Below are 124,300 nucleotides of genomic sequence, written 5' to 3' on the forward strand. Positions count from 1 at the left end.
ATACAAACAAATGTTGAATATCAGTAATAAATCACTAAATAAATGAAGGGCATCGGTAGGCTTAATGGTATCGGTACTCTCTATTGCCAATACCGATACTGTGTGTGTCAGTATCGATGCAACACTACTTTACATCCTTGTGCCGAACCTGTCAAAGCAGAATGTAAATCAGTGGTAACTTTGTAATCACTCATGTTTTTACATTTAAATAGTTGTAAATGTACTATTATATTCATTTATATATAATATAATTATAGTAATTTAAATGTATAGCAATACAACAATAAAACACCTTATGTAAATGCAGCTAATGCAGCGTGCCATTCTCCTCAGATTTTGGCCTTTAATTAGCTCCTGCAGGGAAGATGCTAACAAAATGGGCGGGGCCATTGAGTCAGCAGTTTCCTGCCCAGCCAGAAGCCTGTGGGCGGGGCAGCAGGAGGTAGCCAGGCCCTGGCACCTAAACCAGAATGTGTGCCAGCCCATAGTGGTAGTGGCAATGTTAAAGGGTAGGACAGGGACAGACAGACAGAGAGAGAGAGAGAGAGAGTGAGAGGGCAGTGCAGGACAACGCCTACAGCTCTCCACTGACCAAGGACAACCAGCTATCAGGAACAGCAGGGGTGGTACACAGAGAAGGGACACACCAGAGCTAAAAATAAAAATATCGGCTCAGGTTCTGAAGAGGAGAGGATCTTTTTGGTCATGTTATAAAAGATTAAAACTTATGTTGGACTTATGTTCATATTATATAAGTTAATATAAAATAATATAGTTAATATAGAAATAGCTGCTGCGCTGTGCTGCATCTCACCAGCTTTACCTGGAACACTATATAACATCTGAATATGAACAAATATTAACTCTAGAAATTCTGTAGTAGCAATGTGTTCAGTGATTGATATCTTGATATACTGGTTAGAAGAGCACAGGTTTGGTTGCTGGACTTCTCTGTGAACAGGATAGGTTCAGTTCCAGCAGCAGCTCACCTGATTGACTGTGATGAAGACCTGATCAGATAGACTAGGTGCTGGATGAGAACAGGAATTACAGGCCTTCCTCCAGGAGAGCTTTGGATAGGGTTATACTAACACATTCTTAAACTCTTGGGAGATAGGAATAAAATATGTATTTATTGTAAAATATTGTAAAACATATCTTGTATCAATTTAAATTAGAGATGTTAAACCTAATCTGCTTAATAACATTTAAGTTAAATCTTGAACATAGAATCAAATATATGCTAATTAAAAATCTAAATTTCCACGTATCACATTTGTAGTCAATTAGCCAGAATATAAGTTTATATAAGTATATTTTGCTTCTTTAGTCTTCACCTGGAGCTACGAGGCTAACGTTGCCAACACTTCAATTCTTCTTTCTATTTAGGCTTCACCCAAACCACATCCAGGTCTTCATTAAGGTCGGAAAGACTTCAGTATGACTTTCTAAGAAGTATAGACCTGGATAAAGATTCAGCGTGTAGCTGAACACTAAGTGTATGGATTAAAATTCAAGCTTAAATAAAAAGACAGAATAGAATAGTGACCACAGGTGTTTGAGGTTAGGTGAATGCACAGGCAAGAGAGGAGAATTTGGCACAACATCTATAGTACAAAGGAAAGATGAAAATTAGGACGAAAAAGCTGCTTATCTGAGCAGTGTGTGTTTATCTCCTCAGTAAAACATAAACTGATATTAGAATAATCACTAATAATAACACTCCTACAGAAAGTAGTGGTGGTTCTCCATCACTGTGTTCATCGTTAGAACATCTCCAAAGCTCTCCTCTCTCATGGAGTCTAGTGTTATTTAGAGTTCTCCTCAGATCAACACCTGGTTTGGTGGTAAATCAGGGCTTAATGATGGTAAATCAGGTGAGCTGCTGCTGCTGATGGAGTTGAACACATCCTCCACGCTGTGCTGGCTGGACTGGGGGGCGTCCAGGAGAAACCTGGAGGAACCTAGCTCTGTTCTTCAGACTAGCTCACCAACAAGATCTCACTAATTTCTTCAGAATGAGAAGCTCTTGCTTCTTTTTACTGGATTTCTGTTCACCTGCATCTGTTCTGATGAGATCTGGAGCTTCTACAGTAAAACAGTGTTATTGCTGAGAGAATTAGCTTTAAATAATGTGATTAGGTGATTAGGATTCAGTCCACTGAAAGACAATCACAGCCTCTGCATTTCTGTGGCACGCTTGCGGCCTTCAGCTTGGGTTGCAGCACGTTGTTATATAAGCTTCAGGCTGTCATAGTTGAGGACATGTGTCTAGATAAGAGGTGTTGAATTGCTGTCTCCCTGTCCTTGCAGGTCGGTGCTCTTGAAAAGGACCTGGTGGACCTGAAGTCTCCCTCGGTCAGTGACGTGGCTCAAGTCCTGGACTCTTATCACAAGCAGGTACGTAACAGAGGCCCATTTGTTTACTTCCCAAATAGATCACACCTGAGACCTCTCCGTCCACCACCTGTGTTTTCACTGACACCATCTGCCTGGTGCTCTTAACCTCAATATAACACTTTGCCTACTTTTGAAAAATTCAAATAATATGTGGTTTTACTGATATTTTTCACTGAAGTAAGGAGGGTACCTGCATTTGCCTGCATTCCTAATACTTACCATATTTAGCTTTAACGCTCTGCGGTCCAGTGGTAATTGCTCACTGACAGGTAGTGGTGTTATCTGTTGCGCCACACCAAACACCACTGGTCACCACTTGACAGGTGGGCAGGCAGTCAGAAAGTCTTTGCTAAGATGGCAAAGCAACAGAAGCAGGCTTGTCTGGGTTGGCCTACTGAACAAATTGGGGGTGTTCTAAAACTTTTGGCCAATAGAATGCCTTCAATTCTTCTTTCTATTTAGGCTTCACCCAAACCACATCCAGGTCTTCATTAAGGTCGGAAAGACTTCAGTATGACTTTCTAAGAAGTATAGACCTGGATAAAGATTCGGCGTGTAGCTGAACACTAAGTGTATGGATTAAAATTCAAGCTTAAATAAAAAGACAGAATAGAATAGTGACCACAGGTGTTTGAGGTGAGGTGAATGCACAGGCAAGAGAGGAGAATTTGGCACAACATCTATAGTACAGAGGAAAGATGAAAATTAGAACGAAAAAGCTGCTTATCTGAGCAGTAAGAGTTTATCTCCTCAGTAAATCAGTCAGAAAGTCTTTGCTAAGATGGCAAAGCAACAGAAGCAGGCTTGTCTGGGTTGGCCTACTGAACAAATTGGGGGTGTTCTAAAACTTTTGGCCAATAGAATGCGTTCAGTTATTGCAAAAATAATGAGATTATTTGTATTTGGTGTCTCAAAACCTGTGTTTTGGGAGCTTCTGTATGAAAGACAGCCCTTGTTGCATGTCTGTCTAACATCCTGAATAACAGTGTGCTCTGCTGTAGCTGCAGTTTCAGGGCTCTGAGGGCCGTGCTCTTGTTTTATAGGCTTGTGTGTCTCAGGCAGGGTTTATGGTGAGTTTGCCGTTAGCGCCATAAAGTTGTGTGCACAAAAGTGTGTGGCAGAACAGGAGAGCCTCAGCGGGGGATTATTCTGACTCATAACGGCTGCTACGTCACTCGGCACATGGGGAAATGGGGGCTTTCAAGCTCACGATGCACACATTAGTATTCATGCACGCCCTGCGTCACTCAGCTGATGCAGCCACTACCGTTAGCGGCTCTGAACCCTCCAGAATTATAACACGATCCACTTTTATCATATTTCAGCAAGCCTAGCCTCCGTTCTGAGCCAGTCTGAGGGGGCCCTTTTTTTAGCCCCTATGTTGTTTGATACTTTTGAGCGCTTGAGGAATGACGTGTTGTCTTCTCAGTCCCTAATCATTGGTACATTTGTAAAATAAAATGAATAGAAATGCAGACATTTCCTACGACTTAAAATTCCTACAATAAAAATCAGCTGCAGATGATCAGAACATGGTTGGAGAGGATTATTCTGGAGGAGTCAGTCTTACTTAAACCTCAGATGTTTAGTCTGTCTTGCTCTTGATGGTTGAAGTGAGTGGTGGAGATGATCACCATGGTCAGACCCAAAGAGCTCTCTGAGGCCTTCAGGAAGAAGGTTGTAGATGCAGATGAGTCTGGAAAGAAGGTTAAAACGATCCCAGAACAGTTAGAAATCAGCCACTGTTCACTATATCATTTACAAAGAAAACAACAGCCAACATGGCCAGATCAGGCCATCATAGCACATTCAGCCCAAGAGCAGACCACAGCATGTGTAAAGAAGTCTCCAACAGTCCTAAAATGCTATAATTACTTAAAGCCAGTTAAAGTACATACATTTACCTTCAGAAAGAGACTGCACATGCTTGGTTTTAATGGGAGGTGTTCCAGGAGGAAAAACTCCCAGTCAACAGAAACATCAGGGCAAGGCTGAAGTTTTCCCAGAGAACACCTAAACCAAGACCAGGACATCTGGAACACTGTGCTGGGGACAGTACATTCAGTAAAATCCTTTTATGTTTAGTATCAGTTTCTATAATATATAAACTGACTGCTTTTAGTTGAGACTTTTTTCTTAAAATTACTGTTTAATTACTGTTTAATATCTTATAATTCAGTCTGACTCTCCTCCCTGACCAATCAGCTCCCAGCTTCTTAACAACACTGCAGAATAATCACTTCGTGTGTGTGTGTGTATAGTAGTAGTACACACTCTGGGCTGATATCTGTAGTTGTTGGTCTACTGGTGTGTAATAACTGGTGATTTGGGTATCTATAATGTGTGTGTGTGTGTGTGTGTGTGTGTGTGTGTGTGTGTGTGTGTGTGTGTGTGTGTGTGTATTAGCATTAGCCTCCACTCGGTTCTGAGTGCTGGTTTATAAACAGAGAAAGGTGAGCGGTTCTGCAGTTCTCCCGCTGGTTTCAGTGAGAGTTTTATAAAGGGTCAGATATTATGGTCTGTTTTCAGGTTCCACACTGCAGAACCTCAACTCCTTTATTTACCTTCTGAGAACGTCCACACTGCTGCTGCAGCCAGCTCGGAGAAATGTCTGATAATGGCGCCTTGATAGCGCTCTGAACAGCGTGGTTAAAACAAAGACTCTGAACTGGATTGAGATTAAAATAGCCAGAACCCGATCCTTTAAAATATGCCTGGACCAGCCTCGTTTCTGAACAACTGGATCAGATCTGGACACTGTTAGAAATTCTAGTAAAGATAACAGCTAATAGCTGCAACTCCAACATAATTCACTTCTTTTCAGATGCCTTGTTTGTAGTACGCCAAAGAAATTACCACAGTGTCATAGAGACCCCATCCCCAGGCCAGACCCCATCATGCAGACGCATCAACTCTCATTGCGTTAATGCAGCTCAGCATTAAGGTCAGCATAAACTGACCTTAAAGACCGAATTTAGGGTAAATAGATTTTTGGCTGAACCATCACTTTACTGCAGATCAGATTGATTGACGGGGACTGAAAATATTTCTTGATCAGCTCCCTCATCTTTTTCCTACTAGTAGAGCATGACTCTCATGTTATCGGTCTCAGTGAGCACAGAAATGCTGTTTCTGTCCTCTGTGTGTGTGTGTGTGTGTTTGTGGTGGGGGTGGTGATGGACCCTCTTGCTATTCAGTATGGCGCTCCGTATGACGGCTTTAGCACAAATCAGAGCTGGTTCGGCCTGTCACTCTGACACTCAAACAAGGAACTGCTGAATGGAGTGTAAAATAATGCCCAAGAGGACAGAAGGAACAGACAGACAGAAGGAACACACACACACACACACACACACACACATATATATATATATATATATATATATATATATATATACTCACACACACTCTGGTATGCTCATATGGACGGTGCAGTACAGATAATTTGGGGATTTGTGGAGGAACCTTGTGCTTGAGCACATTCCTGTGCATAATTCAGTTTGGCTTTAACAGAGGCTATTGTGTCGTGTGTCCCCAGAACACCCTGGACGCTGAGAAGCCGTTCGTCCTGCAGCAGCACACAGAAGCCATTGACAGGTAAAGTTAAACCCTCTCCCAACCTCAGCACGTGCCCACTTCAGCACTGCCGATAAATCACACTCTCTCCTTCTAATGTTGCTGCACCAAAATAGAGCGAAACCAAAGACCAGCTTTTAATAATGTAAAAATAATCCACCTTTACAAATGGAAACTAAGAGAAGTGAAACTCTCGGGGATGTGACGCAGATGTTCTAGGGGCTTTTAAAGGTAGCAATCTAAGACCCTGGACAATCCAGCAAGCAATATTTTTGTTTTTTTTTGCTAAATGTAGTAAAAAAAAATACTAAATTTGACAAAAAATCTACTAAATTAACCAGTTAACCAAATTCAGTTGACAATTGGGTTCTGTTTTTTTTTTTTAGCAACACCCAGGCATGATCTGTTGAATCTAAACAGCACCTAAAACCTGTCTGGTAATGTGAAGCAGGCCTAGAGGGGAGTTCTAAAGAGCTTCGAATACAGAAGTAAAACAAAGTCATTGAAATCTAGCAGTCTGGGAAGGTTTACAGAGCCATGTGAAAGCCATTCATATCCACAAACAGAGAACACAGTGGTGAACCTTCCCAAGAGTGGCCGGCCTACCAGAATTTCACCAAGCGTGCATCAACAAATCGTCCAGGACCACTGCTGCCCAAAAACATCTAGAAGTCCCTCAAAAAATTTTTTTGGATGATCTTCGCTGTGCTGATGTGTCAAAGGTGGATATTTCTGGGGAAGGGAAGAAATTCCATTCCATTAATTTTTTATATTCAATAAATGAAATATGATTACTTAAAACATTTAAATGTGAGAAATATGAAAAAATAAAAGAAAAACAATCCTCCTTTTACCTTTTAATTATTAAAAAAAATATATATATTTGTTTAGTGTTTTTATGGAGGAATTTGCATGAAAATGAAGTTTTACCCAAATAATGACTTGGGCACTTACTAAACTGTTTTCAAAAGCACATACTAAAACATTTTGGCCGTTTGTGCCACCTGAGTGCTGACGTTACAGCCAGAGATTAAAAAGTGCAGCCTTTGCTTTTATTCCCAAGGTTACCCGGCCACTAATACTGGCACAAGTATTTACACATGTGATAAAGCTTCCTTTAAAATACACCTGGTGAGGATTTAAGAAATAGTTGTTTGTGTTAAAATCCATTTTAAAAGCTTGACAGGCAGTAAAACTGCTCATACTCTGAGCTGGTCTGCGTGATTTCAACTGGATCTAGCTTTATACAACAGTGTGCCGTCGTAAACCTGCCGTCTGACCTCAGCCGCCTGCACACTCCAAACCTGTCTTAGTGCACTGCACTGTCCAGGCTAACTGCACGGTCCTGGCTAACTTCATATTGGTCGATGCTCTAACCTTTTTAATAATAAAATTGATTTTTCATACATGGAATGCAGCTCAAAGTACTTCACAACATAAGGTAATAAACAATAAAACAAGACATAGAAAATAACTATAAATATGTTTTATAGAAATTACAATAAAAAGAGGAAAATGATAATAGTACTAATAATAAGTATTTGGATAATAGGAAATGTAAATAAAATAAATAGGACAATATTTGTTAATTATATTTTAACTTGCTTGTTTGAAAGCTGTTAACTTTCTGATGAATATCTATCAGTAGTTATATAATTACTTAGCCTGGTGATAAATGAATAGTATGTTTTACATTCTACACTGGCTAATAATAATAATAATAATATTTTTAATGAAGTATTAATGAAGTTAATGAAGTAATTTCTCCACTTGGGTTAGTGGAAGTGGAAGTGGAAATACCTTTGTCATGGTCACATCCAAAAGTTCAGACACCCCTGTGTTCAAATGACATTATAGTATAGTTAACAGCATATATTAATGGACACTGTATATTTGCTTAATTTAACCTATTGGTGAAAAGCATAGGTTAAACCCCAAATATGATCGTTTCAGGACTTTTCAGAGGATTTGTTCGCTGGGAAAATCAGCAAATGTAATTAAACCAGGACTTAAACCAGGCTTAAACTGCTTGTTCTGAAGGTTGGCACCAAAAAATGGCACCAGACACTTCATGGTATTGGAGTTGATTCCTCCTGACTCCAGCTCTCCTGATCAAAGGACCACAATGATGACTGGTGATAAGCCCAGTGCTGCTCTATCTGATGGGACGACAGCGATCCAAAACTCTGCTCTCGTCATGCAGCCTGATAATCGCCTCATCTCTGCTGGAGGGTTTCGAGCGTTTAGCAGAACAAATTATTAATGAGCAAACATCCTCCATGTTTACCTGTTTGGGCTCAGACCCGTGCTGCCTCTGAGTGTTATATAAAGAGCGGTTCTGCATTATGGAGGCGCTCTGCTGTGTAAGTGGGATGACTAATGCTGCTTGACATGTTCCGTTAGTCTACCACAATGCATGGAGGTTAAAGTGAACAGCTACTAATGCGTTTGTCTACGTGTCCGTCAGTAACCTGCCAGTGTCCTGCCACTAAAATAATTGTGGTTAAATCAGTTTACAGCTTTACTGCTGCTTAAATCCAGCGAAAAAGCTCTGCTACATACTGAATCACTTCAGCATTGGGATTAGTGGTGTGTTACAAGAAGAACAGAGCTGTTCTTATAGTTCACACCTCAAATTGTGTAATACTAATAATAATGTTATGACAGTTATTAAAAAACTCATGTGAAAAAAACTGTTTTGCAGGAAATCAATTATTAATTGAGTTTAATACAACAATTAAAATTGTCTCATGCCCAGTGTGCACAGGCCTGGTCTTCTGTTCTTAGTTCTGTCTCTGTTTCAGGCTCTTTAAAGCCAGCAGTGTGGAGGAGATCATGGAGAACCTGCAGAAGGACGGCTCTGACTTTGCTCAGAAGCAGTTAGAGGTGGGTTTAGGGGCAGACTCTTAATTTTCACCAATTTGCCCCACAGACACTGTACCTGTATCCACTAGAGATGCACCGATCTGGCCTTTTCTGCACATCGATCGATACCTGATACCAGTCCGATACCATTGCTGAATTAATAAACCGTATATCTCACCATGTGGGAGAGACTTAAGGCATCAGGATTGACTTAAACATGACTATATATTAATAACAAATTAACACATCGATATAAATGTACTAAATTGCAATTTGTCATTTATTTATTTGCACATTTTAGTGCAGTCTCACACCACCAAATTGAAGTGAAAGGATTGGTTCCATGGATCGGCTTAATTATCCGATACCCAATCCAGCTAATTTTGTTAATATCGGGGCCGATACTCGATCCTAATATCGGATCGGTGCATCCCTAGTGTCCACTCCTTCAGCCATTGAATGTGATGCAAAATCAAACCCTCTATGTAAGCCCCTTGATTTCAGAAGAAACAATAAATAAGCAGGTGTCCCAATACTTTTGTTTACATTTAAAGGTAAAGGTGCACGTATTTGTCACTGTACACTGTACAGCAAAATGTGTCCTCCGCATTAACCCATCTGTGGTAGTGAACACACACACACACACACTAGTAAACTAGGGGCAGTGAGCACACACACCCAGAGCGGTGGGCAGCCAACTCCAGAGCCCGGGAAGCAGAGAGGGTAAAGGACCCACAACCCTGTTATCAATAGCCCGGCGCTCTAATCGCTGAGCCACCACTGCCATATATACTGTATATATCATTTACATAATTGCTTGCTCTGCCATTCGGACATCCAGGGAACGTTTGTCCCTCACATACAGTGTATTTGAACCAGTAAACTGTCTCTGTTGTCCCACTCAGTGTCCTACTCTCTCTTGCATTGTCGATAATTTATAGGTTATGGTCACCTTTCCCATTTCACCAAAATCAATCTATTCCAATGTGGACCACATTCATCCACCAACACATCCACTCTAGCTAATGATTATATGCCGGTTGCGTGTCCAGCCCTGGGAATTTGATCAGGTAAAGAAAAAAGCTAATCTGATTTGACAGTTTCACAGCGCTGTCTGGACGAGACCCAAGTGCATCCGCCAGCGAAGTAGAGTCTTGGCCTTTATTGAAGGGTGTGTGGGTGTGATGTCTTTATGTGTCTCATTACAGGAGTGATAGCAGCACATAAGCTTTTAACAGGGTTAGGCTTTTTCTCCTGCCACTTACATAGGTTCTGTTTTCTCCCACTGATAAAACATGATTATAATCACAATGACGCTGATGGGGATGACGATTATCACTCTATTGGATGTATTGGAAGTGGGTGTTGCCCTATTATTCGCATGTCAGAGCCCTCTGTTTTGTGTGTGTGTGTAAACACTCGTTGCATAATGGCCCTTCAATTGCATTACGGGTCACTCAGTATTACAGCGACAGTCTGTTCCTCATCTCTAGGAGCTAATTTGTCCTGCATCTCCGTGGTTATAGCAAGAGCTCGTCAAAATGGAGACAGCTCACAAGATGATGTGCGGTACGATTGCTGTCGGACGGTGCTGCCGTGTTGTCTTATTGCTGCATGAATTATTGAGAGAAATTCCCTTTCTCCAAGCTGCAATTAAAAATGCATCAGAGGCACCTGACAGTGATTTCATTGTGTGAATAAGCATTAAGGCTAATGCTCAGATATGTTGGTGGATCGTCGTGTTGATGTGTGTTTTTTGATAAGCAACTTCTTTTTATCAAAAATAGCTTAGCTTAGCACTAAGCTCGCGTGGTTGTAGGCATGAAGGTCTTACTAAGCCAATTAAAACCATAGTTCCTCAAAAGAGAAAGTCATTCAGTCATCTTAGGTGTCCAAAGTTGGCTTCTGTAGCTACCAAGTAATATTTGCACCCCATCAATTAGCTGAATGTTTGTGGACACCCCTTTTAATGAAAGCATTCAGCTACTTTAACTTACCCCCATTGCTGACACAGATGTGCAAATGCACACAGACCACTTGTCTAGTCCCTGTGAAAGTTTATCCTGCTTTTGTTGGAGTGACTGTCTCTACTGTCCAGGGAACAAGGCACCCCACCCCATCATCCCAAACTCCCCAACTTATCCCAAAAGTATTGGATGAGGCACCAACCATCATTCCAGCTTTATACCCCTCTAGCCCACGCCTGGCATTAGGCAGCATGGTGCCAATAGGCTCATGTGTATCTGCTCCAGAGAGTCCTATTCTACTGTCCGTACTTCTCCACAGGGTTCATTAGAAGAGGTGTCCACAAACATTTGGACACATAGCGTATGTACACCCGAGCAATGATTCTGTATCATTTGAATTGTGTTCTGATTTATTATGTAGACTTTGGCTAAGATGTCTCCAACGTCGCTGAAGCTGACCTTCAGACAACTGCAGGCCGGAGCCAGTATGAGCCTTCAGGAGGTGTTTGTGATGGAGTACAGACTCAGCCAGGCCTGTATGGTATGTAATTCCACTCAATGTGCTTTTCAGCTGCTGATTAACCTGGTAACTGTGGCAGTAGCAGTTTACAGTAGCTCAGGGGTGGGGAACCAGGGGCTGGAGTGCAGCGCAGTTGGATGATTTCTCTGCTGTGGCACACACCTAAACCTGTGTTTAAGCAGGAAAATCAACATGTCTGGTTGGATCTGGCCTTCCTCACCCTTGCCTTATCTTATGACCAAATTTGACATATGAATAAATGCAAATTGTTCTATTACAAAGAAAAGCTCCCCAGAGAGAACATGGTCACCTTGTGTGTGTTTAAGGTGGTAGTAACTTCAGGCTCCTGCAGAAGGCGCCACACGAGGATGATCAGGCTATAAATACCTGCAGGGTGTGCGACAGGATTCATAGGTTGAGAAGAGAAGGTGGAGTGCAGTGACTGTCTCATTCCGAGGAGAATCTCCTGTAGACTGGTGGGATTTCTGCCACTGCTGGTAGACCAGTATGACCGTATGCTTCCATACACCTGCAGATTCAGCTCCTTCCTTCACACTGTGGTCTTTGACACACTCAAATGCCATCACTCCTTTTAGTCAATCATTATCTGCTTTGCGACCCACACATCCAACCAGACCCTCACTGCACTGCACCACCTCTTCTCAATCTATGAATCCCATCACACATCGTCCTCGTGCAGCACCATCTGCAGGAGCCTTAAGTTACTACCACTACGAAGTATGCAAGGTGACTTTATTTAGGTTTAGAATCCATAATTTCATGACTTGCTTAATACACTACATAGGGGGTAGTGTGCAATTTGGGATTAACCCTTGTATTTTCTTCCTTCTTTATGATGTCCTGATGTGTTTCTTTGAGGCACTGTCGCTCCGTACAGGGCTAGCGGACAGGGCCTGAGATCTTTATTCTGAACCTCCACTGTTATTAAATTAAGAAATGGCTTCTCTTCTTATTTTACAGATGGGACATGACTTCTATGAGGGAGTAAGAGCTGGTAAGATGTTTTACATTACACGTTAGACGGGTTTAAGCCTAAATCCTATTGAATAGAAATTGTCCATTGAAATAAAAAAAAAACGAGTCCACGACTAATCCCGGCTTAATCCCAGCCCAGAAAACTGGCCCTTAAACTGCTACACGTCTCAGAGCATCGAGACCTTGTTAAGACATTTTATTGACACTCTCCAAGTGAACCACGTCAGCATGCCATTAGGTAAAGTTTTCTCTATTCTGCTTGCAGTGATCATTGATAAGGACCAGAATCCTAAATGGAAGCCCTCGACTCTGGCTGAGGTCACGGAGGAGTTTATGGAAGAAAGCTTTGGATCGCTGGGAGATAGAGACCTCATACTGTGAACACTACTCAACACTATACGACTCCAGAAAGAATAAGAGCGTTTGACAAGTTCCCTTTATTTTGAAACCAGAGCAGTCATATTTGTGTAGCTTTTTAGAACAGAAAGAGCTGATATGTGCAATAAAGGTCAGGCACAGGCACAGAGCTACAGGACAGCCAGCAAAACTCCCCCTCTGAGACACTGAACAGATACGCTGAGTCAGTGTTTTGGTGGAGTACAATGCTCAGTTCATTAAGTAAGCCTTTTTAGCGCTTGTCTTTCTTTTTGCTATCCGTTTCATACAGGGTGATGGTGAGTAGGCTTATACCTTTCTTTCTCTTCCTCTCTCTCTCTTATGCTCTATCTCTCTTATTGTGGCCTCTAAGCCAGGCAATTTTGTAATCACTCGATATGAGCCACGACCCGAGCTGGCGTTCGCGAGTTTACGTCTGGCGAAACACAGCACTAACACACCGAGCTGTGGTTTATATCCTTCCGAGCAGATGAACCGTGACCTGCTGTATTGCTCCAGTTGCTGTGCAAATGTTTGTCTCCTCTAATCAACAGCATTCACCATGAAGCAGTTGGATTTAAGACCCCTAACATTAAGGGTTATCACACCGTATTTACACACACTGCCAACTGTAACTACAGCCAGTTAATGAGAATAAAAAACAGATGCCTTCAGTTTCAGCTGATTGGCAAGCGTTTCTGATTCTGTGCATAATTGTACAAATTAATCAGTGTTCGTTATGTAATGTCTTAACGACTCGGTTTCATGGCAGATTTCTCCCTTCAGTGCCGTACCAGTGATTTCATGTGGAGCACAGATTTTGGAAAGCAAGCCCATGGATGATTTCTACGTGTCGAATCCTCTGTCTGGAGAAAGCACATTAATGAATTGATCCACAGAGTCAATTAGACTTCTCCTCTGGCCTGGCGACAGAGCTGCTAATCTAATGACTCTCTTGCCAGCACAGTGGCCTGCTGTCCACCGCGTCCACGGCTAACGCAACACACCCAAGGAGGAGCGGCACTGTTCAACCATAAATGCACACCTTCAGGTCCAGGCTTGAAACACTTCCAGCTTCTAGTTTTCGTTTCTACAATAACCTGGTAACACTGATCATCTTGCACGTTCTGAAACTTGTGTTTATCCGGTATGTGGACAAAAGTATTGGGACACCTGTTCATTCATTCAAGTTTAAAAAAAGAGCTTATCCTGTTTTTGTTGGATTCGTACCTGTCTCTACTGTCCAGGGAAGACCGGGAAGCTTACTTCTAGATTTTGGAGGAGCATTGCTGTGAGGATATGGTTGCATTCAGCGACAAGAGCGTTAGTGAGGTCAGGATGTTTGATGACCACCCCATCTCATACCCAAGGTATTGCTTGGAGCACCATTCATCATTCCAGAGAACAGTCACATTGCTCCACAGCTCAATGCTTGGGGGGGCTGTGTACCCCTCTAACCCACACATGGCATTAGGCAGCATGGTGCCAATAGGTTCAGTGTTCATCTACTCCAGAGAGTCCTAATCTTTTGGCAGTACTTCTCTACAGGGACTGTTGCACATTTGCACATCTGCATCAGCAATGTAGTTCATTGGACTATTCATTCATGCATTCATTAGAAGGGGTGTCCACAACTATTTGGACATACAGCATCGCTACATCCCCTTGCATCTGTCAAAGAAAACAGCAGAAGAAATCATGAAAGCAGCAGGCGGCAGCAGTGCAGCGGAAGGCATTGACTCAGTTTATTGGTTTCACATGGTTCACTGTTCATTTATTGATGTCACGTTGTTCTCTTTTTCTCGTTGCGTTATTTACAAAAGGTGAGGCTGAGCCATCGCCGACCACAGACACAACACACAAAGTTTGGTACTGTAAACTGAAATTGTATCCTTCCAGCAGGGGTGATGGCATCTGCTTCAGTCATACATGCCTGACAGAACTGCAAAAGCACCTCTTAGGTTTCCTGTTGATCAGGTAGATAGAGTCTCAGAGTTCAGCAGAGGACACCATAAGATTTCAGCATTATTAATCAAACTGCAGTCCCTCCTGCAGGTTAATGCATATAAAACAACAACCCAAAATGACCAAAAAAAAACAACAACAAGGACAGTCGGGGTCTTTCCTGATGCCATTGTGTTATCTAGCATAGCAGTGTCCGTAACCTGGTGTTCTCTGTTCTTTACCTGTTATTGAAGTTTAATAGAAGAGCTACTGGCTGTGGTAAGACTGTGTTAAAATGAGAGTGGCTCTGGGGTGGTTTCACAAAGTTGGGTTTCCTAGTTAACCAGATAACTCAAGCCCAAAGTCAGGCCTGTCTAATAGGAGAAGATAGCTGAGGGCTGTTTCTATGAGACACCCCACACTGTTGGCTTCAGTTAAACTGAGAAACTCTGCTTTGTGAACTACCCCCACCTCTCCTTTCCTATAAGATTAAACCTGATCAGAGCAATACTGCACTCTTGCCCTGCTTAGAACTGGATCCCAGCTTGTCTATATACTGGAAACGTCCTGTAGAGGAGTGGAATGGGTTTGCCGTTGGTCGGATCCTGTGCTCAAAGGCCTCTTAACTGACATCTTAATACAAACCATGTATCATATTACGGCTTTAAACACTAGGCTAGCATGTTTACTGTTATTCTAGTGGATAGAGATTTCATAAATATTAGACTACCTGCATAACTGTGTTATAAGGAATCTTAAGCGAATACCAGCCCTCTCTTGGTTTAAAACACTTACGGTTTGTGTAGACATCATTTGGATTTAAAGGGTCATTGGTTACTTTGTCATCGTAGCATCCTTAGTCACGAACTCGCCCTAAACCTCGCTCACTCAAAAGAGCAGATTGTGCTTGTATTACCACTGATTAAGGACACTGGCTTGTTGTGGTCCCACATCTCCCATATCTAAGCATCTCAGCTAGTGTTATGGTTTAAGTTCGGCAGTCTTACTAGCTGAAAAAGCTATTTTTAAGTTGGCATGGATTCCCTTCTGACATGGCATGGCCTCTGAGATTTGCATATTTGAGCTGCAGCAATCTGTGCATGACAGCAGAAAGACATTCCCTCCAACAGCAACAAGAGTTATTTGGCTCTTTACACACTGTAAAACACCAAACAACCACAGGGGTGAGAGATCTACATACAGTCAGCAGTACTCTCGTATGCGCTTATCACCTCATGATATAGGGGCACAGGGCAGCTCCTGTACCAGATGGCTTACGTTTCTACTTCTGTAGTAACTCCCCCTTGAGAGTATTTGGTCTCAGCGTCCATATGAGAGATCCTTAATTTAGTACCACAACGCTCATACTAACACGAGGGACGTGGGAACGAACCTCACGGTGAAAGCTGTGCAGCTTTTTAGGCAAGGCCTCGGGTTAGGCCTCAGCCTGGTTCGCTGAATGAAGGGATGTGTTAAGCTTACTCAGTTCAAACAGATCACCAAGTTTGTGTGTCTTTCTATTGGGAACTCTGGGTCTGAGCTTGATTTCTGTATAGCGGAACTGAATGGGAAAGCACTGCAGTCACGCCCTGTGGTAAACAACATTTCAAGCTGGAAGCCACTGGGTTTTCAATGTTACGAAGCTGTTAACAAGTCGAAATGTGAATAGTGCTTCAAGCAGAGTGACATGTAGTCAAAATACATGCTAGCTAACCTCCTGCACATTGAAATGACATTGCTAGAAAGAAAGTCCGCTACTAAACTGTTTTACACTGTTAGAAAACAAAATTGGCCACTCAAAACTAGCTAAAGCATCTTAACCAACCTCATTTGCTAAAGACTACTGGTTTGTTTGGGGTATTTTGTTAAGGTTGAGTCGGTTAACTGTGTAGGACTGTTGGCTAGCATCTCGCTAGCTTCCCATATTTCGACTCGATAACAACCTCATCATTCAAACAGTCAAGTGGCTTCAGGAGAAGAACGTATACAGGATAAAGCGTATCGGGTTTGGAACACTTCTGTTTACCATTCACTCTTAAAAGTGATGTTAAAAGAGTTCTTTGAGTGATGTCATAGCAGAACCCTTTTTGGTTCCTTAAAGAACCATTTTTTTATAACAGATTTGGCAGACTACTGTGACACTGCTTAAAGAACCCTTTGAGCACCTTTATTTTGAAGAGTGTAGAGCTCGATAGGAGTAAAATCCCACTCAACCCAAGTCCAGCTTAGACCTCGAGTTCCTAATATGGACATCTTGATGTGACCGCAGTGATCTAAGTCTACATCGTTTCCACATTTCTGAAGAGAATATGTTGCACCAACACAGTTTTGTCATGTAAAGTAAGTCATTTTTGGAGCATTTCTATTGGTCCATTCTTCATGACTTTTTGATACAATGGTAAAGAACAACAGACTGATTCAGAGTATGTAAAAAAGTAAAACATGGCAAAAATGGAGATTGCAATTTTTGCAGGACAGCAACATTCTGGACTCTTATATGGACATGATGGACTCCTTTGGATCGAGTAAACTCAACATGTTACTTTTTTTCCAGTGTACTGCTGCTCCGTAACACCACTGCTAACACGATGGAATCTGGAAGTGTGTGTGCGCTGATCCAAGCAATATAGAGACTATGATAAAAGCAGAGAGACTGAAAAGAGAAGCCTATTAATAGCGTCCCTGGGAGCAGAGTCTGTTTTGGCCTCTGCACATTTGCCTTGCCTTGCCAATTAAAAGACAGAGCCCTGGATATGACACGTTGCACTGATAAAGAAAAAGCTGCGGAGGCATACTGGTGCTTTGATAGCATTTCTCTAGCTTCGTCTGTGAAGTCACAAACTGACTCAGTTCTAGCTAGACCAAGCCAGAATAATGCCTGATTGGCTGATTGTATGATTTATGTATACAAAATGATGTCCAATCACCAAACCGTGTTTCCTCCAGCCATCGCATGATGCAGTAAGCTTACTCCACTGGCCCGCTTGTGGTCAGGCAGAGCGGCTGTCCCGACTGTGAGTTGGTGTGGCCTTTATTTAAGGCCTTCACGGCACGTCACATTCGATGTAGGGGATGTCGCTGTAGCGGCTGTCCACCTCGGCCCACTGCTGCACGGCCCGCGCCACGATCTCCTCCGAGAGCCTCTGGGCGTAGTCCAGCAGGACCGGGTTGACCCGGGGCGAGTCCTCTGCTGAGCCCGTCTCCGCATAAACCAGTATGGCCTTCTCTCCTCTCTTCCTGCCCGGTCTGCCGTCCACTCTCTCCACAGATTCGGAGTTCTGAGTGGCTTCGCTGTGCTTGGATTTGACGCATCCCATGATATCATTGGGTTGAGAGCAGCTATGGAGGATGGCGAGAGATGTGGTGCTCAGCAGGCGGACGTTCACCCGCACGAATCGTCGTCACAGTGGTCCGGCTGGCGCTTCCAGCAAAGTACAGCTCACTCATGGACGTCTCCCTGCAAGAAGAAGATTCAGCAGGAGAGTTTGATTGGCAGATCTGTCCTTGGTGCTGCTGAGAGTCGGATGTATCAATAAATCATTGCAACATGCAAAGGACAAGGTAGCAGCGAGAAGTACTGGGTTCCTATGTTTACAGTATGGGACTTCCATATGGGCTTAATGTCCTAAGAAACAGAGCATCTAGTGTGGACAGCAGGTCTGCAGCAGCTAACTTGACAGTAAAATCCGAGTTTATTCAGAGATGTGTTCACACTAATGGCAGATTAGTGCCAAGGCTGAAAGGTCAGGGAGGTCTGATCCTCCAAAATCTGAATCTGAATTTGAGCACCAAGGCTTGCAGTGTGAGCCCAATACCCAGCTGCACAAGCCAGGAGACTAGAAGCACTAGGCCTAAAGACTGAAGTCTGAGTCTCTGAGCTGAAGGCCTAGATGTGACCTAATGTCACTTACACTTAGCTCAAAGGACTAGACTTGGGACCCTTATACTCGGGGACTAAACTTTAAAAACCTGTGTATTATTGAACATATTTATACATGTGGGCAATACTGGCAAATTCTGAGAGATGGAGAAATTGGATCTGGAGAAAAATTGAGTATTTTTAAGACGTCTGTCTTATTTAAACCCCAGACATTTAGTCTGGTCTGCTCTTGATGGTTGATCTCAGCGTGGATCTAAATGTGTAATTATGCCTACAAGTCTAAACTACCTAATTTTGCCCAAATTATGCCCTTTCTTTAACTATCCAGTCAAGTCACAGCATTTTCATTTTCTAGAAGATTCTTTCATTTAGTTCTAACCTCGTGAGCTAAACGGAGCGCTGCTTTCACAGCTAGAATTGATCAAGATGTGTGCTTCAGCCCAGATACAGGTGAGTGACTGACATTCCAGTGGACAGGTGTGCTTGTCTACTCTTATCAGCTGTCATGCAGTGTGTAAGTGTGGGCTAAACAAGTGACTAAACACAGTATATTTACTGAACACTGTATATCCTGCTATTGTTGACCAGTCTACAGGACATTTCTGATCAGTCTACACTTCAGTATATTTACTGAACACTGTATATCCTGCTATTGTTGACCAGTCTACATGACATTATTGATTAGTCTACACTTCAGTATATTTACTGACCATGATATCCTGCTATTGTTGACCAGTCTACAGGACATTATTGATTAGTCTACACTTCAGTATATTTACTGAACACTGTATATCCTGCTATTGTTGACCAGTCTACAGGACATTATTGATTAGTCTACACTTCAGTATATTTACTGAACACTGTATATCCTGCTATTGTTGACCAGTCTACAGGACATTTCTGACCAGTCTACACTTCAGTATATTTACTGACCATGTATTTCATGCTATTGTCGACCAGTCTACAGGACATTTCTGACCAGTCTACACTTCAGTATATTTACTGACCATGTATATCCTGCTGTTGTTGGCCAGTCTACATGATATTTCTGATCAGTCTACACTTCAGTATATTTACTGAACACTGCATATCCTGCTATTGTTGACCAGTCTACAGGACATTATTGATTAGTCTACACTTCAGTATATTTACTGACCATGATATCCTGCTATTGTTGACCAGTCTACAGGACATTATTGATTAGTCTACACTTCAGTATATTTACTGACCATGTATTTCATGCTATTGTTGACCAGTCTACAGGACATTATTGATTAGTCTACACTTCAGTATATTTACTGAACACTTTATATCCTGCTATTGTTGACCAGTCTACAGGACATTATTGATTAGTCTACACTTCAGTATATTTACTGAACACTGTATATCCTGCTATTGTTGACCAGTCTACAGGACATTATTGATTAGTCTACACTTCAGTATATTTACTGACCATGTGTTTCATGCTGTTGTTGACCAGTCTACAGGACATTTCTGATCAGTCTACACTTCAGTATATTTACTGAACACTGTATATCCTGCTGTTGTTGACCAATCTACAGGACATTTCTGACCAGTCTACACTTCAGTATATTTACTGAACACTGCATATCCTGCTATTATTGACCAGTCTACAGGACATTACTGATCACTATACACTAATGCCATTTAGTGATTTACTGAACTCAACATTTTCTAATGTTTAGTTATTTACTGAACACTGCACTGTTTAGTTATAGACGAAACACAGAGGCCTGGTGTCCTAGACAGACATTAACCCTACTAGTTCTGGACTTTAAAAGAAATATAGTCCATGGCTAGGCTTAATCCATGTCAGGGAAACGTCTCTAGAATTGGCCCACCATGTTTAGCAATATATTATACACCAAAAACTGTTGGATAGTTCTTTGATTTAACTAAACGTAGAAGGCTGGTGGTGTTTCGCCACTTAAACCATTTTAAACCAGGGTGTAGACCTAATCTGGGCCTTAAATATTTAGCTGCTATATTGAATACTGAACACTGCAGCTACTGTAATATATTAAATGCTGTAAGTCATAAAGGGGGTTTATTCAACCCAAATAAAGTCTTAGCTTGAACTAGATTCAATGTTTAATGATGAAACACCAGAGGCACTGCAGGTTAGTCCCAGCCTAGGCTTGTGTCCAAGAAACCAAACCATATTGTTAATGTTAAATAGTGACGTTTTAGGTGACATGCTCAACATTTTAGGTGGCATGCCTATTTATGTTAACTGTTCACAGTGGTGGTGAATGGAATCAGATATCTAAAGAGTTTAACACACCTGACATATTGTTCTACAAAAGTTTTGGATCCATTGAGCCCCTGAACTAATTATATTTACCACTATTTAACCATAATTAACATTACTATACAATTCAGAAGATGCTTATACAGCCATACAAAAATTAACACACCCCATGAAAACCACTGTCTTGTTTAACGTATTGTAAATATGCAAACATTTAGATCTGAGAGAAGGAGAGAACATAACTAAACCAATACAACTGAAGAAATGTCTTATAGAAATCACCTGTGAAATGTAATTAATAGAAATGTAATATTCCTGTGAGGAAAACGTTCAAGAGAGGTTAGAGAGGATTGTGGAGGATCCTGTCTCCTGTTCAAACCTCAGACATTTGGTCTGGTCTGCTCTTGATGGTTGAAGTGAGTGGTGAGGATTACCATCATGGCCAGATCCAAGAGTTCCCTGAGGCCTTCAGAAAGAAGGTTGTAGATGTAGATGTAGAGTCTGGGAAGGGCTTTAAGAAGCTCTCAGAACAATCAGAACTCATCCCCCTGTCCACTAAATCATTTCCAACATTTAGAACAACCCCCATCATGGCCAGGTCATGCTGTTCTGGCAAGTTCAGCCCAAGAGCAGACCTCAAAGATCTCCAATGATCCTACAATGTCATTATGGGATCTACAGGTAGCTCTTGTTGCCACAGCTGCTGTTAAAGTTCAGCATCTACCTTCAGGAAGAGAGCAAACAAGTGTGATATATCAATGGGACGTCTGTAAAAGCAACATCAGGGCATGGCAGAGACCTGTGAGTATCTCTACGGTCAACCACTTCACACCAAACCCGCTGAGAACGACTTTGTCTACATGGACAGAATTTCTCAGAAATGTGGAAATTCGCTGGACTTCCCCTTTAAACCACACCATCAGCACCCTTAACACGCTCAGTCTGCTGCTAAACACTGAACACCTTGCTGATGACCACACTGAACTACACACTTGCCCAGAGGTCGTGCTGTTTAGGTCACACCCAAGACAACTTCACCTTTAATATGGTAACAGGTGACTATGGTAGCACTGCTGGAGCACAGGTCCAGTTCATCTGAGGTTCAATTGCCACGCTCGGTGCTGATTAGTGGACCAGTGTTGGGTCCAGTGCCAGTGTCAGAACGAGCGCTGTGCATTTGGCCATACAAGTGCGCGCAGTGGCCACACACGTGTGGTAAGAGCTTCAAGGTCAGCTGTCCAAAAAGGCAGCACATGCACAATAACTACACTGCCCTCTTGCATGGCAGTGCCACTGTGTCGCGTGTAGGCCTTGTGTTGGACAGCATATTGTTAAATGTTAGTCCGTAAATGGTCAGATAGGGTACATACCTGCTGGCATGGCAGAGGCAGGCATGCTGTAGAAAGGCTGTGAACCCAAATGAACCAGCGTCCCCGCCTTATCCGGGCTCCATTGACATGGACACACTTATTTGCAGGGAAATGGGATGTCTAATCCTCCTCAGCGGCACCGTCTGGCTCCTCTCGCCCTCAGGGCGCCGTTGGTTCTCCACACGCTCCTCGCTGTCGTCCACAAACTTGCTGTGGCCAAGTCGTCACGGCGCGCTTTGGCCATCAGAGTCTCCAAAGTTCACGGTGGCAATTGCAGCAGCCCAAGCATCCCGGAGACCATCGTTGCGTTTGCATTTCATGCCTGACAGCGTGTGCGTTCTTCTCCAGATCCGTAGGGCGCAAGTGTTCCCCCTTCAGTCCCTCCAGTCCCTCCAGTCGGTCCCGCGAAGACAGAAGTGTAGCCGCGGTCAGTGCGCGCTCTGGGGGCGCAGCATGGAGCCCAGCAGTTATCTTTCAACCCAAACAAATATTTGCGAGACGCGTTGTAAAACTGGGTTACTGCAGCTTCCACGGTCATTGGTCGCGACGTTGCACTTTTATTTTGAGGAGAGCGCCACCTGGTGGCCTGATTGGGGCACTGCGTATGGCAGGGTGATTTCAGGTGAACCCAGCGTCTGTTTTGAAGTGTAGTTTGCTGCTCCTAGCTGCTGCAGTGACTGCAAGATGTTAAGGGGTTCTCCTACGAAGGCTTTACACTAGATGTAAAGGGAAATTGCTGTGAGTATCGGACTGCATCCAGCCACTAAAGCATCAGTGAGGTTAGGTGCATATGTCTAATGAGTAGGTCTGGATCACACATTGCTTCAGCTCATCCCAGAGGTACTGGATGGGGCTCTGTCACTCTAAGGAACCCAGTTCCATGGCTCCCACAGGCCAATGCTGGGGCTGGGGGAGGTGGGGGGATGGTTCATCGTCAGGGGTGAGCAATGAGGGCCAGAGTCCAGCACAGGTTGCTGATTCCCTTGCTCTAACAGACATACTAAACCTGGCAGGTAACAGGTGCGTGGAATCAGGTGTATCTGAGCAGGAAAAGCACATAACTGTGCAGCCCTCCAGGACTGGAAATGCCCACCCTTGCTCTAGCTGATGCTTTTCAGTAGGCATGGTGACCCCTAGTCCCATTGTATTGGCAATGTTATGCTGTGGAGACAAAAGATGGGTACTTCTGACTCAGCAATGGATGCAATTTAAAGTTTTTCATTATAATAGAATTTAGCCATATCTGCCATAACATTAACACCACCGGCAGGTGAAGCAGGTGTTAAAAGCAAGAATAGGAATCTGAGCCACTTTAAAAAGAGCCAAACTGTGATGTCTAGATGATTGGGTCAGAACATCTCCAAAACATCAGGCAGGTCTTGTGAGGTTTTTCTGGTATGCAGTGGTCAGTACCTACCAAAAGTGCACCAACAAAGGACAACCTGTGAACTGGCAACAAGGTCAGGGGTACTTAAGGCTCACTGATGTGATCCATTGAGACCCAACCTCACAACTTACAGGACTTAAAGGATCTGTTGCTAACATTAGTCTTGGTGCCAGATACCACAGGACACCTTCAGAGAGTCTTGTGGAGGCCATGCCTCGAATGATCAGGTCTGTTGTGGCAGCACCAGAGGGACTTACTCAATATTAGGCAAATGGTAGTAATGTTATGGCTGACTGTTCTATATTTGTTCCCTTAGAGTGTCCTGCTTTACCTTAATTCCACACACTTTGACAATCAGACATGTAAAGTCCCAAATGTACAATATCCTTAACATTTCTATGGTTTCACTATTTTGGCTATTGGCAATGACCTTCCCGTTCATGATGATGTCATCAATGCAAAGATCTATGCTGAATAAAACCCTGTGTAATGAGGGGGAAGTCTAGCATGTGCTTCCTCTACAGAATCACATGAAGCTCAACTGCTTCTTTTCAAACCAGTCGCTGCACAGTTGAGCCTGCTTGATCCACTACCCCGGCTAAGGGCCTGTTTACACCTAGCATTAACATGCGGTTTGTATCCGGGTAGTATCTGGATCTACTTTGACCGGATTCTGTGACCAGATGAGATCCAATGTTACTGTCCCGTATAAGAAGCACACCAATACTTTCTGTAAACAACAGTTCCTCTGCGAAAACCGCACTGCGCTGGGAGACTGTGCACAGTTTAGGGGAATGGTGGGGGTTCTCCAATGGGCTGGAACAATATATGCTTCTCTATAGCTCTATAATACTGGAACAAACTCTGTAATACTGCTCTCATATCCCGGGAAATAAGCACGAGCACACACACAGTGAGAGAAAGTGAGGGAAGAATTTCGGCTTGTCTGACGGAATCCGATCAATCAAAGAAAACACAGTCCGTTTACACTTGTATTAAATAAGGATGAGATCCATCTGTGATCACCTCAGGTTCACAAACCTGAACGTGGTCCGATCGCCAAAAACGCTGTTAATGCCAGGTGTTGCCAACAGATGCCCGCATAGGCTCAGGTAATTGAGGGCGAGGGAAGGCCATCATATCCACCCAGAGAAAGCGAGGCCAATTATGTTCTTTGGGACTCCTGACCACGGATGGCTGAATCTCCAGGGATCAACCACACCAGCACACAACCACAAGAGTCGTGTTCTGCAGGAAGCGACCTGTCTATTAAAACTCTAGACTGAAGGAGTCTTTCCCTATGAAAAATGAATACTGGTGTCGGACGTGCGTTTCTATGTGGTAAACAACAGTCATCCAAAATCAGTCTGATTTGTTGTTATGTAGTCAAAATATGAATATTATTTTAACGAGCAGGCTAACAGGCCCCGTGCATTGAATAGAATTCCTTAACAACCTCATAGGTCAGAGAATCCAGTGCTGTTTAAAAGTAAAAGGTACACAGGACAAAATGCATCTAGCATGACCGAAATGACACAACCGACAACAAGCAGCTCAGACAGAGGAGAGGCAGGTTTACAGGTTAATTCAGTCTAGACTAAAAAGCTAAAAGTCAGTCCCTGAATAGTGTCAGTTTTTCAATTCTGCATGTTAGATTTTTCAGATGTTGTATCAGGAAGTACAGAAACTGTGATGCTGTTGGATAACGTCATCAAAATGATGTAATTACTGTCTCAGGAACATACTGACAGAGGAAAAACTCCTTTTACAGACAGACAGACAGACAGACAGATAGATAGATAGATAGATAGATAGATAGATAGATAGATAACTTTATTAATCCCAGAGGGAAAGACAGGGAATTCCAGCAGGACAGACGTACAAGTGCTATGAAAACCAAGCAAAGCAAAGGTAAGAGCAAAGTAACCTCCCATATATGTAGAGATATATAAACAGAAGGAAGATTAATAAGAATATAGGATTTATTTATGGTAGGAGTGCGTTGGCTACCACATATATATATATATATATATATATATATATATATATATATATATATATATATAAAAAGGCTCTAGATGCCATTACATTGTGGCCTACATGCAAAAAGCCTCCAGAGGCCTCCCCTGTGGACCACTTTTATGTCCCCACCAATGTCAAAATCAGGCCTACGCCCTTGCTCGACCTGCCGTCACATAACCCCAAGCTCTTCATTATCCCAGTATCTCTGTCCAGTTATTCTTGTTGTTCTGTTATTTGCTGGGCTATCCGATGATGATGACCAGAGGAGGATGGGTTCCCCTTGTGAGTCTTGGTTTCCTCTTAAGGTTTCTTCCACTCGATCTGAGGGAGTTTTTTTCTTGCCACTGTCGCCACAGTCTCGCTCAAAAGAGGCTCAGGCTCGGATCTCTATAAAGCTGCTTTTTGAGAACACTCGTTGTTAAAGCGACATATAAATATATCAGTTTGAGCTGAACTGAATTGAACTGTATGTTCAATAATAATAATGATCAGCTGTGAATGACCCTGTAGAAACTGCTGACTGGAGAATTCCAATAAAGCCACAATTTATTCATGACTAAGGTGTTGAGGCATGTTGGCCTGCATCAGGCACTTAAATCCCTAACCGAAGCATGGTCGTGGTGGTAGATGCTAGCCAGAAAAAAAGGCCTATCACAGGATTTTCACAGGCAGCTATCTTTGCTGAGACTAATGCTTAGGTCAAGGCGAGCTTTAAGGATGCTGAACTTTCATTCAGATATCAGTATATGACAACAACCGTTGTTGCTGTTTTCATATTAAAGTCATTCATACTGAATATATATCAAATCCTCTACCGGCTAACCAAAGCCTGACAGTAATCAACACATTTATATTTCAACATTAAAAAAAACTACAATACTACAATTCAGGACCTCTCTCAGACTGATCATTTAAACATCTACCATAGCGTTCTCCACCCACCTCAGGAAGACGTCAAATAATAGATCTGATTTATCACTTACAACTGCCTCGTCCATCATACTCCACTTACTGCTCAACAAGGACGCCATGACCAAGCCAGCACTAACAGTGATGACAGCAGTTATACAAGTACGAGTTACTATTTAGAATCCATGCTCAATTCTGGGCACTACTGATGCAGCCTAATTTTACAGGACACACAGTAATACAACCAAGGCCTAACCTACATCACCTCCCCAGAAACCAAGCAGTCCAGGTTCAGGGACATATTCTAGGTGAAAAGGCAACAGGGGGCTAATTTAGTCTACTAAACTCCAATAAAGTTTACTTAAAGTCACATACACCGTCATGCTCAGTACAACTAGTAGTTAAATGCTTTGTCCGGACATAAAATAAAAATTTAAAAAGTATATATATATATATAAATGCTAGGGTAACCATAGTTACCACACAGGGATCCACCGTAGTTAGGACGTTGAGGCTGGGGGGTTTCAAGTAGGTTATAGTAAGTTATAGAACATGATGATCAGCACACATTCAACCAGGTGTGTCCAAACTTTTGACTAGTACTATACATATATAAGTAGTAGTGGAGTAACTGTCTCTACTGTCCAAGGAAGAAGACTTTCTACTAGATTTCGGGGGGAGCATTGCTATGAGAATTTGATTGCATTCAGCAACAAGAGTGTTAGTGAGGTCAGGATGTTGGGTTAATCACCACCCCACCTCATTACCCCCAACTCATTCCAAAAGTACTGGATGGAGCACCATCCATCATTCCAGAGCACAGAGAGTTCCACTGCTCCACAGCTCAATGCTGGGGGGCTTTACACCCTCTAGCCCACACCTGGCATTAGGCAGCATGGTGCCAATAGGTTCATGTTTATCTGCTCCAGAGAGTCCTACTGTGTTGGTAACACATTTTTACGGGAACTGGACAAGCTGTGTTTGTGCATTTGCACATCTGTGTGGAAACAAAGTCTCAACATAATGCTAAGCAACAAATGCAGGAAGCAATGAATATGTATAAATATGTATATATAATATAAATGATATTAGATTATATATGATATTATATTTATATAAGTGTATTGTCCTATGCAGGTCCAGTGTATTGTCCTATGCAGGGTATATGTATGTGCATTGCAGCTGTTTTTGCAGCTAGCAGTGTATGAGATAATGCCAAATCCTGCCTGGTGCTTTTTTACAGACAGTATCCACCCCCTACGGGAGGGAGCCACTGTCATTTCCTGCAGCATAGCACATAGTCTGCAAGACAGCCGTCAGTGTCGGACAGATACCTGACAAACAGGGTCAAGCAGCCGGCATTGAGATGCCACACAGATTCACTCTGTTGAGACTGTGTCTGTTCCTCAAATTGAACACAGCTTCAGAAAGCCATGCAATGACAGCACCTTTGACCTAAAACTAGTACCCTATCATAAGATCACTCACTTCTAATGCTGTCATTATGAATGAGCTCATTACTGATCCACAGTTTGATGCTCTGACGTCCATAACCTTGGATAAAATCTGGCTTTAAACCATGCCACACCCACAGGCCTCAGCATTCACAACCTCTGTGTGAGCAGCAGAGGTAGAGGCATAATTCATACAGAATTTACCACATTAATACATTTACCAGAAAACTTCTTTTTAATTTTTTTTCCAGATCCAGATGTTGCCGAACTAAACAAGAACCTTTTAATTAATCAGGCAGACCTATTGTTTAATTAATCAGGTAAACCTATTCCAAATTCTAACAGGAAATGGAAGACTTTTAATCACACCTATACCAAGTAATAACTGCAGAAAAAAGCACAGGAAAGCATTTCGACGCTGTGAAAATGTCAATTTTACAGGAGAAGGAAAAAACCTTCTAAACTTTCAATGTAAGTCAATGAAAAAAGATTATATTCCAAGTCATTTTGGAGCATTTCCATTGGTCCATTAATTCAGAATTAATCACACAGCATTCAGAGCAGCTACAGGGTTCAAATGATGAGGAAAACTAAAAACAGACAAAATTGGAGATACATGGTTCTCATTGGACAGCAGCGATTTGTATCTGAGAACAGCTGTTTTATCTATCGTTGACTCTTTATTAAACATATAATATGCAGGTCTATTCACTACCACAACCACATTCTGGACCACATTCTGACCCCTGGTGTCAGCATATACAATGTAACTGTATGTCCAGTATACAGTTAGGCCCAGTATGTCCATGTAACGAAGGTGTCCCGCAAGGCTGAATTCTAGGCCCTCTACTGTTAGGTCAAATTGACTTTTAGAGCGCTTTTCAGAATAGATGCTGTCACACGGCAGCTTTACAGAGATTCAGGTCTGAATTCTTTGAGCAAGCCAATGGCAACGGTGACACCGATACTGAGAAACTGTCTGTGTTATATGTTATAGTGCCACTGGGTGGGTGCGTCAGATGACACACAAATGTGTATCCCAGTCGGAGTTGGAGAACCTCACCAGCATGGTCTGCTGATCATCCTGATTAGACTCGTCCCTGCATGGACTCTTATTAAACTATGAAGTGTTTCCCATAGATTCATACTAACATGTCATACTAACATTATTTCTTGCTTCCATTGGTTAAATTTAAGCACTTATCTGTAGTATTAGACTCCCTTCTATTGCTTTAGTCATTTTCATTACTGGGTACCCATGGGTTATGTATTCATGGCATGCTTTCTTGGAGGATTGGTTCCTCTCAAGGTTTCTACCTGGCTCAGTTCTGATGGAGCTTGATTGTTCCTTAGCTTTGAGCTTCACTTCACTTGACTTTTATCATGTTAATGCTAAACTGCATTGCACTCCAGATGAACTGGGCTAAAGCACTCCTTGCTCTTCCTAATATAGCCAGTAGATGGCAGCCAGTCTTATATTACAAAAGCTCGTAATATAATCAGTAGAAAACAGTCCCATAAACGTGTCTCGTGTGTCGTGTGCAAACGTAAAGAGGCTCATACACAAAAGACACCAAAGTGTGGCTCCTGAAGCCCCAAAAGAGTCTAAAGTCAAACGAGGACGATGGCCAGAGCATTAAGACACATCTAATCTGTGTTCTACTGCTAATGGATTGAAAGTGCATTCATAAGAAACACTTATAAATCAATGTATGGGCTGAAGTAATGCATATAGAGAGGCTTTGCATATGAACTGGTACAAAATGCCCATAAACAAACTAGCTGGTGCCCCAAAACTATGCGCTTTACGCACGTGTTGTGAAGGTCTGAACAGATCCCTGTTTCAGGTGTCGTATCTCTTTAAGGGTTGTTCAGAAAGTCCAGCACCCGTCCATTAGATTTAGTGGTGCCGGGCCCAGCCAATGGCAGACCCGGACGACAGCGCCGTGGGTTGCAGTATAAAAAGGCCTGGCGGGTTTCAAGCATGCCACCTACCTGCCTGGTGCCCTGGTGCATGGCGCACTTCGCGCTCGCTACAAAAAAAAGCAAAAAAAGGAAAAAAGCAAGCAGCCGTGAATCCCCCCTCTGCACCTCGGACCATGTATCTCGCGCAGGTTTTAATCGCTCTCAGCTTCGTGCTTGCACTCGGTCCAGCGGTGGAGAGTGAGCTCGCGGCAGCGCAGCAGCAGCAGCAGCAGCAGCAGCAGCAACAACAGCAGCAACAGCAGCAGCAGCAGCTGCCGGCCGCGCGCACCGAGGAGGAGAGCGAGACGCACTGCTCCACGTGCGAGTTCAGGCAGCACAGCAAGATGATGCGCCTTCACGCCATCAAGTCTCAGATCCTGAGCAAGCTGCGCCTCAAGCAGGCCCCCAACATCAGCCGAGACGCGGTCAAGCAGCTTCTGCCCAAGGCGCCCCCGCTGCAGCAGCTGCTGGACCAGTACGACGTGCTGGGGGACGACAGCAAGGACAGCGTGGTCGAGGACGACGACGATGACGACCACGCCACGACGGAGACCATCATGACCATGGCTGCGGAGCGTGAGTGCGCTTTTCCCCCTCTTCTGCTGCTCCTTTCAACGAGGTCCAAACCGCCGTAGCGCATTTGGCACAAGGGGGTTTGCGCAAGACAGCACCCAGGCATTACGCCGCCGACACGATCCAGCACTAGAATAGGAGAAGTGTAAAACGGCTGTGTCTGATGTGCCCCGTGCGCGTAAAGGCGAGCGGAAGGTTTGCTGCGTTGTCTGTATGCGTTTGAGGCTTTACGCACGGTGGCCGTGGTGCGCGTAAAAGCGCGCCGGCGTGCCTGACCACCACTTCTAAAACATACTGTAAAAATGAATTGTGCAGCCCACTCAGAATGCACCATTGTAGCTTATTAATGTCTATAATGTGAGGCAGATGCCAAAACGTGAACACATATTCAGTGCCTTTTTCCATTAGGTCATGGAACAGGACAATCTGATCTACACCAATGATTTAGTGCCCTGAAATTTAACTGACAGACAGTTGTTGTCATCCTGGAATACATTTGACATTGCCTCGATCAAGCTGTCTCTTGTTTGCCTAACAGTTTTCTCTTCTCTCTCTCTCTCTCTCTCTCATTTCTAGCTGACCCCATCGTTCAGGTAGACCGGAAACCAAAATGCTGTTTCTTCTCCTTCAGTCCGAAGATCCAAACGAATCGCATCGTGAGGGCACAGCTGTGGGTGCATTTGCGCGCAGCAGAGGAAGCCACCACCGTCTTCCTGCAGATCTCCCGCCTGATGCCTGTTACAGATGGAAGAAGGCACATAAGAATAAGGTCACTGAAGATTGATGTGAATGCTGGGGTCACGTCTTGGCAGAGCATTGATGTGAAGCAGGTGCTTACCGTGTGGCTGAGGCAGCCGGAGACAAACTGGGGGATCGAGATAAATGCCTATGACGCTAAAGGAAACGACTTGGCTGTCACCTCACCAGAAGTGGGGGAAGATGGACTGGTAAGTTGGCGTAGATTTCCAGTAGTATTGATTTAGTGTACATTTTGTGTCAGGAAATAGAGCACAGTGCATTTGGACACGGCTGCTACAGGTTACCTGTTTAAATCTGTATATATTGAAGGGTTTATTCCATGGTTCCCAATGAAAAAAATCCTAATAGTCTTAATAAGAGTAATAAGTAAATAATAAGCCTAGAGATTAAGGGGTTAAATGAGTGGCTGATAGAACCACTGGGACCAATCTAGCATGGGTCTTGTATGTTGTCTGACACACACATTACTATTAAGACCATATTGCTTGAAGTTCTGCAGAAGATCAGTAGTTCATATTGTTGAGACCACTAGAAGGTCTTCACAGAATCTGATCACAGAATGTTTTCATATTGCATTTTCATCCACAGCTACCCTTCATGGAGGTCAAAATCTCAGAAGGTCCCAAGCGCTCCAGGAGAGATTCAGGACTGGACTGTGACGAGAACTCATCAGAGTCCCGCTGTTGTCGGTACCCCCTCACAGTGGACTTTGAAGACTTTGGCTGGGACTGGATTATTGCCCCGAAACGCTACAAGGCCAATTACTGCTCGGGGGAGTGCGATTACATGCACCTGCAGAAGTACCCGCACACCCACCTGGTGAACAAGGCCAACCCCCGCGGCACCGCCGGCCCCTGCTGCACCCCCACCAAGATGTCCCCCATCAACATGCTCTACTTCAACGGCAAAGAGCAGATCATCTACGGCAAGATCCCCTCCATGGTGGTGGACCGCTGCGGCTGCTCGTGAGGCCTTCCCCAGGCAGGACTCGCTCCGTCTCAAAGCCCCACCCCCCACCCCTTCCCACCCGGACGTCCCACCACAACACCACAACATCGACCATTATCCGAGCTTTCCGCAGAACAAAAAAATAAACACTGTGCAATAGAACCAGAATAGCAGCAAGGATGCTCATCCGTTCACAGAGCACCGCTTCACTCTCACTGACTTCTACTCGTTCTTCTTTATCCTAAATCTTTACATCTCGGCCACAGCGGTCAGAGGTCACATGGATATACACATGGAGGAATGTCATGCTGGTTGGACTTGGGAAAGGACATCAAGCTTAAATTACAGCATTGTCTGACAAGCATTCACCTGTTCGATGTTATGATTTCAACTGTCTGTGTTTATACACGCTCTCTTTCTATGTCTCTGTCCGTCAGTCTGTCAGAACAGTCACCGACGCATATATAGGACAACACACACACCTGCCACAAACGTTGTATTACAGTAACGTTCTCCACAAAATCCATTTAGTTCTCTTCTTGCTGCAACAGCTGTGCGACAATATCAGTGAGCTTGTTTAAGTAAAGAATCCAAGAGCAACAGAGAGGGACTCAAGGACACTTAAAACAACAAAAAAAGGAAGAAGAAGAAGCTTGAAAACCTGTCGGAAAAGTTAAGCAACCTGAAACAAGCCTTCGTCTACAGTAAACCACACAACACACACACTGCACAATCTGATCGAATTGTTAAATGTAGCTCTCTTTTCATTACTCAACTGTTCGAACTGCCCTATACACTTGAACTGTTATTGAGAATCAGTATTACTGGACAGGAGGACTTGAACCAGTGGCACTTTGAATGCAGTCTATACATTGAAATGTGTTAAAGACAGAGAACTATTGAAAATAAGTATGAATGTTAATACCGCGTCACTTAACTCTGTCTTCAAACTACACAGTTTGCACTATGGCAGACCAATAGAAAGAATTGGTTGCTAAAAAAATGTTGTAAAAACTGATTTTGATATGTTTGCTAATTGCATTGTATACTTGCCATTGTTTCCATTAACAGTTGCCTTTTTTTAACCTCTGTTAGTTCGTGTATAAGACAGCACATTAGTGAAAAATGTACAATATCAAATATATGTATCTGTTAAAACAAATAAAGGTGCTTGCTTTATATGTTTAGCTGTATTCTTTCACCCAAAAAAAACAAAAAACATGTTTAAAGGTGTGGACTGGACTCAAATTTATGCAGATTTGGGAGATCTGAACTTTCTGAGGGCCCAAGAGCGACAGATGAATGATTCAGGTGGTTATGTCAGCCCATGGATGCATGCTGGTGCTGGGTAGGAGATCACTGTCGATGCTTAGTAAACCAGATCTTGCTTTTTGGATGCATGAAGAGCTTGTGATTAAAGCTGCTTCTCAACAGACCCTGCTTGGCCAGGAAACAAAACAATCATGGTGCACAACTGAGCAACCAGCATTGTCACAGCTGAGGTGCTTTAGACTGTGCTCAGACTAAAGATAGACACTCTCAATCTGCTTCGGTTGCTTCAGTTGCATGCTTGGACGAGTGTTGCTGCTTCGTCTGTGTATGGGAAATCCTCCTTGTTTTTTAACCTCAGCCTTTACTTGAACACAAGCGTTCCACCCTCGCTACTGGAGCGAGATGTGGTGTTATGTAAGACCAATTTAACAAAAGCAAAAAAAAACGCTCAGGCCAGTTCAGCACAACCAACAAATACCTTTACAGCACGGAGTCAGGGAAAGAACTAGCACATGAATGTTTTGACAGCAAGGCTAATTGGTGCGGGTCCTCACTTCCGGCCAGAAGAGGGCGAAAGGAGAACTGCCGAGATCCACTTCCTTTCCTGCTGTGAGCTGGACAGCAGCCATGACAACCAGGTGGGACATGCACAGAAACGAACAGAGGGCTGTGGGAGATTAAAGGTCCTGGAGCAACAACATTGCTTTCCCCAATTCTGCTGACATAATACGCATGTGGATTCGCCGTCATGCTGAACTCCATTGTTGAGCCTTGTCTTGTAAAGTTCTGCAATGATTATACTGTCTGTGATCCAAACAGGCCCTTTTTGGATCATATGGAAAGGTTCTGTTGCTTACTTCTTTCTCATGTAGTTGCAGATGACTCCCAGTCGAGGAGGGACCTTGTCTCTGATGGCATTTCTGCAATCCACTTCCACCAAGTACCAGGATCGGGTCTCTGTTGGCATTGCCGCAGTCCACCAACTGCCAAAACCGAACCTTGAGCTACTGGCTTCACTTTACATGTTGCACCATCCGAAGCAGTGGCACAGAGGACGCTACACTAACTACAAGATGATGAGTTACACCTGAGATGTGTGATGTTCTCAGCTCCATTCCTGGGGACCCACTACTACCCCAACTCACTAGGTAAGCTGGATGATGAGGTACGGAACAAGATCTTAACAAGTTGTAGTTGTAGGTGTAGTGTAGAGAGTATCAACATCACATCCCCTGTGTCAGATGAGAGGATGATTTCCTGGCCAGGACAATACACCATGCTACACCAACAAGAGTCCTTGGGCAAGACTCCTAACTGCACATTCCCCTGCCTGTGTAACATGACTCAAATGTAAGTCACTCTGGATAAGAGTGTCAGCCAAATGCCATCAATGTAATTGTAACCACACAGGGCAACGTGTCCTGGAGGGGGACTGGAGTTGAGAATCCATGCCACAAGTCATCATCATGGAGAGCTTCCCAACTGCCATAGTGAAACTGCTGTATCCAGATGTGAACAGGTGCAATCAAGCACTTTGGCCATGCATTGTCATGCCATCATGCAGACGCCTGACTGATCATAGCAAGTGGTGAGCTCCTACTATCCTTCTGATGAGAATATGGCTGAGTTGTATTCTCAGGGACCTCTTGCCCTACTGTTCCATAGCAGTCACAGCTTGAGAATTACACCTGAATACCAGTGGAAGGTCGCACCGCAGGGGGTGTTTAAACCATGTTCAACTTTGGGAGGGAGATAATTGTGTTAGAATCTGTGTACCAAACATGTTACTGGTACTGAATGTTCATGACATGGCAAACTGTGGCACCCCAGCACAGTTTGGTGACTTACCTGTCCTGGCCCTCTGTTACCGGCCCTCCAGAACTGGAATTGGGCACAAAGGGATGTATGGAGCTCCAGGAGCAGCATGATTGATTTGTTTTCTTGTACATTTGACTTTCTGCGCTCTCTCCTGTGCCAGTTAAAGACAAGCATGGTGCGATAAACAGGAACAGCAGCGATGCGTCTGAGTGTTGTTACATCTGTCGCGCAGGAACAGGCGTCTGCGTCTTGCTAGCACTTGCGACCACTGCCAGCACATTCTCAAGCTGACAGGTGAGGAAGTGAGTGTGAGAAAATGGGAAGCTCCTCCGGGGCAGCGCTTACTCCGCAGGGAGACACGTTGCTCTTCCGAGCCGGCAGGATTCCCCATATCCGTGCTGTCTGCAGGGGAGCTGGGTTAGAGGATCAGGGAAAACACCATGAAGAAGAGGCAGAGGGACAGATGCCAGCTGCTCTCAAACATCTGCAGCCTCACGCTAACATTCACGCACTCCAAGAGAGACCGAAGACAGCTGGGAAAGCGTTTGTTTGCTCTAATGAGTTAAAGGTATGGCACATCCATAAAGAACCCAGGGCAATATGGATACGAGGAGGAGAGGATGCACTTTGCACTAATGGATATGTGTTACCATTATGAAGGTACATGGATTCGGAGAGGAAAACATAAATATAGGTGGAATATAGACGGGACAAGACGAAAGGGTATTTGGTGTGGTTAAAATTTTCAACCATAATCCAAACAGCCTATGCATTCCTGACAGACGGCAGGTGTTTCTCTGCATTCTCTTTTGCCATGCTACTTAATCACGGACATAACGTACCCTTTGCAATGTAGTAATCACCTCACTAGCAGAGGAAGATGTGATTTAAGAGCCAGGTGTACTCTTGTAGTAGTGAGTGCACTGCAATCCAAAGTAAGCAATGAAAAGCAATAAAAAGCCGCGAGCCCCAAGCCACAGGACGCAGATGCGTACCTGCTGATGGCTGGCTGTCAGAGCTCCTGATGGATTTATCCAGCACATCCACACCGGGCCCTGCCTTCAGCGCCACTTGTTTTTTCACTTAGTTGAGAAATCAGTGTCCCCCACATACCCCCCCCCCCTCCTTCCAAAACTGTATTGACCCTTGTGGAACTGCCATTTGACAAATTACGTCGTAAAGCTTCCGGATGTTTGTGGCCAGGGGCTGCAAGGTGTCCTGGTTTAGTGATATGTAACTCGAGATTGCATTAGGGTTTGGAATGAGTCATTCCCGAAACGTTTTGTCCATGAGCTTAAGTTCATTTACAAGGCTTGTTAATGACTGAAGTGGAAAAGGTCCGTGGCAATAAACCACAAGCGTCCCACTGGGCTAATGACTGACAGTGATGGAGGATAGATGCTCCTCGGAGGAGATGGAGAGATGCCTGGATCATTTGGAAAAATGGAAACCTGTCCCCACCTGTGTCATCACTATGCCTGTCAGACAGCTGGATATGCAGGAATGCAAAGTGTCTTGTCATATGGAGAATCAGTTCTTGTAGCATTATTGGAAATTATAATGAGGAATCAAGGCAATTACACTTTTTTAAAGCATTTAAGGACTGGAAGCATAAATCTCATGAATGATTTGTTTTTAATTGCGTGCATATCATTTTAAGATTCCACGTAGGTTGTTGTTTAAGTCTAGTAAAGCAGGTTTCCACTGATGGCCTAAATCCTGCACTTGTAGTGTACACGTACCAAGCACTTTATTAGGAACACTATAGGCTACTTATACTGGGTATGGCCTGTCTTTGCTCTTAAAAGAGTCTCGTTTCATTGTCGCATTGATTTCATAAGAAGTCAAAACCAGCGACTGTAGAAAACATGGATGCCGTGGTTCCATCCACTTAACGACAAAATTGTTAGTCTTTGCCTCTCTCCGGCAGGCAAAGACTAATCCCCTTTGCCTGCCGGAGAGACAGAGCCAGACTCACCTATTCATTTGGTGGACTTTCCCACTCCCCCCCAAACCAATGATTGGTCAAAATCATTCCTGTGAGATTCATGTGATTCTGTTCTACTGGATTCAGATCCGGTGACTGGAAAGACCCCTGAGGCACGTTAAACTCCAGTTGAACCAGTTTAAGATGACTTGTGCTTTGTGACATGGTGCATTATCATGCTGGAAGTAGCCATTACTATTACCTGAAGCTGCTAGCCTGTATCTCCAAGACTGTCTACACCATGCACTGCTGCTACACGACGATGAGTCAGTGTGAGTGTGACTCTGTGAGTGTGTTTCTTTGTATAAATGCCTTGGACCTGGCTGTGGTAGCTGTTTTCAGTGCTCATCCTGAATCGCATCTCACAATGTGAGATCTGATGATAGGGACTTAGCTAGTTTCCATCTCTGCAATGACATTACGTGCCTAGACACTCATGCCAAGAAGGAACAGTGTTCTCCGTCCAAAGCCGTCAGAACTAATTTTGATATCTTACCTATGACTTGGGCCTAAAGATGGCTGATGACGTTTAAGCTAACAGGACACCAACTGAATTAAGAAACAGATCCTTAGAGAGTCAGTTATTCAGCAGCATATGTTTACACTGGTACCAAATAGTTGGGCCAGTTGGGCCTATCATGTTTGCTGGTCAGATATTTTGCTGATCCAAGCAGAGCTGGTGCACCACTAATGACCACACGGCAAACACAATACCACTTGTACGGTGCATGGCCTTTATTTAAATATGAAAGTCCAATGCTGAATTCAAACAAACAATGCGATTGACGTGCGCAGGCCCGAAGGGAACATTTGGCTCCTTCTATGCCACTTGCGTTACACAACTATATTTATTTATCTTACCATGCGCAATAAAAGGCATATCCCATCTTATAATACACGGGTCTAATGTTAATAAAGGCTCTCAAGAAAGCATGTGACGCATATTCAATTTATATACACAGGATGCTGCCAAGTCCTGCAAGCCTCACACAGAGAGCATTATGGTGATTGAGGTGGAATAGCCCTTCTAGGGAAGCAGCTGTCGAAGAAGGAACATTCAGGAGGGCAGTTCACCTTTTCCGGGCCTTGCTAAAGGCTTGAACTGTACCACAGGGTACATCCGGACCACATGTTATTGTTTCCCTTCAATAGCATTATGACTAATCCCCTTTCCACAACCAAAAAAGTGATTCTTCTCACCTTTCCATGACATAAACAATCTGCTTAATGGTTATACAGTTCGTTTATACAGTCTAGCCTCTCCACCTGAAGGGCACCACTCTGCTGTAGCTGTACTGATACCAGTGCAAAGAGCTACGCTAGCTCGTGACCTCTGCTGTAGAAAACCTGGGCTGGGAACCTGGCAGTCTCCCCGACTACACCGCGCACTCCACTGCGTGCCAGATCCTCCCACAGTACTTTCCCTTCACCAGCCACCCAAGCCTTTATTAATGAATGCCACCTGACAGATAGTTGCATATCGTCCCTGAATGTACGACATGTTTCAGAGATTTGCACCACCGGGGTTAACTTTAGCAAAGCCGTGACACAGTGCTAATTTCTAGAGTTAGGAAGCTCCCATATGAATGGTGAGATGTAGCCATGTAAATTGTTTAGGTATATATTTCAGATGACTTAAACGTAAGCCATTATTACATGTCTGCTCTATATTTAGGATATTTCAGCACATTTCATTTCAGCATTTCAGACGTGAGTACATACTGATCTAGCTTTAAATGTGCCAGTGTATTAGGCTGAGTAAGAATATTGTGGCCTGCATGCAATAAAGACTTGGTTGTCCAATTTTGCTGCTTTCACTTTTTGACGTAATTAGAATCAGGCAGATGCTTTTTTTGCATTGTGTCAAAATTTGGAATGAATGGACCAGTAGAAATGCTCCATTGATATTGACTTCCATTATAAGTTAAGCTCATTTGGAGATGTTTATATGTAAGGCTTTTGTGTCAAATGTTTTTGTTAAAATCTGTCAAAACTGAAAATAGCATTACCTAAAAATGTAAGTATTTTCCAATGAGTTTTCATATTCTGGAACTGAACACATAACTCCACCGTTCAGCCCCTTGGTGAATTTGATTATCCGAAGGAAATGCAACTCAATCGTTCATCTTATGATAATATTATAGTTAGCACAGTGAAAGGTCAAACCGCAGCACACGTCTAAGCTTTCACGGCCCCACGCTGGAGCTTCAGCGCTCGCTCTCGCATAGCTGCAGGGTGCAAATTCTATAAAGAGGCTGAGGGAGGGAGTGAGGAAGGCAGGCCTGTGGGGTTTGTGGCACACAGGGACCTCATTTCTCTCTGACCCTTGTTTGAGACTTCAATTAAAGTGGAGGGTATGTGTGCGCGAGGCGCGCTGAGAACAGCCAGGACAGCAGAATGGAGCTATAAGTGCTGCATTTGGCACCAAGGGAATATCAGGGTGATTAGCTGGGATTATCTGATGATCATCTTCTGAGCATGTGATCACTCGGTTAAAAAGGTCACGCTGGATTCAGTTTACCAGATGGCACCCAAATTTCTCGATACAACTCAAAGTGTGAGCAAACTGTACAACGTATAGTCAAATCAGGGCACATTTGTAATGATGTTTGCTATGTGAGAAATTATAGAAATATGACAAACCTAAGCACTTATGTACTGACACTCAATAATTTGATGATGGCATTGGTTTTCATACACACGCATCTCATTTTTCAGGGTAGGTGCTTGGTTGACTGCAGCATGGACGGCAACAACATGTACAGTAATCGCGGTAGCATGTACAGTAACCCTAGTCATTTAAAAATCTCATCGATTCCACAACAAAATAGCATATAATAATATATAATTAATTAATCCATTCCATGCTGTGTTATATTGGATTCTAAAGATCGCCAAAGGGCCAATAATTGAACCCTGAGGCACACCAAATTGTGTTTTGTGTATTTCTTTAAGCTATGCTGGCCTCAAACTCACATATAGTCATGTATATTGACTTAGACAATATGTGAGGCCATCTAAAGACATCTCTTGTATCATTACCTAAGGGTTTTAGCTACGTCTGAGCACTAGATGAAGTGTTTGTGTGCCTTTCAGTAATCCCAATATAAGTTTTTTACTCTTTTTATGACTCGTTTAAATGAAGATGTTCAAGTGTAAATTCTTGATTGACTGAAGTTTTCCTCTCCCTGACATGTTCTGCTTAGTCACTGATCCTATCTGCAAAGCAGCGTATCATACCCCATGCCATACATGGATATGACGTGCCGGTCCCCAGAGAAAACGCCGGATCCCACACCTGACCCAGCAAACCCCACTAAATGACTTCATCCCTCACGACTTGGCACGTGCTTCCACATTAGTCAGCCATTACTGCAGTTACTGCTGGCCCCAACGGGCACTGTTACTTAACCATTTTATATTTAACCACCCCGTCAAACACTCCCCAAACTGAACCTGATTTTGTGGGCTGCTTGACACATCCTGGAGAAACATACACGTACATATGTACTTAAACACACACTCACCACAGGAAGATGACCGCAAGTGGGCGTTCAGCTACAGCGCCAAGGTTTTCAAGCACTTTATTTGAAACGTCTAAATTAGGAAAACAGCCTGAATTTGAGGCTGCTGAGCTCTTTTAGAAATCACTCATTGCTTCTTAGTGGAAATAAAAGATTCCCACAAGAAGGACTAGAGGCTGCTGTCAACACGTACTCAACACGCACTGCAATTTCCTCTCCTAAGGGTTAATTGGTCCCTCAAAGCACATGGCGGTCAACCTCAAGAGAGGGAAAACACTAACTTTTAATTGTGGCCTGAATTCAGAATGCTCTCTGGAAAGCCGGGATTCCAGCGTGTCAGAAGGGCTAAGCTCTCGGCCCGGGTTAGCCTGGACGGACCAGAGGTTTGTTTCAAAGGCTCCAGCAGGTTAAATGACAATAAAGGCCAAACATGCTTTCACAGCAGCGATGTTTAACACAGAGCACATGTTTCGGAGGTTCCCGAGCGTTGAAGGTAATTGCTTTACGGCACTTAAGTGGCAAATTATGGTCGCATGAAAACATTCATCAAAGTAATTCAGGTGGCCTCAAACGCCATATTAGCGGGGGAACTCCGCTCCTTGATAAAATCTGTCAATTATGGCCTAACTTTGCTTCTCCCATAAACCAGCTACATGGCGCCACAACTAGTGTGAACACGGCAATTATTGTGCTTAGTGAGAATTGCTTTGCAGCCAGATAAGAAACGCTAGAACGTATGAAATGTAAGAAACTGTAGAGAGCAGGTGTGGAGAGATGCATTAAGAGAGACATTAAAAAATGGGCAGTAATATGCAGAACACAGTTACACAACGGCGTTTGGGTGGGTTCGATTTGTTCTCCATGGTGATTATGCAGGATCCCTACTATGTATGATAAGCCTAACACTCTTTAACAATATAATAAAACATTTAGTCCAGGGCTTTCAGTCAATAAACAAAGCGGTAATAATAGGTAATAAGATGGTGTCCATTAGCAATAGTGTCAGAAACCTCATAAGTCTACTCAACATTACATCTCAGCAGTTTGTGATCTAGGCATGCAATGTGCAGTATGCTAATCTGTTGGCCATGAGCTTCCATCATGGGCCTTGTTTGCTTCCCCAGACATCAACTGTAGATCAGCCACAGGGGAAATGGCAAAATATGTCATTTGGCCGAGGGTGCCCAAACATTTGCTGTAAAATGAAATGGTGAAATAGGGTGAGTTGTTCAGCTAATGCTAGTTATTGTCATTCAGAATTTGGGTGCACCCCAATTGTGTGGTAATTATTGATACTCATATGAAACTCATATGAAATATGTAGTATATATATCCTACATTGTATATATATCCAATATACATCCTACAAACTCAAAGATGGCAGACGAGTGCAGAGCCACTGAAGCAGCAAATTTCATATAACATGTAACAGACATGTTGCCAAAATTATATATATATATGCATGCTTATATATAAGTGTATATATGATTTCATAAACTAGAACAAACAAAGGCTCATGTTCAAGAAACACGGTAATGTATGAAGGTGCTTCAGTAGATTGAACTGCTAGCTTTTTGTAGAATGATTGACATAATGAAAAACTGCTATGTAAAATGTTGCTAAAGGATAAAACAGAATAAAAACACCATGAAATCATCCATGTTAATCTAATATTGATAAACTCACTGTGACATACCACTACTGATACTGATTACTAGTAATATTACATGCTTTGTATTTTTTTAATTTACTAATTGCTAATATATGAATATAATTAAACATACAATTAATATGAATAATTTATTACGTTTAGACATACTTAATGATAAACACTAATTATATGTAATTATATCATCCCTGCTAAAAAAAATCCAGCTCAAGACCAATATTTGCTGGTAGCTGGTTTCCAATGGTCTAAATTAGTCTCTGATGGTCAAGGTGGCTGAAAAGCTGGTCATCCGAGCGAAAACATACCCTATACTGGTAAATCAGCGGGTTAACCAGTTCGAGATCAGCATAGTGTGTGTTGTATTTGATTTTGGTCATGCTTGGTCATGCTGGTTACGCTAGTCAACCACCATGGCCAGGCTGATTATGCTTGTAGACCAGCTGAACCATCAAACTCAAGAGCTGGTCCTGGTCCTAACCAACTTGATGATGCTGGTCATGCTGGTTGGCTAACTAAATGATGCTGGTCATGCTGATCAACCACCTTGGTGATGCTGGTCATGCTGGTTATCCATCATGGTCTAGCATGGTCGGGTTAATCATGCTTGAAGACCAGCTGAACCATCAAACTCAAAAACATATCCTAGATCAAGAGCTAAGCTGGTCAACCATCTTAACCAACTTGGTGATGCTGGTCATGCTGGTTGACCAACTAAGTAATGCTGGTCATGCTGATCAACCACCTTGGTGATGCTGGTCATGTTGGTTATCCATCATGGTCTAGCATGGTCGGGTTAATCATGCTTGTAGACCACCTGAACCATCAAACTCAAAAATAAAAACATCCTAGGTCAAGAGCTAAGCTGGTCAACCATCTTAACCAACTTGACCAGCTTGACATGGCCAGGTTGTTGTTTTTTTTTCAGCAGGGATAGAACTTCTAATCATAGACATTTCACATATAGCTACTACAGCCGTCATCTTTACACTCACCGAAATCGTTGCATGAATGCAGGCGACACATATACATTTCATATACATTTCAACAAGGTTCATGTGGAGTTGATTATTAGCTGGAAAACCACAAACCATATGCCTGTAGGGCGCCAACGATTCGAGCTGCTCTGCATCTGAGCTTTATTTTCAGCTGGTAATTGGAGGTCCCTCACTGTGACTGCGCACTTCTCTGCGAACCCCAGACCCCATCTTATTTGGTTTTATGGATCCCCAGTGCCAGCTTTGACGATGCACGCTGAAGGTGCTGATTTTGGGGGTAGAGCAGATTTACAGCCACGCTGCAGCAAATTTGGTGGTTCATTGGCATCTACTGAGGGGTCATTGATCTGCGCTTGTTTTCTTTTTTAATCAGTCGTCAACAAGGCAAACCTTTTAAGGCTGGGTGCTTAACCTCTTCTTAATTACTGCTGCTGGTAAAGCACCATTTGCCATCATAAATAAATACAAATGTATAAGACATTAGAGGGAAAACCCACAGACACCAGGGGAAAGCAGTTACTTTTTTTATATACGTTTTTTTTTTTTTGTTTAAATCATTTTTCATGTTTAACAAGTCTCTAGAGTCAAATAAAATTAACTATCCTAACATTCTCATTCAACTAACATGTTTATGTACCTACAATAAAACCTACACAATAAGTGCTGTAGAGTTTGACACTGACCTCCAGACTGTAAAATGATGCTTAAACTTGCCAGGCTACTTACAGAAAGCTAAAGCTTGAAGAAAATAGGCTGAAAAACGAGAAACTGCGGCTCGGGCCCAGTCCAAATTGAAGTAGGCCCTTATCGACCTACCTCAAATTAAATCTACAGCTTTACAGAATTCTGGAAATAATACAAAAAGTCCATAAATAAGACCTTATCCACACAAGAATTAGAAAAAAAAAAGCACACCCCATCAGCTCCCCTGTCAGTTCTAACAGAGTTCCCCCTACAGATTGATCCAGGGGCAGTGAGGAAGGGCTGCTTTATTTCTGTACAGGACTCAGACCATGTTCCTGCATGAGGAACAAGCAAGGTCATCACATCAGGCAAAGACTCTTTCATCCACTTCTGCACAAATCCGCTTGCCGAGTTTCCTAGCAGCAGCCGCAGAGCCCGAGGGCTTACGGGAGATGAGCATGCTTGCACTGTATATCTGGCATGTGTTCAAACAATCATGGCTCTCAGCGGGTGCAGATTCATGCTGAATCCGGTTTCAACCCAGAACATGAAGCTCACCTCTGTTGCTAGTAGGTCAATATAGCAGTATAGGCAACTGTTGAGTGACGAAGTGCGTTTTGGGGTGGAAGTGGCCCTCTAAATTTGAGAGCCAAGATAACCTGTTTATGCAGCTCCCTGGTGTGAGACATAATAGGAAAGTCGGACAAATATTATTTTGTCATAACTTTTCATACATTTCATACAAACAAACCAGGATACCTGTGATGTGTCGTTGCATATGTAACAGACCATGACTGAACTCCGGTTCGACCCACAGTGTGCAAGTATCCACTCAAGGTCAACCGCTTTATACACTCTATGTGAGAAGTGGACTTCTTGTTATTTATTATTCCCTTATCTGCATACACTTGTTCCACAGCAAAGGGGTATCGAAGTTGATTACTTCACATTAGTCACATGTTCTGCACAGTACATGACACTGGGAAAATATGGACCTACATACAAAGAATCCGGAGAACAACCCAGTCAAGAGTTGAACAAATGCATGTGTTGATATAGTCAATATTAACCCTCATCATATTGAAAAGTGTAAATACTACAATAGTCCACAAACCTAAAAAAACAAACAAACAAACAAACAAACAAAAAAAACATGGATCATTTCCATTCATTTGGCCTTTGGTGCAGTGTAGAAGATCAATGTCTTCACAAAATGAATGCCATGAGGTGCCTAAGTGTGTGTAAAACACTCAGCCAGAGCTAGACATGATCTTGAGAGCTTCCTGATCAGTTTCAGGAACATCAACCAGGCAATGAAGAAACGGTCGCCCATGAAGACAGACCTCTTGCTTCGCTTCAAGTTCTTGTCTCATTCGAGACAGCGTGTTTGTGACGTCCTCTCGCGACAAACTCAGGGGCAGCTGCCTGGCCATCCTCACAGCCTCCCCCTTAGCAAGAGAGAGAGAGAGAGAGAGAGAGAGAGAGAGAGATAGATTAAGGGTTAAGCCAAGTCCCTTATTCAGTGCTCTGAAAATAGAACCAGTCATTTATTTCTGTGGCGTCAAAAATCCCAACTTTATCAATCAGATCACGCCTGGTGGCAAAGAGCCTCTAAAGAGGTGAACGCTGTAATTTACACAATTTAGCCCAAAGGCAGCAATGAGTCAAGGTGTCCATTGTTTGCTTCTTCAGTTTGTCTTATAGTTTTGACTAGTTTGATACACTATATGGACAAAAGTATTGGGACACCTACAGGAGCTTTTATGACAATCCATTCTAAACCCATAGGCATTAATATGGAGTTGGTCCCCTTTGCAGCGCCAGCAGCAGGTCTGGTGCTTTGCAGTTATTGAATCTTTGCAGTTGGAGACTTTTCTGCACTCTGCTCTGAGCTCAGCACTCGGCCCAGACCCCGCTCTGTAACTTTACGTGGTCTGACAGACACTCGGTGGACACTGAGCTGCTCTCTGTGAGCTGTTCCTCCTAAACGCTTCCACTGTTCAATAATAATACCACTCACAGCTGATGGAGGAAGATCTTGGAAGGAGGAAATTTCACCAGCTGACTTGTTGTTGTTGGTGCAGCGGTGTCTCCTATTACATACAGAACCACGCTGGAGTTCAGTGAGTTCAGACTGCATGGCTAGGGGCTTGATGTTATACACCTGTGGTAGTGGGACTGAATGAAACACCTGAATTCAATGATTAAGAGGTGTGTCCCAATACTTTTGTCTATATAGTGTAGGTAATAGTGCGACATACAGTAACAAACAGCAATGAAAACAAAAGGACCAGATCTGCTTCCTGGAAGTATGGACAACATTTGGTCCAATCAGATATCATATAGATTAAGAAGCCTAAAGATCCAAACAATAGACAGCAGATCCTGGAGAAACATCTACTGCATATAGTTTTAGGACTCATAAGGTACATAATAGGTAATATGGTCACACAACTTAGTAAAGGCTGAGACATTCAGATAGAGAGACACAAGCTTCTATTATTTGTTTACTGCATTAGCCTTCATAGCTCTGAAGCAAACTTCAGATACCAGACACGTCTTGGTGTCATGCGGGAAAATCATTTTTCGGAGCTATCACTATACCTATAATATTTATTTACACTGAAAGCATCCAAAAATAATATTTTCATTTTAAAAAATGTGCAAAGTACAACCTGGGGAAAGCATCTCCCACCTCTAGGTAGTTTGTGACTTTGAGAGGCCTGCACTGCTGAACTTCCTTCGCGCCCCTGTCCTTCACGGCTGTTAGAATCTCCCTCAGGTCCGCGATGCCGTAGAAAGGCATGCAGTCGGCCATACCCGTCACTTCAACACACCTCCCCGTGGAGGAGGAACCTGGCCAAAGAAAACAGCGAGCGAGGATTAATATACTCTAGATAGAACCTTCTCCAGGAAAGAATAATAAATAAATATTTTGATTTACACTCTGGTCCGAGACCAAGGCAAACGGGCACGGCACCAAATTAAGCACTAAATGACTATTACAACGTCACCGCTGACTGGAAAGAATCACGAAGGTGGAAGAGGTTTTCAGCAGATGATTTAGGGAGGATTTCTTTTCCCCAGAAACATCACAATGAAGATATCCGTACTAGCATAAACATGCACAGAAAAGATATCAATGAATAAAACTCTTGGTCTGCTGTGGTATCCTGATCAAATCTGATATTACAGAAGATCAGAAACACATGTTGCTACTGTAAGGCAATTACCTACTAAATCCCAGAAAAGAAATAAACAGTCAACAGTGATCTCCATAATATTTGGGGCAAAGGCATATTTTCATTTTCATTTTTTTTTTTAATCTTGTACTAGAACAAAAAGGAACTAGGCAGTATGGCCTGGTTACAGTATGCTAAGAACTATTGAAGAGCCTGAAATGCCCCTTAGCAAGCAGTCTCTTAATCAGCCACTTTGGTAGCCAACAACAAGCTTCTGGCTTGGATTCTGGTTGGATATTTGACCAGAAAAAAAACATTCTTGGCAGAATTAGTAGAGTTCAATTTGTTGGTTTCCTGGCACAGACCACATAGTTTGGGAAAGGTCATTCCAAAAGCTTAATGTTAGCCTGATTTATCCATTCCACAACCACCTCTGATGTGTGTTGGGGTCATTGCCCTGTTGTAACACCTGAATGTGTTCAAGTTTTAAAGGTCTAGCTGATGGTTTGAGGTTATGCCGAAGAATTCCGAGGTGGTCTTCATTATTCATATGGCATCTACTTTGTGCAATGCACCAGTGCCACTGGCAGGCAGCAAAACCCAGAGCCACAGAGCATGATGCTACCACCACCATGCTTAACATACAGATGGTACCAAGTTCATGAATGCCTCAGCTTTACTCCTCTGAACATCTTTGTCTCATCTTACTGTAAACTCTCCTACATGAAGGCTTTTTTCTCTGTTAATGGGGTTCAGCTGCAAACTTTAGTCCAGATTAGATAGATAGATAGATTGTAGATAGCAGCTTCCAGTTAATACTAGGTCTGTGCCTTGGTGGTTCTTAGGTTGCTCCTAACCATCTGAACCAATTTCCTCTCAGCTGAGGGTGAGCTGAGGGTATTCATCCAGACTTTGGCATGTGACTTTGGATGTGGTTACACCTTCCAAGAACTTGCACCTACATACAATTGTTTGAACTGGTGATCTTGGAATCTGCAGACATTCCCGACATGTGTAAATCAATGTGCAATCATCTTTCTCAGATCTGCAATGAGCTCCTTGGACTTTCCCTTTGAAATGTGCAATGGTCAATCCAATAAGCGCCATCAAACAAACCCCTTTTATGTGCCACAGAGAAGCTACCAGCTGTAGTCAATCATGATCACTTACAGGAAGTTAAGAGGTCTTGGCCTTTGCAAGTAAAAACTACATTTTGGACTTTCAGCACCACTCAATGAATAATTTAAATGGGCGTAGGAATATGTTTACACTGTGCTGACTTCAGGAGACCCTCTAAAAATTAAACCATGTGCACAAATATTTTTTTTTCTGTTAAAGATGTATGTTGTCACTCATTCGGCCCCAGAAAAAAAAAACTGTAAAAATTCTCTGACTTAAAAAAAATATATTTCATAAGGGAGAGATTTCAAAATTCTGATTACCAAACAGTTCTGGAAGTAATCTGGTGCAAAGCCTATCTGGGAGCTTGGCTCGGTTTTAAGAATTCCCCTCATTTGAAAAGGGCAGACTCCACTATGGTGCAAACCCACTGAGTTGGGCACAGGCTGTGGCACCGGGCCAACGTAAACCAATATGACCCATACCAGCACCAAGACAGCACACAAACCAGCGGGGCTAGTCATTCACGGCTCATGGCCTCTCCAAAACCACAAGGCGAAATAAGGTCAAGCTGACCATGAACAAGAGCAGGATGCCCTCTGGTACAGGGGCCACAGAGGTGGATGGCAAAAAAACAATAACAAAAAAAATACAAAACAAAACAACCAGGGGAGGAATTCTTGGCTTAGTTATGGGGCCAATTATCAAAATATGCAATGACATAACTCATGATTAAATATCACAGGTTTCTCACAGCAGTCAGGCATTACAAATGAGTCCAAATGTTACAAACGTGTAACAACAACAACAGATTACACATTAACACACTTCAAGCTAACAAGCCACAAGTGAAGAAGTACTTAAAAGTGTGGCAAAATTTCTTAGTATTTGCCACTCTGGTATCTTATACCATCCTGGCCTTTAAACAAGTTTTATTAAGCTCTATGCCAACACACCTGAAAGCTGCATGTACCTCATATTTCTGTGGACTAAGGAAATAAACACAACAACAAGAGCGACAACACGGGACATTACTTTCATTTTCCTCTAATCCAAAACCGACAAAGCAACTGACAGAAATAATTGACTATAATCCTGTTATTCAAGCCGTTATGTTTGACATTTCTAAATGATTTGTGAACTATGGCATTAATGATGTCCAATGGGCTCAACCTTTGCTAAATCAAATCGGACAATCCTTGAGACCTTTAAACAGCATGACCTTAGGAATAATAAAGGCCTGTTTTCTGGATCACCGAGTGCTACTTTGTGTACCCGTATCTCCAGTACTATATGATCAGAACAAGGGCAAAGGGGATGTTAAATAATCTGTATATTTTAATGGTCATTGAGTGAGCCAATGAAAAAAAAAGAGGGTTAAATGAATGAGAGGGAGAGCAAGGCCCTTTTTTAACAAGCTTACATTGTTAAGTGTGATTACTGAGAGCCACGGAGGACAAGGAAATGCTGACCGTGCACTTTCCATATGCGCAATTTATTCTAACAGTGACCTAACAGCAAGCATTATTAAGGGTGAGCGCAGCATCGCCCCTATACACATGGTATGGATTTGAAAAAGAAGAAAAAAAAAAACAATATAATAACTATACCTCAAAGACAGACTCAACAGCCATCATTATGCAACTTTTTCTGTAGCCAACCCCACTCCCCCCCCCAAACACTAGCACCAGCAGTAGTAGGAGGTGTTGCAAAACAGCACCACCATCTATTCCTCATCATCATCACCTCATCTCATACCTCAAGTGATTCCATACACTTGGAGGACAAGATTATGTGCTTATGGAAATGCCCAACCTGTTGATATTGTGCCCAGAAAAGAAGTGAAAACTAGGGATGCACCGATCCGGCTTTTTCAGTTCCGATACCAATATTGAAACATAAACTTTGCATATCAGTCGATACCCGATACCAGTCCAATACCATTGCTAAATTAATAAACCGTATATCCCACCATGTCGGACAGACTTAAGGCATCAGGATTGACTTAAATATTACTTTATTTAATATAACAAAATAACACAGATATAAATGTACTAAATTGCTATTTGTCATTTCTTTACTTGCACATTTAGTGCAGTCTCACACCACCAAATTAAATTGAAAGGTTCGGGTCCATGGATCGGCCTAATTATCTGATGCCCGATCCAGCTAATTTTGTTAATATCGGGATCGATATCCGATCCTAATATCGGATCAGTGCATCCCTAGCGAAAACATGGCCAATGCAATTGTGGGCCTATCCACAGATTTCAAACTAGGGCTTTGGGCAATACTTTGTACGACAGTGTCTTTACCAAATTAAATGTGTAAATATGCTAAATGCAATGTACTCTGGCACCATATGGAGAGAAATACTTTGTGTGAAATCATGGTTTTGGAAATCCTTTAAAAACCTGTTGGAGTGCTTGCAGATGCACGGACAGTGGAAATGCTGCTAAAATACACTCAACCATCACATTTATTTTAGATGTCCTAAATTTAAAGGGAACTCTGACAGGTTTTCATGTCAGTAGGGTAAGTCATGATCTAGCTGAAAGTTGGAATGGTTGAACTGGGAGTTTAACCCAGGGTTTGTTTTGCTGGCTGGGTATAACACATCATGCTACATCAATAAGAGCTCTTGGGCAGGGCTTCTAACCCTATGTTCTATGTAACATGTAAGTTACTCTGGATAAGAGCATCAGCCTAATGCGAAAAAAACAAAAGCAAAACCTACTCAGGTAAAACAGGCCAATTCTATGGGCTCCAAGTGTCTAATGCACTACCACTGTGGCCTGGGGGTCACATGTTCGAATTCCAAGCCATGGCTCTTTGCCATCAGTGGCTGGAGTCAGAGAGAGCACAGCTGGCGGGCTTTCTCGGGGTGGGTAGATGGCGCTCTCTCCCCTCATCACTCTTAAAGTGATGATGGTTGACACAGGCGTCTGTTAGCTGGTAGGGTGGAGCTTGTTGGGGGGGGGGGGCTGCAGTGGCAATTACAAAACCCCAAAATGTTATGTAACAGTCTTGACTGTTTATTTACATCCCCAAACTTTAAATACACATAGCTCACTATCTGTCTACAGGCTTAACACAACGGGTAAAAACGATATCTTGATATGCTTAAGAGAAATGATGACATATGATACAACCTTAGAGTATAATGTCAAAGTAGCGAAAATCTACAGGGTTGTCAGCAGGCCTGTAAAACTGCATTAGGGCATTTTTCCAACTAAAGTCACATGATTAATATTAAAAAATAATAATGCATTCTTTGGTTTCTTTATATAGCCAGAATGGAAACACTGCTGCATACAAGCAACATTGGCACTTATTTACTTATTACTACAAACTAGGGATGCAGAGCATATTGTTTTAGCATTGCCATTTTAATGTGGGCTTGCAAAATAGTCACAGTCATATCGCAGGATGTGTATTGTTGTGTAAGGCAAATAAAATTAAAAACTAAAAATTTGACTATTCTCATTTTCATTACCAGAAGCAGATTAATCTGCCCACTATCATTTATTTTGATATCTCCAATATTGGATACACAGAGTGCATAATTAATATCATGACATGCTGGATACAGCAGAAAAAACTATTGTAATATCAATGTGTTCCAACAGCATGCTGTCCTACTATATACATTATTGTATTGACATTATTGTAGACACATACTGTGAATACTGTTTGCCTACAACACTTGAATGAATATTAGTTTACTTAGATCTTATTAAACTGCAAAAAATCATATAACTCAATTAGCAAAGTAATATCTGTGGATAGTGTATGAAGGAAACATGAAAATGCTTTGATACTAGAAAATTACAACACTGGCTCAGGCATCTATTGGGGAGAGTTACCTGGACCGAGTCTGATCTTAAATCCATTGGCCACCAGCCTGGGATCAGTGAAGTAGATTTCACCATTTAAAGACGGACTGCCCTTCTCCATGCTCATAAGAACGTCCATGTGCTCAGAACCGCCGAGGACACTGCATTGGAAAACACACGGCAACAAGTTAACCCATATCATTCATAAAAGATATGAGGAATATGAGAGAAAGTGAAAAATCACGCCCTCCTTTTTTTGCTTCGATCCAAACTGTTGTCATTAGGTGAGAAAATGAAGCGATACACTACCCATCTGTTAACTGTATAGGGGTCTGCAGGCTCTCTGCTGGAAGTATATTATTCTCCAGAAGTCTCTTAAACAGCAAGGCTTCCTCCACTCGAAATGGATTTAACAACATAAGCTTTCTACCACATAAAACGGCCCAGGCGCAGTGAGAAGCCAAGCGGTTTACAAGCCTGAGGCCCTGCGTGCTCGAGCCGCTTGGGCAGGAGGGGAGCTTGAGCTTAAGCTTGCGCCTGAGGGCAGCTATGTCGAACTGGAGAGGCCTGGACAGCTTTGAGGGGTTCCTCTTGCTCGCAGGCAGAGAAGAAAATAGTTTGTCCAGGATCTGCTGGTTGGAGAGTGGGGCCTTGCGCTTCAAGCCCTGCGGTCTGTTCATGGAGGAGTCAGCATTCTGCCGCTGAAGATCGGTCCTGCTGGTGCCATCACCTGCTGACGCCCGCTTCTTCTGCTCATTGTAGGACTGTAGGGATCTTTGGGCCTTTCCTTCGTACCTAAGGCAGGATACAGGAAAAGATTAACAAGCCTCAATGCACAGAAACGTAGACAAAGGCAGAGACAAAACTCAGGTCTTATGTTGGTCTCAGGATGTTTCTCTTGTATGGGTGTTTTTTTTTTCCATGCAAACAATCCCAGATCACTGGTATTCCTGAGAGTCAGCATAACTGGGATTCTGAACATGTTAAGTCATGTGATATCCTACACCACAACCATGTGTATTGTATGTAGCTTCAATGAGATTACTCAAAAATTCAATTCCAGCTTTGAGACGATTGGAAAAAAATGTATATTCGACCTTTGCATAATGCTAATATGGTAAGGCAGAAGCTATTTTGTGTATATAGGAGCTATATTGGCTCATAACATGCAAACGAAGCAAACTTTCTAACCTCTCTTGGCCTGGTAATATATTGAAGTACTGCAATGTTTTTCAGTTCTATAGGGATTCTCTTTCCATCAATCTATCAGTTTTTAATGAACAGTTTACATGTAAATTTTATGTTGTCTTTAAACCCTGACCTTTAGGTAGAAATGTTGTAATCCAAGCAGAACAGTACCTTCAGATTCCTCTGCTCTGATTGGATAAAAAGTCTACCTTTCCTTAGATTTTACACATGTAATGGTGTTTTTATACTAAGAGAATTTTCCTTCATAATTTATATAAATTTATATATATATACATATATATATTATATAAAGTTTTCTACAGTAATGCTCTGCAATTTAGTGCAATGTTTTGTCTTATAATGGAAAACTTTAGGTTTCATAGCAAGAAAATACCAAGAAGTATGTGGAGTAAATATACCGAAATGTGTTTCTCTCCAACAAACCTACCTGTTCAGCACAGACACAGGCAGAAACAGAGTTATATTTTCAACAGGCTGTTTAGCAGGCCTGTGCGTGACTGTATAGGAAGCATGGAACAGTTTGACAGAGTATTTATGAGAAGCTATAGATATCTCTTTGAATATCTCCTCTCCCTCCTCTTCTGTTTATTTTTAATTCTTCAACATTAAGGAATTCAACTTTCCTTTTTGAGGAACTCTTTTTTTTTATTCTTAATTTAATTACTGATGTTCGGAAACAGAAAGCATAATAATAGTAAATAATCATAAATTCTCTCTCACAGTATAACAATATATCGCTAATTCATGACCTCTGTATCGTGGTAAGTATCGTAGCGGCAGGTTCTTGCCAATACACAGCCCTAGTAGCAAGTAACAATGCACTAAACACTCAATTGAACTTAATTTTGATCAGATTTGATTTTAGTGTTCGATTACATTTTATTGATGGTTAAATTAACTAATGTAGTGATTCCAAAAGGAGACCATATGAATAGAATGCTACACCTTTACAATACATGCCACATCCAGTACACATTCACAAGCCTGCAGACTGCCGGTCATCTAACCCACACTGGTTTTGTGCCATACGCTCTTAAAAGTAAAGGCGCCTCAATGTGTATATATATATATATATATATATATATATATATATATATATATAGAGAATAATTTTGATTCCATGAAAAAATTGTTTGAGAGTAAATGTATGAGTGTGAAGAACCTTTACATTAGCAATTCATTATTTTCAAGAGTGAGAATAACACAGTGAGTACACTCCCCCACCCACCATTACCTACAACAGCCATTTAGGTGAGCATGCACAGCTTGTTCAATATAACAGGACGCCCTGGAGCAGACATGCATGGGTCTGAAGTCACGATGCCCAATGCCATCTCGTAGACAGAGGGGTATTAAAGCCGCAACACTGGGCTGTGAAGCACTGAAGCTGACTTTTACTGTGCTGGAGCTCTAGTCAACACCTCTGAGATAAGTTCGAGTGGCATTTTTGATCTTTAGTTAATCATCCATCATCAGTACCGGACCTCACTAATACTATGTATAATACACTAATTATGACTAAATGGCATCAAATCCTTACAGAAATGATCCAGAATCTGGTGTACGGCATTTACAGAAGAGTAGAGGCCTTTACTGCAGTATAGGGAAAAGAAGCGTCCCATTATTAACCTAGATTTTAAAAGAAACCCTGGAGAAGCAGGAATCTGCATACTTTGACATATAGTGTACATACGAATACAGGGCTGGAACGAAATTGTGCTCTGAAGGTGCCAGTTACACCCAAAGAGCAATATTGAAAAAAATAAATAACTAAATAAAAAGGTGGACATAAATAGGAAAAACGATAGCAACAATATGACCACAGTATATGAAAGGAGTGTAGCAGAATGAATGAATAAGTAGCGGTAACATAATAAAGTGTCCAAGTGTAGATAAAGTGTCAGTAAGTGTAGAGCATGGCCCACATCAGCAAAGGCATCATCTCTTAAGTCAGCAAGTCTCAATTACATTCCTAGTATCAATGAATCGTGCATGAGAAAGGAAAGAACTAACTGTAGAAAAGAGGTCAACGATTGTGACTAATTAAATATTCAATATGCATAAGGAACTTTGATTTAATAGCCTCTTGTGAATCTAAGTGGCTCCCGGGGACACGCTGTAAGTCACTGTTTTAGAAAATGGTACACAAACCACCAAGATAAAAAACATCTGCTACCTGGGAGAAAATGGGGACTGAAGAACGAGAGTGAGAGAGAGAGCCACGGAGAGTCAACTAATAGAAAACCAAGGCCCATAAAACATAAAGCAGAGCTGCCCTTGCACTGGAGGCCATTTACCAATTAACAGCTCTGCCAGAGTGTGCAGTCCATAGGCCATCATTTGAACCACGTCATCATCATCATATGAAAAACTCACTGCAGAATGACCAAATGCAGCTGAACGAAATAAATAAGCCCCATTTTGAACTGGATTAGTCTTTTTGGTTGACATAAATAAATAAATAAATAAATAAATCAGACACCGCCTCAGGGATAAAGCTCTCACATCTGGACACTAATAAAATGACCAAAAGAGGCGAGTTTCCAATACACAAACGTTTGCTTCACTGGTCACATGGTAGATTATGCCCAGAACTTTATCACCCTGACCATGTAAACAGTTAAGTAACTTTTCAGAAGTATCTTTTTTCGCAGTTCGAAAAGTGTTTAACATCTAGCAGAGGACCAAGGAAAAAATGGACAAGTGAAAAAATGAAAAATTACGCCGCTCTTACTGAACTTACAAACCTTTATGTTTGAAATTACAGACCAATAAAACCCTCAATAAAATAATAATAATACAGTTAATGTTTATCAGTACAATATTACTTTACCTACCCGGGAGATTTGAGATTTATGGATGCAGAGTTACATTTACCAGTTTGAAAGTTTGGAATCGTGCTTTAGGATTAAAATTCATATTTTAAATACAATAAATCCTATTTCCTTGCAGAAGAAAGCAGAAAATTATTCTAACAAGCTTCAGATGGGTTAAGTAATTAGTAGGAAAACTAAAAATGTAAAGAGGGGAGAAATCCTAGATGTTTCCAGAATGCTAAACAAATCATTGAAATACTTACAATATATACAATAGATTTGCAATATTAAGTAAAACATAAAACTGATGAAAATATACACACACATTTTACACACACACACACACACACACACACACACACACACACACACACACACACACACACACACACACACACATATATATATATATATATATATATAGCCAAGAGGTTTCACATTTTCTGGATTTTCCGGCCAAAAACAATAACTGAACTGCTGTAATCAAACATTTAAGTCCAAATCAACATGTTCAACAAGCTTCATTTCAGGGATCCAGTTGCAGTGGAAATGATTCCTCCTGACTGCAAATCAGGTTTATTAGCAAAATGCACAAACATTCAGCTGTTTGCAATAAACCAGCTCTCCAAATTGAACACAAGATGCTACTTTTATTGACGACTACAGTCTCAAAATGATTCAACCCCTTCATGACAAGAGTCTTTAGTACTCAGTAGAGCCCCCCTTCTGCTACGACCTGTGGCTAACGTGATGCATAGCCAGGCACCAGCTTCTGGCAGCATTCCTGATAAATTTTAGCCCATTCCTCGTGGGCAGTGGCCTCCAGTTTATTAATATTCTTGAGTTTTCTGCTGCAGCTGTCTTCGTCAAATCCCACCAGAGATTTTCTACTGGGTTCAAATCAGGCGACTGCGGCGACCACTCCAGAATCTTCCAGGACTTCTTCTAAAACCAAGCCTTGGTGGACTTTGAGCTACGCTTGGAATCATTGTCCTGTTGGAAGGTTTAGTGACGCCCAAGTCTGGATGTCTGAATGTCTGTGCGCACTAAGGCATTCAGCTATTTAAAGCTCACTGACTGATGACACAGATGTGCAAATGCACACGCACAGCTTGTCTAGTCCCTGTAGAGAAGTACTGCCAACAGAGTAGAAGACTCCGGAGTAGATAAACATGACCCTATTAGCACCATGTCAAATGCCAGGCATGATCTATAGGGGTATAAAGCTCCCCAGCAGCATTGAGCTGTGGAGCAGTGAAACTGTGATCTCTGGAATGATGGTTGGTTCTCCAGTCAACACTTTTGAGATGAGTTGGGGAGTTGAGGATGAAGTGGTGGGGTGGTGATCATTTAACATCCTGACATCACTAATGCTCTTGTCACTGAATGCAATCAAATCCTCACAGCAATGCTCCAAATGCTTGCCTTCCCTGGGCAGTAGATGCAGTTACTCCAACAATTTTTATTTTTATTATTATTATTATTTTATTCCCTTGATTTTGGGAGAAACAATGAATGAGTGGGTGTCCCAATACTTTTGTCAATATAGTGTCTTGCAAATGTGTTGGTTTTTGTGAGTTTTTTGATGTTTAGTTTTTCATAAATTAATTGTGTATGGGTTGGAGAGTAAATGTACTGTTGTGTAACTCAAACAGTGTTTATACAATATCAGCTTTTTCTTAATATGAGCCCTCTAACGTTTTTATGACGTCAGCCTTATCAAATCATTCGCTTCCCGTGTGCTCTATTTTTATAATAAATTGAAGTGAACTTAAGCTCTCAGCCTATATTTAGAAGTTAATGTGGTATGACGCGCTATTAAAATCAAGCATGTTATGGGATCAGATTCCAGGTGGGCTATCACTAGGTCGCAGGCACGCTGAATATACTTAACTGTGATAATACACAGTAAGAAATGAATGAAATAATGAAAAACGTTCTCCCAGCATGAGGCTATAATGAATATACGAGTGATACACACAGAAATCCACGGGATAGAAACCCTCTCGGCCCTTTAAGCTCCTTTCCTGCCCCCCTGACATTCACCTCTGTGGCCGCACATGTGTGATGAAACCCATGAGGGCAGCGCTGTTTGCATTTCAAGCCTGGAATTCATAACGACGATCAAATGCACGTAAAGTGTGCAATAAGCATTGGACGCTCGCTTGGCATGGGTACTTTGGATGAGAACCAAGTTTGTATAGAGGGGCTGGAAGAAAGCCAGTTTTTTTTATTGCCCTATCTGACCACTGAGAATGTGTGTGTGTGAGTGTGTGTGTGTGTGTGTGTGTGTGTATTTGAGCATGTGGGAGGGGTTCTTAAGCTATGAACCCTAGCATCTCTGAACATCCACGGTAATAATCTCAAATCCCTTAGCACAGCAGGCCCATATGTGATGCACCCATGCAACATGACTTCATGTAAATGCGATTCTTAGAAGTCTGTGCCACTTAACGGTGGCAGGAAAGTGAGCCAAGCATTAGCTCAGGCTCATTTCTTACTGAAGAAAGCAGTAATGCACAACAGCGCGTTAAACAGATGTCTTTTTCCATACACCCTTCCATACCTTATCCTGCCACTGGCAATGCTGAGACACATTTTCCATCCATTTAATTATGATAATTTGGATTAATTTTTTTGGCAGGGGCTCGGGCGACTGCTTTCTGAGAGGACTAATGGTCTTGTTTCACAATGCCTGCGTGCTCTTTTGGTTTACGTGAAGTCTGACGGGTATGAAGATCAAAAGATATCAGGGTTTATGTACACTTTTACTGGTCTGTAAAAGATCATTTGGATGTTGTAATAGACTAATGATTCTAAAGAGCTGTTTAATGACATTTTCCTCCATTAGTTATCACATTATAAGTAGACTCGTCATGAACAAAATAACAAGGAAAGAGAAAAAAAAAATGCAAGCTACACACTAAAGATTGGACAACTGGCGCAAGATAAACACTCAGCCTAATTAAAATTCTACATAGTTTTTTAATATTCCTGACCAATTATCCTTTTAATCTGATTCAAAGTAATTCAGGCCGGTTAGCTCTTTTAAAGAAATTCAGATTCAGAATGGTTGTCAGAGGTGGTAAATGGAAGCAGGCATCTGAAGAGTTAAATACCTTAAATACCTAAAAGCTTCAGCACAGACTAAAAGGGGGTGTATGTGTGTGTGTGTATATATATATATATATATATATACTATTTAGTAAATACAATCTCTCACTATGACCAAGAGGTTGCAAGGTCGAATCCCGAGACATGCCACTCTGCCATCAGCGGCTGGAGTCAGGGAGAGCACAACTGGCCGTGCACCTCTCCGAGTGGGTAAATAACGCTCTCTCCCCTCATCGCTCTTAAGCGATGTTGGCTGGCACTTTTGTCTGGAAGCTGGTGAGGTGGAGCTGAGGAGCTGAGGAAGCGGTGCTTTCTCCAGACCGTGCCGGCTGCCAGGCTTTGTTAAGTCCTTACCCTCCTAGTGTCGGGAACATTGCTAGTGCTAGGACGATCTATGTACAAGTGGGTTAACTGTCAGGGCTAAATTGTGAGAGAAAGGGGAATATTATGTATTATTATTATGTATATGCTGTATTTGCATTACAGACGTTGTAACCTTTGTTTCCATTCACCACCACTGTAAAGAAGTCAAAATCAAATGTACCCGTAGAGGTTTTTAAACTTTCGTAAGAAAACACATGAAATAAATAAATAAATAAATAAATAAATAAATAAATAAATAAAAACACAACACAACCTCGCGGTCAAATATTCAGTTTCTCTAGCATGGAATGAGCTTCCATAACTTTAACATTATGACCTACTCAAGATCCTGCGGAGTTAAAAATATGCCATGGCATTCTTCGGAATCCAGAATACCTTCTTTTACAGCGGAAAATAGTATTGACCACTGAAGCAAGTAATCAAACACAGTTGTCTGGAAAACACAAACATAGTTCATATCAACCACACTTCCTTTGGACGGCAACGTGACCAAGTCAAGCAGACTTTCCACGCCATATTTTATACATGCAAGTGGCAGGTCTATTCCCTCCCCCCTCCCCCCGTATTTTCCTAAACCAAGAGAGTGAATCACAACAACTGGAAACTGCTGCTTAGGGAGTGAAATCTGGAAACTTACTTCTTTCTTCCTTCCTCCCCGAGGCTTTCCCATCTCTCTTTCACAGCAGCAGTGACATCCTGCAGACTGGCCCGTGGGTTCTCCTGGAGGACGGACGATCTGGTGTCCTGCTCAAACAGGGCGAAGGCGGACAGGGGCTGACGCACAGAGCGGCTGCTGATCAGGTCATAAGCCGTCAGCTTGGCCATCTTCTCCGTGATCACATTCGAGGGTCTCTTGGACGGACTGCCGTTCTTACGCTTGGGGTCCGGCTCTCCGTCATCGTCGTCTCTGCGGGCTTCTGGTAAATGGAGCTTCACGGGCTCAAGGCTCTGTCCTGTGGCTTGATCTGTGAAAGCCGTACCCATGGCCCAGCTCTCAGGAGATATCTCGACCTCTTGGCCTAGATCAGAGTCATCTTTCGAGGGGTCGACTGTAGAGTTCAATGCAATGTTGTCGACAAACAATGAGAAACTGACACTGTCCAAATCACTCGAGCTCTTGTGGATTATCCAGTCTTCCGAAGAGGAAGAAGAGCTTGTGTTAGCAGTGCTGGGCAAAGAGGTCTCACTGCTTTGTTCTGTAGTGCTCGTGGTGGAAGGCTCTAGTGCCGCAGGTGGAGTGAAAACAGGGGTGTCCAAGCTAGGCTGAGGCTCCTTGCTGCTTTCAGCTGCAGGTAACTCACCTGAAGGTATCTGGGGAGTCTGAGCAACCGCAGAATGGGAGTGTCCTTTTCCCACTGGTTGGCTGTCATTGCCCACGGAATAAGAACCATACAACGAGATCAATACGGACTCCACTGCTAACAGAACTGCGTCCTGGAGGAAGGGAAGTGAGACGAAACAGTCCAGCAGTTCAAAACATCAGCATTATGTGCCATACATTTATCCAGAAAAAGATTTAGGGACAGAACTATGATTTTACCTTGTTCTGCAGCATCACTTGGGTTTTATCTGGCGTTAGGTTTACATCCACGCTCGAGGCAGGGACGGTGATGTTCATCATCAAGATGGGGAAGCGGCGGATGGCTGATTCATTATTTGAATGAGCCGCGTTAGCATAGTACTGTCTGACGAGCTATAAAAACAAGAATTTAATAATTTACCCAAATTGTGATAAAAGCGTGTTATGGCGTACTACTGCACATTTTATAACAGCGAGTGTAATTAATGCTGTGTTATTCAAAGTTTAAGATCCCTGAGGAACTTTTGGAGGTTCTTCAGTTTGAAACTGTGGAGGAATCTCTTAAGTTGCTTTGAGGAACCTTCAAGGAACCCTTTTCTTCTAAAAATCTTCCCTCCACAGCTTCAAACTGAAGAATCTCCGAATGTTCCTCTAGGATCTTCTATTTTTAACAGTGTGCTCAGTATGGGAGGGTATTTAAACAGCAGTTTTTAAGAATAGGTCAGTACAGATGCCTTTTGTCTGCATGTCAGAAAATTGCAATAAATATTGTAAATCATGACACTCTAAATATCATGATAATTTTACCATATCGCCCACCCCTACTGCCTTAGTCTTCTTTCAGTGGGGATGGAACAATACATAAGATCATACCTTACATTATTTGATAAAATAATGACGCTATGGTGTCTTGATACAGTATTTTTCTCATACAGCAAAACAGGAATGCCTCAATATGAGCCTTCTGCTAATATTTTAATTTTAAAAGGTTTTATGTTTATATACCCTGTATCTCCAAAACCTAAACTCCTAATTGTCAACACAACAGGATTTTATTCCAGTAGTCATTTTTGAGTATTTCTATACTGCAAGTTTTTTTGTGTAACAGTGGCGATACACGTTAAATTAATATCATGATTAACAAAACATTTTTTTCAAATTCAATTATTGAATGATTATGTTAATAAATGATGGATACATCATTTTTGTTAGGTACAAGCTGTAGTACCTACAGTACCTTTTTTTCTAATTAATCGACACAGATAAGATTATGTTGATTAGAGAATTAGAGATTCTAAAATGTTGGGGTTCGACTAACTGCCCAGCCCTAAATTAAACTGATTTACTTTTTTATGTTAAAAAGTGTCCAAACTAAACTTCCCAGAACCATCTGAGCGATAAGATAACTGGTAGAGAAAAGGTTCAGTGTGATTGCTTCATCATGTAAAATGAAAACCCAGCTCAGATAAATAAATAATTATTAATATTTTAAGCACCTGCTGCTTCATATACTAACACAAAAAAAATAAATCACCCCAAAAAACTATTTATAAACGATTACAAAAAAAGGCTCCAGACCCTCAGAACATACTAAAGGAGCCCATCAGCAATACAGGTTTAAATTTCTATAATGGATATATATTGTAATCATTACATTCTTACTCATCAGTAAGAAGCTGAGAGTTGACCAAATTAAATTGCTGCATCCTTAACAACATGCAGCACGCTCACTACTTCTCAAAACCAAAAAATATCAAATATATGTACCTATATGTCACCATTACTGCTATTTTATAGGAAAAAGAGAAAACATCTAAGCAAACCTTTAGGATATCTTTGTGATGCACGGGCCGACTGTTCACAAAAACGAAAGTCTTGTCCGACGTATTGGAGCTTGTTGAGTTGAGATCAGAGTTTGGTTTAGGAAAGTATCCCTCAATGGCAATCTAGTCAAACATAGAAAGAAAGATTTAGACACTTCAGCTGATGGGTAGGTTTACACACCAATTAATGTTATGTTAAGTGTTAAACACTGAATTTGAATATGGGGGATTAAGGGACAGTGGTGGATCAGTGGTTGGATGGTCTGCTGGGTTAGTGATCACAGGGTTGAGGGTCCACTAAGCTGCCACTCTTGGGCTGTAGCATGGCTGACCCTGCGCTCTGACCCAGGCTTCCCAGTCTGGGATATGTAAAGAGAAGAATTTCATTGTACTGTCCAAGTATAACTGACAACAAAGGCATGTTGTGAAATTCTGAGTAACATAAAGCTTCCCAGCAGAGGTTGTGGCCAGCAGGGGATGCTATTGAGCACCTTTAGCTCAAGGCCAGCGAGTTCTCTACATTTATTACAAATATTGCTGAATATGTTTAAAGAACTGCCTATGAGTGATAGCACAGCAGACCAATTTCAGGGTCTCTTTTCAATGCATTTTCCATCTTTACTGCAAAAATATAGTTTTTGCATATTTCAATACCAAATCTTCGCTTAGCCTCTTTGCTCTTGACCCCTACAATCCTCGTAAAATTGTCAGTGCACATTAAGGCCCGCATGAGCTTTTTCCAAACAAACAAAATTACACCCTGTTGAGCCTCTGACCCCATCTTAGTGCCTAATTACGATTTCACTGGCCAGTCAGAACACATTTGTCATCTCGTAACCAGGCACTTGCCAGGCTCCTACAAGCTGCAATGAAAACAGCACTTTTGGCACGACGCTGTTATACACCAGGAAAGTGTTGAGATGAGAAACGGTTCCAAATGACTCTTATATTGGGACGCTTGAGCGCAGCACTATGAATTAACAATCGCAGCTGCTGGCTAGCAAGAGGCCTTGTTTAATTGCTGTTTATTCATACTATAATTGCTGGTATTGTGACTTCCACAATAGGCGCTTCTGTTACCTATACTTTGCCATTACAACATTTGTCAATTACCGTGGCACAGGTGACCCTGTCCCTCGAGCTTCACATACTGAATGGAAGCGATTATTCTAGGATAACAGGATGTGGGCCACACTGCCAACACAGTCCTTGGCAATGAAATTCAATTCATGTCACTGGGAAAGCACAATGACACAGAACAAAAATAAATAAATAATAATTTCTCAATCCAAAATGACCTTAGATCATTTAACATGACCATAGCAGGCGAGTGGTTTGGGGGAAAAAAGGGATTCAGTTGTTAAAAGGACAATTTACAGCATTCAGAAAAGGCCAAACAACTAATAACAGTTGGGGGAACTTTGTGTGAATCCATTTTATATGTGAGAAAACCTCTAAAATAAACAAATCTTTTTAAGCATATATAGCTTTATAATCCAATGATTCTTCATTACTCTTCATATCTCAGAGGATACATGATTGTATTAAACTTCAGTCTAATTTCTAGTCTCATTGCATTGCAAGTTCCGTTGCTTTGGATAAAGGTAGTTATGAAGTCAACTGCAGCAGTAGTAATGCAGTGTTGCTATGAACAGTGTACTGCAAAGTGTAGTCAAATATAAATATGTATATAAATAAACATGTAGAAATATATACATCAACAGTATTATACAATATATTGCACTGGAGCTCAACATATGTATAGTATATTACACTGGGGTAATCAAAAAAAAAAATGAATGGAGCAGCTTTTTTTTATTTAGAGTTCAGAAGTCTTATGGTATGTGGAAAGAAGCTGTTTTTAAACCTGGCAGTTCTGCATCGAAGACTACGAAGCTTCTTTCCAGAGGCCGGCAGCATAAAACGCCCATGGTATTCATATGTAATGTAAATGTGCGATCAGATTCTGACAGTAGCACGAGTCTAATTCGGATCTGAGATGCTTGTGGACACAGAATTAGCTGCAAATGCAAAAATGATATAAGGGCTGTACAAGTTATGCATCATAAAAGAGTTATAATTTATTAAAATAAAAAGCCTAAAACAGGCAATTTTGTTAATATGCTTTTAAGACTGGATATTCAATATGAACAAAAGTATTGGGACACACCTCTTAATCATTAAATTGAAACCCATTACCTATGGGTTTAGAATTAGAGGTCATAAAAACTCCAGTATTTGTAATGTATAGGTGTCCCAATACTTTTGTCCAGCAGTACCACTTTGTCTTCAGGTCATGCCAATTTCTCACAGTACCACACACTTTTGCGCACAGACTTTCTACACTTCTATCATCACCTGGTTCAGAAACAAAACCCCGAACAGGACCGCTGGGCCTCGCAGAGTGTGGTGCATGCAGCCAAACTAATCATCTGAGGCTCCTAAACCTGCAAGACATCCACAACCAGAGGTGCGAAGTAAAAGCTAACGAGGATCACCAAGCATCTCAGCCATCCCAGCAATGCCCTGCTTACTGTTGCCATCTGGAAAGCTCTACTGCAGACTAAAGACCCACACAGAGAGGCAGTAAGGAGGGTCTTTCTTTCTCAAGCTGTCCAGTCTTCTGAAGGAGGCACAGAATTGACTGCAAAGATGCTGAACTACACTGCACTGCCACGTTCTTCCTGAACTTTCACCAAAATCTTTTTCCAGTCAAAATCTAAAAGCAAGAACGTGTAAAGTAGAAGGGCGGAACTATATCTGTAACCAGCAAGCTGATTGGCTCTTTTTGTTAAAGGGCGTAACTATATCTGCAACTAGCAAGCTGATTGGCTCTTTCTGTTGAAGGGCTGAACTGTATATGTAACCAGCAAGCTGATTGGCTCTTTTTGTTGAAAGGCGGAACTGTATCTGTAACCAGCAAGCTAATTGGCTGGTTTGACCTATCGGCCTATATTGACCTTTTTACATTTAACCATGTCCATATAAGACTCCCACGCCTCACACTAATAGAACTCTGCTCTCCACTTACACACCAGAGTGATGGTGCTGTAGATGTGTGGCCGTCTTGCCTTCTGGCTCCGCCCCATTTTTATCCACGTGCTCCGCTCTCTTGACATACAGCTGCTAATTCTGGGTGTTTTCACTGCAGCTCTGTGTCCAGATTAAGGGTAGTACTACTGTTAAAGTTACAACAGCAGTAAAACTGTATTCCGACCTGTTATGGTTAAACTTTGGTGAGTAATCCGTGGTTCACGTGCCTCATGAACTATTCCTAGTTAGCGCAAGAAACATGTGCGATGACATCACCAAGTAATTGACTATTCAATTAGTTGCCCCAAGTAATCTGTTTGCCAATTTTAGTCGGCAGAGTTGATTAGCTATTGTAGTTGATTAGCATTACTAAGCAAATCTAAAACAACTCTCAAATTCCAGGCCTTAATTCTGTCCCAAGAGAAAATGTAGGGCTACTGCTCACTTAGATAAACAGTTGAGACTTTGTCCCAAGGAGGAATAATTATTTTTTTTGACTGGATCTTGACTTGTCTTCTATTAGACCAACAAATGTGGTCTTCACTACAACCCTGCTGACCTGTATGAAGCTTCCTGTGCTGCACGGTCACAACACACAACTCCACATTCACACAGTGAATGGGGTTTGGGGGGGGGGGTGGGAAGGATGATAGGTGAATTCCTCTAGACTAATGACTGATTACTGAAACAGACACTGTTCAGCAGGCATTAAGCAAAACAAACAGTAAATTAAGCATCTCCACGTACATATTCAGCAATTCCAAGAAAGACTTATAAATAATACATGGTGAACAAAGATGTATCCTCAGCTGGGACAGGGCTTTGCAAAATGTTGGCAAGAATGAACGCAGTCCATAGCAGAGCCATACGCTGCATGCATTGCTATACGACCAGCAGAAGAACACTAAAAGAAGCGCTCTTGTACACTGAGAACAAAATCAATGTGCAGCATTTATGACATCTCAAATCTTTCCGATATCATGCTACTCATGTCCGAGTCAATATGACATAATTGACAGAATCTGAGCATAACTGTGCATTTGCACTTACGTAACTCCTTTGTCTGTTTTTTTTTCTTTTCTTCCATTTTTCACTTCATTATGAATTAGAGATGGCCTACCGATATTGCTGTGAGTCAGTATTGGGCAAATCTCAGCAGCAAATGTTGGATTAGAATTGTGTCCTGTTACGAGTCTATTCTGAAACAGCACACACTTTCACTGTGTGATGTGAAACTAGCTGTGTTTTTTCCCAAAACTGTCAGTAGAGCGTTGTAGTAGTTAGGATAGGATAGTAGGGCATAATGGACTACTTTTAGATGCTTCAAAATTAAAGGGCTCATCCCAAAGCTCTGTAGTTTCAAATGGCCCTATAATAGAAAATGATACGACTCTTCTAGCATTTTTTTTGTTTCTATAAATGCAACTACCTCAGTATGTAAATGATAAAGTTTGTTGAAGTTTAATTTCAATTCCCAAATGGAAATTCACAAACACAAAAACCTGTTTAATTACACATTATAGAGTGGTTGGATTATGGACAAATAAAAATGAATTAATCATTTGTTTTGTACATAAAATCAAACAAACTTTGTAAACAGAACTCAGGGGACACAGGTAGAAAAACTGTAGGACACTGGCCCTTTAAAAGAAAGTGTTGGAATGGGCTGATGCTCAAGAAAAGTGGTATCAGAGCTATCTCCAACATGAATATTACTTCATACATCACTTTCATACTGAGAGGAGAACGAATCGTCCTAAACAAGGAATTCTACCATTAAACATTTATATTACTACCACTCATAATAATAAAAATTAATTATTAATAATTAATATATTTCAAAAAAATTATATTATTATATTTTCCCCCTTTTTTCTCCCAATTTGGTACTGGCAATTAGCCCACATGTTCGTAGCTCCCCTTAGCACTAGTAATGCTCCCGACACTAGGAGGCTAAGGTAGCACATGCCATCGTCTCTTTTCAAACTGGATTTGGCATCTCCAGGCAGCCAATGCGCTCGGAGGAAAGCGCCAGGTCCGCTGTTCCACCGCACCAGCTACTACATGCCTGTGCCGGCCAACTTCACTTTAAGAGTGATCGCCAGGAGGAGAGAGCGCCATCTACCCACCCCACAGCCTACTGTGCTCTCTCAGACTCTGGCCGCTGATGGCAAAACAACATAGCTCTGGATTGGAACTTGCGACCCCCGGGGCCATAGTGGTAGTGCAACAGCATTCTTTTTCATGTTTCGTGTTATCCATCGCTGCTCTCTCAATGCAATACCCCGTATGTATTACACAAATACAACACATTCCCTGAAAGTCCCTACCACACTCAACAATCAAGCAAAGCCACGGATCCTCAACCTAATAAACACACCCATGGTATTTATGTGGTGCGTTTCCCTTTTTATTCTTACTCTCCAAATGCTAATTTTCCCCTACCATCACCAATCACTCTGTATATAAGCACATTTGTAAATGCAAAGATGTTGTCTCCTTACTTTTGGCAAAAACTGGGTCTTTACAAGTGTGCAGCTAATCAAAGGACTATGGAAGAGATTTGAAACCCAACCCAAGTTGGAAAGTTGAATGGTCAACTTGGTTCCACAAACAGGCCCCAGATCTCCAGGTTGCAAAGGCATTATCTAGCTACACTTAAGAGTAAAGGTGCTATAAGGGGTTCTATAAGCAATGTCATACAAGAACCATTTTTACAAGATATGTGATGGTGAAGAACCTTTAAAGAAGTGGTCAAGTGAAGAGGTCAAGGTTCTTTAAACCTTTAAAAGGTTCATCATATCACACATATCTATTACAAAATGCTTTTTTATGAAATCAGAAATGATAGAACTGCTCAACAAACCATTTATATTCAGGAGTCTATCTGGCTTCTATCTGACTAACTCCTCATCCCCCAGTTCTTTTAGTCTTTAATAAAAAAAAAAAAAAAAAATAATAATAAAAAAAAAAAAGCCCAAGATTTTTCAAACTGGGAAATCTGTCTCTAGAGACTCCTGCTTTTTAGGGGCGAGAAGGCATGTTATTAATGAATGCACCAATGACTCCAAGGCCAAGTAATCTACTGTCAATTAGCCCAAAGGAGTACATTTGAGACCAGGAGTACATTTGAGAGCTTCTCTAAATCTACTCCTGGTCCTCTCCATGTCCATTTGGTATTTGGTATGTTTTGGAAAAGTTGTTACACTCAGGTCTTTCTTATATGAAAGTAGGGCACCATGTGTGCACCAACAATAGCTTCCCCTCCAACAGGGCAAGATATGCATTCTGTCCACAAGCTGAAATTGGTGTCACCGTGTCCCACACATAAATGACCCCTACATTGTCTCACTTGATAATTGTAATACTCTGCAAGGACTGGACTTTGTGATGGGAAGGCTTCTGCTGAAGCCTGGGGGAAAACAGAGTATGCAGCTATCGCAACAGGAAACTGAGGTGGAAAAGGTCACTGGCTTATATAATGACTCGAACTGAAGGAGGGTTTCCAAAACAAAAACACCACAATTCTTTTTCCTTTTTTATATAAAAAATGGCAGAGGAACCACGCTCCACATCTGTCAGGCGGGATTAGCAGAGTGAGCAGATTACACCTGCCGTGACCAAGCAGAAAGCAGCTCTGCCCAGCAGCTCAATTACCAACAGTGCAGCAACTTTTTCCCCCCAAGAAGAAAAACGTTAAATCTTCCCAAGTATGCATGTGAGTGAGTGTGTGTGTGTGTGTGTGTGTGTGTTTGAGCAAAAAGGGGAAGAGAAAGGTGTTGGTAAGGGACCAGTGTAACCACCTGGTCTGAAATCAGAGACTGTCGGGTTGTGGGAATAATAAGGAATGTGTATGCCACACAGCCTGCCATGTGAGCGAATGCTTTCTCCTTGCGTTCGCTGCCCTGTGAAAGTATAATTGGTGCCAGCGCAGTAGGGGTGTGGCTCCGGGCCAGCACAGCCCAGCTCTGTCCCTCTGAGGCGTTCCCTTCGCATGCACTGCGGGCCATGCAGGCCTGCTTTAAATCACTGCTGCATTTGTTGCAGGGTTTCAAGGCGTTTGTGAAAAGGTGTACAGGTGTTAACACCGCAAGGCAACACTCCACAGTGTGCTGGGCATTCACATGGCATTCACATTGTGTTGCTCATCTCTGTTGTATATATACTGCACACACATTCACATTTGGTCTCTCTTCACCTGAATAAACACCTTATAACATCATATTAAATACATATACAAGTACAAGTACAGCAAAAGGTGGTGGTGTGCTTTAGTAAAGTCACTGCTGTTGTGAGCTGGTAAGAACATCATCTCTCCTCAATGCAGCTCCAGTCACTGTCTGCATTTCTCCATATGAGTCCATATCTCACACATTCGTTGCATTTTCATTTCTGAGGTTCACTTATGATGTTTGTGGGGTTTTATGTACCAAATCACATTTAAAAATAAATAAAAATGTTATTTTTATGGATGTGTCCTTATAGCGTCACTGTCACACAAACACCTTGTATCTCCATTTCTGTCTTTTTCACTTTTTAACATCATTTGAATTTGTTTTTAACATCGGGTCAAAATCTCACAATGAATGGACCAATTGAAATTCTCCAAAATGTGAAATTAAATATTTTTACACTGACATAAATGACACTAATTATGTTATTTTTCCCTTTTTCTGTAAGTTTGACCAATTTAGAGATACAAAGTTTTTGCATGAAACTGACGACAACAGGCTGCTCAGTACTGGACCACACTCAAAAAGCAGCCAGGGCTCCGAGTGGCTCAGTGGTCTAATGCAGTCTCGGGTTTGAATACTAAGTCATGCCACTTTTGCCATCAGCGGCTGGAGTCCAGGAGAGCACAACTGGTCTCACTCTCTCCGGGTGGGTAGAGGGCGCTCTTTTCCCTCATCACACTTAAAGTGATGTTGTTTGGCAAAGGTGTCTGTTAGCTGGTGTGTTGCAGCTGGGGACCTGGATCTTTCTTCTGAGTGTGTCGGATACCCGGCTATGCCGCATCGGCAGCAGATGCATATCGGAGGAGATGCGTGTTAAGTCCTTACCCTACTAGTATCTGAAGCTTTGTTATGAACAGGTGGGTTAATTGGAATTATGAATAAAAACACACTTCAGAGAACTTCTTGAATGTGCCACTTGGCGCAACAGAATAGTGTATTAAAGTTACTATACCCTATTTATTCATATAAGTGAGTTTTACATTGAACAGGTCCTTCAAATTCCTCCAGCAACACTTTTACTAAGTTACTGAGGGAATATTAGGGGGAAACTGGAAAACTGAATGGTAACTAAATATTGGCCTTTCCTGAGGAGAGAAAGGTAAAGCTATCACACAGCATATCAGTATTTATTGTATTAATCTTTAGTTAGTCACAGTCATGCAAAAACCTTGTTCTCCAAAGTGGCATTGGAGTCAATGTAGCAATATTTTCCATTCCAAGTTGTTTTAGAGCATTTCTATTGATTTGACCCAATGAAAAGAACAGCTGTCAGAAACACAATATGTCAAACAGTGAGAAACAGCACAAGTGGAGATGCAAGGTTTCTGTGTGACTGTTATTGCTTTACCCAGGTAAACAGCTCTGCCGTTACCGTAGGCCCTTCATGATCTCCAAGTGGGCCGTGTGTAGGTCATATCGGACATAAATTCAGGCATGACCAAAGTTTTTTCAGCTTTTGCCCACAGGCACTTTGAGATGGCTCTTTTATTATAGGGGCTACCTGGGCAGAACGCTGAGTCATTCATGCAAAAAATTCATTGCTGCGGAATGCACAAGCAAAGGGAAGAGAAACAGCGCTCCTGGGATGGGAGAGCCGTACGGAACGAAACTGTTACATGAGTCCCTGAGCCCTGCAGCTCAGCGGGAGCCCAGCGATGTTTTAAAGTGAAATTCAGCACAACATGACATGTCAAGGCTTCACTGTTGATTCATTTGGAGTAATTTAAGATGTGACCGCAGGGAGAGGCAATGTTCGGAGTAATCTGTTGATTGTCCAAACATTTGCCTTTCTCCTCGCAGAGCTGGGACGGAAATTTAGAGTATGGCCGTAAGTTTTTTTTCTTTTCTTTTTTTTTATGGTTTTATTTTATCTGTGAAATAACAGTAAAACAACACCCCCCCCCCCCCCCCCTTCCCAAAATCTTACAGCTTCTGAACTCTCACACTAGCTGTGCGCAGGAACCCCACTGCTCTCGCTGGAAAACCATAACTTCGCCCATGTTTTCTCAGAGCGTCACTGACCTCTGGTTGCTCCTGGCGATGCTGGACAGGCAGCAGGTTGGCCGCGGAGGCTGCTCCGAGCACGGCCATGAGCGCTGCCCGGTGATCCGACACCCTGGCCTTCTGCCAGACCGTGGCCTGAAACAACACGGTAAAACGGGTCAAGCTATTTTCTCTCATCCTAAAATAAGACCACCTGTGGGATTACGTGCACACACACACACAGACTAGCTACCAATCAGAGCTTTTCGATCAGCAATTAACCCCCTGAGACACTTCTGGAGATTAAGAAATCAACTCCTGAGGATTTCTCCTCCTATTTAATGGCAAACACAACACAAGTGCAAAGGCACAAAAATGCTGGGCTGCCAGCTCAGGCCTTATTGCGCTTGCATTCTTCAGCAACTTTCCCTAATTCTTCTTTTGTGCCCGCATGCTTTAACTAATTATCTATAGACATGAGCGTGCTCGGAGGCTTGTTCTTTGCAGAAAAAAAGAAAAAAAAACACATTCACAACTAGTTTGAGAACAGTTACAAATATAAATAAATATATAATATATAACCAAATATAATACATGCATACAGTACTGTGCAAAGGTTTTAGGCACCTGTTGAAAAATGAGAACTGAAAAAGCTGCTTATCTGGGCAGTGTGTGTTTATCTCCTCAGTAAAAAACTGATATTGGAATAATCACTAATAATAACACTCCTACAGAAAGTGGTGGTGGTGGTTCTCCATCACTGTGTTCATCATTAGAACATCTCCAAAGCTCTCCTCTCTCATGGAGTCTAGTATTATTTAGAGTTCTCCTCATATCAACACCTGGTTTGGTGGTAAATCAGGGCTTAATGATGGTAAATCAGGTGAGCTGCTGCTGCTGCTGCTGATGGAGTTGAACACATCCTCCACGCTGTGCTGGCTGGACTGGGAGGGGCGTCCTGGAGAAACCTGGAGGAACCGAGCTCTGTTCTTCAGACTAGCTCACCGACAAGATCTCACTACTTTCTTTCTTCAGAATGAGAAGCTCTTGTTTCTCCTTTTTACTGGATTTATGTTCACCTGCATCTGTTCTGATGAGATCTGGATCTTCTACAGTAGAAACTCTCTTACTGCTGAGAGACATGCTTTATAATAATGTGGTTAGGTGTCTAAAACCTCTGCACAGTACTTATATATACAGAATACACAGATATATGCCTTTATTATACATGCATATTTAGTAACACTATATAGAATATAATATATATTTATATTGCATTGTATTTATAAAGTATAAAGACAATTATGTATATGATTTAGTTGCATTTATGATAATATATAATGCATTTATACAAAGACAATCATGAGAAACAAACCCACTTTCACCATCAAGCTGTTTCAAGGGACCGCATTACATCTCCCTGCAATTACAACAAGCGTCAACCCAGTACGAGGGCAGTTGCATAGAAATGGACACATATTTTCACACCCATGCGTTTGCCTGTCGTTGGCACTTCCAGTAGCAAGTATATATATCCAAGGTGTTGATTTCTGAGGTGCATTCAGTGCACAGCACGCATCTCTGCTATGAAATACACAATTTGGTGAGTGTAAAAGGATCACTCTAGTAAACAGCTTTTGGAGAACTCATGAAACCCAACCCTGGACGAAGTGCAAAGTTTGTGACACAAGATACGACTGGAAGTGCTGATTGGATAAAATTACTGTATGCTCCTCCCCTGATGATCCACTGCATTAATTTAATCAAAAAGTCTGAGTTTACGGAGGTCACCGTAAACCCAGCCGTCCACCATCAAAACTCCCTATACGTATCACTTACACGGCCACCTGTTCCATAGACTGTTCGCTTGCATGGCTGCGTACCTCGTAAGACCAATCTGCTATTGCACTTAAAATCAAGCCAGTAAACCTCACACCCACTCTGCTTGTTACATTAGGCTTATATGACAGCCTTAGGCCTTCAGCCATGGCCTTATATGATTGGGCTTAGCGGTTAATGTAGCCGTAGCACTGCTAAATCTGAACAAAGGCCAGCTACAGATGACCACTTTCCTCCCTACACTTGCAACGTGGTGAAGTATGAACACAAGCTGAGCTTTAATCAGTGATTGATCATCAATGTCCTCCAACTACTTGGTAATCAAGGCAGCTGAACGATCCAGGCTTGGTCAGCATGCTGTCAGAGGTCCACACATCAAACCATATGCACTGCATGCGTATGATGAACGCATTCCTTAAATGGTTCACATGGATGGAAGTCCAATGCAAAACATGTCTGGGTACCAGACTTCAGCTTCTGCTTTCCAGGAAGGCTGTGATTGGTGGCGGAAAATTCCCTCTGTCCGGCTGTGCTGTCAGAATTTATCCCCTGGCACGCAAGCATGTCTTATGTTATCTTTGACTACTAACAGGGTCTGACTCTTGAAACCAAACCAAGAACATATTTATGACCTCTTCAACCAGTAGGAGAAATCATCAGCGGTAAACAAATTCACCATCACCAGCGCTGTAGAAAACATCCCAGAAATGAAGACAAATCTAGTTCTGGTGACTGACGTTGGCTGAACTGGGGCTGTGATGTGAAGCTCAACACTGTAGAGTAAATAACTAGGTGTAAAGCTCTAGGTTGTGGGATCAGTAGAGTAGAGCTCATTTGTTGACTCATGAGGCCACCCTGTGGCCAACAGTCTTGCTGCATGCAAAGAAGAACCTTCCCAGATGTCATCGCTCATGCAATCAAGTAACAATAGCATACAGTTCACATTAGGGCAGTTTATATTTCTATATACGGAAGTTTATATATAAATATATACAGTAGGGAAAAAAAGTATTTAGTCAGTCACCAATTGTGCAAGTTCTCCCACTTAAAAAGATGAGAGGGGCCTGTAATTGACATCATAGGTAGACCTCAACTATGAGAGACAAAATGAGAAAAAAAAAATCTGAAAATCACATTTTTAAAGAATTTATTTGCAAATAATGGTGGAAAATAAGTATTTGGTCACCTACAAACAAGCAAGATTGCTGGCTGTCACAGACCTGTAACTTCTTCTTTAAGAGGCTTCTCTGTCCTCCACTCATTACCTGTATTAATGGCACCTGTTTGAACTGGTTAACAGTATAAAAGACACCTGCCCACAACCTCAAACAGTCACACTCCAAACTCCACTATGGTGAAAACCAAAGAGCTGTTGAAGGACACCAGAAACAAAATTGTAGACCTGCACCAGGCTGGGAAGACTGAATCTGCAATAGGCAAGCAGCTTGGTGTGAAGAAATCTACTGTGGGAGCAATAATCAGAAAATGGAAGACCTACAAGACCACTGCTAATCTCCCTCGATCAGGGGCTCCACGCAAGATCTCAGCCCGTGGGGTCAAAATGATCACAAGAACGGTGAGCAAAAATCCCAGAACCACACGGGGAGACCTAGTGAATGACCTGCAGAAAGCTGGGACCAACGCTACAAAGGCTACAGTCAGTAACACACTACGCCGCCAGGGACTCAGATCATTCAGTGCCAGACGTGTTCCCCTGCTTAAGCCAGTACATATCCGGACGCGTCTGAAGTTTGCTAGAGAGCATTTGGATGTTCTGGAAGAGTATTGGGAGAATGTCGTATGGTCAGATGAAACCAAAGTAGAACTGTTTGGTAAAAACACAACTCGTTGCGTCTGGAGGAGAGTGAATGCTGAGTTGCATCCAAAGAACACCATACCAACTGTGAAGCATGGGGGTGGCAACATCATGCTTTGGGGCTGTTTCTCTGCAAAGGGACTAGGACGACTGGTCCGTGTACATGAAAGATTGAATGGGGCCATGTATTGTGAGATTTTGAGTGCAAATCTCCTTCCATCAGCAAGGGCATTGAAGATGAAACGTGTCTGGGTCTTTCAGCATGACAATGATCCCAAGCACACTGCCAGGGCAACAAAGGAGTGGCTTCGTAAGAAGCATTTCAAGGTCCTGGAGTGGCCTAGCCAGTCTCCAGATCTCAACCCAATAGAAAACCTTTGGAGGGAGTTGAAAGTCTGTGTTGCTCCCCGACAGCCCCAAAACATCCCAGCTCTAGAGGAGATCTGCATGGAGGAATGGGCCAACATACCAGCAACGGTGTGTGCCAACCTTGTGAAGACTTACAGAAAACGTATGACCTCTGTCATTGCCAACAAAGGATATATGACAAAGTATTGAGATGAACTTTTGTTATTGACCAAATACTTATTTTCCACCATTATTTGCAAATAAATTCTTTAAAAATCAGACAATGTGATTTTCAGATTTCTTTTTCTCATTTTGTCTCTCATAGTTGAGCTCTACCTACGATGTCAATTACAGGCCTCTCTCATCTTTTTAAGTGGGAGAACTTGCACAATTGGTGACTGACTAAATACTTTTTTCCCCACTGTATGTGTGTATATATATAAAATCTCTTCAAATGGGTTATTTCAGTGGTGCCATAGAAGAATCTCCTTTGGTTCTCTAAACAGCAATGGGCCAGCAAACAGCAAAACTTAAGAAAATGAATTTAAAGTTAGAGTTAAAGTTGTAAATGGGCCTCATGTTTTTAATGGAGATGTATAGAGAGTGTGAAGAACCTTCGTAAAGGTCTAATGAACCTCTTTACCGATTTCTAGGTTTTTCTTACTCCCACATCTCTGTGGTGGTTCTTCTACGACACCTTCTAAGACATCTTTATTTATGAGTGTGTAGGTGTAGCATTTGTATGTGGAGCCTGTCGTTGGTCCTCAAGCTGAGGGAGGAAGAAAAAGTCAGTGCCAGTAAATCAATAAAGGTATCATAAGGTTAAAAGATAAGGAAAAAATATGAGGTGTGGCAAAATCTGTTTCGTATATTTTTTGGAAGACGGTGTTGAGCACGGAAAAAGTAATCATCCTGGCAGATGCCGAAAAACAGATGGAAAACAACAGATCAAAAACACTCTCCCGGAGGTACGCACAGATAAAGACGGCAATACGATGACCCTTAAAAAACATTAAATCAGTAAATAACTTTTACATTAAGAGTCTTTTGAGTTTTTAACATTCTTCACACTCTTCTACTATTTTCCATATTTTACGGAACCAGATTTGGTTCTTCCGAGGCATCACTTAAAAACCAGGCGAAGCACCTTTATTAGAGTGTAATGTGAAAGCCACATCTCTTTTCTTAAAGAACACTGATACCTGTTACAGGACAGAATTTAAATAGGTGTAGGCAATAGGATTGTATAATTCTAAGTGTTATTATCATGACACACAATATGGTATTCTAAGCATATTGAGGATATCGTCTGTGCTTAAAGAACACTGATCAACTACTAATTTCTTTACAAACAATTAGTGGTTTAACTGGATGCAGTGCAGCACACTTGGAATAAAAACCACTGTACTAGTAAGTCTGGGAGAGTATCTGAATAGTAGTTTTTAAGAATCAGTCACTACTGATGAATTTTGCCTGCCATCACATGGATTGCCATAAATATTGTGTATCGTAGAAGTGCCTTTAAATTTAGTGATGTAATATTTTTATCAGATCACTCACCTCTGACTTTAAGATACTATAATAAAGTATCTATCTATCTATCTAGCTAAATGTCTTAATGGTGTAGGACCAGCATGTTTATCCGACATGCTGCAGCAATACAAGCTGAGCAGAACTCTCCAGTCTTCAGGAACTAGTCAGACAGTCCTGGCTAAGGTAAAGACTAAACATGGGGAAGCAGCGTTAAGCTACTGTGCTGCTGTTAATTAGAACCAGTTAACAGAGAGCATCAGAAGAGCCCCGAGCCTAGACTCTTTCAAATCCAAGCTGAAAACGTTCCTGTTTGAGCAGCTTTCAGCTCCGTTTAACACACTGTCAGCTTACAACACTTCTGTCCTGTAACGACACACTTCATCCCAATTGTCATGTTCAATTTCCTTTCTTTAAAATATCCAGTTTTAGTCATGTCCTTAGTTTTCTCCATGCTCTTAACTGTCTTTTTATAAACATTCAGGGTGTTATCCTAAGCTTTATCAAACAAAAATGTTTGTTTGTATGTGTAATGTATGTATAATGTATGTATCAATGTAAGTGTGTATAGTGTGCATGAACATAGTGTGTATACATAGGGCATAGTGTGTATATTGCATGTATAGTGTATGAAGTGTGTAGAGTGCCTATACTGTGTGTAGTGTGTTTATATAGTGTATGTGTAGTGTGTGTATTTTTTTGTGTAGTGTGTGTGTGTGTGTATAGTGTATTTAGAGAGTATGTATAGTGTATGTAAAATATGTATAGTGTGTATTTAGAGAGTATGTATAGTGTATGTAAAATATGTATAGTGTGTATTTAGAGAGTATGTATAGTGTATGTAAAATATGTATAGTGTGTATTTAGAGAGTATGTATAGTGTATGTAAAATATGTATAGTGTGTATTTAGAGAGTATGTATAGTGTGTGTATGTATAATGTGTGTACAGTGTGTACAGTATGTATAGGTGTGTGTTTATGGTGTATGTACATAGTGTGTACAGTGTGTATGTAGAGCTTGTATATATAGTGTGCGGTGTGTATAGTATATGTAGAGTATGTATTGTGTGTAGTGTATGTATATAGTGTACGTATAGTTTGTGTACAGTTTATATATGTAGAGTGTGTATATAGTGTATGTATATATATATATTAGTGTATGTATAGTGTATAATATAGTGTGTGTGTGTGTGTGTGTGTTCACTACCACAGATGTACAGTGTACAGTGACAAATACGTGCACCTTTACAAGTGTCCAAGACTGACCCCTGACCAAATAAACAGAAAAGCCAGATTCCACTTTACTAAAAATATAACACGCCTGTAGAGCGGGACAAAGTGTATTATGGATTATGGACAGATGGAATTATAAGTGAATGGAAACATGAAAGTGTGGGTAAAAATAGAACTGCTCATAATTCAAAGCATCTCAGCTCATTTTTAAACCAGCATGGCAGGGGCATGTAGGACTGCCAGCACAAGCTTTATCACTCATCTTTACTAATGATGTGACTGCAGACAGCAGCAAGATGAATTCTGAAGAATGAACTGCACACATCCAACCTTAGCACTCGCAGCAGCGCACTGGCATTCACCTTGCAATGGAACGACGACCCATTACATACAAGCGCCTGCCGAGGTCTTGAGGGGTAAGAAGAGGAATGTGCTTTGGCAGACCCAGTCAACATTTTAGTGATAAACGATGATTTCCGAAGAGAGATAAAGATAGTGAGAGTGAGAGATTGAGTTACAAGCCAGATCCATGAGCTGCTTCACATCTAAAAATATCAGATACGGGCATCGGCCCACAATTCCCATATCAGGACATTGCAACACACTTTTACAACAGTAGTGTCAACACTAGCGACCTGTAAGTTGGCGTATTGGTTTTTAAATTATTTTATTCGTTTATAAGGCGCTACATGGTCTTGCGTGGTCCAGACGACTTCTCAAAAACGCCGTTGATTCTCTAGAAGTTCCAGTGCCTTTATTTAAGTTGTGCCTCAAAGCAAAACAAAAACTTTCGCTGATGCTGCTTTCACCCATTATGCACCAAACTGATAGAACAACCCTAAACACCTGTTCGTAACCCCCACCCCCACCCCCAGGTAAGGAAAAGGCTGGGATCCCCAGCCTCATCAAACCAACTAACAAATGCCTGTGCCAGCCAACATCACTTAAGAGTGATGAAGGGAGAGCGTGCCATCTACTCACCCAGAGAGAGCAGGGACAACTGTGCTATCCCGGACTCTGGATGCTGATGGCAAAAGCAGAACTGCTCAGGATTCCAACTTGCAACCTCTGGGCCAGAATGGCAGCATATTAGACTGCTCAGTCCAATACGGACATCTTTAAACTTTGGCTTTTATGCAGTTGTTGTTTTGTTTTTTTGTTTGTTTTTTTTAATACATGGTTTATGGTCTTAGTTTTCAGTTATTTTTTATATTTACATATTATTTGTTTAATTTTATTCCATTTTATTTAAATTATATTTAACATCTATCTTTTACATAATATTTTAATAATAAACTTAATTCTATGGTTTGTATAATTTTCTATTATTGCTTTTATTATTTTCCTTCATTATCTTTGTCATTCTGGTGGGAAAACCTGTTTTCTTAACCAATTTCATTCCTTTTTAATCATTTATTAGGCACTTTGAATTTGAATGATCTGAAAAGTGCTTTATAAGTAAAGTTTGATTGACTGATTGAATTACTCACGGTTCTCTGGAACAGAACATGTGGTACAATGAGACGGACAGTGACTCTTCCATGGTAGCAATACAGATATAAAATAAAGCAAAGTGCTGGAGTTTAAATATGTGTACCAATCTACGGACGTCCTCGCATGTTCTCAAAATAAACAAGAGCAAAAAACATCCACCAGATACAGATGTAGAGAAACTCAACAGAACTCAAACTACAGAAAGAAAGGGGGATTTTGGATTACTGTCCAAACCTTATTATGAGAAAAGATGATCCTCAGCTCTGGCTTGATAATGGCATAAGCCATCAGAAGATCCTGCACCTTCTTCACTTCCTCCTTGCACTTCTTAGAGTTGGAATAATACTGTCTCCTGACAGGGAGGTTCTTGAACAGTTTCTGAGCACACACAGTAGTACCTGGGGGGGATAAATAAATATTTATAAATGTATTTATAAAAATATTTATATAAAAAAGAATGATATATACATATATTTGTATATATATATATATATATATATATATATATATATATATATATATATATATATATATATATATATATAATTTTTAAAATAATCTATCTATATATATATATATATATATATATATATATATATATATATATATATATATATTTGTAATTTTTTTTTTGTATAAATACATTTACATTTTATAAACACATAAATAAATAATAATATACATATATTTTTTATATAAATATATATATATATGTGTGTGTTATGCCTACCTTGGCCAAGATGGGATGGCCTCTGGGAGATAACACGGCCATTGAGGTCAAGTGTATACTGGGTGCTGATATCATCATCAGGCGTTTTAGTGGTAACAACTACCTGGAAAAAGATCGCCATAAAATTAAAACCCTGAAGAGGTACTGTAGCGACGAAGTGATGTTAATGATCCGTGGGGTAAATCCAGTATGAATCTGGAGTGTGGGACGTTTCTACTGTCTGAAAGGAATGGTACCTCAGAAATGGCGCATATGGATGCAAGCGCTTCACCTCTGAAGCCGTAGGTCTGTAGTTGCTCTAGGTCTTCGTGGCAGGATATTTTAGATGTGTAATGTTTCACTGCCATAACTGGAGCATCAGTGGACTTGATTCCACAGCCATTGTCTCGCACCTCAATACGATCCAAACCATGATTCTCCTACAATTTAAACATGGCATTAAGAGCCTTCTGAGGCACCGATGTTTTATCTTTTACTGTTTACATTGTACGGTACACAATGCATACTATACACACTCACCAATTTAACCTCAAGACTTGTAGAGCCAGCGTCAAGAGAGTTCTCAATCAGCTCCTTGACCACATTTAAGACAGATGTGATCACCTGGGAGCTGGAGAGCAGACGCACAGTGTCTGGTGGAAGTGCCTTCATGGCGTATTTACCTGGAAAGGCAGAGGGAACCAGTGTAGTGGTCAGCAACTTCTCTCTTGGGTCCCCAATAACATGTTCATTCTTTTATTTACATGTTTTTAGTAAGTAGAAATTGTTATTCCATATTAACACTCTAATTCTGACTAGTAATAATTGTATTTTTATAATAACTTTTATTCTTACTAGTAAAAACACATTTCCACTGCTCCACAGACCAATGCTGGGGGGCTTTCTACCCCTCTAGCCCATGCCTGACATTAGGCATTGCTAATAGACACATGCTTATCTGCTCCAGAGTCACATCTGTGTCAACAACTGATTAAATAATTAAAAAGGATGTCCACAAATATTTGGACATACATCAGATCTTGAAAAGATATTCAGAATGTATTTCTGAATAAGCGGACCTGAAAATTACACTATTCAGAATTACACAGCAGGTATCTGGAATTACATTCTTTTACTTTAATTACAGATATTTTAAATTGAACATTTTACTAGTAAAAAAAATAGTAAATTACTAGTAAAAAATGATTGAATGAGCGTTCGTCTGGCCGACTGGTCTGCTTCGCCTGGGTTTGAATCCTGGGATTTAATACCCGGGCTCGGCAAGCTGCCACAGTGGGGGCCATGAGCAAGGCCCTTGCCCCTCTCTGCTCCCCGGGCACTGCAGCAATAGCTGCCCACCGCTCAGGGCATGCGTGCTCACGGTCACTGTGTGTGTGTATACTGTAAGGATCGGTTTAAAGGCACAGGCCAAATTGCATCTGTCCAACAACTAATGGTGAAAATAGTTGTCTTGTCTTGAGAGAGAGAGATAGAGGCGAGATTTCCTGTAAATCAATGGTAACATGAATTATATTAAGTGATGGATATGTCGTCCGCACTGTGTGATGTATAGCTATATATGTCAGATATGCAAATTTAGTTAGGGCTTGCATAGCTCGTGGCATTTTGAGCTAAAAGGGGATTACCAAAGACATTCACTGCAAACCCAATTACAGTGTGGTGCAAAAACCTCCTATCTGTTCAAAAGGTCAATGTCCAGTGCTCAGATTTTACTATGTTCACTATAAATAAAGGCTTACATTAAGGAGTGCACACTACCTGAGGTCAATAATTATTACCATTCACCAGAAATCAAGAGCACAGGTAGTTATGCATGCAGGCACAGTCACTAAGGTTCACTCTCTCATCCCTGCAGCTGGTGAACTGGTCTTCACACAGGCTGAGCATTACTCACGGGCGGACTCTCACAGCGGAGGGAAGCCAGACTTCACAAATAATAAAAAATAAATCCAGCCGTAAATGTAAGATGTCCCCAATGCATAACTTCCCTAATGCTGCAGCTCTCATGCATGCAAATACACAAACTGCTAGAACGGAAATAACGCAGAAGTCACAATAAGGCGCCTTTTTTACGTCAGCGTTGTTCTTAGTGCTGATTGGCTGTTTGGGTTGTCAGTCAAGCTCAGATCGTGATACAATTCATCATACATAGATTTTATATTTATATTATTCTGCTACATTGGTTAATATTTATCTTCTTTAGTATATAAAAATAGAAAGAAATTATAATTTACAGTATTATAGATCAGCGCGAAAAACACCGCCTTGTTTTTTGTCTTGGCGCTGATTGGTTGATAGGATTGTCAGTCAAGCTTAGATCGTAACATAATTCATCACACATATATTTTATATTTCTATTATTTTGCGACATTGCTTAATATTCATCTCCTTTTAAATATAAAAATATAAAGAATTACATTAATTGACGGTATTAAAGGTCAGCGCAAAAAACACCGCCTTCCTTTGCGCTGATTGGTTGATAGGATTGTCAGTCAGGCTTAGATCGTTAAATAATTCATCACACATATATTTTATATTTCTATTATTTTGCTACATTGCTTAATATTCATCTCCTTTTAAATTTAAAAATAGAAAGAAATTATAATAGACGGTATTATAGGTCAGCGCAAAAAACACCGCCTTCCTTTGCGCTGATTGGTTGATAGGATTGCCAGTCAAGCTTGGATTGTAAAAGAATAAATCAATTTATTATATATAAATATATTTGCTTGTCATGATGCAACTGTTTAGTTTTATTTCTGTTTTAATGTAAAATAAAAAGAAAAAAATTACCATCGATCACTAGACAAGAAAAAACGCCCCCTTGTTTTTTTTTCTTTTTCAATGATTGTCCGTTAGGATTGTCGCTCAAGCTTCAAAACGTAATATAATTGTTTATAAGTATATTTTATATTTATGCTATCTTGCTGCAAGGGTTAAGTTTGATCTAATTCTTCAATACAAATATAGAAATTAAATAAATTAGACGGCATTATCGCTCAGCACCTAATGCAACGCCCTTGTTTTTTTCCTCTGCGCTGATTGGCTGATCAGAGTGTCAATTACCTCAGGAGTTCACGGATAGGTCCAAGATCACAACCTCATTTGCATTTTGCTTTGTGGCTGGATGTTACGCTCGGCAGACTGGCATATCGGCGACGGCTCGCGTTTTGCTTTGTGATTGGTTGTGTTGACCGTGTTCATTTGCATGTCCCTTTGTAGCTCGACTTTATGCGGCGCGTTCGGCATATCATCCAATCACAACGCGCGATGCAAATGAGTATGCTAATATCGTCCATATCCACCGCCCCCTTTGAGCAGACACACGGAGACGGGCAGCGGGTTCTGGCCGTTTCGCTGCAGCGGATCAGGGGCGAGTGTCTGAAATTAAAGCAGGTTAAGTATAGCAAATTATGTTTTTTCAAGCTTATTTCCATTTATGTTCACACAGACATGTTTTATGAGCTTAAACTGGGCGTTTTGGGTTGATCTAGACCTACATATTCCAGCTTATCAGTCAAAACGCGTCACAACAGATCAACTGGTGCGGCGGCGGCGGCGGCGGCGGTGTAACGGTGTTTCCGTGCCCGGCATTAGAGCCTCGTTCCGGCGATTTAGGGAGGAAACAACTCCCTCTAACAGCCAGAACGGCTTGCTGAATTCATACGACATCTGTCTATATTAAAACCCTGCAGGTGTTTAGGTAAACTCGGATACTTTGACCAACTTACAGCGCAGGATTGCTGGGTTAGCTTGGCGGCTAACGCGAGTTAGCCAGATGGCTAGCTAGCTAACCTAACGCTAGCTTGGGGCTCCAGCCAGCAGCTCCTCCAGCCAGCAGCTCCAGCAGCTCCTCCAGCAGCTCCTCCAGCCAGCAGCTCCAGCCAGCAGCTCCAGCCAACTAACTAACCCTGGAGAAACGTCTGAGCTGAAACCCACCAAGAAACCCCAAGAAAACAGCAAGCAGATGTCTGTAGACGAGTGTTTCTGCATGGCTTGCAGAGCTGGACTGGTGCTGGACTGGTGCTGGACTGGTGCTGGACTGGTGCTGGACTTGCAGAAGGACCTCTCTAGCCCTGCATGGAGGAGCTCAGCATGGGGCAGTGAGAAACATGTGAAACGTGGCAGCTGAGCAGAGCCAGGACCTATAATCTTATCACATCAAATGTTATGCAAGCCAGCAGTAACAGCTGAGGCAGAATGAGTTGGGCAACCCTGAACTTTGCCTCTAAAAATCGTTGTTTTGGACTGGACTGGACTGGACTGGTCTGGACTGGCACTGGCAAAGTCAACAAGCAAGCCCCAAGAGGAACCTGGAAAGGCATGAAGGTCTGCAGCCTCCTCAGGACTCAGAAATCAGCATAAGGACATGGTCACGATATTAACACAATATTTAGCCATGTAGATAAATGCATAATTGTGTAAACATGTTAAAACTGACTGTAATCCAGGGGTCTCAGGTGGTCCCGGGTGCTCTTGAGGTGCTGTCACTGTGATCAGCGACAGGGTCGCTGGTTCGAATCCCGGTCATGCATGCTGAGGCCCAGAGAGAGAGCGCAATTGGCTTGGCCCTCTCTAGGGTGGGTAGGTGATGCTGGATGGGTGGTTGGTGGTCCAAAATGTTGTGAGGGGGGTGGTTGGATACAAATGTAAAAAAGAGGAAACACTGCTGGCCAGATTTTTACAGTTAAATAAGGCTGATTGCAGTCTTTGTAATGAAACGTGGAGTTAAACTGTGCTATTTAAGCACTGACGATATTCCCAATAGACTCTTAAAAGCATGTTGTGCACCACGATAACAAAATGTATCATGATGCAATATTAAATATAAAATATTGTCATATTTCCCAGCTCTGCCACAGAACCTCTAAAGTATTAATGTGGAGAAATGATTGTTTAGAGATGCTTTTAGTTAAATTGAGGGAATAGTTTGGTGAATTGAGGGGCGTGTGATTATTAAATTACATTAGGGACATGGTTAACATGTTGTGGTGTGTGTGTGTGTGTGTGTGTGTGTGTGTGTGTGTGTGTGTATGTATGTGTATATATATATATATATATATATATATATATATATATATATATATATATATATATATATATATATAATTCATAATTAATTTTTTCCTGATATTTTTAACATTAACAATAATAGTGTGCCTTAATAAAAAAGATAAACACAGGCATTTGAGCAATGCTACCTTATCTCTATAAAGAATGGCTCACTGCTCTATTGGAGCTTATCCTGATCAGTCCGTGTTGCGTTTTCCTCTATTCGACTGAAGGCAATGATCAGCTGCAGGTTTCATTAGCTGCTGAGTAGGAATCGCTGTATTCAGTACAGGAGAGGATCTGAATGGTAGTTTTTAAGAATCTGTCGTTATTGATGGATTTAGTCTGTGATTACCTGCATTGTAAAAAAATGTTTTTAAATATTGTGATAAAATATTTTTAACATCGCCCAGCCATACTGTGTCTGTATTGTAGGGGTTTTCTTGGATGCCATGAGAACAGGCAGTGGTGGGTCAGCGGCTAGAGCACCGGGCTATTGATGACAGGGTTGTGGGTTTGATACCTGGGCTCGGCAAGACCCTTCAGCCTCAGCAATGGCTGGTGTACTCTGGGCTATCACTGTGTAGGTTTGATCACTAGTGTGTATGAGCGTGTGTGTGTGTGTGTCCACTGCACTGATGGGTTAAAGGCGGAGGCCACCAACAACTAATGGTGAATATGGTTGTATTGGCTTGTCTAAAGAAAATATCATGAAATGGCCTGGCGTCAGTAACCCTGCCTTTTATGACCACTATCTAATGCAGGGGTGGGCAGTTCTGGTCCTGGAGGGCTGGATTCCTTCTCAGGCACACCAGATTCATCAGGTTTAGTAGATCTGTTGGAGCAGGGAGATTAGCAAACTGTGCTGGACTCTGGTCCCCGTTGCCCACCCCGGATCTAGTGCATATATTAAGTTTAACATGAGTTTGTGGTTTTGTGAGATTCATTTGACTTATCCTAATTCTTTATAACATTTTAACTCCTTGTGTGTTTGTCCTCTCCATTCCCTCCTCAGACAGTCAAGATGAATGTTGGCGTCGCTCACAGCGAGGTGAACCCCAACACTCGGGTTATGAACAGTCGGGGGATCTGGCTAACGTACGCCCTAGGTGTGGGAATGCTTCACATTGTGCTGTTGAGCATTCCTTTCTTCAGCGTTCCTGTCGTGTGGACCCTCACAAACGTTATTCACAATTTTGTAAGTCTTCCAGTGAAGTAACCCATTGTTTTACAATCACCATCATCTCCTCCATGCGGTGCACATTTACTTTGTCTATGAGCAAGGCGGTGGTTTCACTCTGCACTGTGTGTTGTGGTGCCCTGAGTTCGTTCAGCACCCAACAATTGGTGCTTCCTCGTCGCATTTTGTGATGACTCCCTTGAACAAAGAAGCAAGGTCACCAGCATGACACAATTTGCAAAGTTACAACACATTAGCGCATTGTCACGCATGCATACTGCGCCGCAGTGATAAGGGAAGCTGTTCAGCTGATTATTTCCTGACATTTTCAGCTGGCTATAATAATCCTCCGATCATTCTTTAGCCTCAGTGGTGAATTAAGCAAGTGTGGTCTAGACCTTGAATAAAACCTGACCTTTTGCTCCATACCAAATAATTGTTCTCTGTATATGTGTGAGTTCTTCACAGCATTAGTAATTCCTGGTACTGTAAAAATATAAGTGCTGTTTATCTGTGTCTGGGGTGGGCAACGAGGGTCGGAGTCCAGCACAGTTTGCTGAGCCCCCTGCTCTAACAGACCTGCTAAACCTGCCACCTAGTGAGGTAAATATAAATAAATTAATAAATAAATTAATAAATCACTGTGCAGGGATTCAGCCCTCCAGGATTGGAATTGCCCACCCCAGAGATATATAGAGTAATAGGGCCGGTCACTAAAGTACCACTTTTTCTTTGTTTGTTTGTTTCTCTGCAGGGTATGTATGTTTTCATGCATGCAGTAAAAGGCACACCGTTTGAAACGCCAGACCAGGGCAAGGCCAGACTCCTCACACACTGGGAACAGCTGGACTATGGGGTGCAGTTCACATCTTCCAGAAAGTTCTTCACAATCTCTCCAATCATTTTGTAGGTTCATTTTCTTTACTGTTGTGCTGAACTGGGTCTTATCGCTTCATAAAATTGACACAATGCACACAACCCTCATAATGCCATAACCTCAGCACCACTGATGGGTAAAGTGAAAAGCACCGATTGTCTTCATCTACTGTGGCTCCTGTGAAAGAGGTGGGATCTACAGATTAGGCAGCCTGTGAACAGTCAGTTCTTGACGGAGTTTGTTAACAAGGACGCGCATAAGAATCAGACTCTCAGATAAGAGCCAAACTGATGGCTAGACAATGGCTGGGTCAGAACATCTCCTCCAAAACACCAGGCAGGTCTTGTGGAGTTTCTGGTATGCAGTGGTCAGTACCTACCAGAAGTGCTCCAAGAAAGGACAGCCTGTGAACCAGCGACAGGGTTCACATGGCTGATGCAACCCATGTAGGCCCCACTGTACCGTACCGTACAACTTGCAGGACTTAAGGGATCTGCTGATAAGGTATTGGTGCAAGATAACACAGGGTGCCTTCAGAGTCTGTAGTGTAAGTGATCAGATCTGTTGTGGTGCCACAAGAGGGATCTACTCAGTAAAAGCCAAGTGGTGTTAATGTTATGGCTGATTTGTGTATATTGGCTTGCAAAAAAACAAATTCACTCATCTGCTCCAGGGTGCTGAGGTGGCAGCCCACTGCTACAGCGGGTCTGCTTACGGTCTATAGGTGTCTGTGAACCAAAGAAAGTTCAAAATGAGCAGTCTAAATAATAATAATAATTATTATAATATTAATAATAATAAATCATTCTGCTCCGGAGTCAGACCCCAGCTCTCTGTGATGTAGGTCAGCAGATGAATGTACATGGCTGCAAGTCTACAGTCACTAAGTACCATGACTTTGGCATTTTTCAGGTACTTCCTGGCGAGCTTCTACACAAAATACGACACGGCTCATTTTGTGATAAACACCGCCTCCCTCCTGAGCGTGCTCATCCCGAAATTGCCGCAGCTCCACGGAGTGCGAATCCTCGGAATCAACAAGTATTAAGCTCACCATTCGGAGGGACCCGCGCTGAGACCAACTCTCTCCAGTGAGCTCTCGTCTCACCTGTAGGGAGAAGAGGTAACCCTCTGTGCGTTGTGAGGCAGTTTTGTACAGTGTGTATAATTTAGTGTCTGTCTTTGCTTAGATGCACCTGAAGTTATGACAGGCGTATGTGATAATGCCTTGAGCATTACTTTAGAAAATATTTAATTTTCCCCCCCGCTGTCAGTCCTAACGAATCTGGGCTGGCCCAGGTTTCCCCTTGTTTCTCCCCTTTCTGTGTTTTTTGGTTTAGTTTGTAGGCGCTCACTACACTGTGAGAAACTAATGCTTTCTGTTCATCACATTTCTAAACACCGTTATGAAAAGCTGTTTTTAAGACCAGTTCTTTGTAAGAATTGGGCCCTGTAATATCTTTTTTCCCCCCTTTATTTTCTTTCCAGTATCAGTGCTTTACAAAACAATAAAGATGTCTCGCATGATTTTCTGAGGGGAAAAAAAAGTTTGTTAGATCAAGTATTTTGATAGAGTGTGTGTGTGTGTGTGTGTGTGTGTGTGTGTGTGTGTGTGTGTGTATATAAATAGTCAGTCATATGGTGGGTTGATGTCTCAGTACCCAAGTGACGAGGAAACATCCATTAACAAGGCTTTAGTGTTTACTTATACAAGTCAGATATGTTTATGTACTCCTTCATTACAGTGTGCTTGTTTAGGACATGACTGTGAATCTCCTTCATTACCAAGGCAGCTAGCCGTTTTTGGCCTCTGCTTATTCATGGTATTATTGGAGCTCAGAAGAACCCTGTATGTAACATTTTAGGTCCATTAAAACATTTGTGCTCATCTGTGGTGGTTTCTCTTGAGATGTTCAAGTTTTCTGGAATATGTCCTGTATATCAACATAATGTTAAGTTGGCTAATGGAGACATTTGTAAAGTGCAATTAATAGAAGTGTCTTTTTTTTTTGTGTGTGTGTGACACCCCACATTTATTGCTAGATTGTATAAAAATTAGAATCAGCTGCAGATTCCTAGAACATGCTTATAGAGGATTTTGGAGGAACCCGTCTTGCTTAAATCTCAGCCATTTCATTTGGCTTGCACTTGGATAAAGTGAGGGTCAAGAACACCGTGTCAAGATCCAAAGAGCTCTCTGAGGCCTTCAGAAAGAAGGTTGTAGATGCAGGAGTCTGGGAAGGGGTTTTAAAAGGTCTCACAATTAGAAGTCAGCCGTTTCACTCTTGGTGAGGAAATAATTTATTAGACCTGGGCAGGTCAGGCTGTCCGAGCAGGTTTAGTCTGACCAGACAGTGTGATGCCTATTGGTGTCTCTTGCTACAGTTGAGCTCATACAGCATTTACCATCAGAGGACCATCAGAGATTGTAAAAATTAGATTTTGTCATGGGAGGTGTGGAAAGGGGGAAACCCTTCTTCAAATCGTAAAGTGTAGTACTTTTTCATGACCATATGTGACCAAATGTTTAAAATGTTAACTTTTATTAACATCTGCTAATAGATGCGATTCCAATACATGACTTTCACAAAGCTGAATCTTTCAGTTAAGTCGAGAGTGCCTGTATGATAGGAGAAGAGTTTAGGGACAATCCTGTTGGAGAGTCCTCGGCTTTGGCCTTATGTTAATGGACGATTTGAGAAATCCTGCTGTCTAGACTAACTCCTGCTGTTCTAAACCCTAATGGCATCAGAAGTGGAGGCATTTAAAGTAAAAATCTAATGTTTGAGTTGGTCTCATTCGGTTCTACCATTTTAAATCTCAGCACTTTTAAAAGAGCAGATTTAGTATCAGAGTTTGTGTTTAAATACATTTAGCTCCATGTAGTAAAACACTTTTGGATGGTGTCTCAAAAAGCAGAACGACTTTACTTGAAGTTAAAGACTGTCCAAAAGATCCAGTGTCTCAGATCTTGTCCTATTAGCCAGACTTGACATTAGACTTAAGCTATCTGGCTAAACAAATACAACCCCAGCTCCTGAAACCTTCATGAATATGGTCCCCATGTGCAGCGAAGTTGCTAAGAATCACGTTATACCCCAGTGATGCTGTGATCAGCTACTCTTCTTCACTGATCAGCCAGACTATGAACAGCTGAAGTGAAAAGCACTGTTTATCTTCTCCTACAGTGGCACCTGTCAAGGAGTGGATAAACTGTATTAGGCAGCAAGTAAACAGTCAGTTCTCTGAAGATGGTCAAGCTTAGCCACTCTTGACAAGAACCAAACTGTGGATCCAAAACGTCAGGCAGGTCTTGTGTTTTTTTTCCCCCCCTGATACAGTGGTCAGTACCTACCAGGAAAGGACAACCAGTGAAACACTGAGAGGGTCATGGAGGCCCCACCTCACAACTTACAGGACGTAAGGGATCTGCTGCTAAGATTTTGGTGCCAGATACTACAGGACACCTTCAGTGGTTTGTGGAGTCCATGTCTCAAAGGGTCAGATCTGTTGTGGCGGCACAAGGGAGCCCTACTCGATATTAGGTACCACTGTTATGGCTGATTGGTGTATCTACACATTAAAAGATGCAAGCATCAAATCAAAATCAAGAGACATTTTAATTAAGGTCCAAACTCCGGTCCATTCTTGGAGAGGTCTGTTAAAAATAAGGCATTAAAAGTTTACTATGAGTCCAGCAGTTCCTCGCAGGCCTGCAGCACCACTCCTTTATACACCTCAAAGTGGTGATTCAAATCCTTTTGACAGTGAATTTTATACTTGCTTCCTAAAGCACCGTCTGCAGAAGCTGCTCCATAGAAGACCCGGTTGATCCTGGAATGGACCAGCGCCATGGCACACATCACACAGGGCTCCCTGGTGACATACAGGTCATATCCAGTACAAATGTACGGTTGTCCGCTTTCCCTCGCCTTGTCAGAGCAGCAGTGGTTTTCTAATGCAGACACATCAACGTGGCCGAGGGTCACCTGAGGGTCAGGGAGGCTGTAACTGCAGGCTGGGTACTTCTCATACTGGTAGGCACCTCCTCCTTGGCTATAAGCCACAAGGTCAATGCACACCATTACAGCATGGTGAAGTGAGTGAGAGCCTCGTCTACAGTCATGGGCTACAGCAACCGTCCGGCCTGACTGTGGGTCAACAATCACAGCTCCCACAGCATCCATCCCCAGAGCGTGGCCTGACCTGGCAGCCTCTATAGCAGTCATCATATGATCTTGCATTTTAGCTTTCTCCCTGGAGGAGAACAACTGTCCTCTCAAGGCAGACGTGACTTGCTTGTCTTCGTGAAAAGATGTGGGCCAATGCTTGCTGGCTTGCTCAAACTGTGGTCTCGTCAATGGAGGACTGGCTGGAATTTGGACAAGAAAAGGCTCACCCAAGCCCCTGGGGTCAAAGGTTTTAGAGCACAGCAGGTCAGCGAGAGCAGGCCTCTTGCCCTCCTGCTCAGGCACATCGCCAGCAAGACACACAATGACCTCCAAGGGATGAGGAGCGGTCTTGTCCTTACATGCCCTGACTCTCTTGATATGCTGAAGATCTGGCAAAGGGTAGAGCACAGACAACTCTTTGACCAGACGCGAGGTTTCTCTCTTCTCCGTGATGGGAGCTGCATAAGCATCCAGCAGTTTAGTGTCCTGAGACTGTTCGTCTGAGAGAACCGGGAGGATGTCCCAGGAGTCATACTCCATTCCTTTCCTCCGTTTAGGGTCAGGCTCCATTTTAAGTCAACGAAAGCTAAAACATCTCCCAAGATCTTCTGTAAACAGATACCATGTGATGGTCATCAGAGGTGTGCAGAAGAGCCTAAAAATCACAGTCAACAAGAAATGGTGTTGTTATTAAAATAAAATAATTACACAATATGTCCAAAAGTATGTAGACAAAGGTAAAGGTGCATGTATTTGTCAGTGTACACTGTACAGCGAAATGTGTCCTCCGCATTTAACCCATCTGTGGTAGTGAACACACACACACACACACACACACACTAGTGAACTAGGCAGTGAGTACACACACACACCCAGAGCGGTGGGCAGCGAACTCCAGCGCCCGGGGAGCAGAGAGGGTAAAGGGCCTTGCTCAAGGGCCCAACAGTGGCAGCTTGCCGAGCCCGGGAATCGAACCCACAACCATGTCATCAATAGACAGGTGATCAATTGTGCATACAGCTTGTATAATCACTGTCACACACTGGGCTAGAGGGTAGAGTTATTATAGGGCTGTGGAGCAGCAGAACTGTGCTCCATCTAGTACCTTCACAATAAACCAGAGTACCAGAACATGGCACATCTAGTTTAAGGTCTTTCCAGAAGAGATGAAGCTTTAGTGCAACAAAGGGGAACAAACTCCCTTTTAATATCACTGATTTTAGAAGACATGAGCAGGTGTCTCCAATGCAATTTGATTAGACACAAAAAATAATGTACAGCTAAATCTCAGACACTAAAAGTAGACCTAATCTTATATCTGTAAAGCTTTTATTTATCGAGAATATAGTCAAATATAAGTACAAATCCCCCCAAAACGTCCCAACGTTATTGAAACCCATGGAAAGCAGTAAAAGGAGTTTCTACAAACCTGTGATGGTCAGTGGAGCACTGCTGGACATCTACGCCTTTAGCCTTTTCTTATTATTTTGCTTATTTTATATAAAATGTTGAGAAATTGAGCAGCAAAATATTAATGATCTTATTGGGCTGATTTCTGATTTTGAGCTGAGACCCAGACCACGTTGACTCTACAACCAAGAGTCAAAATCTAATTTAATGCAAATCGAAGCGGCAAAAATATCCATACACGAGTTTAAAATATTAATTAAATTAATAAAGCGAATAAAACACAAAAAACGTAAAAAATAAAATAAAATAAAATAAAAAAGTAACCTCGCCTGATAACCATGCACGCCGTCCTTTATCATTTCCATCCCCCTTGAAACAACGTGGCTTACATATGGTTCTGTCTACGCGCGTAGTGGGTTAGTTCAGTACAATACTCAATAAAATAAAACAAAAAACAGATTCATTTACTTTAATGAAAGCTGTTAAAATCATATTGATTAATTATAGGTGTAGTTTAATTTGGAATTATTGTGATTTGCGGAACATTTGTTACGGAGGTATTTTTGTGCTGCGCGCAATGGTCGCACAGTCTGGTTCAATCCCAAATGACTCGCTGCTCCCTATATAGGGCACTACTTAGGTTCGTGAAATAATGCCCTCAGCATCCAAACCAGATAATTTTATAACTGATAAAGATCTGTTTTGGATTCAGACATATTTATCTTTGCAGTTTGACCGTAAAATCCGCAGTGTTATAAATCCCAGTGCACACTACAAAGGGTAGAAAGCGCGATTTGAGCTAGACCCCCTGATATTCGTAATCTTGGAGCGCAGACTGGACCCTGGAAAGTGTGTAGTGAGGTTATTTGCTGTAGTCTTGGAAGGGGGGTGTATTAGAGTGGTCTGTGAGCTGGAGTGTCGTGGTTAAAGTCTTATGGAGAGGTTTGCATGCGGTGTATTGTCCAGGTGGACTGTTTGCAGACTGCAGAGATGCAGACAGTCCCACATACAGCCTAGTGCTGGAGCACCCAGCCTGGTGCTGGGCATCGAGACCAGCTGTGATGATACAGGGGCTGCTGTCCTGGACGAGACGGGGAGGATCCTTGGAGAGGCTCTGCACTCCCAGAATGAAGTGCACTTGAAGTAAAGGATACTTTTCACTGCCTTCACTTATCTGCTTTATTTAGTAATCTAATAACAGGCTCCTAACTCAATAACACTGCTCCTGGACCAGGAGTACATCCTACCATGCACATTTTTATATAAGGGCTTGATATAAGGAGATTATTAGGTGTGGGGTACGTAAGGACCAGGGATGGAAACCACTGCTCCAGTGTTGAGTAATTTGATCCTGATCCTGGACATTACCTTTCCCCCTGCGTCCAGCACACCTGACCACCACACTAATCAACTCACTAGCACACACTTAATGAGTTAAGGTAAATGTGCCAAAGCAAGGGGGACATTACACGTGCAGGGCAGTGAACCATCAGGACATCTGCAGTGACTGGGTTTGAATCCGTTCGTCCCATCACCCGTTTTAGGCCTCTTGCTTCAGACCTTGGCTTTGGGCCCTTTTTAATGGCTTGTGTTTGATTCTTCTCCAGAACAGGTGGGATCGTCCCAACGGTCGCCCAGTGTCTCCATAGGGAAAACATCTCCAGAGTGGTTCAGGAAGCTTTAGACAGGAGCGGAGTACCACCCAGTGCGCTCTCCGCTGTGGCCACAACGGTGAAACCTGGCCTGGCCTTAAGCCTGGGCATCGGTTTGCAGTTCAGTCTGAATTTTGTAAGACTTCACAAAAAGCCTTTCATTCCCATCCATCACATGGAGGCCCACGCCCTGACCGTGAGGATGCTGAGCCCGGTGGAGTTCCCTTTTCTGGTGCTGCTTGTGTCTGGAGGTCATTCTCTGCTTGTGCTAGCCAAAGGAATCGACGACTTCTTAATTTTAGGACAAACTCTGGACGAGGCCCCAGGAGACACATTGGACAAGGTATCAATTATATTACCTCTTGTAATGTACCTACACAGGTACTCAGTCCAGTGTGTTTTTAACGTGGTTAAAGGGATTAATAATAATTAATGTTTTAATTAAAAGGGGTTGATGCAGATTGGTATCAAGTAAAACTACAAGTATTCTGGTTAAAATACTTTGGGAAATGTTGTATGGTTTTCATTTTAGCTCAAGTATAAAGTTAAGTATTAAAGTACAAAAATAAATATGCCTTTATACTCCTAAATTTACTTAAAGCTACCAGCTGCCCACCCACCAGACTGACCACTGGGCTTCTCTGCCACCTGTGTCAGACCAGCTTTCTGCCACTATCACTATCTAACGACCATGTTAAAATGTACATGGACTCTTAACTGTCTGCCACTATTATTATTATTATTATTATTATTATTATTATTACTACCACCATTAACCATCATTACTCTCATCACGTCTATGAGGATATTAAGTTATACTATATTATGATTGTTGCACACCTGAGCAGTAGACCAGTCTTATGTGATGGTTTGGTAACTTTAATCAATAATTTATAAATAGTTCTGATCAGAGGAGGACGGGTCGGGTCCCCCTTGTGAGTCTTGGTTCCTCCCAAGGAGTTTTTTCTTGCCACTGTTTTCATGTCTTCTTGTGTTCTCCTGCTCTCTTACCGATACTGATCTGTAAAGCTGCTCTGTGATGACATCAGTTATAAAAAGTGCTTTATAAATCAATTTGATTTGAAATTATATTTCTAATTCTAATTCAGCAACCATTTTGTCCCCATACCATGCATTCCATACATGTTAATTAAGTGGCAAAAACAGATGTTATTTTTATGATGTCCAAAAATACAGAATTGTCACATTTTGACAATTTAGAAATATCATGATAGATCATAATATCGTACGATACCTAGAAATGTGCTCCAAAATGACTTGTCTTTTAATACTGACATCCATTGAAAGTTAAGAAGTGGTTGGTGTAGCACAACAGATAACACCACTAGCTGCCACTGAGCTACCACACCATGTGGGAGACTGGGGTTCGATTCCCGGTCTGGGTGACTATGCTGCGCTACACCAATAAGGGCAGGACTCCTAACAACACTACATTGGCTCACCTCTGTAATACGAGTTACCTTGTAAGTCAACTAAATGCCCTAAATGTAAATGTAAGAAGCTTTTCCTTCTCCTGTAATGTTGTAGATACTTTTAGGATATATATTTACATTTACATTTACAGCATTTAGCTGATGCTCTTATCCAGAGCGACTTACAAGGTTACTGGTATTACAGAGGTGGGTCAGTGTAGTGTTAGGAGTCTTGCCCAAGGACTCTTATTGGTGTAGCACAGTATACGCAGTATACTCACCCAGACTGGGAATCGAACCCCAGTCTCCCACATGGTGTGATAGCTCAGTGGCAGGTATTGGTGTTATCTGTTGCGCCACACCAACCACTATATATATATTTCTACAGCAGTTTCAGGCCAGACTGCTGAGCACACAACAATAAAGTTTGGGAAATGGCCACATAAAAATGAGTTATGGTTGTTTTTGGGTCATAAACCTGTACAAACATCAAACGTGAACCTCAAAGAAAAATAAACTGAATACAAGACAAATATAGGATATGAGCCCCTGAGTCCGAAAGAAATAACCACTTGTGATTTGACTGAACAGGTAGCAAGGAGACTGTCTCTTATTAAGCATCCCAAGTGTTCCAGGCTTAGTGGTGGGCAAGCAATTGAGCTTTTGGCGAAGGAAGGTGATCGACGCCAGTTCCCGTTCAAATCACCAATGGGGCAGCAGTACGATTGCAGTTTCTCATTTGCTGGTCTGCGCAGTCAAGTCACGATGGCTATAGACAAAAAAGAGAAGGAGGAAGGTAATGACTGTTGATGATTATTGCTTTATTTCAGCAGCAGTGATAAGAGGAGCGTTAATTAAAAGGTTATAATATGTTGATGCCTCTCCCCCCCCTTCTCATAGGCATCGAACCAGGTCAGCTGTTATCCTGTGTGGGGGACATTGCCGCTGCCACTCAGCACACTATAGCTTCACACCTAGCTAAGCGCACGCATCGGGCTATTTTGTTCTGTAAAGCCAAAGGTCTTCTACCACAGGACAGCCCAACATTGGTAAGGTCACTGCACCCCAGGACTGTGGTTTGGCATTTAGTGTGAAAACCTTAGAATTCCATTGAATTTGGCATGAAAGCACCCTGCAATTGGCAACCATTACTGTTAAGCCTCTCCTTTGTGCACACTGCACCTCTCTAGGTTGTATCCGGAGGAGTAGCTAGCAACGAGTACATCAGGGAAACGTTGAGAATCGTCACAGATGCCACTGGATTGCAGTTACTCTGTCCTCCATCCAAGTTTTGCACAGATAATGGAGTCATGATTGCATGGTAAGAAAGGAACATGCTCTAACATGGGTACGTACTGTTAAGTGCACTGTTGAAGTTCTGTTCAACAGCCCTGCTTTTGCTTTTAGGAATGGCATTGAGAGGCTAAAAGAAGGAAAGGGGATTTTGTCTCACACTCAGGAGGTCAGATATGAGCCAAAGTAAGTCCCAAACTCTATATATACACACCCTTCACTCTCACATTTTTTCACCTTCATGTCAAACCACATCGCACCCACATTCAGCCAATCTCCTCTCTTCTTCTCTACTACTCACCTCTGCCACAGGCTGGCCCGGCCCTCCCTGTTCCAGCTCCACAGGCTCTGTGGTTCATACTAGCAAAAGCAGCGTCATGTAGCAGTATTACCTTCACAATCGTATTAATACTCCACTGACTGTAACGCTGCTACTGCACTATGGAGCTTTGGTGAAGCTGCATGACAACCGTTTCTCTCCAGAACGGTGTAACGCTTCCTAACCCAAGTCATATCTGTGTAAAAACTGCAGTAGTATTACTCCACCGCCTCAGTCCACATGCTTCTCTACCTTCAAATGCTGCTTCTGAATCTCTCAACTTGTCCAGAAATGCATGTGTACAGTTGTCCACAAGGGGGCGCTCAGACTATGCAATTTATGAATAAGGTTACGTCTCGTGCAGCTCAGCAGTGTGGTAGCAGCATGATCCTGAAGCTGCTATTTTATGGGAAAATGCCATACAATGCTACTTTCAGTATTAATTATTGCAGATCAATCAGGCATGTCTTTTTTTAATGCTGTTTTGTAAAAGTATGTCACATTTTTTTCCCCTAGGGCTCCACTTGGCAGGGATATATCTGCAGAGGTGAGAGATGCTGCAATCAAGATTCCTCCTCTAAAACTGAAGATAAAATGCTGATATATTTGTCGTTTCTCTAAGGACCCTTTAATAATGAATATTTTTTTATGTATAAATGCCTTAATAAGAAGCTTGCTTATTTTCTGTTGCTTTATTGAACATGCAGTCATTTTTCACTCATTTCACTCTTTGCACATACAGTGTGATTCTTGCAAGCCAGACAATCACTCCAATCAGGAATTGCTGCTCTTTGGGCACTCAGGTGGCATTACCCAGATCTTGTGTTTTGTGGATGGGCTGAAAATTGGGGGAAGACTCCTCAGTAAATCGGACTCTGGGCCCAGCAGTCCTGCTCCTCTGGTTGTAGCGGGGCAGCTGCAGGCCCGACCTGGATCTGTCAAAGCTGTTTCTGCACGCTGGTGATCCGTGTAACAAGCTCCTTCTCTTAGACACACCTGGAGGTAGATAGGAGAGGACACAGGCCATGCATCAGAGTTGTCCAAAATCACTGGGATTCAACCAGTCTCTGCACATCAGTGGAGTGGCAGTATTTCAGCATTTGTGGAATCATTTAGAAAGTTCTCTCTATGCTGTGGGATGTGGTGTAACGCCACTAATGTACCTTTCCTACAGTGCTGACGGACTGGTGGCCCTCCATTTAGCTCCAAGCTGTAGAAATTTAGAAGAGAAAATGCATTATTTATTTCCATAATTCCTTAAAACAACCCTTAAGGGCTTCTATCTCTGCGTGATTAAATTGGTAGGATGTGTAGAAGATCGTTCAGAGTGGTTTGGTGTAAAATGCTATGTTCTATTATACAGAATAATGGTTTTAACCATCACTACTATGATTATATTCGTTATATTATATTATGATATCAGCACACCTGAGCAGATGAACAGTCTTGGTGCTACAGTGCCTTTTTTTAATAGTTTAGACCAGAGAAGAAATGGGTTCTCCCTGTGAGTCTTGGTTCCTCTTAAGATTTCTTCCACTAGCCCTGAGGGAGTTTTTCCTTGCCAGTATCACCTGTGGCTGCTCACCCGGGGTCTTTATGTATATAATTTGTTGCTCTCTTGTGTTTACTGGATTACTGCAGAACTGCTCTGTGACAAGTTGTAAAAATCGATATACAAAAACAATATATATATATATATATATATATATATATATATATATATATATATATATATATATATATGCATGGTGAAGAGGTTCATAATTGGCACTGAGCAAAAGAAGCAAAAGAGTCATCATCACTTGGGACACCCCATGAAAATCTTCCAACATCTGAATGTGTGATCTTCATTCAAACCATATTAAGAGATGGAGGTCATATAACTAGACTCATAAAACTGAAGAAATTACTTTAGTAAACTTTAGTAAACGTTAGTAAAATGTATTTAGTAGAATTGCAGATTTATGAGGGAAAAAACTTAAACCCTCCACATTTAATACTACTTAAATGTCTAAAATTAGACTCAGAACATCAGCTGCAGATGATCAGAACATGGTTGGAGAGGATTATTCTGGAGGAGTCTGTCTTATTTAAACCTCAGACGTTTAGTCTGGTCTGCTCTTGATGGTTGAAGTGACTGGTAAAGAAGATCACCATGGCCAGATCCCAAAGAAGCTTGTAAGATCTCAGAACAATTAGAAATCAGCCTTACAGGAAAATAAAATTTCTATTAATTACATTGTTTAAAGACATTTTTTTAGTTGGGTTAGTTTAGTCATATTACCTCCACCTACACATTACATCTCCATCTCTACATACACCCCCGTAGACACATATGGGTTCATTAATAGTACATAGACACCAAACCACACTGAATGACTGTTATCTCATCAGTTCAGTTAAAGAGACTTTATGAATGTGTGAATGATGGGAGGGATACCTGAGTGATGGTAGGCCCACTTTCCTTTGCCTTTTGAACTCTGATGTGAATCTGCGGCTAATCTTAGCATCCTTAGCCAGATGGTTCATCAACAGTTTGTACTTAAGAGGACAGTTCCTGCACTCCGCCAGCAGGAGGCGATGTGCGTGTCTGTTGAAGCTCAGGTAACCAAGAGCGCTGGCACTGGCTGTTCGTACCTGAGAAAAGGGGTGTCAAGGGGTGGATATATTAGACAGCCAGTGAACAGTCAGTTCATGAAGGTGATGAAGGTGTTAAAAGCAGGAGAAAATGGTCCAGCATAAGAAACTAGGACACTTTGACAAGAGCCAAACTGTGACGGCTAGACGACGGGTCAGATGGGGCAGAACATCTCCAAAACTTCAGGCAGGTCTTGTGGGGTGTTCCCGATATGCAGTGGTCAGTACCTACGAAAAGTGCTCCAAGAAAGTTCAAGTAAGAAATGAAAGGACAAGGAAGGTCCAAGAAAGGACCTTCAGAGGTGCTGTGGAGTCCATGCCTCAAATGGTCAGATCTGTTGTGGGGCCTACTCAATATTAGGAATTCCAGCCGTGCTTGCAATTCTCAGCATAATTACTTTGTTAAGATACTAAAATAAGACCTGGAAAATCTGTGTTTAGATATAAAAAGGTTCAATTTTGAGAAATTCAGAATACATAACTGTTTTACTGTATTCATGACTTACACAGCGCAGAACAGAGCAAACCTACACATGCCCTCCAAGTTTTTATATGTAGCCAATCTGTTTGTAATAACTTACGGAGAGGTAGCTTGTTAAGGCTGGGTTCATGCCCATAGTGCATCATTCTAACTCTGTACGTTTCTCTAAAACGTAGGACTGGGTTTCCAGAAAGCATCTTAGCACACCCTGATGATTCGTAAGAGGTGGAGTGAGTTCAAGCTCAGGTTCAAGTTTATTTATATATAGAGCTGAATGACGGGCGTTGTTACAAAGCAGCTTTACAGAGAACCGTGTCCGAGCCCAAAGTGAGGAAGGGAATGGTGACAGTGTCGAGATGCCTAATGCCAGGCATGGGCTAGAGGGGTGTAAAGCCCCCCAGCATTGAGCTGTGGAGCAGTGGAAGAACTGTGTTCTCTGGAATGATGGTTGGTGCTGCATCCCATACTTTTGGGATGAGTTGGGGATGATGAGGTATGGTGATGATCATCCAATATCCTGACCTCAGTAATGCTCTTGTTGGTGAATGCAATCAAATCCTCACAGCAATGCTCCTCCAAAATCTAGAAGAAAACCCTCCTTGGACAGTAGAGACAGTTACTCCAAAAAAAGCAATCTTGATTTCAGAAGAAACAAAGAATGAGCAGGTGTCCCAATACTTTTGTCCATATAGTGTATGCATGGATCGTAGTATGATTAGTAATGGTTTAGTAAGAATCTATGGAGTCTATGCTGGTAGAGTGAGCATCACATGCTTTTGGGAAAGAGGGCCCTAAATGACCATATTATCTTCTTAACATGTGAATCACTCAGTTGTTTGTGATGAGTAAGCTGAGCAGTTCATTTTTAACACAGTGTACCTCTTCATCCTTAGAGTGCAGGTGGGCCACAAGATGCTCTACTGCTCCCATGGTCACGAAGGCATCTGAAACGGTTCTGGTGCGAGCCAAGCTTGCCATTAACTGAGCTACAGATGGAAAAATGCAATGACAAATGACATTTAATATACATGAATACAGTTGTTCACTATATGACAAATGTATTTGGACACCTGCTCATTGATTGTTTCTTCCGAAACCAAGGATATTCAAAAAAAGTTTATCCTGCTTATGTTGGAGTAACTGTCTCTACTGTCCAGGGAAGACAAGAAGGCCTTCTACTAGATTTTGGAGGAGCATTGCTGTGAGAATTTGACTGCATTAAATGACAAGAATGTTAGTGAGGTCAGGATGTTGGATGATCACCACCCCACCTCATCATCCCCAACTCCCCAACTCATCCTAAAAGTATTGGATGGAGCACCACCATCCATCATTCTAGAGAACACAGTTCTTGCACTGCTCCACAGCTCAATGCTGGGGGGCTTTACACCCCTCTAGCCCACGCCTGGCATTAGGCAGCATGGTGCTGATGCTCATGCTGTTTATCTGCTCCAGAGAGTCTTATTCTATACGTCTTCTGAGGGACTAGACAAGCTGTGTGTGTGTGTGTTTTATTCACACATCTGTGTCAGCAATGGGTGCAACTTAAAGTAGCTGAATGCATTCACTAATAGGGGTGTCCACAAACATTTGGCCATATAGTGTATATTAAGACGGTTTGCAAAATGTGTTTCTAGCATACCTGTAATGACCACAGTGTTGGGCTTTTCCGATTGCAGTAATGCCACCAGAGCAGTTATCCCTCTGGCAGTGAGTGTCACTTTGTCAGAGCCAGTGATTACTCTGGCAAGCACGACTACCTAATCATGAACAACAGTAATGCTGAATATCATAACACCAGTGAACTACCAATGGTGTGTGTGTGTGTGTGTGTGTGTGTTTCTGCTACCTGAAATGCTGCCTTGGCCTTCTCAGTCTCATCGTCCGAGTTCAGGAAGTGCTCATAGGCTTGCACTGGAACTCCTCCCCTTTTCCAAATTGCTGTCTGTTGAGCTGGGTTATTGTATGCAAACAAGGCCAGTGCATATCCTGCCTCCAGCCGGATGTTCTAACACAAAATCACATGCAAAACAATGATGAGCATCACTACTAGATACTACAATAAATTGGATACAATCAGCTTATAGCTTATATCCACCAGCACAACAGTAGAAAATAGTGCAGGGCGCTAATCGGGGTATGTTACCAGGTCTTGGGCTTGCAGAAGCTCCACAATGATGTCGTAGGAGAAGTCTTCATGCTCCCAGAAGACTTCCTGGAGCTTCTGGTTCCCCATCAAAATGCAAGCCAGAGTCTGAGCAACCTGGACCTGTTACCAATAATGAAAGTTTGATCGTGGTCATGACTGACTCTGAACCTATTGCTCGAACTTGAACTGTCCTTGTTTGATTAATGGCAGCAGGTCCAGTATGTAGGTCTAGTACTTACTTTAACTTGGAGAGATCCACGGCTTTGCAGAAGCTCTAACAGTGTGGGAACGGCGTTTTCCTCATAAAGTACTGCTTGACTCTTCGCATTATTCGTGTGAGCCACTCCTGCAAACATTAACAAAGCCAATTCCACGTAACACTGTCTGACCATTTTGGAGAAAAAGGAACAATAGCTTAAAATTTTTGTAGAAAATTATACGTTAGAATGATTTTTGTGTTTTATGAAGTGAAGAATCATGAAGTTAATGTAAGATGCAATATAAACTTCACATATTTTTAACATTGTTAATTATGAACATTATAATTATAGATAATTGTAAGGCCCAGAATGAATGACCAGTTCGTAAAAAAGAAAGCTGATAAAATGTTGGATTCCAACCACTATAAATAAAGGGGGGGGGGGTGTCTGCACACACACAAATGCCACACCAATTATCAAGTGACGGAGTGGGTTGAGGAGTGAAGTAGGATTTAAACACCACTGAGAGCTCCTGGGCCTGTGCTGCTAAAGGAGGTGTGTGTAGCTGTTGATTTTGAGATGTCTTGAGAAAAGGTTAACATGTTGACAGAGCAGGGTGTGGTAGTCACTCTACATTAGAGCTAAGGATGGTTGCAATTCACAAATATATCATGTCATGTCAAATCCACCTAAATCTTAACATATTTCAGTTTAAGGGTGATTTGGCCAAATTGCACCACACTGTAAAAAATGTAACATCAGGCCAACTTGATATGAGAGTGTTTTTGAGTTAACTTAATGAATCAGAAGGTCTCTCAACTTTTACCATATTTTACTTCTGCATCTCAGTTCGGATGACAATACATTAGCAAATGAGCTGCAGCTGAAACTGATTAAATACTATGGAAGATGTTTCGTCACTGGCTCCGCCCCCTCGGCCTGCTTATTGCTGTTTAACGCTTTTGGCCTTTTGACAGTGGAGAGCTGAGCCCTTGCTGGGATTTGAACTTATGATCTCCTCACACTTGATGAGCAGCCAATCTAGAGCTGTGAAATTGGAGACTCGGCAGAGCATAGGTTCAAATCCCATCAACACCACAGCCCTGCGTGGTCAGAAATCTGAGAACAGAAAGGCTGCCTCCACTATTTGATAGGGAATAAACAGTAAACGGGCTAAGGGGTCGGTGCCACAGACTGAAGCTCTTCCATAGTATTTAATCAGTTAGAGCTGCAGCTCATTTACTATGTTTTTGAGGCTCAGCTCAGTATGGATTGTTGATTAAACTGAGATGAAGAGGTATAAGAAAGTTAGAGTTAGAATTAGGAAAACTCTAAAAACACATCGGTTACTACTTGGCCTGTAAAAATAAATAAAATAATTAAATAAGGAGAAAATATGAAACAACTGATGGAAATAAATGAATAAAATAAAGCAAGATGCATAAAGGACAGACATCCAGTCAGCTACCTGGTACTGTGCAGCTTATGCAGTTAGTATATGTATGCTGTTGTTTACAGGCTGTCTGAATTTGGTCTGATACATAAAAACGACTCCTGACCTTGGCGGGTTGTGGCGTTGACAGGATTTGAACTTATGCTCTCCTGCTTCTTGACAAGCAGGCAGTTAGACAGTTGCGCCACTCTAGATCTGTGAAGCTACGTACATATCTTCTACAATCACTAACAATCCTATCAGTGTTACCTATGCACAGGGTACGGAGGGCGCAGATGGCACTAAGCAGAGTTCTCTCTGTAGTGCGGGGGCTACGCAGCAGCCGCACCAGTGGTGGCACCCCGTTTTCCCTGCACAGGCCTTTCTGGTGGGTACAGCTGTCCCGGCTGAGGGCTGTCACGGCTTGGCAACCTGCAAATAATATAACCAGACCAGACCGTCGTCTTCAGGTGGGATTTAGAAGGTTAAGACTGGCTGTTCCAAGCACTGTATTTCACAAATCTAATGTGAGGACAACTCGGGCTGAAAAGGGTCTAGAGGGAGCTGAAGGAGCAGCTGCTAGACTGAAGCTTTTTAACAGGCCTATCACACTCAGGCGCCAGACAGAAGGACAAAAAGGAAGCACTCCTGGCGTAAAAACCTAGTTGTAGAATCATTTCCTGCAATCATGTCATATACAGAGAGGACACTAATGGCAAAAACAAGAGGCGAGAGTGCATCTTTTCGTAAGAGCAGTGTTACGGGGGATCCCAGCGGGGGCCAAGCATTCCTGAGCGCATGCCTGCCCGCGTTTATTATGAGTCTAGCAGAAAGGTAGCGTCTCGAGACAGGAAGCGCTGGCCGCCTACCTGCTGGACCTGACCCTTCTCACAGTAGCCGAGAGAAAGCTCGAGCAGGCGGCCGCCCAAAGGACCGTCAATCAACCTTCAGCGCAGTTTATCCAGTGGCTGTCAACACCATGTCACTGAGTGCTGGTTTTACTGTGCTCGGTGCTTCATTTTGTTCATCTCTGGAGATTGCTCCCCCTTTCCTCCGCTGGACGACAGCTTCACTGGGAAAGTTTGACTTTACATTCATGAGCACCCCAGATGCTGACAATGAGAAGAGCTGCCTGGGTGGATGTTTTTTTTTTTGTTTTGTTTTGTTTTCTGGAACAGTACATACTGTAACTAGCTCTGGACCTTACCCACATATTGCATTTTGTCCGAGGTGGACAGGAGCATGTCCAGGATGAAGTGGTAGCTGATGACCCTGGCCATGTGCTTCTGCTGCTTTAGAGTGTGTCCCGCCAAAGCCCAGAGAGACGTGGCTCCCTGCTCCCTCGCCTCCTGCTGGAAAACCTGGGGACCGAGCAGAGAAATGATGATGTTCTGCACTAGTATACAGCGCAAGTCATAAGTTTGGACATACTTTTGTTGATTGATTGGTGCAGATCTAAGGGTTAATGCTCGAATGCTTCAGGGTTTGCTTCTGAAACAAATGGTAACATTGGGGCCTATATACCAGAATTCTGCCAGAAGCTTGTTGTTTGGTGGCTACCAAAGGCAGCTGGTAAAGGTGTAACTTGCTAAGGGCCATTTTGCTAGTCATGACCATGCGCGCACTGGGGCTCTGAAGAGGTAGGGGATGTTTTGGCTACTAGAGTGTGGAATTCTGATAATCCAGCAATAAATAAATAAATAAATCTATTACAAATGATGGCAGGACACTCTGCCATAAAGCCTGAGAGCAATCAGGCTGCCGAGCTGCTGTGGTTTTACCTTTAAGAGCTGTAGAAGGTGTCTGGCTGCAGTTGTTTTCCGAAACAGTTCCTGTGTGGCAGGGTTTTGGTGTGTGATGGCCTCAATAGCTCTGGCTGCTTTGACCTGGGCAGACATCCTTCTGGTCTGCAGGACTTGCACCAGGGGGTCGACGGCACCTGCCCCACAGATCAGATCCTGGTTCTCTGTGTTGCCACAAGCCAGTTCAGCCAGAGCCAGACATGCCTCTTCCTGCAGGACCTCTGAAACACACATGTACATATATAGACTATCATTCAAAAGTTTGGAATGACTAGTTATGTTAATATGTTTTGCAGAATTTAAATTGATCAGATGTCTAATCTAGACACAAAAAGGTCTTTTATATTTTATAATTATAATGAAATATATTATAAATCCTTGTTGCACCCTAAATATATATATAATTATATATTTATTTATATTTAATTATATATATAATTAGAATATCATTACAAAGTAGATTTATTTCAGTAATTCCATTCAAGAAACTTGTATATTATATTCATTCATTACACAGAGACTGATATATTTTTATATATTTGTTTATTTCTTTTAATTCTGATGGTTATAACTGACAACTAATGAAACCCCATATTCAGTATATATATATATATATATATATATATATATATATATATATATATATATATATGAAGTTTTAATTATAATATAATATTTATTTATAATATACTATATTTATTATATTATTATATCACTATAAGTCTTGTCAAATGGTCAAGTTCAAGATCTGATCACCACTTTTGATAGTAAATTTATTTATTGACCTAACTCTCAAAGTTCAATATTTAAGATATCACTGGACAGGGTTCTAGTCCATCACAGGGTACCACACACACACCCTGTAACAGAGATGTGTAAGTGTAAGGAACCTAGATCAAGTGAAGGTTCTTTAATCTTTAAAGGATTCTTCATATTCATATATATTTTTACAAACATGGTTCTTTATGTAATCAAAAAGGGGGTCTTCTACGACATCGCTCAAGAAACCCTTTGGAGCACCTTTATTTGTAAGAGTGTAGGGGAAATTTAGCATAGCTAGTGTTTTTGAGAGGAAGGAAACAAGGGGAGAACACATTGAGCCACCCAACAAAAGATAAGGATGAAGCCCACAGTGCGGTACAGTCACTACCTGCTGCCCCACTGTGCCATCCAACATTTCACAGCTTACAGTTTATCATAATAATGTTCATTGGAAAAGCTTTATTTTACTAAAAACATTGGTTCTAGACTTTTGATGACCAAATCCACTGGGATTGGTCCAAAACAGCCACCAATATCTTCCACAAATGCCTTACCAGAGTTCATAGTGAGGAACTCAACCAGCTGTGGGATTCCTCCAGTGACGGCCACTGTGGTCTGGTTGGTGGGGCAACCAACACAGAGAGCCTGGACACACCTCACAGCATTCAGCAGCACGTCCTGGAGATCAGAGTTCAGGAGGTACACTACCGGTGCTACCCCACCCTACACACACAGGGGGAGGAGAAGGACAAGGGACCTGTCAATCACATCACTGTGATGAAAGTATACACACATTCCTGGCTCTGTCTTTTTCCTAAGATCATCAGCCAGAACCAGTCAGTGGTAACTGGGGCAGTCCCAGCTTGGGACCAACAAAGTGACCATGTCCAGAAATGGGATATAGCGTAGGTGAAGCCTCAAAATGGGGCCTTTGAGGATAAGCTAGATGTAGAAGTGGACAGTAGGTGTGTAGTGAGCATGTACACTACATGTCCAAATGTTTGTGGACACCCAATCTAATGAATGCATTGTTTCTACCTAAAAGTACACCCACTGCTGACACTCATGTGCAAAGGCACACACACAGCTTGTCTAGTCCCTGTGGAGAAGTATTGCCAATACAATAGGACTCTCTGGAGCAGATTAACATCAATTTATTGGCACCATGCCTAATGCCAGGCATGGGCTAGAGGGCTATGAAGCACCCCAGCATTGAGCTGTGGAGCAGTGGAACTGTTAGTGGTGGAGATGCTCCATCCAATATTTCTGGGATAACTCTTGTCGCCGAATTCAATCAAATCCTCACAGCAATGCTAGTGGAAAGCCTTCCCTGGACATACAGTATACATACAGTAAGGGTTGTTAAATTCATAGGACTTCTGGTCCGTTCATTTACAGTACATAGTGGTAAGGCATAGTAACACCACTGACCTCCATGTCTGGCTGGTGAGAGCACCACGCAATACCTTGGGCATGTAGTCCTCTATGTAGACTCACCAAATCAGCAATATGGGTCTGGTACTGTCCACTGTGGCCAGCCAAGTCTGCCAGTATAACAGCACAGCGTGATTGGAGCTCAGGCTGTTTGCCGCCGAGGAGTTTAATGAGCACTGGCACAGTTGTGCACTGCACCAGCTCCTCACACACCGCGGCGTTCTCCGTCATGTGACACACTACTGCTGCGGCCATGCACTGGAGCATCGGCCTTCCTCTGCGCAGGATCTCCACCAGCGCAGCAACACCACCTAGTTCATAAAATACAGGCTGAGGTTATTTACTCATCATTGTTTACGTCTCATAGTTCTCTGTTTTGGCTAGTGAAGACAAGATAAAGATGATATTGAAAGGATGTTAGATTGGAAAGAGGGATTTTTGTTTTCATTATCACTTAATACAGTAAATGTACAGTCATAAAAAAATACCCTAACTGGTCCTAACCCTAACTGTACTCCATCAGTCCAGACACGCTTGAAATTTTCTAGTGGGCTAGTGCAGTGGGTATGTTCATTTACAGAAGCCAAGATCTAGCCCCCATGCTTTTAACTACTTTAGCACACACTGGCGATTTCCTTTCAGCTCGGCTCTCATTGGTTGACAGTCTTTCAGGCATGAGGTCAAAGTCGCATTGCCCACAAGAGAATCGGCACCCACACAAACTTCAGAATACTGAGAATACTGAGTGTAGGGCAGTGGTGGCTCAGTGGTTAGAGCTCCGGGCTATTGATGACAGGGTTGTGGGTTTGATACCTGGGTTCTGCAAGCTGCTACTGTTGGGCCCTTGAGCAAGGCCCTTCACCCTCTATGCTCCCCGGGTGCTGGAGTTGGCTGCCCAACACACAGGGTGTGTGTGTGCTCACTGCCCCCAATTGGGTAAAATGCAGAAGACACATTTTGCTGAACACAGTATGGTGACAAAAGCGTGCACCTTTATTAAACGTCAAATATTTACAATTCACGATCAGGGCGTCTGCGACTGCTCCGGGAGAAGACTGGAGGACTGAAGATTGGATTACAGACCCCCCTCCCAACCCCCCAACCCCCATAAGATGATCATTACAATCACCCTGAAATCTGATTTTTGCGGTTGTTGGGAAGAGCAAATCGGCCTCAGAACCTGCCCGATTATCCTGTAATGTGGGCCAGAGGTTTATGTGGTACAGTGACGATATGCAGGTATATCTGAGGTCCTAACAAGCTGACAGGAGGTTAGACGGGAGGTTAGACAGATGTGTGATGATTCAGGCAGCAGTTTACACCAAACATATGCTAAATAAGCTTCTGTTACTTGTTGGTTTTATGAGCTTCTGAGTTCCAGTGAAAAACTAAAGAAGTAAGCTTAACCTGGGGAACCATGGGGGATCTGCTGTCTTTCAACCACACCCCTTTGTGGAGTCTACAGCTTACTGTACACGCTCATAGACTACAGTCATAGCCCCAAACCATTACAACCATCAGACTTGATTTGATGTAGACCTGCTTCCATTATGTTCATCCAGAAGCTGTCACCATTCACACAGAGAGCCTCTAGGCATCTGACAGCCATCTCCAGCCTCTTGTGCTCGTCACTCTGTAGCATCTCTGTGAGGACAAACAAGCGTCTGATTTAAGGAAAAGGTCAGTGGAAAGTGACCTTACTGGTGAACTTAATCAAACACAAAAGAGCAGATCAGGAAAGACTGCTGTACTGTTACACAGTTAAGGGGCTGTGACTAAGCTATTGGCCCCCAAATGTAGACATACCAACAAGTATCTTCCACACAGGAAGGCCCTCCAGATTCAGCTGTATGAAACGTCTCAGGATGCTGATGTGGAAATAAAGGGCTGCCAGCTGGACGGCATTATTGCCTTTACTGTCCATCTCTCTCCAATTTGCCCCACTGGACAGCAGGTAGTCCAGCGCTTCTACAGAGCCTGACGTCGCCGACAGTAGCAGGGGGGTGGTGTGATACCTTCAACATATCAGCTGGACAGTAAGTCAGGAGCAGAGAGAGAGCTTACTGCACAAACAAGATCATAGGATGTGGTGATGGTGGGGGGGTCGGGTGGTTCTGTGCATCATGAAATTTTATTTAAATTTATTAAATTAATAACATATTCATTTTAAAATTAATAAGTTAATTTGATTATTTGATTATCCCACACAAATTAGACCAATACCTTATAAAGACCTTTGCCCTTGTGGAGAATCTTTAGCCATCTAACTGAGTGAGTTACAAGCCAGATCCATGAGGTTATCTGCTCTCTGCCTCTTTACTGCACTGTAAAAGGCTAACTGGTTGGTTTGGTGGTAGTGGAGAGGTTCCAGCAAAATACTGCTACTACAACTAGCACTGCTTACTCTGCAGATGTGCGTTTGTCCAGCAATGTTGGATCTTTCCTGCACAGGGCCTGTACACACGCGACCTGGCCGTAAAAGGCTGCGAAATGAACAGCCATCCATCCTCTCTGGTCCACGAGTCTGTAGTCTGCCTTTAGAGCAAGTAAGCAGTTGAGAGCCTCCAGAGAGCCACACTGCGCCGCCAGGTGAAGTGCTGTGGAGCCTGGGGGAACGGGCGCATACTAATATGAAAACATAACACGAACATAAGCGCAAATGGACAATCCTGAATGTAGGTTTTAAAAAATCTGGATGATAGATCTGAATGATTTGATTCAGACTGTTTTGGTGTTGTGATATATGATTGTTAAGACACACAGCTGAGCATAAATCTCAAAGTTAAACCACAAGCAAATCATTTTTGTTTTAATATGTCGAATTCTTCCCTGTGCTTCCGTGTGCTTGCTTTTTTACTTGGGTTCATCTTTAGCTTATAAGGTAGGCTGTTTTTTTAAATATACTTTTAACTACATTTTGCTAACACTCTTGTTTTAAGGTTAACATAGAAGCTTGGTGCTTATTAGTTGATTGAGGTGCTGATTCAGGTGTAGTTTCAGGCCAGCTAAAAGTGTGAATTGCAGAGGAGGAGCCTAGAGCCTCAAATCTTAATAAATTAGGTGTGGAGCCACTCAGAAATCAGTGTGCTTGCTTTTTTACTTGGGTTCATCTTTATCTTGTAAGGTAGGCTGGTTCTGCTCCATTCTGGTGCTTCCCATTTTCTCCCAATTTGGTAATGCAGATTAACCCACCCCCCTGGCAGCCGACAAGCCTGAAGGAAAGCACCAGGTCCTCAGCTCTGCCGCACCAGCTCACAGATGCCAGCCAACATCCCTTTAGGAGTAATTAGGGGAGAGAGTGCCATCTACCCACCCGGAGAAAACACAGCCAATTGTGCTCTCTCTGACTCCAGCTGCTGATGGCAAAGTCACATGGCTCGGGATTTAAACTCACAACCCTCGAGCCATAGTAGCAGCGCATTAGACTGTAGACTGAGCCACTCAGAGAGCATTTTTCTTCATATTTTATTTAATTTTTATGCATAAAACCTCGAAATGAGTGAGTTCTTCAGTGAACATCAATAGAATTGATTATAATTCATTACATCAATCAAAATTGATCAACTTGAATCACCACCTTCATACTGAAGCATTTTATACCTGTATTGATTTATCAATATTGTCATTTAACTAGTAAATTAATGAAATATTAAAAACCTCCTACCAGCTGCTTCTCTTAGTGGCTCACCAGCTCCAGACTTTGCTGAAAAGAACCAAACAACAGAGTTTCACCACACTGCAGATCTATGGGCTTATTTCCCACAACTGTTCTTTCATTTTTCCAGTTTTACGTCCTGCCCCGAGGCCTACGCTCTGAAGAAGAAATTCATTTCATTAAGCATTTTTGTAAAGGAGCTAACTTTAAACTGGTAAAGAACCGTTACACCCACGTCTTTAAGCCTTTAAAATGTTCTTCACAGGTACATCACTTTTACAACAGTGGTTTTTACGAACGCATGGTTCTTCCCATCTACAAACGCTCACAGTACAGGGGTCATCAGTCATCAGTTGCAGCCCAAGCACTGCTCCATTTAAAAGCTCACATCTCGCCAAGGACAGTCCAAACGTCCGAATGTGGTCTTGTCCCTCCTGGTTATGGAGGATGCATCAGGACGGGACTTGTGGGGAATGCATTACGCACCATGCTGCTGTTCAATTTGCATAACTACTATACAGCATCCTCCTGTACAGTGTTCGGAATCAATAAATGCAACATGTCCCAATATCCCTGAACTGTATTACTGTGTTGACAAATAAGGGTCATTGTTTTACTGTCTATAAAAGAACAGTATATTGAGTGCAAGTGGATACAGGGGGGTCTTGTCATTAAAAAAGATGGGAAAGCTGTTAGCAAACAGGCCATGATAAGCCATTACACCCCCAGGACACACACACACTTTCAAAAGAGCACATCATTAGCAATAACTTTGTAAATGGTGTGTAAGGCGCTGGAGTTGAAGTGTGTGTCTGACTATACGCACCGGTGCGATTGAATCTGGAGCTGCGTGCCTGGTTGAGGTTGATGCCACCAGCTGCAAGCTGGCAGATGATATTTGGACGGTTGCAGACAGCAGCATGGTGTAGCAGGGAGTAGCCACGCTCGTCCAGCATCCCCAGGTGGGACGAGGAGTTCTTACGGCTCAGAGTGTGAAACGCAGCTGACAGGCCGCGCTCTGCTGCTGCCCGGAGGCCATATGGGACACTCTGTGGACCATTTACACTTCAGCTCAAACACCCTGAAATCTGATCTAATGAGTTTAATCAAATGGTTTATCGATAACAAGGGCCAGGATTTACACCACAGGCCAAAAGCATGGAAGCATTTTTATTTATTAAAGAATAAATCAATCAATTACAGATCATTTACTGATCAAATATCCAAAGAATGTCCCCCAGAACATCCCACAGGTCTGCAGTGCAGTATGCTTTAGTGTATTATGTGGGAAAAGCCCTGCTACATCTCTTTGACACTGACAAGTTTCAACTATCCAACTTCTAATTCAGCAGACTGATGAAGATCATAAGCCTTCACTCTAAAGAAAAATCCTAATATTATGCAAAATCTTCTTAAATTTAATAAAATAGCCTGTAAAATGACAGAAATTCTCTGCATATCAACAACCCAACTGTTTTCATTTGAAGTATTATGCCAATAATTACAAATTAAATTTCTGCTTTCTTAAATTACAATCAGATGTATGTAGAATTACAATAATGATCTGTAATTAAACATGCAGATAACAACATGAAGTTTATTGTCTATATTAGCATTCATTTTTTCTTTGTAATTTTAGGGTAATTAGAGTAATTCATTTTACTAGTTTTATATTTATGTGCACACTGTATAAATGGTCAAATGACTGCCAAGCAAAAAATAAAAAGTCAAATTAAAGTCCTAATGAGTCCTATAAATAAATATTAAATAAATTAAATAAATAAATTAAATAAATTGTAATTAAACAAGCAGATAATAATATGAAGCTTATTGTCCATACTAACAATTTATTTATTTATTTATTTAGCAATTTTAGGGTAATTAGGGTAAAACATTTGATTAGTTTTATATTTATACTTATTTATATTAAAAAAAAAAAACAAAAAAAACAAACAAAGCCAAACAAAAACGGTAGAATTGAAAAAAAATAATTATTCCAATTCAAACGTAATGAAAAAAAAACTATACATTGAAAGACATTTTCCTTCTGCAGAGAAAAACTGTTATTTTACTGATTTTCCCTGAATTATTATGATCAAACGCCTTTAATAAAGTGACCATAAAAACTGTTAATCAAACTGAGATGCAAAGACTAGACGTCTTGACTAAAAAACCCACTGGAATCAGTTACTTTACCTTCTTAAGTTGGCCTTATTTTGACAGTGGCAGATTTTGATTAAAGCTAGAATTACTTCCAAACTTCTGGCCAGTTGGCCTCAGCACACAACATAAAAAATAATGATTAATTAATTAAAAAATAAAAATTAAAGCAGATATTAGAAGCTGGGTCCAAAACTGTGCCCTGTTCACTATATAATGCCCTACTTTGGGGTTCTGCCATTCTGTAGTGTTGTCCGAAAACGTAGTGATGAATTTCCAGTGCACTGTACCTGTAGAGGGTATATATACTAAACGAACATGGAATTCCCATAATGCATTGCAATGTTTGGTTTAAAAAGGAAATCCAGCATTCAGTGTCCAATATCGTCACTACCTATAATAATGCTCCACATCTGGATTTTCACATGTAGGGGATAGTGAATAGGGCACAGTTTTGGACACCGCTGCAGTTTCTCATTAATGTACAGTAGTAAAGTACCAGTCGTTACCTTGCACTTTATGGCTTTTGCATAGCCGAACGTCTTCTTAAACAGTTCATGAAGCTGAATGTCTGTCAGAGGCAGTTTCTGCCCCCGCAGGGTTTTCATGACCATGCTCATGCCTTCCCACCACTGAACCGTGTTGTGTTGGGGATAGAAGGATGCCAGCTCAATGCAGATCACACAGTACCTACAAAACAAAGGTAAAATGACAGTATCATATATATATATATATATATATATATATATATATATATATATATATACAAATACAAGGTTCTAGATATATCCAGCTGTCCTAATCTGACCTTTTCCCATCAATCTCACTCAGGGGAACGGGGAAGTGCTTTTTGTATGCGTTGTCTTGCCGAAGTAAGTCTTTAACGTATCCAGCTGCTTGATTTTGTAGGGTTGAAAAAGCCACCTGAGTAAAAACAGATGAAGTACTGTCAAGCTCCATGTTTATTACCATTTTTGGCACACATCATAAATTAAAAGTATTGGGACACCTGCTCATTCACTGCTTCTTCTGAAATCAAGGACATTAAAAGCAGTTGATCCTGCTTTTGTTGAAGTAACTGTCTCTACTGTTTCTACAAGATTTTGGAGGAGCATTGCTGTGATCATCCCCAACTCCCCAACTCATCCCAGAGGTATTGGAGGGAGCACCATCCATCATTCCAGAGAACACAGTTCCTCCACTGCTCCACAGCTCAATGCTGGGGGGCTTTATACCCCTCTACAGCCCACGCCTGGCATTAGGCAGCATGGTGCCAATGGGTTCATGATGTTTATCTGCTTCAGAGAGTCCTATTCTGTCTGCAGTACTTCTCTACAGGGACTAGACAAGCTGGGTATGCTGTGTTTACTAGAAGGGGTGTCCACAAATATTACATACAGTGTATATGTATACATAATGCATAACATTATATATATATAAAACTATTCCTATTATATATATATATATATCCTATTATTTATATATATAGCAAACTATTCCTCATCTTTACCTTCATCTCCTCAGAGATGTCAACCAGCCCAGGAGTCCCAGCATCAAACTCAATCCCTCCGTGAAGGTGAAAGTACTGGTCTGGTGGATATGAAAAGTGTCTACAGGAGAATTGTGGTCCCAGCAGAAGAGGAGGCAACTCCCGCTCTGTCTTCAGCTTGTCTCCTGTGAGAAAACAGCACCAGGCTGCTGTTACAGCACCACATTAATACACACAGCGGCCCATCAGCGGCCCATCAGCGGCTCTGTCCTAGACTTGACTGGGACCTTATGTTTACATAAACTAATTAATGATATTATACTCTTTATGTCCAAATGTTTGTGGACACCCCTTCTAATGAATGCATTCAGCTACGTTTTGTTGAGTTGTACCCATTGCTGACATGGCTTGTCTAGTTATTTTAAAGAAGCACTGCCAATGGAATAGGACTCTCTGGATCAGATAAACATTAACCTATTGGCATCATGCTGCCTAAAGTCTCCTAGCACTGAGCTGTGGAGCAGTGTAACTGTGCTCTCTGGAATGATAGTGCTCCATCCAGTACTTTTGGGATGAGTTAGGAGAGATGGGATGGTGAATGCAATCAAATTCTCACAGCAATGCTCTTCCAAAATCTAGTAGAAAGCCTTCATCCCTGGACAGCAGAGACTGTTACTCCAACAAAAGCAGGATACACTCTTTTTTAATACCCTTGAAACAAGTAAGAGTGGTGTCCCAATACTTTTGTCCACACGGTGTAAAAACAACAGGTGCAACTTAAATTAGCTGAAATAAATGCATTCATTAGAAGAGGTGTCCACAAACATTTGGACACAAAGGGTATCTGTGGCCTGAAATGTAGGTAATCTGCGTCAGGCAGAGCAGCAGACCTGAGATGGGCGGGAGCATCTGAGAAAGGTCAGGAATCCTCATCTTCTTCCTCAGGCCCACGAGGAGGGGCACGAAGTAGCCAATGAGCTTCAGATAGGCCAAGTCCCGGCTCAGCTCCGCTTTGCGGCCCAGGTGTTTCTTCACCAACCTTGTGTGTCTGGAAAGTCTCTGCTGCAGCCTCTGGTACGTGCTCAGCTCCACTGAGTCCTCGGTCAGCCGGACCACGCTGGAAAGGGAGATAGCCCCCTCAAAGGCGAACAGGTTCTCGTGCTGTTGGACAGAGGTGAGGTAGGAGGTGATCTTTAGTAGGACACTTTCTGCAAACTGAGAGAACAGCTTCTGCTCCTCCACACTGTTGGGGTCGTAGGTTGGGTCGGTGTCCTCTGTATCTCTGTCATATATGCCCTGGTAACTCGGGTCGTCTGAGACGTCCTGTAAACCTACAGAGATGAAATTTGAGAAAGAATGAACACATAAGAATGAAAATGTTAAAAATAGTTAGAAAATAGATTGAGCCAGTATGAAGGGTTCCTCACTCCCCAAACCGCATATTACAAAAATTACATATGAGTTTCATAGCGGCTTTATAACATATTGTAATAAACATGATATGTCCAAAAGTCTGTAGACACCTGCTTCTGAAATGAGAGGCTGGAACTGTTGGATTTCATTGCATTCAGCCACAAGAGCATCAGTGCGGTCGGGTACTAATGTTGAATGATCAGTTGTGGACCACTCCACTCCAACTCATCCCAAATGTACTGGAAGGAGCTTGATCCCAGAGAACACACTTCCACAACTCAGCTTAAGGCCCTATGGCATGCCACAGGGCTCTATTTTAGGGTCTATTACAGTAAGGTAAGTTATAACAGTAATGAAGTGTGGGCCTTCATACATGGTTAAGGGGGTCAAAAGAAGTGCTTAAGACAACACACTACTACCTATTTCTAATATAATAACTTTATAATAATCCTTAAACCCTAGCTTAATTGGTCAGTCATTAATCCTAAAAGGAAAACCACTGTATACCCGTTTAGCTAATAAGATATTGTGGAGTGCCACAAGGCTCCATTTCAGGGCCTATGAAAGTTCTGGGCCTAGGTAAATTATAATAGAAATTAAGTGTGGGCCTACATACATCGGTTAAAGGGCTTAAGGGGTCAAAAGTAGTGCCTAAGACAATGCAATGCTATTTCACTCGTTGTTTTTAATGTAATCATAATTCATAATAATCGTTTGTATGTAATAAACCTGGATAATTAAAACATTAGAGAGTATCCTCCCCTTCAAACCCTAGATTAATTAATCAGTCATTAATCCTAAAAGGAAAACCACTGTATAGCCATTTAGCTAACAATATTTTGTGGAGTGCCACAGGGCTGTATTTCAGGGCCTATAAAAGTTCTGAAAGTTTAGGGAAATTATAATAGAAATTAAGTGTGGGCCTACATACATGGTTTAAAGGGTTAAAAAAGGGCCTAAAAAAACGCAATACTACTTCACTCATTGTTTTTAATGTAATAACTTTATAATAATCCTTTGGAATAAACCTGAAGTTAGAGAGTATCCTCACTCTTAAACCCTAGCTTAATTGGTCAGGAAAACCATTGTATAGGCGTTTAGCTAATAAGATATTGTGGAGTGCCACAAGGCTCCATTTTAGGGCCTATGAAAGTTCCAGGCCTAGGAAAATTATAATAGAAATTAAGTGTGGGCCTACATACATGGTTTAAAGGGTTTAAGGGGTCAAAAGTAGTGCCTAAGACAATGCAATGCTACTTCACTCATTGTTTTTACTGTAATCACTTTATAAAAATTGTTTGTATGTAATAAACCTGGATAATTAAAACATTAGAGAGTATCCTCCCCCTTAACCCTAGCTTAATTGGTCAATTGGTTAATCCTAAAGGGAAAGCTATTGTATGGTGGGTTAGTTTACCAGATTTTATGGCGTGCCACAGGACTCTATTTCAGGGCCTATGAAAATTCTGAAAGTTTAGAGAAATTATAAAATAATTAAGTGTTTTTAACGTAATACTTCTTCACTCATTGTTTTTCATGTAATCACTTTATAATAATCCTTTGGAATAAACCTGAAGCTTTGAAGTGTAGGCCATCATACATGATTTACCTTGTTTTTAATGGGTTAAAACACAAAAAAAAACACAACTTTTTAACTCAATGCTATTTGCTGTGATAAACCTGTGGCTTCAACTACTTTCCTCACCTGCTGTAAGAAATTCTGCTAGAACATCTTTCTTCGTCTGAGGAACTCCATTCGAGTCCACACACATGCTGGACCTCCACAAATCAGTCAAGCGAATGCGCTTCTCCTTGGGGATATACGCCCCATGCCAGAGGGCCTTCACAGTATAATCTAGGTTCACCAAAATCTGCCCTACTTTGGTGTCGTAGTATGCTGGTGACAGCTGGATAGAGGTGCTCTGGTCAAAGCTGGGTTCGAGGCTGATCACTGGCACCTGATTGAAGCAGTAGATGCCCACTGTCAGCTCCCTCACAATCTGGTGAACAACCTTGTAATCAAGTGGCACGCTTGAGTCACAAGGCGCAAGGATGATGGCATTGGACTGTGAGAAGTTCTTCATTTGCTTGATGATGCCAGGCGGCACATCCACAGGTACAGCAAAGTCTTCAGCACCCAGTAACCAGCTGTGTGTGGTCAGACTGAGAAGCTCCTGCATTTCCCTCCAGTCGTATTTCTCAAAGAAGGCACCGGCGTTCCTCTGAGCAGTCAGAGCCGCCAGGTTTTTGGTGCTCCTCTCCTGACCACATGGAGCTGGAGGTCTGGCTGATGGAAGAGGACCGAAGGGCAGACTGTCCATGTCTGAGGTCAAACTGGACTCCATGTGTTTGTTATGGAAACGCTGGGTCTTTTCTCAAAAGTAATGCAGTCTATAAACACATGAATCTGTCTTCAACAGCTGATGGTGCTCATATTATTTTACACTACCCCACAAATATCATACTATCTGCAGAAGGTGCAGAAATAAGCAAAATAACGAGGAGTGATTTGAAAGCGGTTGCTACTGGCAACCGACGACGCGTTTTGCTCATTGGTCGCCACTAGAGGGCGCTGTTTCGCCACACTTATTTTAAGGGCAAGGCTGAATGCATATCGAGCAGACTACATAGGGCACTTCGTGCACAGGTAGCAAGGTATTGACTGAAGCTGGAATGGAAATCCATCCATTTTCTGCAGAATTAGTCAGTCAGACTGCTTTAATCTGAAATGGTTAATCATAGAAACGTACTGCTTTCTTTATAATAGTGATGATGGGAACCAGGGGTCATGATATATGTCTTTTATTTACTATCCAAAACCACCAGCGATTCGTTTCGTGTCTATGAAGGTTTATACACCATGTTCATTGTAAAATAAATGATATTTACTATTGTTCTCACCATACACCAAGTCATTTTGGAGCATTGGCAACAAATTATGTCAAAAAGACTTTGATGATATACAGTCATGTGAAAAAAATAGGACACCCATGTACTCTATTCTTTAGCATATTTAAACTTATGGGCATTTAAATAAAATTTGATGTTATGATTAAAATTGAAAGAACAAACTACACAACACTGCATTTCTACTTACTTTTACTTACTTTTAAAAGATAGTTATTCAGCTGCATGTGTTTAGTTATATTATCTCCATCCTAGTAATATTGATTAAATGAATCAAATGTCCAATTAAAAAATTAAAAAAAAAAATTATATATATATATAGTGAGAGAGAGAGAGAGAATCAGAGAATCAGAGAATCAGAGAGAGAGAAAGAGAGAAAGAGAGAGAGAGAATAAGAGAGAGAGAGAGAGAGAGAGAAAGAGAGAGAGAATAAGAGAGAGAGAGAGAGAGAGAATAAAAGAGAGAGAGAGAGAGAAAGAGAGAGAGAATAAAAGAGAGAGAGAGGGAGAAAGAGAGAGAGAATAAGAGAGAGAGAGAGAGAATAAAAGAGAGAGAGAGAGAGAGAGAGAGAGAGAGAGAGAATAAGAGAGAGAGAGAATAAAAGAGAGAGAGAGGGAGAAAGAGAGAGAGAGAATAAGAGAGAGAAAGAGAGAGAGAATAAAAGAGAGAGAGAGAGAGAATAAAAGAGAGAGAGAATAAGAGAGAGAGAGAGAGAGAGAGAGAGAGAGAGAAAGAGAAAGAGAATAAAAGAGAGAGAGAGAGAGAAAGAGAGAGAGAATAAGAGAGAGAGAGAGAGAGAGAGAGAGAATAAGAGAGAGAGAGAGAGAGAGAGAGAGAATAAGAGAGAATAAGAGAGAGAGAGAGAGAGAGAGAGAGAGAGAATAAGAGAGAGAGAGAGAGAGAGAGACTTTTACTTTTAAGAGAATCACTGAGGGTAAAAGGTTAGTTACTCACTTCCCTGACGTCAGCAAATTCCTCAGAACAGTGCAACATGCTCTGAAGGTGGATTCTGGTGCGCTGTCACCCAGACAGAGATACAGGTTAAAGAAGTGGGCGACTACTGTACGTAAAGGACCGCTCTGATGCAGAACATCTCGCCTGTTCCTGATCTCTCCTTTCTGCTGGTTCTGTCCTTCCCTGGCTTCTGTCTGAGCATCTCTCCTACTCTCTGTATGGGGACTTTACGTGTCGGCTCCTTAAATATTACCGGTGCGAGGGATGGGCTGAAAAGACAAAGGCTTCTAGATTATATTGAGTGTAAACATATTGATGTTATTTTTCTACAAGAAACACACACTGACCCTGATAATGCAGTGGAGTGGGGGATGTGGTGGAAGGGTGTAGCAGTTCTGGGGCATGGAACCAGCTGCAGTGGAGGTGTAGCAGTATTGTTCCTTTCAGGGCTTCCTGTGAGAGTGCTATCTCAGAAGGAGGTGTGTAAAGGACGGCTGTTGAGGGCTGATGTGGATATTAATGGGCGGGAGTATGTGTTTATGAATATTTACGCACCTACTATAGGGGGGGAGAGAGTGGCCGTTTTCACGTCCCTGCGGAAAGAACTGCCTCAAGTTTCCCAGGATGCCTTTGTTGTTTTAGGGGGTGACTGTAACTGCACGACCAATAGTGGAGTGGACAGAACAGGGCGGGAGCCTCATGTTTCATCCGCTGGATTATTACGTGATATAGAGCGCCACTTTAATTTGGTCGATTCTTGAAGGTTGAAAAACCCCTCTAGGAAACAATTCACATGGGTTAAAGTGGTGAATGGGCGGGTCAGCGCTGCCCGTTTAGACCGTCTTTATCTACTGAATGACCACACTAATAGTTTGCTTACAGCCTCAATACTTCCTGTAGGTTTTTCGGACCATCATTTGGTGTTGATCCAGTTGTCTACTGTGTACAGGCAGCACGGAGCGGCCTACTGGAAGTTTAATGTGCAGCTCTTACAGGATGCTGCCTTTTGCTTGTGGAGGTTCAGGAAAGGGGACTATGATTCCCTCAGACAGTGGTGGGATGTGGGGAAAGCTCACATCAGACTGTACTGCCAACAGTATACAGCCCTAGCCACTGTGGAAAGGAGGAGGGTTCTTTCTGACCTTGAAGCCAACATTAAGCGTGTTGAAGAACAGTTAGTGGGTCAGAACCCTGGTGCTGGATTGCAGGCTGACCTGGCGGCGCTGCGCAGGGACCTGGGAACCTTTCTGCAAGAGAAAGCAAAGGGTGCACTTGTGAGAGCTCGTTTTAAACTGCTGAATGAAATGGATGCCCCTACGTCCTGCTTTTTTGGGTTGGAGAAACACTGTAACCAACCCAAACAGATGCATGGGTTATACCTGTCTGATGGGAGACTGACTTCCCATGTGGGGGAAATGCGGGAGAGGGCGGTTGAGTTTTATTCTGCTTTATTTACAGCTGATCCGTGTGACACTGCATCAACCGGATCAACCGATCTCACTACATGAACTTCACACCGCAGCGCTCCAGATGGCGGATGGCCGATCCCCTGGGGTGGATGGACTGCCTGTTGAGTTTTATAAAGCATTCTGGGATTTGGTTGGTTCTGACCTATATGAAATGCTGTGTGAAGGTATTGTGCAGGGGGAACTGTGAGCTGAGCTGCCGTAGGGCGGTTCTGTCCCTTCTCCCAAAAAGGGGAGATTTGTGTGACATTAAAAACTGGCGTCCAGTAGCCCTTCTGTGCTGTGACTACAAAATCTTCTCCAAGGTTCTGGCCAACCGCCTTAAAAACACTCTGTCGTCCATTGTGCACACGGGCCAGTCGTACTGTGTACCAGGGCGCTCCATTCTGGACAACTTGTTTTTAATACGGGATTTGATCGAACTCTCTAACCTTACTGATGTGAACTTTGGCCTGATTTCCCTGGATCAGGAGAAGGCGTTTGATCGAGTGGACCATTGCTATCTTTTCGAGACTTTGACCAATTTTGGATTTGGAGAGCAGTTCGTCAGCTACGTTGAGCTGCTGTATTCCAATGTTTATTGTCTGGTTAAGGTAGGAGGGGGATTGAGCCGGCCTGTCTCAGTCGGGCGAGGTATTAGACAGGGGTGCCCCTTGTCAGGTCAGCTCTACTCCTTAGCCATTGAACCTTTCCTGCTACGATTGAGGAAGACAGTGCAAGGGGTCGCAGTCTCAGGATGGGGTGGCTTTTCGGCCTTCTCTGTATCAGCTTATGCTGATGATGTCACTGTGATCGTAAAGGATGAAAGGGATATCC

General features: G+C 42.1%; 8 protein-coding genes across 11 annotated transcripts in view; 4 read left to right on the forward strand and 4 right to left on the reverse strand.

The window, feature by feature from the left end:
- Positions 1 to 13,379, forward strand: part of hibch (3-hydroxyisobutyryl-CoA hydrolase) — a 50,229-nt gene extending 36,850 nt beyond the window's left edge. The window contains exons 9-14 of the mRNA XM_072685001.1: positions 2,314 to 2,400; positions 5,939 to 5,997; positions 8,781 to 8,862; positions 11,230 to 11,349; positions 12,310 to 12,343; positions 12,590 to 13,379. Of these exons, the coding sequence (XP_072541102.1) occupies positions 2,314 to 2,400; positions 5,939 to 5,997; positions 8,781 to 8,862; positions 11,230 to 11,349; positions 12,310 to 12,343; positions 12,590 to 12,705 (498 nt within the window). The 3' untranslated portion in view covers positions 12,706 to 13,379. The remainder of the gene's footprint in view (positions 1 to 2,313; positions 2,401 to 5,938; positions 5,998 to 8,780; positions 8,863 to 11,229; positions 11,350 to 12,309; positions 12,344 to 12,589) is intronic.
- A 1,041-nt stretch (positions 13,380 to 14,420) lies between these two features.
- Positions 14,421 to 22,686, reverse strand: c8h2orf88 (chromosome 8 C2orf88 homolog). The gene is made up of 2 exons (XM_072685459.1): positions 22,166 to 22,686; positions 14,421 to 18,100 (listed from the first exon to the last, which is right to left on the reverse strand). The coding sequence occupies exon 2, from the start codon at positions 17,958 to 17,960 to the stop codon at positions 17,688 to 17,690; it is 273 nt and encodes a 90-aa protein (XP_072541560.1). The 5' UTR covers positions 17,961 to 18,100; positions 22,166 to 22,686; the 3' UTR covers positions 14,421 to 17,687.
- Positions 22,687 to 29,968: 7,282 nt separating this feature from the next.
- Positions 29,969 to 32,289, forward strand: mstnb (myostatin b). Its single transcript, XM_072685457.1, has 3 exons — positions 29,969 to 30,478; positions 31,052 to 31,422; positions 31,823 to 32,289. The coding sequence occupies exons 1-3, from the start codon at positions 30,037 to 30,039 to the stop codon at positions 32,201 to 32,203; spliced, it is 1,194 nt and encodes a 397-aa protein (XP_072541558.1). The 5' UTR covers positions 29,969 to 30,036; the 3' UTR covers positions 32,204 to 32,289.
- A 12,710-nt stretch (positions 32,290 to 44,999) lies between these two features.
- On the reverse strand, positions 45,000 to 84,958 carry pms1 (PMS1 homolog 1, mismatch repair system component). Of its 4 annotated transcripts, none has more exons than XM_072685461.1 (13): positions 84,887 to 84,958; positions 81,675 to 81,817; positions 81,392 to 81,574; positions 81,156 to 81,258; positions 80,660 to 80,823; positions 72,205 to 72,321; positions 62,915 to 63,037; positions 61,332 to 61,484; positions 60,429 to 61,225; positions 52,578 to 53,063; positions 52,299 to 52,429; positions 46,827 to 46,987; positions 45,000 to 45,579 (listed from the first exon to the last, which is right to left on the reverse strand). In XM_072685461.1, the coding sequence occupies exons 2-13, from the start codon at positions 81,804 to 81,806 to the stop codon at positions 45,382 to 45,384; spliced, it is 2,748 nt and encodes a 915-aa protein (XP_072541562.1). In that variant the 5' UTR covers positions 81,807 to 81,817; positions 84,887 to 84,958; the 3' UTR covers positions 45,000 to 45,381. The 4 variants fall into 4 exon arrangements, with proteins under 4 accessions (XP_072541562.1, XP_072541561.1, XP_072541563.1 ...); XM_072685460.1 differs by lacking the exon at positions 84,887 to 84,958 and adding an exon at positions 83,050 to 83,178; XM_072685462.1 differs by lacking the exon at positions 84,887 to 84,958 and adding an exon at positions 82,941 to 83,019.
- On the forward strand, positions 84,473 to 90,152 carry ormdl1 (ORMDL sphingolipid biosynthesis regulator 1). Its single transcript, XM_072685464.1, has 4 exons — positions 84,473 to 84,551; positions 87,223 to 87,405; positions 88,142 to 88,293; positions 89,177 to 90,152. Exons 2-4 carry the CDS (start codon positions 87,232 to 87,234, stop codon positions 89,310 to 89,312), a joined length of 462 nt encoding a protein of 153 aa, XP_072541565.1. The 5' UTR covers positions 84,473 to 84,551; positions 87,223 to 87,231; the 3' UTR covers positions 89,313 to 90,152.
- Positions 90,153 to 90,790: 638 nt separating this feature from the next.
- On the reverse strand, positions 90,791 to 94,056 carry adat3 (adenosine deaminase tRNA specific 3). The gene is made up of 2 exons (XM_072685002.1): positions 93,866 to 94,056; positions 90,791 to 93,091 (listed from the first exon to the last, which is right to left on the reverse strand). The coding sequence occupies exon 2, from the start codon at positions 93,004 to 93,006 to the stop codon at positions 91,951 to 91,953; it is 1,056 nt and encodes a 351-aa protein (XP_072541103.1). The 5' UTR covers positions 93,007 to 93,091; positions 93,866 to 94,056; the 3' UTR covers positions 90,791 to 91,950.
- A 624-nt stretch (positions 94,057 to 94,680) lies between these two features.
- osgepl1 (O-sialoglycoprotein endopeptidase-like 1) lies at positions 94,681 to 99,214 on the forward strand. The gene is made up of 7 exons (XM_072685003.1): positions 94,681 to 94,989; positions 95,454 to 95,841; positions 97,523 to 97,727; positions 97,832 to 97,980; positions 98,122 to 98,252; positions 98,339 to 98,410; positions 99,060 to 99,214. The coding sequence occupies exons 1-7, from the start codon at positions 94,781 to 94,783 to the stop codon at positions 99,142 to 99,144; spliced, it is 1,239 nt and encodes a 412-aa protein (XP_072541104.1). The 5' UTR covers positions 94,681 to 94,780; the 3' UTR covers positions 99,145 to 99,214.
- A 128-nt stretch (positions 99,215 to 99,342) lies between these two features.
- Positions 99,343 to 120,478, reverse strand: ankar (ankyrin and armadillo repeat containing). Its single transcript, XM_072686233.1, has 22 exons — positions 119,863 to 120,478; positions 117,635 to 118,075; positions 116,766 to 116,929; positions 116,064 to 116,179; positions 115,765 to 115,945; positions 113,922 to 114,144; positions 111,845 to 112,046; positions 111,247 to 111,455; positions 110,980 to 111,084; positions 109,504 to 109,751; positions 108,561 to 108,729; positions 107,224 to 107,465; positions 106,650 to 106,803; positions 105,713 to 105,874; positions 104,050 to 104,156; positions 103,808 to 103,930; positions 103,511 to 103,669; positions 103,304 to 103,421; positions 102,541 to 102,647; positions 100,984 to 101,180; positions 99,707 to 99,753; positions 99,343 to 99,539 (listed from the first exon to the last, which is right to left on the reverse strand). The coding sequence occupies exons 1-22, from the start codon at positions 120,476 to 120,478 to the stop codon at positions 99,343 to 99,345; spliced, it is 4,287 nt and encodes a 1,428-aa protein (XP_072542334.1).
- Between the last annotated feature and the right edge of the window lie 3,822 nt (positions 120,479 to 124,300).

The sequence above is a fragment of the Salminus brasiliensis genome, chromosome 8 (genome assembly GCF_030463535.1).
Source record: "Salminus brasiliensis chromosome 8, fSalBra1.hap2, whole genome shotgun sequence".
NCBI classification, from domain to species: domain Eukaryota; kingdom Metazoa; phylum Chordata; class Actinopteri; order Characiformes; family Bryconidae; genus Salminus; species Salminus brasiliensis.

Bases quoted from the DNA above. Each gene is read 5' to 3' on its own strand.
- c8h2orf88 (XM_072685459.1), bottom strand. From the start codon at position 17,960: ATGGGATGCGTCAAATCCAAGCACAGCGAAGCCACTCAGAACTCCGAA.
- mstnb (XM_072685457.1), top strand. From the start codon at position 30,037: ATGTATCTCGCGCAGGTTTTAATCGCTCTCAGCTTCGTGCTTGCACTC. The intron at 30,479-31,051 runs GTGAGTGCGCTT...TCTCATTTCTAG, and splicing joins CATGACCATGGCTGCGGAGC to CTGACCCCATCGTTCAGGTA. The intron at 31,423-31,822 runs GTAAGTTGGCGT...TTTCATCCACAG, and splicing joins AAGTGGGGGAAGATGGACTG to CTACCCTTCATGGAGGTCAA.
- pms1 (XM_072685461.1), bottom strand. From the start codon at position 81,806: ATGAAGGCACTTCCACCAGACACTGTGCGTCTGCTCTCCAGCTCCCAG. The intron at 80,824-81,155 runs GTAGGCATAACA...TATCCCCCCCAG, and splicing joins GCCATCCCATCTTGGCCAAG to GTACTACTGTGTGTGCTCAG. The intron at 72,322-80,659 runs GTTTGGACAGTA...GTGTTGTTTCAG, and splicing joins TCATCTTTTCTCATAATAAG to GCCACGGTCTGGCAGAAGGC.
- ormdl1 (XM_072685464.1), top strand. From the start codon at position 87,232: ATGAATGTTGGCGTCGCTCACAGCGAGGTGAACCCCAACACTCGGGTT. The intron at 87,406-88,141 runs GTAAGTCTTCCA...GTTTCTCTGCAG, and splicing joins CAAACGTTATTCACAATTTT to GGTATGTATGTTTTCATGCA. The intron at 88,294-89,176 runs GTAGGTTCATTT...GGCATTTTTCAG, and splicing joins ACAATCTCTCCAATCATTTT to GTACTTCCTGGCGAGCTTCT.
- adat3 (XM_072685002.1), bottom strand. From the start codon at position 93,006: ATGGAGCCTGACCCTAAACGGAGGAAAGGAATGGAGTATGACTCCTGG.
- osgepl1 (XM_072685003.1), top strand. From the start codon at position 94,781: ATGGAGAGGTTTGCATGCGGTGTATTGTCCAGGTGGACTGTTTGCAGA. The intron at 97,981-98,121 runs GTAAGGTCACTG...GCACCTCTCTAG, and splicing joins CACAGGACAGCCCAACATTG to GTTGTATCCGGAGGAGTAGC. The intron at 98,411-99,059 runs GTAAGTCCCAAA...TTTTTCCCCTAG, and splicing joins GAGGTCAGATATGAGCCAAA to GGCTCCACTTGGCAGGGATA.
- ankar (XM_072686233.1), bottom strand. From the start codon at position 120,478: ATGGACAGTCTGCCCTTCGGTCCTCTTCCATCAGCCAGACCTCCAGCT. The intron at 112,047-113,921 runs GTGCGTATAGTC...CCGTTCCCCCAG, and splicing joins CTCCAGATTCAATCGCACCG to GCTCCACAGCACTTCACCTG. The intron at 103,931-104,049 runs GTAAGTACTAGA...TATTGGTAACAG, and splicing joins GTGGATCTCTCCAAGTTAAA to GTCCAGGTTGCTCAGACTCT.